This window comes from Amphiprion ocellaris, chromosome 4 (genome assembly GCF_022539595.1).
Source record: "Amphiprion ocellaris isolate individual 3 ecotype Okinawa chromosome 4, ASM2253959v1, whole genome shotgun sequence".
NCBI lineage: Eukaryota > Metazoa > Chordata > Actinopteri > Pomacentridae > Amphiprion > Amphiprion ocellaris.
In genome coordinates this window covers 10,573,126-10,715,506 of record NC_072769.1, presented here as the reverse complement: position 1 = coordinate 10,715,506, position 142,381 = coordinate 10,573,126, and the positions used below count along the sequence as shown (strand labels likewise).

The 142,381-nt window shown below is 37.6% G+C and overlaps 12 protein-coding genes across 15 annotated transcripts in view; 5 read left to right on the top strand and 7 right to left on the bottom strand.

The window, feature by feature from the left end:
- The window catches only part of polg2 (polymerase (DNA directed), gamma 2, accessory subunit), a 5,909-nt gene extending 3,382 nt beyond the window's left edge, over positions 1 to 2,527 (bottom strand). For both annotated transcript variants that reach the window (XM_035945147.2, XM_055009528.1), the window contains exons 1-2: positions 1,742 to 2,527; positions 25 to 130 (exon numbers count right to left, since the gene is read on the bottom strand). In XM_035945147.2, the coding sequence (XP_035801040.2) occupies positions 25 to 130; positions 1,742 to 2,210 (575 nt within the window). In that variant the 5' untranslated portion in view covers positions 2,211 to 2,527. The remainder of the gene's footprint in view (positions 1 to 24; positions 131 to 1,741) is intronic.
- Positions 2,528 to 3,540: 1,013 nt separating this feature from the next.
- Positions 3,541 to 12,414, bottom strand: LOC111564222 (probable ATP-dependent RNA helicase DDX5). Its single transcript, XM_023263678.3, has 13 exons — positions 12,244 to 12,414; positions 10,058 to 10,238; positions 9,723 to 9,819; positions 9,472 to 9,605; positions 8,846 to 8,911; positions 8,057 to 8,198; positions 7,753 to 7,913; positions 7,296 to 7,468; positions 7,062 to 7,172; positions 6,827 to 6,888; positions 6,659 to 6,718; positions 4,977 to 5,198; positions 3,541 to 4,345 (listed from the first exon to the last, which is right to left on the bottom strand). Exons 1-13 carry the CDS (start codon positions 12,282 to 12,284, stop codon positions 3,888 to 3,890), a joined length of 1,908 nt encoding a protein of 635 aa, XP_023119446.1. The 5' UTR covers positions 12,285 to 12,414; the 3' UTR covers positions 3,541 to 3,887.
- A 13,796-nt stretch (positions 12,415 to 26,210) lies between these two features.
- LOC111585103 (CD209 antigen-like protein E) lies at positions 26,211 to 29,919 on the bottom strand. The gene is made up of 6 exons (XM_023294480.3): positions 29,758 to 29,919; positions 28,977 to 29,066; positions 27,972 to 28,043; positions 27,492 to 27,634; positions 27,273 to 27,373; positions 26,211 to 27,094 (listed from the first exon to the last, which is right to left on the bottom strand). The coding sequence occupies exons 1-6, from the start codon at positions 29,873 to 29,875 to the stop codon at positions 26,947 to 26,949; spliced, it is 672 nt and encodes a 223-aa protein (XP_023150248.3). The 5' UTR covers positions 29,876 to 29,919; the 3' UTR covers positions 26,211 to 26,946.
- Positions 29,920 to 32,911: 2,992 nt separating this feature from the next.
- LOC111585102 (CD209 antigen-like protein E) lies at positions 32,912 to 41,371 on the top strand. The gene is made up of 6 exons (XM_023294479.3): positions 32,912 to 33,074; positions 35,318 to 35,404; positions 35,490 to 35,729; positions 36,082 to 36,236; positions 36,755 to 36,861; positions 40,133 to 41,371. Exons 1-6 carry the CDS (start codon positions 32,990 to 32,992, stop codon positions 40,290 to 40,292), a joined length of 834 nt encoding a protein of 277 aa, XP_023150247.2. The 5' UTR covers positions 32,912 to 32,989; the 3' UTR covers positions 40,293 to 41,371.
- A 13,462-nt stretch (positions 41,372 to 54,833) lies between these two features.
- LOC111585098 (beta-1,4-galactosyltransferase 1-like) lies at positions 54,834 to 59,351 on the bottom strand. The gene is made up of 2 exons (XM_023294474.3): positions 58,512 to 59,351; positions 54,834 to 57,030 (listed from the first exon to the last, which is right to left on the bottom strand). Exons 1-2 carry the CDS (start codon positions 58,887 to 58,889, stop codon positions 56,362 to 56,364), a joined length of 1,047 nt encoding a protein of 348 aa, XP_023150242.2. The 5' UTR covers positions 58,890 to 59,351; the 3' UTR covers positions 54,834 to 56,361.
- A 4,529-nt stretch (positions 59,352 to 63,880) lies between these two features.
- On the bottom strand, positions 63,881 to 67,977 carry LOC111585099 (beta-1,4-galactosyltransferase 1-like). The gene is made up of 2 exons (XM_023294475.3): positions 67,489 to 67,977; positions 63,881 to 66,105 (listed from the first exon to the last, which is right to left on the bottom strand). The coding sequence occupies exons 1-2, from the start codon at positions 67,882 to 67,884 to the stop codon at positions 65,437 to 65,439; spliced, it is 1,065 nt and encodes a 354-aa protein (XP_023150243.1). The 5' UTR covers positions 67,885 to 67,977; the 3' UTR covers positions 63,881 to 65,436.
- Positions 67,978 to 75,422: 7,445 nt separating this feature from the next.
- Positions 75,423 to 86,427, top strand: LOC111585100 (C-type lectin domain family 4 member F-like). Its single transcript, XM_035941049.2, has 11 exons — positions 75,423 to 75,580; positions 76,765 to 76,854; positions 77,267 to 77,320; positions 79,049 to 79,072; positions 81,063 to 81,131; positions 81,434 to 81,496; positions 82,482 to 82,544; positions 82,926 to 82,988; positions 83,639 to 83,775; positions 84,157 to 84,257; positions 84,444 to 86,427. Exons 1-11 carry the CDS (start codon positions 75,451 to 75,453, stop codon positions 84,583 to 84,585), a joined length of 936 nt encoding a protein of 311 aa, XP_035796942.2. The 5' UTR covers positions 75,423 to 75,450; the 3' UTR covers positions 84,586 to 86,427.
- A 2,133-nt stretch (positions 86,428 to 88,560) lies between these two features.
- Positions 88,561 to 101,558, top strand: LOC118469182 (CD209 antigen-like protein A). The gene is made up of 5 exons (XM_055009530.1): positions 88,561 to 89,174; positions 98,028 to 98,108; positions 100,220 to 100,362; positions 100,513 to 100,562; positions 100,713 to 101,558. Exons 2-5 carry the CDS (start codon positions 98,063 to 98,065, stop codon positions 100,858 to 100,860), a joined length of 387 nt encoding a protein of 128 aa, XP_054865505.1. The 5' UTR covers positions 88,561 to 89,174; positions 98,028 to 98,062; the 3' UTR covers positions 100,861 to 101,558.
- A 283-nt stretch (positions 101,559 to 101,841) lies between these two features.
- On the top strand, positions 101,842 to 107,427 carry LOC111585097 (CD209 antigen-like protein 2). The gene is made up of 5 exons (XM_055010052.1): positions 101,842 to 104,795; positions 105,343 to 105,432; positions 105,567 to 105,709; positions 105,840 to 105,940; positions 106,941 to 107,427. Exons 2-5 carry the CDS (start codon positions 105,405 to 105,407, stop codon positions 107,086 to 107,088), a joined length of 420 nt encoding a protein of 139 aa, XP_054866027.1. The 5' UTR covers positions 101,842 to 104,795; positions 105,343 to 105,404; the 3' UTR covers positions 107,089 to 107,427.
- A 3,394-nt stretch (positions 107,428 to 110,821) lies between these two features.
- LOC111585104 (centrosomal protein of 95 kDa) lies at positions 110,822 to 132,694 on the top strand. Of its 2 annotated transcripts, none has more exons than XM_055010313.1 (21): positions 110,822 to 111,027; positions 111,795 to 111,923; positions 112,986 to 113,093; positions 113,374 to 113,484; positions 114,085 to 114,193; positions 115,626 to 115,744; positions 116,169 to 116,380; positions 117,205 to 117,271; positions 117,547 to 117,614; positions 117,855 to 118,051; positions 118,185 to 118,311; positions 118,648 to 118,765; positions 119,020 to 119,231; positions 120,431 to 120,526; positions 121,491 to 121,641; positions 129,248 to 129,417; positions 129,524 to 129,598; positions 129,725 to 129,877; positions 130,614 to 130,760; positions 130,872 to 130,943; positions 131,697 to 132,694. In XM_055010313.1, exons 1-21 carry the CDS (start codon positions 111,003 to 111,005, stop codon positions 131,871 to 131,873), a joined length of 2,643 nt encoding a protein of 880 aa, XP_054866288.1. In that variant the 5' UTR covers positions 110,822 to 111,002; the 3' UTR covers positions 131,874 to 132,694. The 2 variants fall into 2 exon arrangements, with proteins under 2 accessions (XP_054866288.1, XP_023150249.2); XM_023294481.3 differs by having other exon boundaries at positions 114,082 to 114,193.
- LOC111585105 (uncharacterized) lies at positions 122,495 to 127,526 on the bottom strand. 2 transcript variants are annotated; one of them, XM_035941054.2, is made up of 6 exons: positions 127,166 to 127,238; positions 126,989 to 127,058; positions 126,286 to 126,888; positions 123,912 to 123,960; positions 123,241 to 123,286; positions 122,495 to 123,007 (listed from the first exon to the last, which is right to left on the bottom strand). In XM_035941054.2, exons 3-6 carry the CDS (start codon positions 126,544 to 126,546, stop codon positions 122,695 to 122,697), a joined length of 669 nt encoding a protein of 222 aa, XP_035796947.1. In that variant the 5' UTR covers positions 126,547 to 126,888; positions 126,989 to 127,058; positions 127,166 to 127,238; the 3' UTR covers positions 122,495 to 122,694. The 2 variants fall into 2 exon arrangements, with proteins under 2 accessions (XP_035796947.1, XP_035796948.1); XM_035941055.2 differs by lacking the exon at positions 126,286 to 126,888 and having other exon boundaries at positions 127,166 to 127,526.
- A 1,131-nt stretch (positions 132,695 to 133,825) lies between the features above and the next one.
- On the bottom strand, positions 133,826 to 138,039 carry si:ch211-40k21.5 (uncharacterized protein LOC100332117 homolog). The gene is made up of 6 exons (XM_023282105.3): positions 137,768 to 138,039; positions 135,621 to 135,692; positions 135,315 to 135,417; positions 134,909 to 134,984; positions 134,745 to 134,817; positions 133,826 to 134,563 (listed from the first exon to the last, which is right to left on the bottom strand). Exons 1-6 carry the CDS (start codon positions 137,947 to 137,949, stop codon positions 134,296 to 134,298), a joined length of 774 nt encoding a protein of 257 aa, XP_023137873.1. The 5' UTR covers positions 137,950 to 138,039; the 3' UTR covers positions 133,826 to 134,295.
- Positions 138,040 to 142,381: the final 4,342 nt, after the last annotated feature.

Below are 142,381 nucleotides of genomic sequence, written 5' to 3'. Positions count from 1 at the left end.
CATAGGCAACAGATGAAGCCTCACCAACTAGAGCCACCAGAAGGCTGCAAACACAGACCCGTCTCAGCCAGACCAAACGGTAACTTCCTATTCATCAGCTCCATCGAAGGGACGAACTGCTCCAAGGCACCTGAAAACAAACCACAACACACGAGAGCCATCAGGACGCTACTGCGACAAAATGTGTGATGAGAAACTTAATAGCTGATGCTTTTTGACCTAATGTAGTTTAATACGACTGTTGTCTTACTATCTGTCAAAATCACTTTAAATCACTGTGCCTTGAAATGTGTAAATACTGTATATTGGCTTTTAATTAATTAATTTTAATATTTGTGTAGCTTTTAATATTAGAAGTGTTTTTCTAGAGTACTGTACAGCAAGTTTTTCAGAGTATGTACTAACCTTTAATGTTAATATTACTAATCTGCCTGTTTTCGTCCTTTTGTTATTTTTGTTCTTGTATGTAAGCTGCTGAATATTTGAATTTCTCTCGGGATTAATGAAGTATCTATCTATCTATCTATCTATCTATCTATCTATCTATCTATCTATCTATCTATCTATCTATCTATCGATACTGATTTTGTACTCCGACCCTGAACATTTTTATTACATGTTGAGGATATGTTGTGTTTATCCCTTAACAAACTTTGACTAGTGCAATACTTGTTTGTAATCAGTTGTTTATATACTGACGACATCTGAATTAATATATTTCTCTCGTCAACTGATTGGGAGGACTTCATCGCATCGAGATCAGTCTTTCATGTTGAAATCTTAATTTTCCTTCATGATTTCAGTGGCGCAGCATCCTAAATTCACTTTGCTGACACACTAAACAAGCCTATCAGAAAATCTGGTTCTGTTCTGGGAGAGGAGCTGGAGTCTTTGGTGGAGGTGTCAGAGAGGAGGATGCTGAGGAAACTACTCAGTATTATGAACATCAACACCTCTCATCCCCTGCCGTCACACTGGAGTCACATCAGAGCAGCTTCAGGGGACTGAGACCACCGAGGTGCAGCACAGAACGCCACAGAAGGTCTTTTCTACGGTCAAACTGTGTAAACCCTCCATCTTCACTGCCTTACCCGCAGTGTGTGAGGGAGAAACTTGACAACCAGCACTGCTTCCAGTAGACCACACATAGAAACACTTTCATACTTAATATCAAGCCATTCAAACCTGTGTTATGAATACTTCATGCATTTAAAAACTCTCTGTGCAACCATTATTTTTCTACATATACAAAAATGTGTGCAATGTCAGTATTTTCCTACGCATAGAATAATTCCTGTGCAATATTGTTACTTTTCAATCTGTACAATATCTGAATTTCTACATCTGTACATCAGAACTACTCAAACACATATTTCTGTTTTTTCCACTGTTTCATTTTTATTTATATATTTTTGCGCTATCCTCATTGCTGCTACAACACTGCAAATTCCCCCTCTGTGAGATTAATAAAGAATTATCATAATTACTTTCTGAATCATACATATTTAACAAAAGTTTCAGCAGGATGTGCAAATTTCGATTATAATGTGCAATATTACTTGACTAAATTGTAATTTAGTTTTAGTTTAGCTTACTTACTTACATTTTTAGAAATGCATTGAGCACTACACTTATTATCATGCTATTCTAAATTTTCTAAGACATATCTGGCAGAAGAATTTCCTTCAGGATTAATCTTATTCAATAAATCATCGCTGCGATATGTTCTGTGGAGGACTACCTTGAAGTAAGTTTGTTCTCACAGATGGGGACCTCTGCAGGATCCTGTGCACCTCCTGGATGAGTTGCTCTTTGCTCAGCTCCTGCTGTTCAAGTATTTGTCTTAAAAGTTCAGATTCAACCATCCTCAGCTGCCCTCCTCCATCTGCTGCTCTGTCGCTGCTGCTCAGAGTGTTTACCCCAAACACCTGAGCTCTGGACGCGGTCACAGAGTGCCACCACTGGTCCAGCAGGTTCCTCCTCAGGTCCGTGCCCAGAGGCCCGTAGCTGCAGCACATCCCCCGCTGGAACAGCTCCACGTTACTCTGTCCGGGGGAAACGTAGTGTCTGTCCACGCAGAGCTGCAGCAGCGTCCTGACCTGGTCCAGACTCTGAGCAGATGATGAACTGCAGCATCTCCTGGTGCACGGTTTGGTTTTTATTGCGGATAAACGCCTTGGCAGGACGCGTCTGACACAGTTAATTAACATTATGTTGACAGATGTAACATCTTATAAACAAGGATAACAAAAATAAGTTAATTGTAAACAACTTTCATAGTCAACGAAAACAGTTTGCTGAGCTCTAATTGATAGCACATTTTAACTAACCTAGCTAAGCTGCAGCTACAGACACGTAACGCAAATGTTAGCGGCTGTCGGCGCATTTAAGAGTCGCTACAGTTTCTCACTGTTGTCACACAGTTATTGTTCAATGATAACATCCCTGGAAACTTTCAAATCCACGGGAGTTAAAACACGGACGTCCAAAAGTTACATGTGAGCTGTGATCCGGAAGTTAAACGCGTACATCCGGGTTACAAAGTATGTCACGTGGTACATTCCGTTTTTCTCCTTACAAATATTCAATGCTTCAACTTATTTTATATTCGGTTACATTCAAACAAGAGCCTTGTATGTACTAATATAATTCTACTGAACCAGAGCGAAAATCAATTAAATCAACTTGATACACTTGTCATTGATAAGTACAATATACTAATATTTCTCAAAATAGACATCTTTTTAATAATTTTAGTAGTACTAAAGAAAATGCACTAAAGCTTTATCTCCGTTGTCTGGTATAAAATACAAGTGAGAAGCTACTTTCATTCTTAAGATAAATACTGATAATCGTCTAAATAATTGCTCCAAACAGTCTAAAAAAATATGCATAAATAAGTAGTTTTTACTTGTAGAATGTTAAGTCTTGTCAAAAGTTGTAAACCAGCATCTCTGGAAATCCTGTGGCCACAAAGGGAAACTACAGCCTTTAACACAATATTTTAGCGTGTACATGGACTTCAGGTTGAGGCTCTGAAGACAGAAGTGCAAAGATATCTAGAAGTTGCAGCAGCCACGTTGTGCAGTAACATGAGCATTGTTTTCATTCCTGTGCTGCATAATTTATTACAAGTTAACTCAGCATTGTCACGCCTCACAAAATGTCGCCTCGTTCATTTTCTCTGCTTCACTTCTGCAACTTGAGACATATTGCAGTTGACAAAAGTTCAAAAACAGAGGTGCTGATAGATCTATGGCTTGCAGCCGCCATAGCGTGCAAGAACATCTGCATTGTTACAATTTCTGTGCTGCAGTTTTTTTGTTTTACAAGTTATCTTACCACTCATTTGCCACAGAAAATGTTTTCTCTCCCTCTTCTGCAATAATAAATGCTCCCTATATATGGCTTAAAAATAAGTAATTCCTGACACTGTACTAAGGTTCAGAAGAGCCAAGATCTACATCAAAACAAACAGAGCTCTCCAAACTCCCCCCCCCACCACACACACACACACACACAAAAAAAACACAGCACAAGTTTCCCCATTTTCTTATTTTTATTTAAAAGGGCCACACGCACCCTTTTTATATGATCTTCATAACATCACTTTAAACATACCACAAACTGAAAACACTGGATTACCTAGTAAAAATAAATTACTGAGGAATGTAACAAAAAACAGTCAAGGAAAAAGTGCAGCAGTCGTGGTTGCACTCTAGGAGATGCGTCTCCACTTAATGCACGGGGCTTACTCAACAATTCAAACCCTGTTGTAAGCAAAACAAAGTTAAACAGTACAAAGGATAATAATTTTAATAATAACCATACTGTAAGATTTCAAGACTGAACGAAAATCATGTTGGTTCCATATATTGTGTGTATATCTACTGTGGGAAGGGTGGTGGCATGGGGTAGGGCACCATCGGTGGTGGGGGTGGAGGCTGTTGGGCCTGTGGTGGCGGTGGCTGAGAGTTGAACGGGAACGGCGGGTGGTTCATGCCGTTCTGAGCGGCCCTCTGCATGGCCCCAAACTGAGGGGGGCCCTGGAAGCTTTGGTTACCAAAGGCACCCACCTGGTTTGCTGGAGCGCCGAAATTACCCTGTCCATTGCTGTTGCTATAGTTGTTGTTGCCATAGCTACCACTAGAGTTGCCACTGTTGCCTCCATAGCTGCCACCATTTTGGGCCTTACTGCCACCAAAGGCACTCTTTGGCCCACCTCCAAACCCTCTATCACTGTCCCTGTCCCTGTAGCTACTACCACCAAAATTACTCCTCCCACCCCCAGAATACCTATCCCGGCGGTCATCCTTGTAGCCACCTCTTCCCCCCCGTCCACGACCTGCATGGGACGAAGACAGGAGAGAGACAAAAAGAGAGAGAGAGGGGAGGTTTAGGTTGTTTCAACACTGTGGTAATGACAACAAGAAAGCCTCATACCTTAAATGTCATGTAAACCATGTAAAACTGTGATTTCCAACCTTAAGATTACTGAACATTTGAATCCGGGCAGTTAAAAGTTACATTTTTGGCAAAAAGACAATCATTATGTACAGTAACTTATATGTAAAGCTGGAGCACTGATTGAATGTCTTAATACCAAAATAATAAGCCTTTGTCTGCAGTCCAGCTTTTAAGTGCTCTTACTAGCCTTGCCATGACTCTCATAACATTATATTACATAAATAACATAGGTCATCAATACACAGATTGGAATAGCTATGAAAATGACACAACTGCACAGACAGAACACTGATTCTCGTGTCTGTATTATGAGCAAGTCCAATACAATTAAAGCCTATTAGTTTCACAAAACTATCATCTTTGCCCAAATCAATAGGCCCTGTTTACGCAACTTACTACCATCGCCACAACGAGTAGTTACGTTTCTAGTGAGGTGCACATCAGGCTATATTCAATGCAGAAGCACAAATCAAGCTTGGATCGTTATGTAAACAAGTATGACGCTTTACCTCCTCTGTCCTCTGCCATCTGGATCAGCTTGGGGTTAATGGCCTGGTTGGCCTCGCGGAGCACAGAGATCAAGTCACTGGCTTGTTTCATGTTGTTGGGGGTGAAGAAGGTGTAAGCCGTGCCCGTTTTTTGACTTCGGGCTGTGCGTCCAATGCGGTGGATATAATCCTCAGAGGAGTTAGGGTAGTCATAATTGATGACAAATTTGACATCCTCCACATCTGTGAAAGTGTTGCAGTGTGGCAAAACAAAACATGGAGGCCACACAGGATTTTGCACACCACAACAGCCAGATCAAAGGGAAAAGTTAGCAACTGTGAAGGCTGGGGGAAAGAAAAGTGGTCGTTAGGCTGTGGAGGAAATGCGTTAAAACAACATGAGATTGTGTACACATTTACTCCATGGGAATACTACTGTGGGAAGAGAGAAACGATGCACACTCCAATTGCTTACCATAATCAAAAAGATCCAAAAGACATCAATCTCCCTTTTGTTACCAAGGGAGTACATATGGATTTAGGTCTTACCAGAAAGGAGTATGCATTCACTAGTCCTTTCCCAATGCAGCGAAATCCCCCACAAATTGTCAAGTGACATCCAGGAGCTTCTACGCAGTTGGGCCACGATATGCACTGGGGCCTCCTCATGTGCCAATATAGGACCATTGAGTGGTACATTTTTGCAGGTCCAGGTTTTTCCCAGTACACTCTCAAAAGAAGCTTGATATTAAAGGCCATACTGCACGTCTTGCCAAGACAAAATAGACCAAGTACTAATTTGAACAGGGGCCCCCTTCAAAAAAAAGACAAAGGCCCAAGCATTGAACCCTGTGGGACCCCCAAGCGAGCACAGAACAATTCCCCCACCCCTTCATCAGTCTCATCAAGGCAAGATCTTCCAAGAAGCCAGTGTTCACTTGAGAAAATGTCTCTCGTTGGCAGGTCTCGACATGACTATAAAACGCAGGCGAGGGAGGAACTTTGGTTTGAGCTGTCTCACTCTCTTTCTCCTCTCACTAGATGTTCCCACTACCCCCTAAACACATGTGCCAGGTCTCATCAATTTTCAGAGACAAAAGATTTCAAACTGCTCTCTCCATTTCAAGAAATCCAGCACTTTGACGGGAAAAGAAAACAACGGAAAGCTTCGACAAGCTCACACCCATGCTATGTGATACAAGCTCCGAAAGATTACAATTGTTCCAAATCTCAAACAAGTGACTTGCAATACAGCGCTCTCTAACACAACAGCATGCAAGGCAAAAGTCACAGCATCAAGCATATCTTTTTTTTTTTTTTTTTTTTTTTTTAAACGTTTGAGTTGGAAACAGCTGGATGGCGTTTGTCAGGTGAAATCCATGGACAGAGAACAGATGTGTGTGTATTTCAACAACATATCAGAGACAAAGGCTTAGCCACACAGCCTTTTGAAGATCACTGGCACACAAGAGCTTTCACCTCTCTAGGCCCACTGGGTGGCAAGCCAGTAGAGCACTTCCAATATGTCATCCTTCTCCCTCTCGAGGCCTGGGACTGTCATGCCTAGCGCCTGCCACAAAGACTCCACCTTAAGGTGAGAAAAACTCAGAAAATGCATAGAAAAGTTAAAGAAAGCAAAACCACTTTCTTTAAAATAAGTGTAACACTGATAATAAAGTGATGTGACTCAATGGCATACTGACCTAAGCCCCGGGAGGCCACATCTGTTGCGATGAGAATTGGAGCTTTACCATATCTGAACTCTGAAATAAAAGGGACAGTTTTAACCAAAGCACAGCATATTTAGAAAATCCAAGTTTATATCCATCATTTTACTATAACTGCTAACAATGTAACATTTTAAATCTCACCATTAAGGACCCAGTCCCTCTCCTGCTGGCTCTTGTCTCCATGGATTCCCATTGCTGGCCACCTGTGAGAGACAGATGGAGAATTACACATTGCCAGCTTCAACAAACTTCTGCAAGCTTCTGTCTAACAAAAGAGCAAGAGATAGGAAGGACAACATTCTGTTAATTTCACATAGATGTAGTGTAACCTTCATAGCTGAAAAAATAGAATAAAAATAAGGATAGGGGTCCTTACCCATCCCTTCTCATCCTCCTGGTGAGTTCATCACAACGTCTTTTGGTCTCCACAAAAATAATGGTCTTGTTCTCCTTTTCACTCATTATCTCCTCCAGCAAACGGATCAGTCTGACAGGAGAACAGACAAGTTTTTGAACTGCATGACTATTCAAATACAGTTGTAAATACAGAGGACAGCAGGAACCTTTATGGCTACAAACTCTTTAAAACTGAAAAAAATCATGTGCTTACTTGTCTTCCTTTTCCATGTCATTGCAAACATCTACTATCTGCAGGATATTGTGGTTGGCACTGAGCTGCAGTGCACCGATGTTGATCTGGACATAGTCCTTCAGGAAGTCCTCAGCCAGCTGACGTACCTCCTTGGGCCAGGTGGCGCTCCACATCAGGGTCTGACGGTCTGGCTGGTAAAGACAAAAAAGAGAATGTTAACACTATTTTGAAGCTTCTAAGTTAATTTAAAGCTTTCATTTAATAAAAAAAATAATAATGACACACCCCTCAAATATCTAAAATTACTATTACTATCAAGCTAACTGAGTCATTATTTCATTAAGGTGCTGGGCAAAATAGTTCTCATCAACCAAACTGCGAGGTGGTATTCATGTTTGGGATGTGCTAATTTACTGAGACTGTCTCAATAATAATGACAATTGCCTGCAAAATGAAAGCAAATCATATAACTTACCCGAATTTGTTCCACTATCTTACGGATCTGAGGTTCAAATCCCATGTCCAGCATGCGGTCAGCTTCATCCAGCACCAGGTAAGTGCAACGACGCAAATTCGTCTTGCCACATTCCAGAAAATCAATGAGACGGCCTGGAGTAGCAATGCAAATCTCAACCCCTTTAACAAAAACAGGAAAATATAACATTACATATTCACACTTAAAAAGAAAGATCTCATCATAAAACTAGCACCTAAAGCAAGAAAAAAGGTTGAATGACTGGAAGAATATTTACATAGTGACAGTAATACAGTAAGCATACCCCTCTCAAGGTCCCTGATTTGAGGTCCTTTGGGTGCACCACCATAGATGCAGGTACTCTTGAGACGGGAGGCCCGGCCGTACTCAGCAGCCACTTGTTGCACCTGCTGGGCCAGCTCGCGGGTTGGTGCCAGCACCAAGCACTAAGGAAATATTTTATAAAAAAATGTACCCACATATATTTGTCTTTTGCTTGCTTCACAACAAATTATTAGACAGATATTTAGAACATCTTATATATAATAAGAAAGATTTCTTCCAGTTGACCAGGACATAAGTATAGCACACTTTAATCGTGCCATGGCATGTTTCTGTGATTAGACGCAATTTAACAGTCCACTAGAAGAAAGGGAATAAGCCTGCTGATACCATAACATCATGGTGCTTCTTCGCCATAATGCTCGAACCAGATTCTAAAAATATGGTTTCAGTTTGAGGCAAAAATCTTCTTGCAGTCAAGTGGAATATCACAAATGCGCAGAATTAAAACAAAAAAGTTTTTATCTTCACTGGTTTCTAATTAGTTCTGCACACTACATCCAAATCCAGCATACAATATATATTTAGTTGTATGCAGAATAACACATAAACCTGTAGGATATGAAGACAGGACATCATGTCAGCCTCTCTTTAATATTTTGTGATAAGTTTCAAAATATTTTCACTCTTTAAAAACAGTGTAAAAATATTCCAACAACAAAAGAGTAGATATCAGTGTTATTGTTGTCATCATTCTTTGCTACGACAACAGAGTCACACAATACAACAGCATAACTTAAACTGCACTTACAATCGGTCCATCTCCATGCTCCAAGAATGGCTGATGTTGGATGTGCACAACTGCAGGCAGAAGGTACTAAGAAATAAGGGAAAGTAAAGTTAATATGACTGATAAACAAATTTCCATTTGTTTTTCTGAACAGGAGCTGCCTGCCATTTACCTCCACAACATCAGCAGGGTGCATTTCTAACATTAGCTACGAGTGCTAACAATGCTTCTAGTTCCAACTTTTGTCAAAAATTGGACAATCTTGAGTCAATCACTCTGGGCAACAGTGTAATGAAAGTCGACTGCCAAGTCCACCTAGTGAGTGGTACAGTAAGGTTACTGCAACAACTAATCTAGTGTAACAGATTAAAAAAATAAGCAAATGCACAATATTAAATATTTTTTAAATTCACCTACACCTACCAAAGAGCAAAACAGACTGATGTGATTACTATAATGGTCACATCTACAGTAGGCAACTGCTTTCTTTCCTTATGTAGGGAGTTTCTGCTAAACTGACAGAGTATTGGTACAGTAACTAAGGTCTAAATGGGTTACAGACCACTTTCTAAAGGCTCAGTTTGCATTTGCAAAATTGGGTAGAACTCATTTTTAAAAAAATCTGAGCTAGAAAACACTTGACTTACTGCAAGAGTTTTCCCAGAACCAGTTTGAGCAATGCCAACCATGTCTTTGCCACTCAGGGCAACAGGCCACCCCTGAGACTGGATTGGAGTTGGTTCAGTCCAGTTCTGTTTGACAATAACATCCATGACGTAGCCTGAGGAAAGATGACACACTAGTTAAATTGCTGAAGTATGCTAAAATATTTAGCATGCTGGAGCAGACAGGCAGAGAACTACACTAAATTATTAGGGTGGCATAAATTTTGACTCACTTGGAAATGCAGCTTCATGGAATTTTACAATGGGTTTGGGGCAGTCTCTGCCTTTAACAGTCACTTCTTTGCTTCTTCGGTACTGTTCAACCTCTTGCTGGAATTTGAAATAGCAATAAAAAATGAAAACTGTGAACATGCATGCAGACAAGTATGCATGAAATAGCAGTAATAGCTATTCACTGTGTGAGTTACGAATGTTTGTTTTAATCATTAGATCTATATAGGTCCTTTCTCTTATCATTTAGATGAAATATGTATCAAGGTGAGGATAAAAGGAGATAAATCCTATTACAATTTTTTTAAAAAGAGAAAAATTTACAAATGGGTCATACAATTGGTCTGCGTGTTGCATCTGGGTGTTCCTGGTAGAAGTTCTTTTGAAACTTCGGAAGCTCATCAAGGTTCCAGTGCTTCTTTCGCAGCCTCTCACCAGGGTTGCCAAATTTTCCTGGAGGAGGTCCACCCCTGTTGCCTCCGCCACCACCTCCAAAACGAGGGGGCCCGCCACCATACCTTACATAGAAGGCAGACAGGCACAGACATAGAAATTGCACTAATTAAAAGGGAGGAATTTTCATATAAAAGGTCAATAAAATAATCAGTAGGTTCATATCAGTTGTTGAATGGCTTCAGGAAAACATCTAATTGTGATTTTTGTTTACACATATTGCAAGTGCAATTTGATTTGATTTTTAAAAATGTTTTTAAAAAGAGGACACCCGAAATTTGTCAAACTATTAAGACACTTAAAGGAGAACTCTGGGTCATATATGCCACCTGATGTATATCCTAAATTGCAGTCTTGGTGAATAGCTAATTGCATTGTTTCAAACTGTGATTTGAAATCGATTATTGTTTGCCCATCACTTGGCCATATTAACGAAAATAGGGTGATCACACCCTGGTCCTGGTGTGGTTTTGAAAATAAAAATATGTGATTCTTTGCATAGTTGTAAGTGAAGGGTTCACTATTTTTGTAACTTGACAAAGTATGAGTTTAGTTTTAATATATCTTCACCACTGTTTAAAGATTTTCACTTTTCTTTGGTTAAAGTGTCTCTTACTACATACACCCTATAAATTTATTTTTCCCCTACTATTCTACCTCCTAGTACCATACAAAATATAATATTAGCATCTCTATGGTGAAATTTAAACAAATCATGCATCAACTTATTGGCAAAAAGAAAACTTTCACCATTTTCATTTGCCATGAATACTATACAAGAAGTTTACTCTCATTTAACAACTCTTAAAATAGAATGAGTTGTGTTTTTTAACGTGTTTAATGAGTTTGTTTACATGCACACTCCTCCTGTGCACAGCAAACTGACCAATGAACAGGAAGATCTAGTTGCAAAAAGAAATGAAACAGTAGTTGTTTCAACAGCACCATTTAGCGCTGTATGTAGAGTGTAAATCCCGATCTGAATGTCATCCAAAGCAAAAAACTATTCTGGATGTCTTATTCAATGTTACATCATATGACAAAGATACTGGGCTGTTTTCTTCAGCTTTTACAAATTACCTTTAATGTTTTTAAAGGTGCACTCCCTCATCACACCAATCACTCTGGAATGATTTATTTTCTTCTGAATAGTTTTTCAACTTGTCTGGTGAAAATTCCTGTATTTTGGCCTATCTAAGACCAAAATATCACAACGTATTTGTATCTAATATCACGGGGCCATACAGCAACACACATAAAAATAACACAATAAACAAAAAATGAGGCTAGAAAATTGTAAACGGTTTCTGAGGACATTTGTCACAGAAGACAGATCTAGCTCATATCCCAGAGGAACAAGTGGGTGGTCTAAATATCTGCTTTGCAAACACTGAGCACATCTAGGCCTTTCCAAAACAAATCCCACTATTAAGTTTCCAACAAACTGCTAGTTCATTCAAACCCATCGCTGATGACACTTAGTCAACTTTCACTTTACAGTACTTGATTATTGGCGTGCAAACACAAAACCGGTGCGGTAACGCAGCAAAATTCAGCTGAACTGAGTTTGACGCGACTGAGCGGCTTGAGAGGCGATAAAACGGAAATGTTACGGAGCTCAGTGTTGGGAACCAAACCGGAGACACTACTGATGGAAAAGCAGTCGTTAAAAATAAAGTGGGCCTCTGCGACACAAACCTTCGTCTCGAAAATGAATCCGCAAGAAGAGACACCACTGCGTCACATTTCGAGATAACTAGCAGGCTGCTACGAAAACCGCTCAGACAGCGACACAGAGCCGCCGTTAGCTGCCATTTTACTTCCAGTCAGCAGATAAATGAAGAACATGACAAATACGTCAATGCAGGGCCGCTCACCAGCTCACAATTTATGGTCACATCTCAGCGCACTCATGTAACGTAATAACAACACGGCGTTTGAGGCTGCGAAACAACTGTGTTGACTATTGTTTTGAGAACAGAGCCGTGACAGCTCTGCAGCTAACAGCTAAATGCTAACGCTGCTGCTCCTGACTAACGTTCAGAAAGCCGGAGCCGACACTCGACTTACCCTCTATCTCTGCCACGGTCTCTGTCTGAAAACCCAGGCATTGCGTAGCAGAGTCCTGTGGAAAAGGGGACTTAGCGAAAATAACTTCAGCCGGCCAACAAAACAGTAGATTAACCAAGAGCTGAAATCCACACCGGGTAACTGAAAAGAAAATGCCGGCAGACAAAAGTCTGTCTGGAGAGACGGAAATGAGGTCAGATGAGGCGGATAACATTGTATCAATGCGCGCCCTCCACTGCCTTCATATGTGGCACTATTTTATGTCCACATTTAGTGCTGTTCATTTGTTCAGTTGTGTTGCGTTTTACACACAGGTAGTGATGGCTTATCGAGGCTTTGTTGAAGCTTCGACACTTCATTCAAAACATGGTTCATTACTCGAGGCCTCAATGACACACAGTGCTCGAGTACGACATCTAGTGGTCAATAATATGAAGTGCAATCAAGACGTGGTCGTTGGTTCATGGATTGTTTTGGATTTGATTCGCCATGCACACATTCCTGTTTGACTACACTAGATGATTGTATGGGTTGTAGTGGACACAAAAATAATATTACTAGTAATAATAATGACAATAACTATTGAAGAGCACGTTTCTTATTTCCCATGTTTGTCTGTATCCCTATATATTCTTTGCTTATATTCTGTGTTATGAAACATTTAAACGGTGCTGCTACATTCATGAGACGCTCTACAAATACACTGATGTCATTTTCACATGGGGCTGGTGCAAATAAAGATTTTATGGATTATTATGGATTTTGGCAAAGTATGTCTTGGGGTTTATTGGTAAAGAGGTCAGTAAAGAGGGTGTGCTTATGTAACTGGTTATGAGGTTTTATTGAGAAATAATTTATCAACAGTTTTGGGACCACTGTTCCCTCTAAGCTGCGCGCGATACTTTTTTTTTTTTGCGCATTTATCATCTTTTTTTTTTTTTTTTTTTTTTTTTTGCCATTTTCGAGTTTTTTTTAACTTGAGTCTCGACTCGATCGTTTTTCTCAGGAGGTTGGACTTCAGCCTTTGTGCTGGAGGGTTGAACCCTCAGTTCCAAGACTTTCAAAGCCTCCAGACCTCCCGAGTCCTCAGGACCTGAGCTTTCACACAGTCTGAGGGCTGAAATTTTCTAAGTCCCACAGTAGTTCTCTGTTAGATTGAACTTCCAGACAGTCCAAGGACTGATATCTTCTAAGTTCCTGAGTAGTTCTCTGTTAGTTTGAACCTTCACACAGTCTGAGGACTGAAATCTTAAAAGTTCTTGAGTAGTTCTCTGTTAGTTTGAACCTTCAGACAGTCTGTTAATGTTTCGATTAAATCTTTAAGGTTTTTCTTTTTAAATGTTTTACCACCTTTTAATGTTTAATTTTCTTTTTAAATCCTTCATTGTATTTTCAGTGTAATTCCTATTTGAACTTTTATTGTCTTTAAGATATAATTTTCTAATTAAACATTAAATTTTTTAATTAAATGTTTGGGTTTTTTTGGCCTTTTATTGGATAGGTGTAGTAAGAGACAGACAGGAAACGGGTGAGAAAAGCCGGGAGAAGACTTGCAGCAAAGGGCCGCTACCGGGACTCGAACCCGGGACGGTGCGTCAGGGACTAGCCCCTGTACATGGGTCACCCGCTTAACCCGTTGAGCTATATGGGTACCCATGTTTTGTCTTTTTAAGGGTTTAATAATCCGATTAAATGTTTTGCATTTTAAAAAATGTTTAACATTCTTCTTGTTCAATTGTATTTTTTAAATGTTTAATGATGGAAAATACTTTATCTGTAATTTCTAATATTTGTATTTTAAAAATTTTGTTTAATTTCATAATGACATGTATTGTATCGTGTTGAATGATCTCATTCAATATTTTGTCTGTTTAATATAATTTAATGTAATTTAATGTTTAACTCTATTAAACAGACAAAAATATTGAATGAGATCATTCAACACGATACAATACATGTCATTATGAAATTAAACAAAATTTTTAAAATACAAATATTAGAAATTACAGATAAAGTATTTTCCATCATTAAACATTTAAAAAATACAATTGAACAAGAAGAATGTTAAACATTTTTTAAAATGCAAAACATTTAATCGGATTATTAAACCCTTAAAAAGACAAAACATTTAATTAAAAAATTAAATGTTTAATTAGAAAATTACATCTTAAAGACAATAAAACTTCAAATAGGAATTAAACAGAAAATACAATGAAGCATTTAAAAAGAAAAGTAAACATTAAAAGGTGGTATATGTACATATAATTTAATTGTATTTAATGTTTAACTCTATTAAACAGACAAAATATTGAATTAGATAATTCAACAACATACATGTCATTATGAAATTAAACAAAATTTTTAAAATACAAATATTAGAAATTACAGATAAAGTATTTTCCATCATTAAACATTTAAAAAATACAATTGAACAAGAAGAATGTTAAACATTTTTTAAAATGCAAAACATTTAATCGGATTATTAAACCCTTAAAAAGACAAAACATTTAATTAAAAAATTAAATGTTTAATTAGAAAATTACATCTTAAAGACAATAAAACTTCAAATAGGAATTAAACAGAAAATACAATGAAGCATTTAAAAAGAAAAGTAAACATTAAAAGGTGGTATATGTACATATAATTTAATTGTATTTAATGTTTAACTCTATTAAACAGACAAAATATTGAATTAGATAATTCAACAACATACATGTCATTATGAAATTAAACAAAATTTTTAAAATACAAATATTAAAAATTACAGATAAAATATTTTCCATAATTAAACATTTAAAAAATAAAATTAAACAAGAATATTAAACATTTAAAAAAATGCAAAACATTTAATCGGATTATTAAACCCTTAAAAAGACAAAACATTTAATTAAAAAATTAAATGTTTAATTAGAAAATTACATCTTAAAGACAATAAAACTTCAAATAGGAATTAAACAGAAAATACAATGAAGCATTTAAAAAGAAAAGTAAACATTAAAAGGTGGTATATGTACATATAATTTAATTGTATTTAATGTTTAACTCTATTAAACAGACAAAATATTGAATTAGATAATTCAACAACATACATGTCATTATGAAATTAAACAAAATTTTTAAAATACAAATATTAAAAATTACAGATAAAATATTTTCCATAATTAAACATTTAAAAAATAAAATTAAACAAGAATATTAAACATTTAAAAAAATGCAAAACATTTAATTAGATTATTAGACCTTTAAAAAGACAAAACATTTAATTAAAAAATTAAATGTTTAATTAGAAAATTACATCTTAAATTTCTTAAATCTTTTTAACAATAAAACTTTTTAAAAGTTTTATTGTATTAATTTTTTTGTTTGATTTAATTGCTTTTTGTTATGTAGTTTATTTCTTTAATATTCTTTTTCTGTCAAGATTTTAACCCCAACCTTAAAAATGAAATAAACCCTTAAATCACAATTAAAATATTTCTGTTGTCACAATCATGAGTCAGTCAATTATTCAGTTTATCAATTCAACTTTATTTGTTTAGCACCTTTTACACAGATGACAAAACTAAACAAGCAAAGAGAAAAAACTATGATTAAAACTCAAAAACATTAAAAAAAAAAAAAAAAAAAAAAAAAAAAACATTTAACATGGTAATAAAATATGTTGTGTCCAGGGGATGGAGGGAGTTTATTGAAGTCTTCTTGGGCTCACATGGGAAATCATTTAAAATATAAACTTGATATTCAGTCTAAGGAAACTGCAGAGTGACAGAAGAACCAACAATATCTCCTGTTTTCTCCTTTAATGAGTCGACTCTTCTTGTGCTTTCAGACCAAAGAACTACAGACTCTTCACAACCTGCTCAAACTCTTGGTACAGGACCTCACCACACAGGTCAAGAAGGTTTCCATCTCATTTCTACTCTGAAGCTCACCTTCTCCTGCTCAAACTACTGACAAATGTTTCTGCTGCTCTAAAGTCTGGTCTCCAGAACTTCCTAAAAACTCTCAAAGTCTCTTCTGCTGCAGGTTGCTATGTAGAACTGTTCCAGAAAACCTCACTAAACCACATGGAGGGGCCTCAAGATAGTCGTCCAAATGAAACCGTACAAAAACCAAACTAGCACAACCCAAACGCTAAAGTCTCCTGCAGCCTACCAGAGAACCTCTGAGAACAGAGAATCAGGACAGGAACTCTCACCTTCTGGACAACCAACGTTGGTTCACAAACAAGAACACAGAATGTGTCTGACCAAAAACCTCTAAAGACTCACTACAGCCAAGATAAAGACACAACTCACCTGCACCAAATCCACTAATCACTGACACATTAACACCATGTGCTAACTGTGGCTAAAGAACCACATTTACCAAGACAACTATCCAGTACAAAGCCCTAAAACACACCAAGAAACACATTAAAGACGATTTTACTTCTGGAAGCTGCAAGCCAACGACTAAAGAACAAACTGAAGCAAGAGTCAAGGTTCACTGGTGAAGAGAAGCAGAGGAAATGTTTGTCTGCAGCTAAATAAAGCAGGAAGACACTGAGCTGCTCAGGTGTTCCTAATAACACCAAGCAGCCACCTGGACAGCCAATAGGAACACAGCTTACTGGGAGTCCAGAGGGCTGGGTTAGTGAAGGAAATTTAGTTTAAATTTGAAGCAGAAAGTTAACAAAGAAAGTTGAAAACCACCTTCTGATCCCTGAAATCTCTGAGTTTTCACACAAAGAACACCTGAACATGTCAAACTGGTTCCATAGTAGAACCATCATTGTAAAAACGTCATAGTATGGTGTGTTGCTCAAAAAACATTAGGACCCGGCTGTGAGGGGACAAACATGTAAGAAACATGAGAACAGAGAGAACCCAACCAGTAGGTCACAGTTTATCATCCCCCAGTCATCTCCTGAAGTCCATATGGTGAGAGACATCAGTATCTGGTTGTTAATTTACCAGAGGATGCTTATAATCATGCTGATGTGGTCTGTACTCTACAATATTTTAGTGACTCAATAAATGCCTAAGTTGTTTTTTTTTTTTTAATGCTTTTCAGTTTTTAATAAACATTTAAGAGCCTATATGTAATCAATAAATGGCCTTTGCCTATCTTAAGAAAAACTCACTCAGAACTCTGATATGTTAACAGTACTAAATAAATCAATAAATACATGCATACACACAAAAATAAGTTAATACATTAACTGTGTTAAGATAAGATTTAGATTTTTTAAAAAAAGTTGTTTATGTTTTTGCAGAATCCAGTATTACTCACTGGTTGGTCATTACATTTTATTAGTTTGATTTTTCTGTTTAAAATGATGCCACCTCTTTTAAGACAGAACCTGTGATAATAAAACAATACAAAATTTTTAGTTCCGTGTTAATAAAGCACTTAAAGCTTTAAGTATGGCTAAATGCTTTTTTCAAAATTAAATATATCACTCCTTAGGTGGGAGTGGCCCCAAGTTCAGTAAAGTTGGAAAGATATTCACAGATTCGGGCTTCCAGCATCAATAACTCGTTAGATATAGGTTGTCAAAACATAAACGGTGCCTCTTTCCCATTGTTGCAAGGCAGACAATGTGCTACAAGCCCAGTTTTATCAAAAGTAGCTGTCTTTCAAGCTACAGGAATAACATTGGTGTCTATGGAGTGAACAGGGTCCGTCTGCAATTTGCAAAACCGCTGCAACAGTAAAGAGAGACAAATATTCAATAACTTCACTCTTATACATTGTAGTGTCACTAAAATCACTGCAGCCTTCAACTGGCTCCTGTTGACAAAGTGTTTTAACAGAAATGTAAATGCTGTAATTAGATTCTTTTAATGAACCATGTAACTTGAATGGATGTGATGCTGGTGTGACCACAGTGCACACGTCTGATGTTGCTCACAGTGGTCCAAGGGACGCTCAGGGAGTTTGTGTGTTTGCTCACACTCAGGAAAAATTAGAGGGAACATTGGTGTTGAGGTGTTTTGCCCTCTGACACATTCAGGTTAGTAAACGGCATTTTGTGAATGAACCAGAACATCCTGTTGTTCATTGAAACATATAACAGAGAAAAAAAATCCTTCCAGATAAAGGTCAGATATGTGACGTTTCCTTATATAAGGAGAACCAACAATCAGAACACACTTAGACTTTACACACACCTCAAACTAATATTGGTTTAACAGTAGTGGTGTGTTCAGTGTGTAGTTTGTCCAGTGACTGTGATAGATTAATCTATTGGAGTTGTAAAGATATTTGATGCAGAGTTCTGTTTAGTGGAAACATCAATTTAATGCTGTTTTACACTATATGACTAGATACAATAGTTTGTGCATTTTATATAGAATTTGTATGGCTTGTAGCTTTTCATTTTCACTGCAAAGTGAGAGAGAGAGGTTTGTTTTACGCATTGTGTAATGCTTTTACATCTATATAGACATTTTTTCCACTTCTGTGCACAGTAAAACCTGGACTATCTACCCTGTTGTCTGTTAGTGTCTGGCTCTCTAGCACTACCTACTGGCACCATACCTATAGGGCCCCATTATTCAAACTGAGAATTAAAATGAGGACAGTTTGGTATAAGTCTGTATTTTCTGGTTCGTTGAAGTTTGTTTAAAACGAATGTGGACCAAATCAGAGCAACATTCCTGACCCAAACCTGTGCAGGCCTATTGACAGTCTGTTGGATCGTGTTTTTATACTCATCCTATAGATATGCACCGAGAGAAATCCAGCAGTCATGTACCAAGCTTTACTGACTGTGCAATTGCAGTCACTCGTGATGTTTAAAAAGTGTGGAAACAGTGTGGAGCTCATTGAATGACAAATGACACCAGTAACAATGCAGGAAAAACAAACCTCAGACTTGCTGTCTATGGATTTATTATTGCTCTTGTTCAAACTGTAATCACTGGCTCATTTCCTCTGTTACGCAAGATAACGTCGTCCAGGACTGATAAATCAATCACCAGACTGATTTCAAAGAACCACATTAACTGTGCCAGAATAATCAGACTTATTGTAGCCTGATAACAGCATGTTAACCTGAATTAGTTGCACCACTTTGAATAACATGGCCCAGAGTTCAGGACTGCAGAGGTTCAACTCATTTAACAACTGAACAGTTCATTTCAATGAACTGCAACAGCAGGTTGTTCTTGCCTGATTTTAACAGGAGGCCTATTGGTTGAAATGTGAGGTACAAGAACAAAAGATATAGAATAAGTAAATATGTTCTGCACCATGATTTCTTCATCCTTAGCTTGTCAAGAGATGTGTCTGTTAAGTGTGAATTTAGACTTCTCTGGTTTAATGCAAGTTTTCTAAATATTCTAGAGGTGAAAAGAGTATTTATTAAGTTTGACGACAGTTCAATGTGCTGAAACTAATTTCCTACAAGATTCAAACTTAATGCACTCAGTTTCATTTTTGTCTTCACCTGAGCCTGTTCATATAAAAAAGGAGTAAATCCAAGACTTAACTGTTTTTGTTTGGTTTTTTTTGGTGTGGGTGGTAGCACTCTCTGCTGCTTTGTGGTAAAAAATAAAATTGATTGTAGAATATCCATGCACCTTAGGTAGTTTGATGTTTTCCTACTACCTGTCAAGTCACTTTAAATCACTCAAATTCACTTTAATCACCATGCCTTGAAATGTGTAAATATTGTATAATGAATTTTAATTACATTTAGTATTCTATAGATTTTAAAATTAGGAGTGTTTTTTTATTATAGCATTGTACAGCAAGATTTTTAGAGTATATACTAACTTTAATGTTAATGTTACTAACCTGCCTGCCCTGCCTTTTTTGTTATTCATGTTGTATGTAAGCTGCTGAACACTTGAATTTCCTTCGGGATTAATAAAGTATCTATCGATTTATCCATGTATCTAAAATCATCTTTTGCAGTTCAGACTACAGGTCAACTTTACTTTTGTCTTAGTTCTAAACAATTAAGTCATAACATAACTCTTAAACCAAACATATACTAACAAGTCAAATGATGCCTAAAGTCCTTTTTTGAAATCTCCACAAGTGTTGATTATTCAGTGTATGCACCTATTTTTGTTAACTTCTTGTATCCAACTAGACAAATTACTAAATTCATTTTGAAAATGTTCATTTTCAGTATTTAGTACTTCATTCTTGTATAAATCCAGATATTTTGTTGGATAATCATGCAGAAAGCGCCAAAGCCTTTTTTAATCCTTTAACTGGTGAAAAATTTTCACTGAAATATTCTGCATTATTCTACACACTTGAAAGGAAGAAAATAAGTCAGCGATTTTTGATCTGCTTGTAGGTTCATTGTACAACACGCAGGGATTACAAACAAACTGAGCTGATCTCTACAACTAAAAGTTGTCACAGAGTGCAGGAACTTGAACTAGACTTGCTATAGTCCCTCCAGTGTGTCCAGCTTAATGTTTAGGAGGCACATGTCATATTTACATCAAAATCACATATAATCTGTGTTTATTCTATCTTTTCGTCTTCAACATTATTCCCAATACTGTCTTGGACAGTTAACACATGAATCTTCAACCTTATATTTTTCAGCCTTCAGATCATTTACTATTAGCTTATGTGATTATTTATGTCCACTTTCACATTAAACATATGTAATCACAAGCCCTAATGTTATACTTTAATACATAATAAGTCTCTGACAGTTTTTCTGCCACTTCTTGCTTTAATTTCCATGTTTTCCTGCCATGCTGTGTGGAGGGTTATAGTGTGGAATGACTTTGAATATCATTATAACAAATCAAGATAATTCCGTGACAATTGGTGCAGCGGTGTTTGAGAGGACAAACATGAATTACCTTAAACGGACTACTACAAGTATGTACCAATGCAGAAAATTATTCATGTGATGTTTTGAATAAAGAAAGCCACAGTTACTGCTTGTCAGTGTCCAGCTGTGCAAGCAGTGAAATGATCAGGTAGTTAATGCAAGACAACTTTATTACTATAGCACATTTTATACACAGGTAAATTTCATGTGCTTTGCAGTAAAACATGGAGAATATTAAACAGGCAGTAACAATTATCCTACATAACAATTATATGTAAATCTTTATTAGAAAGATAATAATGCTTGTGTATCTTCATTTTGTAACTTTTCTCTCACTGTGCAGCCTTTGTTTGGTATTGTTACGGCCAGCGCCTCCTACCCCGGGTGTGTGTTAACTAAATATTGTGGCTTATGCAAATAGGGCTGTGTGATCCCCACTCCCTGGTTGGACCACGACGACGGAGGCGTGGCTGCGGCCGGGAGTCCAGTGATTGGTGCGGCGCTTACCAGGCTGTCCAACCGAAAACTGCCAACTCCTTTAAAAGAGTTGGCAGTTCCACTGAACGGGGCAGCTGACTCCTAACGTGCCCTGTGTGGTCGAGGCAAGATTGTCTGTGTGTGCTAGGAATTGGGCCAGGCCTAGAATTAAAAACTGATACAGCCTCATTTCATTCCAGGTAGTTCTTTCTGTTTAGGTTTCACCAGGATTAGGGGTGCTGACTCCTGTGTAAGTTTTGTTTTGCCAGTTCCTCTTTAGTGAGCCTTTTTGTTCCGTTTTTCTTTTGTCCACCACGATGGTAGCGTTAAGTTCTCCTTATGAGAACTCTTGTTGTGTTTTGAAGTTTTCTTTGATTTGAGCAGCACCCCCCAGCCCTTTTCCTCAGTTCTGCCTCAGTTTGTATAGTATTTTGCACATTTTCTGTTCAACCTTTTCTGTAATAAATAATTAGATTTTTTTTTTACCATCCACAACTGTTTATGTTGCTTCCCTCCCCCCCCCCCCCCCCCCCCCCCCCCCGAGCCGGGGTTGTAACAGGTATCTGCAGAGACAGAAAAAACACAGACATTTCAATCATTTAAAATTACAAAACCTAAATGTTAATTTTCTTGTAAACATTTATACACTCTTTTTTTAAATGACAACAATTTGAGTGATTCTAATCCCCTTATAAATAAAATCTGTTGATTTTCAAAAGGAGTTGATCTACTAATAATTACTACTACTGTTAAATTTTGGTTGTACTATAAGACAAAAACAGCATGACTAAAATAAACACACATGTACAAGCAAATCTACAGAAAACCATGCAGATGACAGACAATCTGTAGTAACATATAACAACTTTATGTACTATTTAGAATTAGTTTTGGATATTCAAAAAAGCCACAAAATTGCAGCATTGCACAAGAAGTGATATATTTTTATCTACATTAGAATAAGTTACTTTTTCACTGGTGTTGCTAATGTAATACAACGCAGTAAAAGAAATCCTTTTGTCCAAATGTCTTTGAATAGTAATTCCAATACACACTGTTCTGTGGTGAGTGGTGTCCCATCCATTCACTCTCAGTTCCTTTTTTTCTGTGTTTCTAAAGGTAGACACATAGGAATCAGTCAGAGTAAAAGCAACATTTTATCAGTCAGTATTCTGCAGTATAACAGTATTTTTTATTTTTATTTTTTACAGCTGTAGAGTTTTAAACTGACTTGCTAAGGTCTTAAAATCATATCATTCATAACAAGCAAAAGCAAAACACTGAAGTTCAGAGCTCACGTGAGTCAATAATTCTTACAAATAGGTGAATAACTGAATCATGAAAACACATTTTTCAGCAGTTTTTTGTTATTAGTGAATTTTTCTTCGATTTTTTAAAAAACAATTTGGACAAATGGAAAAAAGAAGAAAACTATCACAGGTTGGTGTGTTTCAATTTCTCTCATCCACCAAAGACCTTTTACTTTTTGAACCCATCTTTCGTGCCTGGAACTGGATTTTTTATGTATTTTCTGTTTGTAATTCTTCTTAATTATCCCCAATTGCTTTGTCTTCATTGGTATTTATGTGGTTAAGGTGTGGTACAGAAGGAACTTGTTTGCTTGGCTCATTGTCTCATTTTTCACTTTATGAGAAACACAGAAGTCCACCCAATGGTGAAAAGTCTCTGATTCACAGGTGGAACTACACGTCAGCAGTTTGACCTCCTTATGTAGGGCACAGAGAGGAACAATAGGTGCATCTCACCCTACTTCCCACTTTCTGTTTTGAAATCATAGGTGTCTATTTAGGATTAAAAATTAAAATAATAACTTGTTGCTTGTATAGTTTTGTTGTCTATTTTGTAATGTTGTTGTCTATTTTGCAAAATAAAGTAAACTAAGAAAACAGAGGATCCTCTCAGATTGTAAAGACACAGCAAGGGTTAGTGCATTTTCAAACACAATCAACATACGATTCTTATTCAGAGATAGAAGTGATGAATCAGAAATGATTATATTCTGCTTACCACAAAGTGTCTTCCAGTAATTTCTTTCGTTGCTGAGTTTAGTGTTATTGGCTGTTAACTGCGCAGCAATTCTGTTTAAATCAACGCATAACTGGTGTCTCTCTCTTTCCCAGATGGTTTTGTGTTTATTCACTGATGTGTCAAAGAGAGCAACAAAACAGAAAGTAATTATTTCCTGTCGCTCTCATATTACCAACATGAAATTTTCTTCATGTTATTTTTTTATTTCTATCATCATTTGGAAAACGCTTACTTTTGACTACCAGACAGATGATCCCAGCCAGGAAAAGCAGACACAACAGACCCAGAAACGCTGTATCGCCTCTGACATGCCTCCTTCTTCTAGAGTTTTCATTCACCAAAGACACTTCACAAAGGAAAGAAAGTTTCAGAAATACATTTAACACAAATCAAATGCATCAAATACTAGATGAATTTCTGTAATCTGAATTCATAAATTGTAATACACAAATATATTTAAACACCTGCGTAGAGACAACAGTATTCAGGCTACCACACAGACCAAAACCAAACCAACCTGTTTAAAAGAAAAAAAAATATGATAAAATCTAAATCTGAGCCATCCATACTTTTGTATTTGTCGTTCATGCCTGTTGAGTCCATACCTGTGCGCTGAGCTCCTGCAGGTCCAGGTGTATTTGGTGACCTGCCTTCTGTCCAGGGGTTGTCATACACTCTCAGGCTTTCTGCACTCACATAGATGTCCACTATACTGTCCTTGTCGTCCTGATCCCAGTGAACCTTCCTGACGCTGCCAGGCTCAGTGTGCAGTTCCTCCAACATTGCTTTCTTATAGCAGTCATACATGAAAACACTCGGAGATGTGAAAGGTATTCATTTAATCTGGATATAATGGTTCTGTCTGTTCGCAGAAAGAGGCAGGACACAGTATCTAAAAAGGGGAAGAACTAAAAAAAAAAAAAAAAAAGGAAGTCATGGGTAATCACTGCTTGGTCGTCTGCTTTTGCTCTAAATCAATTAAATACTCATCAAACTCTAACAACTGATTTAATAAATAGGGACAAGTTTACAATTTAGAGTTCAGTTATTGTTGAATGAATAAAAGTAGAGACGAGAAAACGGTGAATTTTCAGCGAGTTGGCCTTCTGTGATTGAAGATGAGACGGAAACGAAGGACAAAACTCAGGCATAAAGACTTTTTCCATGTTGAATATATATGTAAAAATATTAGTCATGTGAAGAAGCAAGTGCACTGTAGATCATTTTAAGCTCATTCAGCTCAGAAGCATATGTTCTCTTGCTACCTTAGAAATGTGAGGTAGCTGCACTTTGGCCGATAAATTAGTTCAAAATCATCTTGAGGGCTGTGAAAGTGTGAAACTAGTTGAGTTAAATCAAACGTATTTGGAAAAAAACACAAAGTTCAAGACACTTCCTTTTAGATTTTGTAAGTTGAAATAATTTCTTCTTTATTTAACATTTAGAACCCTTGGCTGTTGGAGCCATTTTTGACCAAAGTCAGTATAAATATAATCTGTGAAGCTGCTCCTGGTTATAGATTGTTAGTCTACAGGTGTAAGGACTGAAATAAGTATGAACGTTTGTCATGGTTAGAACTGTTTTGATTATTTTGAAAAGAACTTAATTCAACATTTATTGAAGTTTCCAGCATGTTTGTTTTCTTAAAGCCCAGAAACAAGAGTCTCTGGAGAGTTTTAACTGTGTAACATTGCATCCTGGGAAATCTGGTTATATGCTGGTTTTGTTTCTTATAAACTTAATTTAATGAGTTGAGTGAACTCTCAGCTGTTCATTCATTCAATTCATCATTGTAAGTTAAAGTGTCTCAAGTTATAAGAGCCCATGTTTTTAAGTTCTAACATGGCCTGAAAATGCAAAAAATAGACACTTAAATTAAATAGAAATTAACAAAAAAATTCATATATTCACATTAAGTAAATGACAAAAGATGAGTTGATTTGAAGAAATTATTTTACAATGTTTTACAGTGTACAGTTTTTATAAATTGCTAACTTTTAAAGCATGTTTGAACAATCAAACATTTGAACTTCTTTGAAAGAGTGCCCAAAGATAAAGGTGATATATTTAAGCAATAACATAATTAATTTAACAAAAATAAAAATACATTTAAAATCCCTATGTGGAAAAAGTAAGCGTACGCTTGACACGGGAAGCTGAATTGTCCCTCTTACAGATACCACGTTTTGGAGGTATTTTATATCACGTTCTACCGCACTATAACATCTACTTACTGAAATTTGTTACCACAATTTAATGCAAAATTCCTGTAGTTGCAAAGTCTTTAAGGGGTTATTTGCATATACTTCTCATCTCAAATAATCATACAATGTGTTAGTGGGATTTAAATTGGGGCTGTTTGAGTGGATCATTCCAAACGCCTTTTTAAAAAAGTTATTTATTATGAATGACAAGAAAATGTCATTTTTTTATTTTCAGTTATGCGCACCATTTGTTTGAGTATATCAGAGAGAGTCACATTTGCTTGTATTTATACTGAACAGAACTGTATGTTTCCCACCCAGAAAAATTTGTCTGAAAGTTTCTCCCAAAATGTCATGTGGGGTGAATTGATTTGGGGTTGTTACTAAAAAAAAAAACAGTAATTCATTTTTCTCAATATTTAAAAAAAAAAAAAAAAAAAACATAAGGCATCACTTATTTTACTCCCAGTAGAAAGTAATCCATCACATTGTCTGTTACATTACTTTTGCGCTACTCTGCAACATCACTTGAGACGCACTGTCATGTAATTTTCAGTTAACAGTATAAAAAACACAACATTAAACCTTACATTTGCACATTTACTACCACAAATGCACAAATCCCCAACCTAACATACAAGATCTTTATTTTTTACTCACTGTAATAAAGCATTTACTCAAAGTCAACAGTACAGCTGGTGAAAACCATCCCAAACAGCAAAATATGATGGTTTTGCCATCAAAATTTTCCATTAAGGCTCAGTTGCATGTCTAAGAAGATCAAGGTGGCACTGCTAGTAACTAATGTGATTACATAACTGAATGTAGGGAACAGTAATACTTTACATTGCTGCATTAATCTGTTAGGTTTATGTAATTTTTGTAATTGTGCAGTTTATTATAATCCAAAATCCAACATCTTCACATTTATAGTACAGAGACATGGGACTGTCACACTTGAACTTGTTTTATGGCTCTTATCCAGGTTGTTTTCTCCTGACTAGATCCTTACTTGTGCTGTATCTATTCTCAGGTGTATGTCGCTTTGGATAAAAGCGTCTGCTAAATGAAACTGTAGAGCTGTAGACTGTCAGACAACCTTTCAGATTATATGATTTTGTGAATTCAGATTAAACCTTAAAGTGCTGTTCAGCTTTACAGGATATCATATAAGCTGACTTACAGAGACACTTTCTTTTCACACATCCAAAAGTTTAAGTCTTCACATGGTATGTCATTCCAGCTGTTTTTGTTATCGTGGAACTTTATTTCTACACAGTCTTCTGTTTTGCCCTCAAAATTGTTGGGTTCCCCGGTGCCCCAGTAGCTGAAACAGAAAGCAAAACAGGAAATAAATGAAAGAGTACAACTCAAGAAGCATTTAACAGAGAGCAAGAATGTGAAAGTTTAATGTATTTACTAAACTGCCATTGAAATCTGTAGTGAGCTTTAAGGTAAAGAGTTTCAGGATTGATTTAAGTTAAATAAAATAATTGTGTGTGAACCTTGTCGTCAGTGGAGTCCCATCCACCCACTGCCACTCTCCTTTTCTCCCTCCCTCAGTCAGTCCAATCCACAAGGGTTTGTGAAATTTCCTTGTAAAGTCCTTACAGAGAAAATCACTCATCATTACAAATTTAATTGATCTTAATATTAATACACATGAACACACACACACACACACACACACACACACACACACACACACACACACACACACACACCTGTTCTTCTATGGAGTCGATAATCACCAGGTCGGCCCCTCTTTGCAGACAGTCCTTTCTACTGTCCTTCCAGGTTTTCGTGGTAGAAGAAATATAATAGAAACTGGGGCGGATGTATACCCATCCTTGTTGAAAATGGTGATCTGTTGTGGAAGCAAAAAGACCATTAATGTCTCTGAAATTAACAAGTAAATTTACATGTCCAGTTTCCATCGTGATCCCTTTAATTCAAAGACAGCTTCTCCCAACAATAATGAGATATAATCTATGTGTTGCTGCTTAATTATGTGTGTTTAACTGCAGGGGTTGACACAGCTAAAGCAAAAAGCGGTGGAGGAATTGGTTTGCTGTACACATTTTTTACAACTGTGGATAGTCATAATTTATTCTAAGTTATTTTGTCATGTGATGATTCTATATGACACACAATTATGCCAGTGACTTGGACTTTAATGTGATGAGTTTCATCCTCACACTTACCAGCCAGTTTTCTCAGCTCGTCTGTCTCCGACACGTTGTTGCAGATAATCTCAATATCTGATGTCTTCTTGTCTGAAAGAGCAGAAAAACTCTCATGTTACATTATTTTACAGTCAATGTGACTTCAAGTGCCTCTTAAGTCATTGATTTTATCAGTTAAAAACTCATATTTGTGTATCCAAAATTACATATTTCTGCTTGCTGCTGCTGAGTGACTGATAGTAGGTGTGTTATCAAAACTGATCACCTGACTTCTCCCACCTGAGGCTGTGGTGACCAATGAGAGAAGGGCTCGATCTGTTGTTTTAATATCTTACTGCCTGATAACGACTTACATGTAACTCTACACTGTAGTTACCTCTAGAATATGCAGATCTTAAAGTCCCTGCCTCTCTTTCCACCCATCCCTCTTGACTCGTTGCAGCCCAAGCACACCAGCTCACCTATGACTCTGTTCAAACACTGTAGGATGATACAATGGCAAGCTGTAATGTTGGTGTCATTCAACAATACTTTTTAAAACCAGAAACTGATTTTGAAGAAGGATAATTATGCAGAAAGTCCTCATCGACTCTGTGATGTGCACTGAGGTATAAGAAAGTGCACTGGTAGAAAGTTATGACTTAGTCACTGTCGTTTCATTTTATTCAAAGACACAGTTTTGAAGTGTGATCTGAACTGGAAAGTCCCATCCTTTTCTGTTGTAATCTTCCAGAGATCTTTAACTGTTTCATGGCAGCTTGTGACTCTAAACCTCACCAAACTTTTGTCTCTGTCTGATTGTCAGCCAACCTTAAGGGTATAAACACTTATGAACAGGTTTTAGGAACTGTAGCTGTGAATGAACCTGAATTTTAATGAGGCATCAGTACTTAATCAAATGATCTAAACAAATGATCTGTGGTGTTAACCAGGGATACTTTCTGGTATTAAAAAATACAAATTAAACTTTGAATGAGGTCAGCGGAAACAGTTTAAACAGTGACACAATATAAAGTAACTCACACAGCGCAAGACGGAAGGAGATGTTGAGAATGACTTGCATAATACACAAAAGTCCAAAGCTCACAGCCACCAGCCTGATCAGTTTCGTTCCTGAATACAGAAATCACACAGACATGAATACAGTATTAGCAGCCTCATCTAAAGAGGAAGGTTCTCTGAGTTTTCTGGGTAACTTTGCTTAGTAAAACCCAACTCACAAAGCCAAAAGATACATTCTGAGCTTTATTTAGTAGTTTTCCAGGTAATTCAGATCCATTAAAGGACAGTAGATTTAAAAATGTAAAAAAATAAGCATGAATAAAGTAAATGAGACAAAAAACAAATTAAAGCAATAATACATATAAACAAAACAGATACTTTTCAGAAGTTTCTTGAAATTACAAATAAATTAATTAGTATTCTCTTGCAGTTGGTATTTTTGGGGAACTGTGCTAATACCAGCTACTTTCCATTTGCATTTCACAACCACACAAATCCTGAATAAAATCCTCTTTAAACTATTACAAAGTGGATTGAAAAAAAATCATGTTAATGCCATAATTTTAAAAATAAAAGGATCAATAAGGTACATAATGACAGTATGAAAATGGTCCACACAATTGCAAACTCATTGAATAATATTGCAAAAAAAAGCAGATAGGTAAGAGGTTTTTTTTTTATGTTTTCACATAATACTGATAAATATATTCTTCTCTAATTTCAAAATGTACCTTTCACAAAGAGTTTCCCAACATATTCACATTTGAAAGTGGAAATATTTGCTGAAGGATTTCTGTCTTACCCGCTGCAGCAGGAGTCTCTTCACCAACTTTATTCAAGCGACTCCTGGCTGGTACATCGGGTAGATTTACATATTCTGTTATGATCTCTGACGGCTCTCTGTGTGCAGCTCTCACCATATTTTAACCACTGACTGGAAAGTGACAGAGAATATGTTTTCTATGAATGAAACTGATACGTAATCCACTTCTTCTTTAATACGTTTGTCTTTGCTGATGAAGCAGCATGAGTTTGTTCTTCCTTTTTTGCCATCTTTGGTCACCAAATGTTTAGAAAATATGACCTTTGACAATGTTTAGCTGCATCTTAACAGAGGTCCACACTTTAATCAGTTTTAGAACAGAGGCTCACTCAAATCCATTTTGTTACTTATTGATATGCAAACTTAGGTCTTTATACAACCAATTTAATTCACACATTTGTGTCAAATGTGGCCTATTAATTATTCTCTTGTACTGATTTTTAATTTATATATAAATTGATACAGCAGAACTGAACTCCCACCTTTCCAGAACTGATTTTAATATTGCACAACTTAAAAAACTTATTGCGTGGCACTCTAAGACCTCACGAGCCTCCGTTTTATAAACAAATGCAGTGAATTTTAGTAAAACATTTTCCCTACCACAGTGCAAAAATGAGTCTCTCCATTATTTACAGTAACCCATGTGAAATTAAGATCACTGAAGTGAATTACAGTCATTTAATTTCAAAAGCTGAATTACAACAGCTTTACATTATCTATTAAATGGAAACACAGCAGAGATGGCTTAAAGAAAAAGATATTCTTCTCTAAAATTTTAAAGCTGAATGTGTTTGACAGTGAAAAATATAGCAAAATTGCCTATGCTGAAAATGAAATTGAGATATATTCTGTTTGTTTAGTCATACAGCCATGTGACAATATTGAGGGTACAATGTGTTCAGTCTCAGATGACCAAACTTCCAACATTGCATATACATTTATTTTGTAACTTTTGCAAAGCATAGGCCTGGCCATTTTCCTCATACAAAGCAGAAGTAGGTAAAGCAGAAATAAGCAAACTAAGTGTCTAATAATATACTTGTTTGTCTCAGATTATGACAAACAGTTGATCAGATTGATTTTTGCCACCTCTGTTTTCACTTGATGTGACATTATTGCAATGATGAAGAAAGAAGGATGAACTCACTAAAGCCCTTAACAGACGTTCTAGCTTCATATATATATATTCATCAAGTCTCATTGGAGCAGCTTTTATAGCATCACTTCCTAGAGTGTCATGCCACCCACTATATAGTATATAGCATGTAACTACATTAATTCCTTGCAATCTTGTACATACCTTCTTCAAAAAGTTCTTGGCCTCACCTGGAAACACGGCTGCACAACTTCTATTATAACTGTATACTATAAAGTCTTACATCACTGCTCCCAAAAATGCTTATGTTTGAGTCAGTAAAAAAAGGAGAGGAAAGCTTCGATTTGGAGGGCAGCCAGTTGTTGTTTTCAAGTGTTGCTTCGTGCACCTTACTTCACCACCTGATTTCTATCTTTGTAAAAATCCTACTTGTGTGGTTGCCATTTTCAGACTGATGAAAAGGTCATGCATGCTCTTGAGGAGTATCCCATGATGTGGTGTTCTTCTATGAAGGGGTAGCGAAGCTTGAACATCAGTGGATCAATTAAACTGAAGTTAAAGGAGACTACTGAAAAATAATCCAAGAACAATCTTTCTCCTGTGATGCTTACTGGTGAGGCCAAGAGCTTTTTGAATTGTCCTCATACTTGTTATTGCAACATGATGCAGTTTAGACTAATTTTGAAATATTACTAGGTACTGCGTAATAAAGCCCCTTTTAGACATGCACACCTTTCTGTTAATCTGACAGCATCTGAACGTATCAGTTTCATGTCTAAATGAGCACCATGGTCACTTTATTATAGAAGTTCCATAAAAAGTCTAGTAACACTGAAGTATCACTCTTAACATTGCTTGAGTCTGAACTGCATGCACTCACATTACCGGCTAGGCGTGCACAAGCTTACGATGCATGCCAAAGGATGTTGTTTCTTGCATTGTACTTTCTGTCCAGTCTCACACATATGGACAATATTGCACTTGTACTGTGCCGCAATCTGTCCTTGTTTTTGAAATACCTGTATGAAGCTGGGAGGAACACTAACGGTGAACTTACCTATGTCTTAACAACACATTGCCGTCACTTGGAGACTGATGAAACCAGTAATGTTACGTATCCTGTGTCTGAAAAGGTTAAGGTTGCTGTCAAACTTTTACGGAGGTAACCAGGCTGTTTAGTATATCCACTAGAAGAACATTTGCTACCAATACAACAGCTGCTACAGTACTCCTACAGATGTCTAACAAAAATCATGTTTACACCATTTCCCACCTATTTATAAATAACTAAAATAATGTACTAATATAGTTAAATGTGTATAGACTGTTCTACCGAGTGAGCTGAAGTTCTTATAGGTTATTTAATCATAAAACATTGTTTGTTCAGGCTGTTAACAAGTTATTTATTGGAGGGTTTTTTTGAGTGGCTTTCTAAAGTTAGTATGGATATCTATCTATCTATCTATCTATCTATCTATCTATCTATCTATCTATCTATCTATCTATCTATCTATCTATCTATCTATCTATCTATCTATCTATCTATCTATCTATCTATCTATCTATCTATCTATACATCTATCTATCTATCCATCTATCCATCTATCCATCTATCTAATGTACACTTCCGTTCAAAAGTTCCGACAATTTCATGTTTTCCATGAAAACTTACACTTCGCTTTAATTCATGTGCTAACATAGTTGCACAAGGGTTTTCTAATCATCACTTATGGGCCTCATTTCCAGCTGGAATATTCACTTACCACATAAACAATGTCAAGGCTGTATTTGTGATTAATTGAATGTTATTTTCATTGACAAGACTGCCTTTCTTTCAATAATAAGGACATTTCTGAGTGACCCAAACTTTTGAACGGTAGTGTAAATATTGATTCAGCACCACAAAGAGAATGTTTTATGTCTGATTCTTTCAGTTTTTCAAATTTCTGTGTAAGTTACATGTGTTTTCAACCACATGGTAGCAGTGTCATAACTCTGTAGTTCCTCATGATGAGTTAAGACACACACAAACCAGCCGAGGGAACAACCATTGCGCTGATCAGAGCTGATCAGACAAAACTGAACTTCTGAATTTTATCTAATGCAGTCGGCATGATGCAGGGAACGGAGACCAGGGATTATATGAATGAGCCACCAAGACGCAGGAAGAAGCGCAGTGGAGACAAGAAACAAACTGGTAATAACACATATCATCTTTTATTTTTATATGTATATATATATATATATATATATATATATATATATATATATATATATATATATATATATATATATATATATATATATATATATATATATATATATTATTACATGTCACAGGCTGATGTAGTGATGTAGTGATTGTATTTTACCATTTATAGTTTCTTAGAAGTTATTGTGCAACAATATCAGTGGTTTGTGTGATTTTGCATTTTTTTCACAAACACACCATTACAATTAACTATTATTTGCATATATCTCCAAACACTCCCAAAATAGTGCAGCTGATAAATTATTGCATGGTCATATGGGATATATGGTAAACATAATAGTGTAAAACTGTGCTATGGAGGCCGTGTACAACAATACAACTCTAAAGCGGTAACCAAAATAATAACAGAGAGACAAATATCCCGCTGTGAAATAATTTTAAAAATGGACAATGAGAATTTCAACCCATTCTGATTCATTTTGATGGCGTGAATTCAACAAAGAGCTGCAAAGTTAGTTAGACTGATTCTTTGGTATCCAAGGAGTTTTGAGGTTTGTGCATTTTTTAAAAAATAAAATAAAAATTTGATGGCAGAAATCTCAGTGTAAACCTGATTTCTTAATGATGTTGTGTTAAAACTATTGGTTCACGTTTCCTTCCTCATCTGGCTTTGTTGTGGATGTTACGTTTCTTGATCTCAGACCGACATCATAAGTCATAGACAGTGGCGTGCACAGACATTCTGGGGGGCAGGTGCTCAGTGGGGGAAAAGGGCACTTAGTGCAGAACCACTGGCTGCATTAATGTAACAGTGAGATCTGAAAAAATAAAGAAATCAGGAACACATTTTCTGTAAGGGCATTTATTTTAACATCTTAATAACACACAAAGGGTCAATAAAGCATTGTACCGTAAAAACTGGTAAATTAAAAGAGATCAACATTAGGCTACAACAAGGCAGAAAGCTACTTTTTGTGTTTGTCATTTAGCAAATAAGTCACAGCAAGTGTTGCCTCTATCTAATGTAGGCTAATAATACACCTACACAAACTAAATATTCAGTTATAGTACACTGATCATATGCTGTACCAGTTTACCAAATAACACTGGTTGTGAGGTCACATGTCGATTAATTGATTATTATTATAGGTAGTCCAGCTTGTTAAGCAGCAGGCAGTTGTCTAATTTAGGTACTGTTGTTTAGCGCTGCATGAGACAGGCTACTTCACAACAGAGACAAATAAATGCACCGTGTGGCAAGTGAGGCTGATGAACAATACGCTGGATTCATTTACGTGTTACCTGGTTGGTGGCTACAGTCTATATGGGCTGTGCAGCTCCTCGTGTTCACGTTACGAGATGGGGCGGGGCGAGTCGCGGCACGGCACGGCACGGCACGGGTCGTGTGTGTGTGCCTGGCTCTGTGTGTGTATTAAATGTTTAAATTTAAAAAAAAAATAAAAATTGAGACGCGGAGGGCACCTGCTTGATACTGAGGGCAAAGGGCAAGTGCTCTACCACCACCTGGTGTCTATCTGTGCACGCCACTGGTCATAAAAAACCATAAAAATAAGACTATAAATATAGAACCTCGGGTATTATAGCATTTAATTATCCTGAAAGCAATCATTTTGCATGTTTGGAGTTTCGAACTACAAAGCATGCAATTTGAATGCATCATTTTACAATTTGGCGAACAGTATTTGCACAAGTTTTGCTATTTTCTGGCATTTTAATGACTAATTTAAATCAGAAACTAACCTTTCACAGGACAAAGTTCATCAAATCTGATAATTTCATGTTTTTCTCTGCCATTCCTTATGAAAAAAAAAACTAGCTGAATATTCTGGACTTTTGGACTGTAAAACAAGCTATTTGATTGTACTATTTTGTACTTCAGGGAATTGAAGTGGCAGTTTTCACTATTTTCTGACATACTATTGACAAAATGTCAATTCTAAACTAAGTATTTTCAGGTTAAACCTCCTGAAATGTTATGATTAGATGCTTTTCTTTGTCACCTCTGATTGAAAACTGAGCATTTTATAGATTTGTACTGTAAAACAAGTTATTTAAATGCATCATCTTGTAACTTGGTGAACAATGTTGGATTCTTTTCATTATTTTTTCCACATTTTAATGGCATATTTTTAATCCAAACAGCCCATTACAGACTCAAAGGGCTGTGACTGTGGTTACTGACCTCTGTTGTTCTGTTGGTTTTGTAGAGAAAAGACTCTGCCATATGATTGTCCTCGGCTTTGCTTTGCTGTGCATCGTACAAGCCACCCTCAATATTTCTTTACGCCTGACTCGTGAGTATTGTTTCTTCTCAATAAGTATGTATTTCAAAAGAAAGAATACCTGACTTACTTAGAATTTCTCTGCCTTTACCACCAGTGTACTCCAGCAAAGAATCAATCCACCCGGATTGTAATGCAACTCGTTTCAGTGGCAACGACCAGACGGAGGAAGCGCAAGGAAATGGTGTTCAGCAGAAGTCTGATCAGTGCAACAAATTACAAGAACGCTTCAACAGCTTGACCAGAGAAAGAGACGAGCTGAAAGACAGAAACAATCAACTCACCAACAGAATAAGGGCAGTGGAGGATGAGAGGGACAGGCTGAAACAGCTGTGTGGTGAGACAAAAAATAGGTTTAAACTTCTTTGATGTTGTGCCATTTGCTGCTATGTCTTTGCCAGTTTCTTTTGGATACAGAAATATTGGGTGTTGCTGATGTTGCACCCGCTCAAAAAGTGAAAGATTACCAACTGTCACTCTTGAAAGTTTTTTAATATTATGTCATCACCCAGTTTAGAACAGAAACCGTGAATGTAATAATCATTCAGCAGCACATTAGGCCTTTAAGTGTCTTTTCTCTCAGAGATACAACACAAGATTTATCTTTGTTGTATAGTCAAGTTCACTGTTAGATTTGGAGCTGTACTTTCCATCTAAATATCTAAATGTGTGATTGTTTTGCCTCTCAGGCACTTTGTCCTCTCAGCGATGTCCTCCACGGTGGAGGGAGATCCAATCCAGGTGCTACTTTCTCTCCACTGAGTCGAAAACATGGGAGGAGAGCAGAAAACACTGTCAGAGTGAAGAAGCCGACCTGGTGGTGATTAGCAGCCAACAGGAGCAGGTTCAGCACAGTTATTAATGAATTTGTGTGATTGTTGAGTCAACTGTTGGCATCATAGTTAACTGTTACGGGTTGGGGGGAGGATTGTGAACCCAAGGTGAGTGCACACGGAGCAGGCGGGAGGCAGGTCACGGTCACACAGGCTTTATTCACAAAAAATAACTTTAATGCCACTCAGGCCAAAAACTCACTATCCCTTCTCCAGAGGGCGGCAGGGGTTCCTGTCCTTCCACTAAGGATGGCAGTGAGGAAAAACACAGGCTGCTCCTTGTCTCAGCTCGAGGCAGTCAGTCAGTGTGGCAGTATGATCCCACATCCCCTGTCGTGTGAAGCCGGTCTATATAGCAGCAGGTGGAATCAGCTGCAGGTGTGAGGCTCTCACAGCTGCATCTAATCCAGTAATCAGCAGCTGCAGAGAGCCTCACAGACCGGCCACGCACCAGCAGGGGAACGTATGGCCAGAAGGGGGCGGTGCTGGGCTAGGCAGGTGACATTAACTGTGATTTTAATCCCAACAGGAAGCCATCTATCGCCTGGATAAGGACCAGTATCTCTTGTTCTGGATTGGTCTAAAGGGCACCAATGGGGTCTTCAGATGGGTGGATGGATCTGAGCTGAGAGAAACGTAAGACCTTTAGAATAACCCTGTATCACAGAAGCAAATATTATTCATGCAGATCCAGCTGTGGCAGTGATGTTCAGATTTTTCTGTAAAGTTACAGGAAAACCCTGGCAGCAGCGGTTATCTGTATTTTTTCTGTATTTCAACAGTGCCACTATGGTTTACCTCCCTATGATTTATCTAAACTCTTAATTACTGTATCATTTATCTCAGTATCCCACAGTACAAAATGAGGTTTACTATTTAATAGTGTGACTGGCCTTCCCTGCCATATACATGTATTTTTGTAGTTTTGCAGCTGTAATCATCATTAGTTACATGTTGTTGCCTATAAAGTACATTTTCATCTTTGGAAATATAGAAACAGTACTGTGAATTTCAGACATAAACCATAAATAACAGTGTGTATTTACTATTTATGATCTGGAACTGAAATCTACCAACTCTGCTTAACATTTGAAAATGCATATACCACTAAAACACCTAAAACAATAAAGGATAAGGCAAGCTGCATATTTTGTCAATTGGGAAAAGTTACTCAATGAATGAGAAATTGTATTCTACTAAATATATTTTATAAACCAAATAAAAATAAATTAACTTAATGTAAAAATCATCAGTCTGAACAGGACTTTGTGAACTACAATTATGTTTTGTTTACATTTTCTTCATATTTTGCACACTACTGGTAGAATCTGCATTAATTTATTAGTGCTTCTCAGCTGCTGATTTTATGTTTGAATCAGCACTAATCATCTGTTATGCAGGGATCACTACCATATCAGGCTCGACATTTTACAAAAGTGTTACCCCTGTGATATTTTACCACTATTTTCAGCTTTTTGACTGAGCAATGCATGCATGCAGTAAATTTTCAGATTAGGGTGCCCCTGTAGCTCAACACGTTGAGTGGGCAACCTGCAAACTGGGGCTACGGTCCTGGTAGTCATGGGTTCAAGCCCAACCTACAGCCCTTTGCTGCATGTCCTTCCCCCCCTCTTCTCCCCATATTTCCTATCTCTGTCTCCACTGTCCTCTATAACAAAATCTAAAAAGGCCCAAAAAATAACTTTAAATAAAAAAATTCAAATTAAAGTCATATTCAAATAGTTATTTTATTTCAAATAAAGGAGAAAAACACTGAGATTGTGTAATAGCCTGAATTCAAATTCTGTATAACTGTACTTTTTTTTTTTTTACAGCACTAGTAGAATTAATGCAATAACTAGTGTGTTGCTGCTTCAAGTTTCAACAGCAAATTATTTATAGGTATTAATTATTTCTACTTGTCTGTATTGTTTTCATTCAGTGCTAGACTTCTCTTTCAAAAACTCACATTTCCAGCAGATGTTTCATATTTAAAGAAGTCTTGTGCTCCTTTAGCTGCTCGGACATATTTAATTTGAAACGACTGTCCTGTTTCCAAGTGCTTGTTTAAAGAGAATCATTTGGATTTGTTAAGTTTTATCTACAATTTGTCTTCACTTTACTATATGAAGTGTCTTGAGATGACTCCTATTGTACACTGTATAGATAAAACTCTATTAAAATGAATTCTGCAGGAATTTGTGCTGTGGAAACATGCTCTAAATAACCAGCTTTACTGGTTACAAAGGCCTCTTGGGCTTTTAAGGTCAGTTAAACAGTGTGCCACGTACACATGCCCACACATGAACTGTGGAATCAGGCCCCAGCATGTTAGCAGCAGCTTCTGTTAGCAGCAAAGTTCTGTAATTTGTAAGTCCTTAGATCAGACTTGTTTTTCCAGCATAGAGATGTTCGATCAAACTGAGATTTGTGGAATTTGGAGGCCAAGTCAACACCTTGAACTCTTACATATTCACCTCACCATTCCTGAATAGCATGTGCTGTTTGGCAGGAAACATTATCCTGCTGAAATTGCAAACAGGGAACATTATCACCATTAAGAGGTGGATATGATCTGCAGCAATGTTTAAGTAGCTGGCATTTGTCAAAGTAACATCCACGTAAAAGTCAGGATCCAAGGTCTCCCAGCAGGACTCTGTCCAGAGCATCACGCTCCCTCTGCCGCTTTGCTTTCTTCCCGTAGCACATCCTGGTCTCCTCCCCTGGAAAACAACTCCTGATGTTAAAGGTCCAGTTCAGCAACCCTCTTGTGCATTGTAGGCACTTTTGGTGGTGAACAGGGGTCAGCAGAGCTGTATAACCAGTCGATGGCTACACGAACCCAAACACAACCAACGTTTTAGTCATAGCCAGCATTAGAGTCCTACAGTTGCTCGTCTGTACGGATCAGACAACACAGGCCAGTCTTTGCTCCCCTCATGCATCAATGCACCTCAGTTCACTGTTGTTCTCTTGCTGTTTCACCGTTTTGCAGGTAATAACCGCTGCACACCAGGAACACTGCACAAAACAGTTGTTTTGGACATGCTCTGACCCAGTTGTCTAGCCATTGCAACTTGATTCTCATCAGAGTCCCTTAGATCTTAATTGTAGCCAAAAGATGGTCAGACACTTTCAGAGCCCTTTATGGTTTGGAAATCAACGAAAGAGCTTGTGCCTCTTCAGAGGGTCGCTAACAGATAAACAGACTTTATGACTTTATTACGTTCTGTTCCTTTTTTCTCACCGTACTTGTGACAACCACAAGCATCCCATTGAGTATCCTTCGGAATGAAAGCAATGTCAATTAGAACAGGAAATAAGATGAAACATGTAAAAAAAATATGCAGAAATTACCAAATAAAAGCATCATAATTTGCATTCACTCTTGTCTAAGTCTATCAAATCAAACTGAGTTATCTACATTAATACTAACCCATGTTTCCTGCTTCTAAGACATCAATGTCAAGAACTGAGTTTTTTTTTTTAAATAACTGTCATGTTTTCTGTTCGTGTGTGGGTCTGTAATTTCCCATGACAATAACTTTATGTGGCCCATTACACTTGTTTGAATGTGGTGATCTTTTCAATCTGGGTGAAGTGTATGAAAGAATAATAGTTATAGTAATAGTCTTTGTTACATGGCGGATTCAGTAGAAGTTTAGGAACTGCTGTCATGATAATTGGAAAAGTGTTGCATTTGTAAAAGGAACATCATCCAAAAAATTCAATGACGCATGTATTTCCCCATTTAACAGGAAACTGAAGACTGTGTAAAAGAGGCAAATTTTACCTGCTCACCAAGCAGGAAACGAACCCACGAATATGGCTTTTAAAGTCACGACCACTCCATTGATCCAACATGACATTTTAACTCTTGGATTTCCCTTATTGTTCACTTTTTCAGATTTTGGAAGGAAGGGCAGCCAGATCATGGTGGTCCTAACAACGTAGAGGACTGTGTAGAGATGTATCACCACAACCCTGTGCTCAACAACTGGAACGATGCCCCCTGTGGACACAAGCGGCGCTGGTTGTGTGAGAAAAATGCACACCCTATTTCATAGTGTCAGCTTAAGAATATGCAGTTACATGTATGTGTAAAATACTTAATGTACTTTTGCATCCTGTAGAGCTCACATCAAAAAAAAGAAGAATACAAACTGATTATTGAGCAAGGAAGCAATAAATCTTGCATGTGTGAACAAACTTTTATCCGTGTTTGTTTACAGTAGGTTTGGATAATATGAACTAGGGCACCTAAAATAAACATATGTGTTATTTTTTTTGAAGATGATGGTCATAAATTCATTTTACTACCAGTGATTGGTCCATAAATCGCCCAGATTTGTTCACGGGAGTTAACATTCAATAACAAAGGCCTATAAAGTGTTGAAGTTATTCTGAATTAGCTGAAAGAAAAGTTTTCTGTCCAGGATGTTGCATCGACTGAATGAACCCTAAAACAGAGATATTTATAACTACTCAATGTTGCCCCAGCATCAATAGTATTCTCTATTCTATCTCTGCTGAAACAACTAAATAGACAGATAATAGATAAGGTCACTCCTTTCCTCTTCAGATTTAGAAAAGCCCATCGATGTTTTTCACTTTCTGTTTTGACTTTGCAGTTAACTCTGGCACCAGCAGGTTAAACATCATATGCAGCTGATACAAAATGCTGCTGCCAGGCTTTTAACAGCCTCTGACTGAAACGATCACATTACATTAATATCTGCTGTTATCTATTTTTAGAATTGATTTAGTAAATTTATTGCTTGATTTAAAGCCTATAATGATCCGGCTACTGCCTATATTGCAGATATAAAGGGTGAAGAGGTTTGCTCTGCATAATAGTGGTTGGAGATGGTGTGTTTTCTAAACCAGAAACATGTGAAATGAGTGTAAATATTGCCAAAGTGTGTGATAAAACTTAATCCTAAAACTTGTTTATTATTGTGCTTGTGGTGAGGATTTGGAAAGTGGATGTGAAGGTACTGACACTCACAGGCCTCGCTGGTCTGAATATTTTTTGCATGTGTGTCAAGAGGAGGAAAGAGGGTGGGATTCTTTGTTATATCATGTAATTTGTGCACTTTGTAATTAAGCCCATTCTCTTTGGTCAATAAAGGTAATTTAGAACATATTTTCCATCATTTGGCCGCGTGTCATATAGGATAAACCAGGCTCAATCTGAGCCTCTGAGCAACTTTTAGTTCATTGTTCATTGTTGCCTACATCTAATCAAACAATGGGTGACAGCAGTTGATAGAATACATCTCTTGGATGCTCCTGAACACATCAGTGATGTAACCTGGGGTCCCCGGGTGTTTCGGGTCTGTCAACATCAGACAGCCTCACCCAGGAGACCCAGCCATGGTTGATCAGACCCGGCTTGTGTTCAGGTGGCATTTGCTACCCCCCATGGATCTCCTCTCCTAATCCAGAGCCATCTCGAGGCTTTCTCTGCTTCCTCTGTGATGTTCCTGATGGCTCTTCTCCTCTCCACTCCGGTGATGCCCAGTGCACTCAAGGTTTTGTAGAGTGATTGAGCCGCAAATCCTCTGCAGCCAATGTTGATGGGCATATACTTAGCCTTCCAGCCATGCTTGCGGCCATCGATGCCCAGCTCTTCAAATTTGGCTGAGGAAGTCCAGGACCACAGGAGAGGGACAACCCGTAGCCAACTCTGTACAGGTACACGCATGCCTGCCCCCCCCCTCGGTAACAATTTAAGCTTTTTCTCCAGGTCGACAGACAGCTGCCAGTCCTGTGCAGTTGCCAGGAGTCCTGTTGGGTTCCTGGCTCCTGCGGTTCTATGCAGGTTCTCCAGCCTTCACAAAGGCATGAGGCCTGAGTGGTGGAACGGGACCATCTGCTGCTGCTACTGATTCCCACGCTGATGTGGGACAAACTGCTGCAGCCAGAGTACTGACGGGAGTTAGCAAGAGAGATCATATTTCTCCTATACTGGTTTCTCTTCATTGGCTTCCTGTTAAATCTAGAATAGAATTCAAAATCCTTCTTCTGACATATAAAGCTCTTAACAACCAATCTCCATCATATCTTAAAGACCTGATAGTACCATATTATCCTAGCAGAACTCTTCGCTCTCAGACTGCAGGCTTACTTGTTGTTCCTAGAATCTCTAAAAGTAGAATGGGAGGCAGAGCCTTCAGTTATCAGGCACCTCTCCTGTGGAACCAGCTCCCAGTTTGGGTTCTGGAGGTGGACACCCTCTCTATTTTTAAGACCAGGTTTAAAACCTTTCTTTTTGACAAAGCTTATAGTTAGGGCTGACTGGTGGACCCTGACGGGGTGAGCTGGTGTTTTCATTTGCACAACTGACTTCCCCTCTTGACGTCCCTTTAGTTTGCCCCTAGTTATGCTGCAATAGGCCTAGACTGCTGGGGAACCTCTCTGGATGCACTGAGCCCTTCTCTAACTACCTATGTATTTACTATATATACCATTATTGCATTACATTCACTCTGTTTCTTTCTGTGTCCTTTCTCCGAGTGTCCCTGGTCCCAGAGCTGGATGCTTCAGATGTGTGGCTGTGTTTTATGGTCCTTGTGTCCCACCCCCCACCTCTCTATCTCTACCTCTACCCTTCCATCTCTTCCCCTCTACCTCCATCCCTCTATCTCTACCTTTCTACCTCTTCTGTCCCTCTCAACCCGCCCGGCCAGCAGGCAGATGGGTTCCCCCACATTAGAGCCGGGTTCTGCTCGAGGTTTTTTCCCCTGTTAAAAGGGTGTTTTCCTTGCCACTGTCGCCTTTTGGCTTGCTCTGGGGGTCAGGCATATGGGTTCTGTAAAGCGTCTCGAGACAATTTGACTGTAATTGGCGCTATATAAATAAAACTGAATTGAATTGAATTGAATTGATGTCTTCCGCGATGGGTTTCAGAACCTGATTGTGGCGGGAGGTGTACCAACCCTGCCCAAAAGCTACTGGACAGCAGCTAAGGATGCGCTCCAAAACTTACATCTAAAAATAATAGTACCACAAGAGACACAATTTGTCAGGATCGTCCAACCACAACTGTCTGACATTTCACTTTTTTTCACTGTGGCTTTTCTGCAAAGCTAAACGAGCAATTGTAAGAAGACAAAATCCACTTAATAGCATGTCATGATCAGAGGATTGTAGGGATTGTATGCACAGCAATGATTGGTTAATTGATTTTAACAGCTATTCTCAAACGACCACATAGATAATAGGGGTTGTACAGTGTGCTGGTCTTCTCTTCTTTCTGCATTATGTATTAGATGCTCATCACAAGGAAGTCAGTTGATTTGAATAACCACTAGTTTTCAGTATCGTCCTGTGTGAAGTCCCATTCTTCCAATCATGATCATTATCAGTTATGTTTTCCATATTTGTGACGTTGACTGCTGGAATGTGGTCACTGAGTTTCAAGATGCAAATTAAGTCTCATATCATGAGGTTTCATCCAAGAACACAAGCATTTAATGGACATGCAGTCTGAAACTTTAAACTATGCGCATTATATTTCATAACATTAGATACAGTTACCACATTAAAAAAAATATACAGCAATGCACAGCAGTAACATGTAGCTCACTACAGTGATCATACAATTTCTGTATTTCATTCCTCATGTATAGTTTTGAAAACCATGTCAAGTCAAATATCAAAATGCAACAAACACAAATAATGAGGAAGTTCTGATGAAGAGGAAAAGAAAAAAAATTTATAAACCACTTCATGACAGGTTTCAGTTGTGACATGAAAACAGTGTGCCACGTCCACATGCCCACACATGAACTGTGGAATCAGGCCCCAGCATGTTAGCAGCAGCTTCTCTAAGTTCTGTAATTTGTAAGTCTATAGATCAGACTTGTTTTTCCAGCATAGAGATGTTCGATCAAACTGAGATTTGTGGAATTTGGAGGCCAAGTCAACACCTTGAACTCTTACATATTCACCTTACCATTCCTGAACAGCGTGTGCTGTTTGGCAGGAAACATTATCCTGCTGAAATTGCAAACAGGGAACATTATCACCATTAAGAGGTGGATATGATCTGCAGCAATGTTTAAGTAGCTGGCATTTGTCAAAGTAACATCCACGTAAAAGTCAGGATCCAAGGTCTCCCAGCAGGACTCTGTCCAGAGCATCACGCTCCCTCTGCCGCTTTGCTTTCTTCCCGTAGCACATCCTGGTCTCCTCCCCTGGAAAACAACTCCTGATGTTAAAGGTCCAGTTCAGCAACCCTCTTGTACATTGTAGGCACTTTTGGTGGTGAACAGGGGTCAGCAGAGCTGTATAACCAGTCGATGGCTACACGAACCCAAACACAACCAACGTTTTAGTCATAGCCAGCATTAGAGTCCTACAGTTGCTCGTCTGTACGGATCAGACAACAGAGGCCAGTCTTTGCTCCCCTCATGCATCAGTGCACCTCAGTTCACTGTTGTTCTCTTGCTGTTTCACCGTTTTGCAGGTAATAACCGCTGCACACCAGGAACACTGCACAAAACAGTTGTTTTGGACATGCTCTGACCCAGTTGTCTAGCCATTGCAACTTGATTCTCATCAGAGTCCCTTAGATCTTAATTGTAGCCAAAAGATGGTCAGACACTTTCAGAGCCCTTTATGGTTTGGAAATCAACGAAAGAGCTTGTGCCTCTTCAGAGGGTCGCTAACAGATAAACAGACTTTATGACTTTATTACGTTCTGTTCCTTTTTTCTCACCGTACTTGTGACAACCACAAGCATCCCATTGAGTATCCTTCAGAATGAAAGCAATATCAATTAGAACAGGAAATAAGATGAAACATGTAAAAAAATATGCAGAAATTACCAAATAAAAGCATCATAATTTGCATTCACTCTTGTCTAAGTCTATCAAATCAAACTGAGTTATCTACATTAATACTAACCCATGTTTCCTGCTTCTAAGACATCAACATCAAGAACTGAGTTTTTTTTAAAGTAACTGTCATGTTTTCTGTTTGTGTGTGGGTCTCTAATTTCCCATGACAATAACTTTATGTGGCCCATTACACTTGTTTGAATGTGGTGATCTTTTCAATCTGGGTGAAGTGTATGAAAGAATAATAGTTATAGTAATAGTCTTTGTTACATGGCGGATTCAGTAGAAGTTTAGGAACTGCTGTCATGATAATTGGAAAAGTGTTGCATTTGTAAAAGGAACATCATCCAAAAAATTCAATGACGCATGTATTTCCCCATTTAACAGGAAACTGAAGACTGTGTAAAAGAGGCAAATTTTACCTGCTCACCAAGCAGGAAACGAACCCACAAATATGGCAAACCTGACCTACAAGTTCTAATAATGTTGTTGAGAAAATGTTTTAGTCTCAAAGAATGTTTAAAAGATATTTCTCAGTTCAAATTATTTCCCCATAAGGTTAAAAGTTAATTAGGACAATGTTTTAACTGCAACATTCAGAGGATGTTACAAGAATGTTCTAAGGATTGTCAAATTATATGACAACAGAAGAAGAATCTTTATAAACTAGCATTTAAAACATGTTTTCAAGATGTCATGGAAGCCTCAGATGACTAGGTTTTTATAAAAATCTTTCTGTTTTGTGTTAGTGTATAATAACAATGGTAGAATATTTTACCTGCAATATTGTGATGTTGTTTTGGGGATGTTGTTGAGGTAACGCATAATAGAACATTGTTCCACAAAACAGTCTCACAATCTTACATGATGATAAAGGAAGGAAGTTCTAAATGCAATATTTTATAGAACTTTACCCCACTGGAATGATGCAAAACATCCCACTGAAAGCGTAACTGGAATGTTGCAAAAGTAGCCGAGTGTATGACCTGGATTACTGTTTCATTGAAAGACAGCACAAAACACACTAACCTCAAGAAAAAAAAACGCAATATTGTGTCTCAGTGCTTTGCATCATCACCTCTTGCAGTATTTATACTTCCCCATTTCTTGATGACAGAGCCACAGCTTGGTGCACACTGAAAAAGCCAAGCAGTGAACATCTCCGAGTAAGATCAGGTGAAATCAGAAAACAGCATGTCTGAGGATATCTATAGCAAACCAGACCTCAGCGAGAAAGCTAGATTTCAGACGGGTGAGAAGGAGGACGGAAATGCAGACATCTCTGATAACACCAATGATGTAACAATTTATGACAACTACTTGACAGAAGAAAGTACAACGCCAAAATTAGAGGAAAACCTTACAGAGGATCAACAACAAAGTAAGTGTCTGTCTGTCTGTCTGTGTCTGTCCTGATACGTTCAACATACAGTCGTGAACAAAATCTTACATACACTTAAAGGCAATGTAAATCATGGCAGTCTTGAGCTTCCAATGACTCCTATAACTCATAGTTTTCTGTAATAGAATCACTGAAAGACATGCATGTTTGTTACAAGAAACAATCATGTACTTTGTCTTCTTTCATAGACTGGTTGTAGATCTTCTGGGTCAAAAATATACATAAAGCAATGCTAGTATTTGGTTGAATGTCACTTGACCACTTCTGCTAGGTGCTTTTGGCTTCCATTCACAAGCATTGCTGTATGTATATTTTTTACACGGCAGATTTTTGTTAGATATCCACAAGTGTATGTACAATGTTGCACACAACTGCACACTGAAAAACTGCTTTTAAGATTATTTTTTTCAGCATAGGAGAAAATATATTAATGAAGTTCAGCAGTGTGGCTGGTGTCATTCTCACCTTCTGTACTGGGAACTACCGGAAAGGAGGTTTTGAGTAACTTGGCAGGTGTTTGTAGGTCTATCAGAAGAATTAATTGGTGCAGTAGCATGAGAGCCATGCAACAAGCAGTCATGAAATTTTACAGGTCAGTAGTTGGAATCTACACAAATGTTGAAATACAAGAAGGGTGTGGTCCCACCTATGGGTACAGGCTGAAACGTGATCCCACAGCAAAGGATCTCTAGTTTGGTGATGATTTTCCTTGTTTGCTTTGTGTCGCAACCTGTGTGTTGAAATATTCATGTTTTTGTCCAGTTACAATAGCAATAAAATTACTACTGCTATACGAACACAAGTTGTGTCCAAATTATTTTATTTTACTCTACTAGGAACTGTAATGACGATGATGAATTCTGCTTTGGCATGTCTATGTGGCCATGCATGGTCCATGGTAATTTTACTTAAAAGGACTGCTGAACTTTGAATGATGCAGAACTTTATATCACAGTTAGTTATCAAATGTAAATCTTCAGTAAAAGTAGTGCAATATCATTGTTTTTATTTTTTGCACAGTCACTGTAAGTTCAGGAAAGAGCAAATTTCTTCAAGTTGCTGCAGTGTTTCTGGGACTGCTGTGTTTTTTACTCCTGGCTGCTGTCATCATCCTGTTGGTCCTACGTAAGAAAATGCTTTTCAGATATATTAATTCTAGTCAGAATTTGCAGTGTATTATTAGCAAATATGCCAAAAAATTACTTTTGCTTTTTCCCCATATTGGTCTCTTACTGCTACAGTGATTCAAGATAAAAGCAGCTGGAACGCTGAGAGAAGGGAACTGATGAGTGAAAGACAGGAACTCCTGACGAGTGTTGCTGAAATACAACGCCTCAATGCCAACCTGAGCAAAACAACAAGCCTTTTGAAGGATGCTAATGGTAACCTCACCAAAGAGAGAGAAAAACTACAAGAACTGTTTGGTAAGTGAAAATATAAATCTATTCATTATTATTAATCCTCATTAGGGCCGTGGGAGGCTGGAGTCTATCCCAGCTGACTTAGGGTGAAGACAGGGGACACCCTGGGCAGGTCACCAGTCTATCACAGGGCTACACATAGAGACAAACAATCACACTCACATTCACACCTACGGACAATTTAGAATCACCAGTTAACCTCAGCATGTTTTTGGACTGTGGGAGGAAGCTGGAGAAACCAGTGATAAGCCACGCATGCACAGAGAGAACCTACAAAATCCACACAGAAAGATCCCAGGCCAGGATGCGAACTGGGGACCTAGCTGTGAGGCGACAGTGTTTACCATCAAACCCCTGCGCAGCCCTGAAAATGTAAATAATTATTGAAATTTTAGAAATTGTTTGACTTTTTGGAAAACACGCCCATTCACTTTCTAACCGGGAATTTGATTGAGAAATCAAGAGCACTGTACGTATGAAACTAGTGCATCTCAAAAAATGTGATCCTTGTGAAAAAGTTTAATATTTCCTATCAGCTATTTAAGAAAGTGAAAGTGTAATATACAGATTAAACATGATGAACTGGTACTTCTCAGTGAAAGTGAAGGATGGACATATGAAAAGATAGCAGATGAATTTAGTCTTTCGAAAAAGCCATATTTAATCTGTGGAGGCAAAAAAATATATAATTAATGAGATTTCCTATGAGTCCAGTCTTTAGGGACACCTTGTATTCGAAACTCATTACACTTTTTTTGGTTTTAATTTTGATGATAATAGCTTATAGCCCATCAGAAGTCTAGTATCTCACAATTTTAGAATATTTCATTTCAAGTTTCAGTGAATTACTATTCAAACTGTAGAACTACTACATATCTCTCAGTCTGCCGACTTGAAAATTGTCCAGAAAACAATCATGGACACATCCACAAGGACGGTAGACCACAGAAGATCAGCGCTACATGCAGAGTGCTGGATGGAAGCATATTGATGGTCAATTGACTCAAAAGGAAAACTAGCACAAGCACAAGCATTTTTCTTGTGAAGAAAAATTGATTCATGAACTTGGGAGAAATTCACAGGCAGTGAAATGAGGCTGGTGTCGGCGCATCAAGAGCCACCAAGCACAGACGTCTTCAGGTATAAGCCTACAACTGTCACATTCCTAATATTAAGCTAGAGAACATCAGAAGCCTCCTACCTGAGGAGAAAAAGAGCTGGACTGCGGACTCAGTGGTCCATAGACCTATTTTTAGATTGATGTAAAGTTTGTATTTCTTTTGGAAATTGAGAGTGCCGAGGAGGAATAGAGGGTCAGAGACAACCTGTGAGGATTGAGGATGTCATGTCATCTGCTGGTGTTGTTGCACTGTGTTTTAAGCACAAAATCAATGCAGCTTCTACCAGAAGACTTTAGAGCACTTCATGCTTCCATCTGCTGACAATCATGTTAATGTTCTTTTCCAGCATGACTGGAAAAGTCTGCCGAAAGAGCCAAAACTAAGACCAAATGGTTTGCTGACTGTAACATTACTGTGCGTACTTGGACGACTCACCTGACCTGAATCCAACAGAACCCCATATGGAGTACTGTCAAGAGAAAGATGAGAAACACTTGACCCAAACATACAGACAAGCTGAAGACTGCTATCAAAACAACCTGGCTTCAATACTGGATTGATCTTAAGAAATATTCCAATATTTTAAGATACTGGATTTCTGTTTTTCACGAGTTAAAAGCCATAATAGTTCAAATTAAATCTAAAAAACAAACAAAAAGAAAGTTAAAAATATTTAATTTTACATGTAATAACTACACAATAAATTAAGTTTTCATTTTCTTAAATAAGTGGTGGAAAATATTAACCTCTTTCTGCATCGGTACAGGGCACAAGGTGAATCAGTTAGCCAGTTAGCTTAGCACAAAGACTGAATAGGGGAAGTTGGTTGCCTCTGTCCAAAATCAAAACTAAAAAAAAGCCTTACCAGTAAAACTAACTATTTAATAAATTATGTCACATTTTTGTCATTCATATAAACAGTGTCAAGATGTTTGTAAAAGGCTTTGGCTGGCAGCAGTTGTCAAGAAACCAGCAGAGATTCTGTTCCCCAGCCAACAAATAAACAGTTAAATTTTTACTCTTGTTGATTTAGCTGATTAGTGTACTTTAGCTTAAATTCAGGAGAGTCCTAAATTAAGAATACCTAATAATTTACCATGCAGCCTCCCATCAGAACAACACGCAGCAAAACATCAGCTGGATTTGCTAAAATACACTGGAACAAACTGAGACCACGTTGTTTAAACTAGTCACTCAGAAAACAATAAAAACTCGTTCAGTCATCCATGTCCTAACCGTCATTCAGAGCACTTTAACCACTGACAATATTTTTTTTAAAAGGAAGTAAAGAGATTCGATCTGGTCAAAACAAACAAAGGTTTATTCGTCCTACACAGTGAGCCATAAGCACCTGTTGGAGGTATTGAAGTAGATGACATTTGCTCTTTGCAATACATCTCTAACCTAAATTTCAACAACTTTTTGTGCAGCTGTACCATACAGGTCAAGGTGGTTGCCCTAAAATGTTTGCTGATAGTCCCCAGTTTCCTGTTGATGAGAGTTACACGTATAAATAGAAAAGTGACTGCCTTGCTTTAAAGGTGTTAACTCCTAATTTCAGAAGCATTCTGCAGAATTTCATGCCAGCAGACACTTCAAGAACAAACAAACACATCGCTGGAGCTGAACATCATGTATGAGTTATCTGACATCTATGCTAATATCGAAAGACCTTCAGAAAATTACCACAATGATTCAGAAATTGTTTATGAAAATGCGTGGATTCGCAATCTGGAACCAAAAAGGGCACAAACTAGATGGACACAAACAGGTAATGAACACAGGAGTAGACACAAGACTCTGCATTGGCTTTTATTCTCATTTTAAACATCAGATAACTGTCTGTAGTGTTTTGTGCTGCACCAATACAAAGGCTGATTTTATTTCATTTGACAAATAAAATTGATTTTGTCAGTTGCCAGAGATGTGAAGAAGAATTCCTACAGACCTGCTGCAGTATGTCTGGGTTTTCTGTGTCTTCTCCTTGTCGCTGGACTCATTACTCGGACCTACCTATGTGAGTATTACTTTTTGCATGCTGATAAATCACCACGGAGATAATGGTGGTTGATGGTGTGTCTCTACTTGTTTGTTTATGTGTCAAACACAGTTACCAAGAGTCACTCTGAGTGGGGAACGGAGATGGCTCTATTACAGACCAGTAACAACAACCAGAGTAAAGAAATAGACCAATTACAGACCAGCAACACCGACCTCATCAGGGAGAAAAACCAGTTAGAAACCAGATGTAACAAACTGACAAGAGAAAGAGACCAGTTACAGACCAGTTACAGCAATCTGGTGGAAGAAAAAGACCAGCTACAGACCAGCTACAGACCAGCTACAACAATCTGGTGGAAGAGAAAGACCAGTTACAGACCAGTTACAACAATCTGGTGGAAGAGAAAGACCAGCTACAGACCGGATACAACAATCTGGTGGAAGAGAAAGACCAGTTACAGACCAGATACAACAATCTGGTGGAAGAGAAGGACCAGTTACAGACCAGGTACAACAGTCTGGTGAAAGAGAAAGACCAGTTATAGACCAGGTGCAACAATCTGGTGAAAGAGAAAGACCAGTTACAGACCAGTTACAACAATCTGGTGGAAGAGAAAGACCAGTTATAGACCAGGTACAACAATCTGGTGAAAGAGAAAGACCGGTGATAGACCAGTTACATCAATCTGGTGGAAGAGAAAGACCAGCTACAGACCAGTTGCAACAATCTGGTGGAAGAGAAAGACCAGTTATAGACCAGGTACAACAATCTGGCGGAAGAGAAAGACCAGTTACAGACCAGTTTCAACAATCTGGTGGAATAGAAAAACCAGTTACAGACCACATACAACAATCTGGTGGAAGAGAAAGACCAGTTATAGACCAGTTACAACAATCTGGAAGAAGAGAAAGACCAGTTACAGACCAGTTACAACAATCTGGTGGAAGAGAAAGACCAGCAACAGACCAGATACAACAATCTGGTGAAAGACAAGGACCAGTTACAGACCAGTTACAACAATCTGGTGGAAGAGAAAGACCAGTTATAGACCAGGTACAACAATCTGGTGGAAGAGAAAGACCAGTTATAGACCAGTTACAACAATCTGGTGGAAGAGAAGGACCAGTTACAGACCAGTTACAACAATCTGGTGAAAGAGAAAGACCAGTTATAGACCAGTTACAACAATCTGGTGGAAGAGAAAGACCAGTTATAGACCAGGTACAACAATCTGGTGGAAGAGAAAGACCAGTTATAGACCAGTTACAACAATCTGGTGGAAGAGAAAGACCAGCTACAGACCAGTTACAACAATCTGGTGGAAGAGGAAGACCAGTTATAGACCAGGTACAACAATCTGGTGGAAGAGAAAGACCAGTTACAGACCAGTTACAACAATCTGGTGGAAGAGTAGGACCAGTTATCGATCAGATACAACAATCTGGTGGAAGAGAAAGACCAGTTACAGACCAGTTACAACAATCTGGTGGAAGAGAAAGACCAGTTATAGACCAGGTACAACAATCTGGTGGAAGAGAAAGACCAGTTACAGACCAGTTACAACAATCTGGTGGAAGAGTAGGACCAGTTATCGATCAGATACAACAATCTGGTGGAAGAGAAAGACCAGTTACAGACCAGTTACAACAATCTGGTGGAAGAGAAAGACCAGTTACAGACCAGTTACAACAATCTGGTGGAAGAGTAGGACCAGTTATAGATCAGATATAACAATCTGGTGGAAGAGAAAGACCAGTTACAGACCAGGTACAACAATCTGGTGAAAGAGAAAGACCAGTTATAGACCAGGTACAACAATCTGGTGGAAGAGAAAGACCAGTTATAGACCAGGTACAACAATCTGGTGGAAGAGAAAGACCAGTTACAGACCAGGTACAACAATCTGGTGGAAGAGAAAGACCAGTTATAGACCAGGTACAACAATCTGGTGGAAGAGAAAGACCAGTTATAGACCAGTTTCAACAATCTGGTGGAATAGAAAGACCAGTTACAGACCACATACAACAATCTGGTGGAAGAGAAAGACCAGTTATAGACCAGTTACAACAATCTGGTGGAAGAGAAAGACCAGTTACAGAGCAGGCACAACATTCTGGTTAAAGAGAAAGACTAGTTGCAGAAAAAGTTAGAATCCACGACCGAAGTCTGAGATGAGACTAGGAGCATCTTGTTTCATGTTCAACCACAGTGACAAACTAAAGATGGTTCCAGCACCAAACGGGAAGAAAATTAAAAGTCGCACGCGTGTGTGTGTGTGTGTGTGTGTGTGTGTGTGTGTGTGTGTGTGTGTGTGTGTGTGTGTGTGTGTGTGTGTGTGTGTGTGTGTGTGTGTGTGTGTGTGTGCGTCCTACACAGGATTTAAACTCTTCAGGCTGGTTGCTCTGAATTTTGGACTCCTATGCATCCTACAGGCTGTTCTCAACATTTCCCTGCATCTGACTCTCAGTAAGTCATCGTCCCACGTCTCTATTTCCAGTTTAGCATCTCATATCTGAAACTCAGCTCAAATGCAGGTGGTTCCTCCCACAGCGTCAGTAATTAGACTTACTGCAACAAACTTTCTTTCCTGCAGCACTTTCAAGAATTGAATCTGTCTAAATATTACCATTGTGGAATGTGGTGTACAGTACTGTTGCTCAGTGACTCATATTTAAAATAACTGGCACATTTAATGATAAATTTAAATGCACCATGCTTAAGAATTTCACAGTACAACACCTATTTATTCTTTGCCGAAGAGAAAATCTAAAGTGGACAATTGCATAAGTGTTAAAAATACTAGTAGTTTGTCTTCATAATACACATTATCTAAAGTAAGTTGTGTTGACAATAATGGTAACCTCTCAGAGATGTAATAAACCACTTCTTGTCAAATTTTGAGAGGTCACAATCAGAAGCTGCCAAGTCACAACCGGCCTGGCCTCGAAGAAGTTCTCGCAAACCGTTCGACGCCTCAGGGAAGGGAGTCGAGTTGGAGAATTGCTGACCCATACTGGGGACATTGTCAGGCGGTGGAAAGAGCACTTGGAGGAACTCCTGAATCCTGTAAACACGTCATTCCTGGAGGAGGCAGAGTATGAAGACTCGGAGGTATCTTTGTCCATATCCGTGGCAGAGGTTGCCGAGATAGTTAAGAAGCTCCTCAGTAAGACCCCGGGGCAGACCCAGAACCCGCTGGAGGGATTATATGTCTTGTCTGGCCTGGGAATGCCTCAGGATCCCCCAGGATGAGCTGGAAAGCGTTGCTGGTGGGAGGGACGTCTGGAACGACCTGCTTTGCCTGCTGCCACCACGACTCGGCCCCAGATAAGCAGAAGAAAATGGATGGACAGTTTAAGCACTAATTATGTCCTTTAACATAATATGTTATAGAATGAATAGATTCTTGTCATTGTCATCCATGCTTTTTGATAAAGAAGTTCTGGTTTTACGGCAGTGCACTTTAGATGATGACTGGCTTACTGATGACCAAACAACTTTGTGTGTCTTGATGTAAGTAATTTAAAAACTGTAGACACCGTCAAAAAGTTATGGTGATTGGAAATGAAGATCTGAAAAAGTTAGACATAATTGAGGCACTTTGGCATTTAAATAAATTTCAGTCTGTAGCAATTCATACTAACTAAACCAGAGTAGATTTAAAGCAGAGATCAATGTCTGATTATTTTAGTAAAAGAAAAAAAAAAGAATTGCAGGATTTTTGCTGTGAGCAAACTGTGAGCAAATCTGACACTGTCTTTCCTACTTTCCCTTTTGTGACAAAAGTGACAGGTCAAATTACCTGATACGATCCAAGACAGTTACAATAGAAACTTTTTTTATTATGATTAGTTTATTTCACAGGGACCATGTACAGAAGAACATTAAACACAAGGTAGAGATGCTCTGTACCAGATTATAGCATACTTGCTAGTTTCCATCTGCAGTCCTTGCGGCAGGCAAGAGAGAAACAAGTAAAGATAGAAAAGCAATGCATCACATTTACACGATTGAAAAAAAAAAACGTCATTTCAAGGACTGTCAATGCTGACAGGTTTGGTTTCTCCGGATCCATTTTTTATTCTCTTTAGAAAAGTTTTTAAAATCAGTTATTGTCTTTAGTTCAGTGGGAAGCTTATTCCATTCTGTTATTGCTTTGTAGGAGAAGATCGATTGTCCAAAGGCAGTTTTACGTAGAGGGACAAACCTACAAAGTCTCTAGAATGCAAAGCACCCCAGTAAAGAAGAAACTGTAACTGACTCCTGGGAAAATTTACACTGTTGTAAAAATGGGAATGAATAAAGAAGACAGCTACAGTATATCTGCTGATCAGATGGTAAATAATGTTTGTTAATATTGTAGCTTGCATCTTGAATCTATTGAACAATTGTACTTAATGTAGATTGTGTCTCATTCCCAATGTGCTCATACTTTTAGTTTTGATGTTCATGGCCAAGCTTGGTGCTAAACCACAGAAGAAATACATTTCAGTACAATTCTTTTCAAATGTTTCATTAAAAAAAAATGTTGCTGACCACAAGACATCATCATATATTTGGGTACTGTACAGAATGCTACGTTTGCTGCAAAGGTTGTGAATAAATATCAACCCCTTCCATCCAAAAAAAACATATACATAAACCATTGCATTACTGCCACAATAATAATCATCCCATTGTCATTCTTAAACTGTGACAACCAAAAGTAGTGAAAACAACAGTATAAACAATTTTCAACAACAAATGTAATAACAGGTTTCTCACTGACATAGTACCTTTCCTCTGTGTCCCATATGACAACAATAAAAATATAAAAGATGTTGTTGCATTTCTGTCAGACATCCAGTAGGAATCAATAGAACTAAATTATGCCAGGTACAAACACTGGGGTGATCGAGCTCTTTCAGTCGCTGGGCCCAGACTTTGGAACAAACTGCCCCCTGACATGTGCACCATCACCAACTTTGGCTTTTTCAAACCCCGGCTCAAAACATATCTTTTCAGACTGGCTTTCAATACTCAGTAATGTTTATCTTATTTTATCTTATTTGATTTTATTTGATTTTGTTATGTGTTCTATTGTTGCTTTCTTTTAATTTGCTTTTATTTCTAATTTTACTGTTTGATTTTAACTGGAAAGCACTTTGGTCACTTTGAGTGTTGTAAAGTGCTCTATAAATAAATTTTGATTGATTGATTGATTGATTGATTAAAATTAATAATTGTATTTTATCTCTAAATACCTCAACATACCTTCAAATTATATTCAAGTACCGTACTTGAATAAATATATGTTGTATCTCACTCAAATTTATTAAATGCCAAATGTAGTTTTAAATGTTTTTTAGCTTGCTGGAGCCTGAATATCCACAGTGATAAAAGTGTACAATGCATCCTTCACAATCTCCTTGACTGTGTATTTCAGGGAATTAATCCCGTCTTCATCCATGGTCGTCTCGGCGTGTCCCACTTTTTCAGCATTCTCTGGATTGACCTCATTGTGCAAGTCTCTGTTATGTTTGATCATCTTGTACCTTCCAATTTCAGCGTTAGGCCGAGAAATGGACATCCCACGGAAGAGGGTTCGCTTACACATATCATCATCCTCACCACCCCAGCCCCAGTAAGTGTTCGAGAAGCCATTAGTTTTCAAGAATTGATTCTTGAAAAATGAAGAGACTCCACCGAAGAGGGTTTCAGAGGGTAAAACATAGTTAAATTTGTCGATAGCCACACTCAAGTGTCTGGGATTGTCAAAACATTTGTAGATGTTGCGGTCATCTAGGGGAATCAGGTCTACGTCAGAAAAGACAAAGCAGTCATAATCATATTGCTTCAGGGCTTCAACATATCCTGTATTCATCAGTTTAGCCCGGTTGAACAGTCCATCTCCATCCTGGTTGATGACATACACACCATAGTCCAGCTGCTGCCGCATCAAGATAGGATGGACATAATACAGCCATTGTTTCAGGTGCTCATGCCGATTTCGGAATGGGATGATGATTGCCACCTAATCAAAAGAAAATGAAGGAAGTTCGGTTCAATAAATAATGATAACAACAACAACAACAATAATAATACATTTTATTTGTATAGCGCTTTTCAAAACACTCAAAGATGCTTTACATAAAAATCAAACATTAAAAATAAAAAAAGTCATAAAATACATCATAAAATGCCTTTTTGTCCTTTTTTAAGTAAAAGAAATGCATGATAGTGTGAAAATTATTTTCACCCTCTGCACCCCAAACTGAGTATTTTTTTTGGCCCTGTTAAATGAAATTCTTGCTCATTGTAGATTGATATTTACCTGTAATATAAAGTGTGGCTAGACGAAGAGAGAGAGAGAACTCCAAAATGTCTTCTGGGCAGAATAGCAAAGTTATAAACCTGAAGTTGAACTTCTTGAATGATCTAACTTACAAAAAATTTAAATACCCAGAATCAGCATCTACAACTTTTTTCAAGTGTCATAAGGTGTTAACAATGCTGGGAAAAAATAGTATATTATACTATAGATTTTTGAAACTTAGTTTCCATATATGTCTCCTGCAGCTCAGTCCAGTTCAGCTGAGAAGTCCCTGATTTTTTGTCATGTGACTGTTGGTTACAGCTGAGTTATTCATGGCATCGTGGCTGCAGTGGGAGGTGCAGTTTTTTTTTTCTCTTTTACCGAATCTCGTTCATACAAATCAATAAGTAGAAGTATTTGTTCTCAGTTAGGAATAATGTCAGATCTGCAGCTCAGATTTGCTCAACATATGATGAAGAGTTGTAATTGCTTTAAATTAATCAAACACTACATACAACATTTAGGCAGCCCAGTTATTTATGTGCTGTATGAATTTCTCTCATATTTCATATTGTCTGCCCTTGTACAGTCAGGCTCTAAAGTTAAGGGTTAGGTAAGGTCCAGTGACATAACTGCCACATCACATGTATCCAAAGCCACGGCAGCAACACAGTAACTTAACGCACTTGTGTGTGGGAGAAAAATGGTGAATTAAACAAAACCTATAAACTGTCAGGGTCTATATTGTAACTGATCTAATTAAATAGAATCAATTCAGATTCAGTTTATTGTAGAATGTTGTGAATGTTGATGTTGTCAGTACAGAATTTTAAATTACAAGGAAAAATAAAACCTTTGCTTTACTTTCAAATGGACAAAACAAATGTGTAAATAAACATTTAAGTTGTAAAACTTTTTGGTTTTAACATAATTCCATATATATTATTTTATAGTTTTGATGTCTTCAGTATTAATCTACAACGCAGAAAATAATGACATAAAAACCACTGAAAGAGAAGGTGTGTCCAAACTTTTGACTGGTAGTGTAAAGTAAATACTTTTAGTTGAGATATCCATTTTTAAAATAAACTCCAGGGATTATAAATAAGAGTAAACACTTCCAAATCAAGCAGTTTTTAATGATTTTTTTCACTTCTTTTAAAAAATAAATTCATTTGCTTCTCCACTCCTTCACCTACCTTCTGTATTGCGACACAGTCTGGCGGCTTGTACCTTCCTCCCTCCTGGAGAGGACGACTGATCTCCTTTCTCACCTCTTCCAAAGTCAGACTTAAGTTAAACTCCACTCGGAGAGGTCCCACAAGATTTGGAGGGGGGTCAGTACAGGGTCCCAAAGTCTTGTTCATAGAGGCCGGCATATGTGTCGTTCCTTGGCTGACTTTTCGGTCTTCAGTCTCTTTTACCCTCCCGGAAAATGTGTAGTTTCCCTTTGCCACAAGATATGGTATTGCTATAGAAGTCAAAAAGCTGTCTTTGCTGTTGATGAAAACCTCAGCAAGAAACACCAGACTGAGCAGAATTAAAGCTACCAAGAAGCAGAAGCGTTTTCTCGTCATTTTCGCTGTGTGGCCCAACCTGATCTGACTGAACAAAACAAGATCATCTAAGAAAATAAAAAAAACGATCTGCTGTCTCTTTTACCGGGAACGCCTTTGACTTGCAAAGACGAATGCAGGTGTTACATTTCAGCTGGTGATCAGGTTAAATGGCGATAGTTTCCGTCTCCAGATGTTTCGTCCGCAGATTCGTCACGATCAGACCTGGATTTACGTGAAATAAAGATACCAGATAAAGAAGACCTCGCCGAAAAACGTCGGCATCACTACTTAATAAAGTCTGTATCCATGTAAATATCATCTACAGACAGTAAAGAGAAACGTGCGGGCCCAAATAAAAATATTTTTCAAGTACAGTGAGAGGATTGGAAACCAGTAATCCAGTGATAAAATTACGAGACCACCGGTTTACTCATTGTACTACCGATCAGCTCTGCAAACATTCCGCTTCATCCGTATAGAGCACTATCATCCTGTCAGGTGTTTAACACCTGGTGATTGTTCAGGAAACACGCCCATGTCAACTGGGGATAGTCACAACTTAACACAGGCTTCCTGGTTAAGAACGAGTCAGACAACTATTTATTGTCTCACCAAGAAAAAACACAACATGAAAGCACGTCCACTGCTGTGTTGTGTGTTAGTTTGTGTGTTCAGTGGAACAGATCCAGAGCAGAACTTCAGGTTTAACTCGGGTTTGTTCTCAGAAACACTCAGACCCTCAGCAGCCTCCCATCAGAACAACACGCAGCAAAGCATCAGCTGGATTTGCTAAAATACATCGGAACAAACTGAGACCACGTTGTTTAAACTAGTCACTCAGAAAACAATAAAAACTCGTTCAGTCATCCACGTCCTAACCATCATTCAGAGCACTTTAACCACTGACAATATTTTTTTCAAAAGGAAGTAAAGGGATTCGATCTGGTCAAAACAAACAAAGGTTTATTCGTCCTACACAGTGGGCCATAAGCACCTATTGGAGGTATTGAAGTAGATCACATTTTTGTCATTCATATAAACAGTGTCAAGATGTTTGTAAAAGGCTTTGGCTGGCAGCAGTTGTCAAGAAACCAGCAGAGATTCTGTTCCCCAGCTAACAAATAAACAGTTAAATTTTTATTCTTGTTGATTTAGCTGATTAGTGTACTTTAGCTTAAATTCAGGAGAGTCCTAAATTAAGAATACCTAACAATTTACCATGCAGAATAGAGAGTGATACTGATCTTATCATTTAACTAAACTTGCAGCTGAAATCATTTTGTGTCAGCAGAGACAACACTTTGTCACTCTGACACTACATTACCCACAGACCTCTTATATTTAATACTTTATTGCTATTTTTATTAAAGACCATTTTCATCAAAGTGTAAATGACTTGATTATTAATGCCATAGCAATGTGACATTCAGTTACATTGTAATTTCTAATAAATAAATAAATTCAGGTTGCCTGAGAATTAGACAAAGATACAAGTTTGGTGAAGTTTAAAATCACAAATTGTCATGTCAACAGTTAAAGCTCTATGAAAGATAGCTCATCTAATCCTTAAAATGAAAGGAAATCAAAATGAAACTGAACCCCAAATTTATCCTTATGCATGTGCATGTAAAGAAAAATTAGATCAGTTTAGACTTGGTTAAAAGAAAGTTAGACAAAAAAGTTTCAGAAAAATGTTTCTGGTCATTTAAACAGTCCTAACAGGAAGAGTTATTGAGACCAGGTCAAACCTTGGTGTCATATATCACATGGCACATTCACTCACAATATATCATGGTCATCCACAGCTGTAACAAATATTTAGTTGTTTTGTGGGAGATATTGTTTGTACTCCATTAAAGTAAGCAGAAGCTGTCGTTGCATCAAAAGAATCCTGATGGAAACTGTAAATGTAAATTTCTTTGTAAATTCGTGAGCCATTCATGGTCTTCTTCCCCCAAAACAGATGATCATTTTCAAAAAGGATGGGTGCATTTCAACCACAGCTTCTATTATATTTCTTCTGTGAAGAAAAACTGGAATGAGAGTAGAAACGACTGTCTGCAAAGAGGTGCAGACCTGGTGATTATCGACAGTGAAGAAAAACAGGTGTGTGTGCATGTGAATTGGTTTTAATATTAAGGGAAATAGGATGAATACAGTATCAGTTGCATTTCTATTGATTACTGATTTTCTTTGTAAGAGCTTCACAGAAAGACTTCCAGATCGCATATGGATTGGACTGAAATACAATGAGAGCACAGAGTGGAAGTGGGTGGATGAGACTCTACTAACCCAACGGTTTACACATTATTCTTTTATTCTGTGTGTGTGTGAGTGTGCGTGTGTGTGTGTGTGTGTGTGTGTGTGTGTGTGTGTGTGTGTGTGTGTGTGTAGGTGTGTGTATGTCTGTGTGTGTGTGTGTGTGTGTGTGTGTGTGTGTGTGTGTGTGTGTGTGTGTGTGTGTGTGTGTGTGTGTGTGTGTGTGTGTGTGTGTGTGCGTCCTACACAGGATTTAAACTCTTCAGGCTGGTTGCTCTGAGTTTTGGACTCCTGTGCATCCTACAGGCTGTTCTCAACATTTCCCTGCATCTGACTCTCAGTAAGTCATCGTCCCACGTCTCTATTTCCAGTTTAGCATCTCATATCTGAAACTCAGCTCAAATGCAGGTGGTTCCTCCCACAGCGTCAGTAATTAGACTTACTGCAACAAACTTTCTTTCCTGCAGCACTTTCAAGAATTGAATCTGTCTAAATATTACCATTGTGGACTGTGGTGTACAGTACTGTTGCTCAGTGACTCATATTTAAAATAACTGGCACATTTAATGATAAATTTAAATGCACCATGCTTAAGAATTTCACAGTACAACACCTATTTATTCTTTGCCGAAGAGAAAATCTAAAGTGGACAATTGCATAAGTGTTAAAAATACTAGTAGTTTGTCTTCACAATACACATTATCTAAAGTAAGTTGTGTTGACAATAATGGTAACCTCTCAGAGATGTAATAAACCACTTCTTGTCAAATTTTGAGAGGTCACAATCAGAAGCTGCCACGTCACAACCGGAAGTCCCGTCCACCACGCCCAAACATATGTTTTTATCGGAAGTCCCGCCTTCCCGTACCCTTATCTGCCTAGCAACCCAAATCTGCGTAGCAACCCCTAACCCTAACTAACCGGAAGTCCCTCCCTCTTTAACTGACCAAAGTTTATCTAAACGGAATCAGACGTGTCCCCCTACCCCTCCCTTTCATCCCCTATTTTATAGGATTATTAGCCACAGGTGTGGCCTTCTTGGAGTCTCTGGGTGGTGTCCTGGAAGGGGTAACACCTGGGGACTCCATAGTTCTCCTGGGGGACTTCAACGCTTATGTGGGCAACGATGGAGAAACCTGGAGGGGGTGATTGGGAGGAATAGCCTGCCTGATCTGAACCCATGTTGTGTTTTGTTACTGGACTTCTGTGCTAGTCATAGATTGTCCATAACAAACACCATGTTCGAGCATAAGGCTACTCATAATTGTACTTGGTACCAGAGCACCCTCGATCAAAGGTCGATGATCAACTTCATAGTCGTATTGTCAGACCTGCGGTGGTATGTTTTGGACACTCAGGTGAAGAGAGGAGAAGAGCTGTCAACTGATCACCACCTGGTGATGAGTTGGATTTGATGGCAGGGAAGACTGCCGGACAGACCTTGTAAACCTAAGCGTGTAGTGAGGGAACGTCTGGCGGAGGACCCTGTCCATGGGGTTTTCAACTCCCACCTCCGTAAGAGTTTCTTCTGCATCCCGGGACAGGTTGAGGACATGGGGTCTGAGTGGGCCATGTTCAAAGCCTCCATTGCAGAGGCGGTTGTTCAGAGCTGTGGCCAAGGCCACTGGTGCTTGTCACGGCGGCAACCCAAAGACTCACTGGTGGACACCAGCAGTGAGGGAAGCTGTCAGACTGAAAAAGGAGGCTTTTTGGGCCTGGCTGGTTCGGGGGTCACCTGAAGCAGCTGACAGGTACTGGTCTGCCAAAATGGCTGCGGTTGTGGAAGCTAAAACTCAGCTGCGGAAGGAATTCGGGGAGGCTATGGAGAAGGACTTTCGGTTTGCCTCGAAGAAGTTCTCGCAAACCGTTTGACGCCTCAGGGAAGGGAGTCAGGGCTTTGCTCAGTCCGTGTACAGTCGAGGTGGAGAATTGCTGACCCATACTGGGTACATTGTCAGGCGGTGGAAAGAGCACTTGGAGGAACTCCTGAATCCTGTAAACACGTCATTCCTGGAGGAGGCAGAGTATAAAGACTCGGAGGTATCTTTGTCCATATCCGTGGCAGAGGTTGCCAAGATAGTTAAGAAGCTCCTCAGTAAGACCCCGGGGCAGACCCAGAACCCACTGGAGGGATTATATGTCTTGTCTGGCCTGGGAATGCCTCAGGATCCCCCAGGATGAGCTGGAAAGCGTTGCTGGTGGGAGGGACGTCTGGAACGACCTGCTTTGCCTGCTGCCACCACGACTCGGCCCCAGATAAGCAGAAGAAAATGGATGGGCAGTTTAAGCACTAATTATGTCCTTTAACATAATATGTTATAGAATGAATAGATTCTTGTCATTGTCATGCATGCTTTTTGATAAAGAAGTTCTGGCTTTACTGCAGTGCACTTTAGATGATGACTGGCTTATTGACGACCAAACAACTTTGTGTGTCTTGATGTAAGTAATTTAAAAACTGTAGACACCGTCAAAAAGTTATGGTGATTGGAAATGAAGATCTGAAAAAGTTAGACATAATTGAGGCACTTTGGCATTTAAATAAATTTCAGTCTGTAGCAATTCGTACTAACTAAACCAGAGTAGATTTAAAGCAGAGATCAACGTCTGATTATTTTAGTAAAAGAAAAAAAAAAGAATTGCAGGATTTTTGCTGTGAGCAAACTATGAGCAAATCTGACACTGTCTTTCCTACTTTCCCTTTTGTGACAAAAGTGACAGGTCAAATTACCTGATATGATCCAAGACAGTTACAATAGAAACTTTTTTTATTATGATTAGTTTATTTCACAGGGACCATGTACAGAAGAACATTAAACACAAGGTAGAGATGCTCTGTACCAGATTATAGCATACTCGCTAGTTTCCATCTGCAGTCCTTGCGGCAGGCAAGAGAGAAACAAGTAAAGATAGAAAAGCAATGCATCACATTTTTTTAAAAAAGGATCTCACGTTCTCACATTTACACGATTTAAAAAAAAAAAACGTCATTTCAAGGACTGTCAATGCTGACAGGTTTGGTTTCTCCGGATCCATTTTTTATTCTCTTTAGAAAAGTTTTTAAAATCCGTTATTGTCTTTAGTTCAGTGGGAAGCTTATTCCATTCTGTTATTGCTTTGTAGGAGAAGATCGATTGTCCAAAGGCAGTTTTACGTAGAGGGACAAACCTACAAAGTCTCTAGAATGCAAAGCACCCCAGTAAAGAAGAAACTGTAACTGACTCCTGGGAAAATTTACACTGTTGTAAAAATGGGAATGAATAAAGAAGACAGCTACAGTATATCTGCTGATCAGATGGTAAATAATGTTTGTTAATATTGTAGCTTGCATCTTGAATCTATTGAACAATTGTACTTAATGTAGATTGTGTCTCATTCCCAATGTGCTCATACTTTATTTAGTTTTGATGTTCATGGCCAAGCTAGGTGCTAAACCACAGAAGAAATACATTTCAGTACAATTCTTTTCAAATGTTTAATTTTTAAAAAAATTGTTGCTGACCACAAGACATCATCATATATTTGGGTACTGTACAGAATGCTACGTTTGCTGCAAAGGTTGTGAATAAATATCAACCCTTTCCATCCAAAAAAACCATATACATAAACCATTGCATTACTGCCACAATAATAACCATCCCATTGTCATTCTTAAACTGTGACAACCAAAAATAGTGAAAACAACAGTATAAACAATTTTCAACAACAAATGTAATAACAGGTTTCTCACTGACATTGTACCTTTCCTCTGTGTCCCATATGACAACAATAAAAATATAAAAGATGTTGTTGCATTTCTGTCAGACATCCAGTAGGAATCAATAGAACTAAATTATGCCAGGTACAAACACTGGGGTGATCGAGCTCTTTCAGTCGCTAGGCCCAGACTTTGGAACAAACTGCCCCCTGACATGTGCACCATCACCAACTTTGGCTTTTTCAAACCCCGGCTCAAAACATATCTTTTCAGACTGGCTTTCAATACTCAGTAATGTTTATCTTATTTTATCTTATTTGATTTTATTTGATTTTGTTATGTGTTCTATTGTTGCTTTCTTTTAATTTGCTTTTATTTCTAATTTTACTGTTTGATTTTAACTGGAAAGCACTTTGGTCACTTTGAGTGTTGTAAAGTGCTCTAAAAATAAATTTTGATTTATTGATTGATTGATTAAAATTAATAATTGTATTTTATCTCTAAATACCTCAACATACCTTCAAATTATATTCAAGTACCATACTTGAATAAATATATGTTGTATCTCACTCAAATTTATTAAATGCCAAATGTAGTTTTAAATGTTTTTTAGCTTGCTGGAGCCTGAATATCCACAGTGATAAAAGTGTACAATGCATCCTTCACAATCTCCTTGACTGTGTATTTCAGGGAATTAATCCCGTCTTCATCCATGGTCCACTGGGTGTGTTTCAGTTTTTCGGGATTCTCTGGATTGACCTCATTGTGCAAGTCTCTGTTATGTTTGATCATCTTGTACCTTCCAGTTTGAGAGTCAGGCCGAGAAATGGACATCCCACGGAAGATGGTTCGCTTATACATATCGTCATCCTCACCACCCCAGCCCCAGTAAGTGTTCGAGAAGCCATTAATTTTCAAGAATTGATTCTTGAAAAATGAAGAGACTCCACCGAAGATGGTGTCATAGGGTAAAATAAAGTTAAATTTGTCGACAGCCACACTCAAGTGTCTGGGATTGTCAAAACATTTGTAGATGTTGCGGTCATCTAGGGGAAACAGGTCTACGTCAGAAAAGACAAAGCAGTCATAATCATATTGCTTCAGGGCTTCAACATATCCTGCATTCATCAGTTTAGCCCGGTTGAAAAGTCCATCTCCATCCTGGTTGATGACATACACACCATAGTCCAGCTGCTGCCGCATCAAGATAGGATGGACATAATACAGCCATTGTTTCAGGTGCTCATGCCGATTTCGGAATGGGATGATGATTGCCACCTAATCAAAAGAAAATGAAGGAAGTTCGGTTCAATAAATAATGATAACAACAACAACAACAATAATAATACATTTTATTTGTATAGCGCTTTTCAAAACACTCAAAGATGCTTTACATAAAAATCAAACATTAAAAATAAAAAAAGTCATAAAATACATCATAAAATGCCTTTTTGTCCTTTTTTAAGTAAAAGAAATGCATGATAGTGTGAAAATTATTTTCACCCTCTGCACCCCAAACTGAATATTTTTTTTGGCCCTGTTAAATGAAATTCTTGCTCATTGTAGATTGATATTTACCTGTAATATAAAGTGTGGCTAGACGAAGAGAGAGAGAAAATTTCAAAATGTCTTCTGGGCAGAATGGCAAAGTTATAAACCTGAAGTTGAACTTCTTGAATGATCTAACTTACAAAAAATTTAAATACCCAGAATCAGCATCTACAACTTTTTTCAAGTGTCATAAGGTGTTAACAATGCTGGGAAAAAATAGTATATTATACTATAGATTTTTGAAACTTAGTTTCCATATATGTCTCCTGAAGCTCAGTCCAGTTCAGCTGAGAAGTCCCTGATTTTTTGTCATGTGACTGTTGGTTACAGCTGAGTTATTCATGGCATCGTGGCTGCAGTGGGAGGTGCAGTTTTTTTTCTCTTTTACCGAATCTCGTTCATACAAATCAATAAGTAGAAGTATTTGTTCTCAGTTAGGAATAATGTCAGATCTGCAGCTCAGATTTGCTCAACATATGATGAAGAGTTGTAATTGCTTTAAATTAATCAAACACTACATACAACATTTAGGCAGCCCAGTTATTTATGTGCTGTATGAATTTCTCTCATATTTCATATTGTCTGCCCTTGTACAGTCAGGCTCTAAAGTTAAGGGTTAGGTAAGGTCCAGTGACATAACTGCCACATCACATGTATCCAAAGCCACGACAGCAACACAGTAACTTAACGCACTTGTGTGTGGGAGAAAAATGGTGAATTAAACAAAACCTATAAACTGTCAGGGTCTATATTGTAACTGATCAAATTAAATAGAATCAATTCAGATTCAGTTTATTGTAGAATGTTGTGAATGTTGATGTTGTCAGTACAGAATTTTAAATTACAAGGAAAAATAAAACCTTTGCTTTCAAATGGACAAAACAAATGTGTAAATAAACATTTAAGTTGTAAAACTTTTTGGTTTTAACATAATTCCATATATATTATTTTATAGTTTTGATGTCTTCAGTATTAATCTACAATGCAGAAAATAATGAAATAAAAACCACTGAAAGAGAAGGTGTGTCCAAACTTTTGACTGGTAGTGTAAAGTAAATACTTTTAGTTGAGAAAAAATAAATTCATTTGCTTCTCCACTCCTTCACCTACCTTCTGTATTGCGACACAGTCTGGCGGCTTGTACCTTCCTCCCTCCTGGAGAGGACGACTGATCTCCTTTCTCACCTCTTCCAAAGTCAGACTTAAGTTAAACTCCACTCGGAGAGGTCCCACAAGATTTGGAGGGGGGTCAGTACAGGGTCCCAAAGTCTTGTTCATAGAGGCCGGCATATGTGTCGTTCCTTGGCTGACTTTTCGGTCTTCAGTCTCTTTTACCCTCCATGAAAATGTGTAGTTTCCATTTGCCACAAGATGTGGTATTGCTGTAGAAGTCAAAAAGCTGTCTTTGCTGTTGATGAAAACCTCAGCAAGAAACACCAGACTGAGCAGAATTAAAGCTACCAAGAAGCAGAAGAGTTTTCTAATCAATTTTGCTGTCCTAAACATTGCGTCTGTGTGGCCCAACCTGATCTGACTGAACAAAACAAGATCGTCAAAGAAAATAAAAAAACGATCTGCTATCTCTTTTACCGGATACGCCTTTGACTTGCAAGGAGGAATGCAGGTGTTCCAGTTTATCTGGTAATCAGATTAACTGGAGATAGTTTCCGTCTCCAGATGTTTCCTCCGCAGATTCGTCACGATCAGACCTGGATTTACGTGAAATAAAGATACCAGATAAAGAAGACCTCGCCGAAAAACGTCGGCATCACTACTTAATAAAGTCTGTATCCATGTAAATATCATCTACAGACAGTAAAGAGAAACGTGCGGGCCCAAATAAAAATATTTTTCAAGTACAGTGAGAGGATTGGAAACCAGTAATCCAGTGATAAAATTACGAGACCACCGGTTTACTCATTGTGCTACCGATCAGCTCTGCAAACATTCCGCTTCATCCGTATAGAGCACTATCATCCTGTCAGGTGTTTAACACCTGGTGATTGTTCAGGAAACACGTCCATGTCAACTGGGGATAGTCACAACTTAACACAGGCTTCCTGGTTAAGAACGAGTCAGACAACTATTTATTGTCTCACCAAGAAAAAACACAACATAGAAGCACATCTGCTGCTGTGTTGTGTGTTAGTTTGTGTGTTCAGTGGAACAGATCCAGAGCAGAACTTCAGGTTTAACTCGGGTTTGTTCTCAGAAACACTCAGACCCTCAGCAGCCTCCCATCAGAACAACACGCAGCAAAGCATCAGCTGGATTTGCTAAAATACATCGGAACAAACTGAGACCACGTTGTTTAAACTAGTCACTCAGAAAACAATAAAAACTCGTTCAGTCATCCACGTCCTAACCATCATTCAGAGCACTTTAACCACTGACAATATTTTTTTCAAAAGGAAGTAAAGGGATTCGATCTGGTCAAAACAAACAAAGGTTTATTCGTCCTACACAGTGGGCCATAAGCACCTATTGGAGGTATTGAAGTAGATCACATTTTTGTCATTCATATAAACAGTGTCAAGATGTTTGTAAAAGGCTTTGGCTGGCAGCAGTTGTCAAGAAACCAGCAGAGATTCTGTTCCCCAGCTAACAAATAAACAGTTAAATTTTTACTCTTGTTGATTTAGCTGATTAGTGTACTTTAGCTTAAATTCAGGAGAGTCCTAAATTAAGAATACCTAACAATTTACCATGCAGAATAGAGAGTGATACTGATCTTATCATTTAACTAAACTTGCAACTGAAATCATTTTGTGTCAGCAGAGACAACACTTTGTCACTCTGACACTACATTACCCACAGACCTCTTATATTTAATACTTTATTGCTATTTTTATTAAAGACCATTTTCATCAAAGTGTAAATGACTTGATTATTAATGCCATAGCAATGTGACATTCAGTTACATTGTAATTTCTAATAAATAAATAAATTCAGGTTGCCTGAGAATTAGACAAAGATACAAGTTTGGTGAAGTTTAAAATCACAAATTGTCATGTCAACAGTTAAAGCTCTATGAAAGATAGCTCATCTAATCCTTAAAATGAAAGGAAATCAAAATGAAACTGAACCCCAAATTTATCCTTATGCATGTGCATGTAAAGAAAAATTAGATCAGTTTAGACTTGGTTAACAGAAAGTTAGACAAAACAGTTTCAGAAAAATGTTTCTGGTCATTTAAACAGTCCTAACAGGAAGAGTTATTGAGACCAGGTCAAACCTTGGTGTCATATATCACATGGCACATTCACTCACAATATATCATGGTCATCCACAGCTGTAACAAATATTTAGTTGTTTTGTGGGAGATATTGTTTGTACTCCATTAAAGTAAGCAGAAGCTGTCGTTGCATCAAAAGAATCCTGATGGAAACTGTAAATGTAAATTTCTTTGTAAATTCGTGAGCCATTCATGGTCTTCTTCCCCCAAAACAGATGATCATTTTCAAAAAGGATGGGTGCATTTCAACCACAGCTTCTATTATATTTCTTCTGTGAAGAAAAACTGGAATGAGAGTAGAAACGACTGTCTGCAAAGAGGTGCAGACCTGGTGATTATCGACAGTGAAGAAAAACAGGTGTGTGTGCATGTGAATTGGTTTTAATATTAAGGGAAATAGGATGAATACAGTATCAGTTGCATTTCTACTGATTACTGATTTTCTTTGTAAGAGCTTCACAGAAAGACTTCCAGATCGCATATGGATTGGACTGAAATACAATGAGAGCACAGAGTGGAAGTGGGTGGATGAGACTCTACTAACCCAACGGTTTACACATTATTCTTTTATTCAACTCAAAATAATTCTTTTTTCATTTTTAAACTTAAACCACATTCTAGTATGTTGCCTGATTGTATCCTTTGTTAAAAAACAGTTCTTTTTTGTTTGTGTGTTTCAGCTACTGGCTACACGGGGAGCCTAATGGTGTTGAAAAAGACGAACACTGCGTAGAAATCAAGCGCAATAATGATGACAAAGGATGGAATGATGCACCGTGCACAGTGACAAAGACCTGGATCTGTGAAAAGAAAGTGGCTCTATAAATCAACAAATAAAACCCTGTAAAGCTGATATGCGCTTCAAATTCAGTATGAGTGTACAAAATCACTTCTCATGAACAATAATTTCTGGACGCTGTTTCACAATCCTACAGCTCAGTACTGTGTATGTGATCATGTTGGATTTAGGATACAGAAGCATGATGTAATAACCAAATTACTGGACATGCATCAAGGCTAATTAGACAGAATAATTTCTGTCTGGCTTATTTATATGTACATCACAGAAAAGTGAAAGCTTGCACAGCATAAATTTGGATGCTATAATATTTTTATGGGGATACTGAGATACATACTGTGAAGCATAAGAGTGATATTTCTTGTCAGAGACCTCGTCCATATGCATCCCCCTATATTTCTATTTTGCAAAAAGCAAAATTTCTTATTTCTTATTAAGTATCCCTCTGACTTGTACCATGCTCTACAATTTTAAAACTTTTATTTTTCCCAATGACAAAAAAAATCTGTCTCTTATAGGGTGAACAATAAAAATGTTATGGTTGGTGGAATATCGGAATAGAAAAAAACATGGACAGAATTTGACCAAATTTCATATAACTCATAGAACTGGTTTGTATTGTATTATCAAAGCGGTGTCGTACCATTAAAGATTATATGTACACATCAATGAGCCTGCAAAATTACAGGACTCTAATTACATTACTTTTCTACATTAAGTTATGGGACTGCAAACATTGCTCCACAGATGGGTCTGAAGCAAAAACAAAACAAAAATTGTCATTGTCTTCCCCTCTTTACAAATTTTTAACTCAAAATCTAATGTTGCTTATGGCCACAGTATGTATTTTCTGTTCTCGGAAATAACCTTGGTTTAAGTCACTGGTTTGATGTCTGGTGTCTGCTTCCTGGGTTCAATGAGTAGCTGTGACATCATTTCTTGTGTGAAAACGTATTGCAGTTCAATCAGGAGTGATTCAAAGGAACAATGGTTGAATAAAAACAAGTTTAAGGTGAAATTAATCCAGTAGAGATATTGTGGAAGGATTTGAAACAACCACTTCACGCGAGGAAACCCAACACCCCAGAATTGAAGCATTTCTACATGAAGGGATAGGTTTAAATCCCTATCAAAGATTCACACACTTTATCCACTCACAGATGTGTGACATTGGATCATTACCCTCCATAAATAGTTTTGTCTCATTTGTTTAACTGGGTTGTCTTTGTCCATTGATGACTTGATGTCATATCTATGCAGAAATACAGAAACGTTTAGAGGGCTGTCAAACTTTCAAGCTCCACTATCAATGCATACAGGTATGACATTTGCTCTTTGCAATACATCTCTAACCTAAATATCAACAACTTTTTGTGCAGCTGTACCATACAGGTCAAGGTGGTTGCCCTAAAATGTTTGCTGATAGTCCCCAGTTTCCTGTTGATGAGAGTTACACGTATAAATAGAAAAGTGACTGCCTTGCTTTAAAGGTGTTAACTCCTAATTTCAGAAGCATTCTGCAGAATTTCATGCCAGCAGACACTTCAAGAACAAACAAACACATCGCTGGAGCTGAACATCATGTATGAGTTATCTGACATCTATGCTAATGTCGAAAGACCTTCAGAAAATTACCACAACGATTCAGAAATTGTTTATGAAAATGCGTGGATTCGCAAGAGAAGAAGAGAAAGACCAGCTACAGACCAGATACAACAATCTGGTGGAAGAAAAAGACCAGCTACAGAGCAGATACAACAATCTGGTGGAAGAGAAAGACCAGTTACAGACCAGTTACAACAATCTGGTGGAAGAGAAAGACCAGTTACAGACCAGATACAACAATCTGGTGGAAGAGAAAGACCAGCTACAGATCAGGTACAACAATCTGGTGGAAGAGAAAGACCAGTTATAGACCAGGTACAACAATCTAGTGAAAGAGAAAGACCAGTTATAGACCAGTTACAACAATCTGGTGGAAGAGAAAGACCAGTTATAGACCAGTTACAACAATCTGGTGGAAGAGAAAGACCAGTTACAGACCAGTTACAACAATCTGGTGGAAGAGAAAGACCAGTTATAGACCAGTTACAACAATCTGGTGGAAGAGAAAGACCAGTTATAGACCAGTTACAACAATCTAGTGGAAGAGAAAGACCAGTTACAGACCAGTTACAACAATCTAGTGGAAGAGAAAGACCAGTTACAGACCAGTTACAACAATCTGGTGGAAGAGAAAGACCAGTTATAGACCAGTTACAACAATCTGGTGGAAGAGAAAGACCAGTTATAGACCAGTTACAACAATCTGGTGGAAGAGAAAGACCAGTTATAGACCAGTTACAACAATCTGGTGGAAGAGAAAGACCAGTTATAGACCAGTTACAACAATCTAGTGGAAGAGAAAGACCAGTTACAGACCAGTTACAACAATCTAGTGGAAGAGAAAGACCAGTTACAGACCAGTTACAACAATCTGGTGGAAGAGAAAGACCGGCTACAGATCAGGTACAACAATCTGTGCCAAGAGAATTACCAGACCAGTTTCCGATACAGGTGTTAGAGAAAGACCAGTTACAGACCAGTTACAACATTCTGGTTGAAGAGAAAGACTAGTTGCAGAAAAAGTTAGAATCCATGACCGAAGTCTGAGATGAGACTAGGAGCATCTTGTTTCATGTTCAACCACAGTGACAAACTAAAGATGGTTCCAGCACCAAACGGGAAGAAATTTAAAAGTCGACCAAGAGTCAGCAGACCAAGGAGGAAGATCATGAGGACAGTTATCAGACATCTGCCAGAAGAGAGACAGGTCTAACCATTTCCTTGCCATATACAACCCAATGAAGTGGAGCAGATGTGATTGAAAGCTTCAGAAAAAACAATTAAATTGGACAAACAACAGCTGCTTTAATTTACTCTGCATGTTTATACAAAGCAGTCATTTGGAATCAAATTTACCCTTTATACAGTTTACTATGAAAATGTTCTTGTTTGAAGAAGAAATAATATAAAAAGCTATGTATGATAACTACTATATAAATACATAATAATTGGATGGCTGAGTTTGATGGGGATCCACGGTTTAGTCCACATCGATTTCTATTGTGCAGATTGTTCGAAATGTTTTGAAGAACTGAACTCAATATTGTGAAATACGTATTTGTCATTATTATCATTCGTGAAGATTTTTTAATTTGCAGTCGCTGTGCAACGGTGCACCAGTCTTGCTGTGTGAACTTTAAGAAATATTTATGCATCTTTGTAGCGCCCCCTGGTGTGCATCTACGATTTTTATGACATGGGAAAGAATTTGATTATTAACCAAGACTGCAAATGCAACTCTGAAAACCACTGTCAACATGTGGAAGCCTGACTATTCTTCTTCTAAAGTTATTTTTTGCCCTTTATTTTGTATAGGACAGTGTAGAAAAACCAGAAATGTGGGTAAAAGAGTGGGAGAATGACATGCAGTAAATAGCTATGGACTAGATTTGAACCCATGACTGCTTCGTCAGCAACTATAGCCCCTGCTTATGGCTCACCTGCTCAGCCAGCTGAGCTATTTGGAACAACCTTGCTATTATTCTTCTAATCCACAGAATTATCTTTGTTAGTTCACCGAGTACACCTTGTCTTCATCAAAAGCGCTCAAGTAAAATTAAAATTTGCAGCAGAAATCAGCTCCTACCCGGTTCTCTGCATCTTGCAATATACAGTAGTGAACAAAAAGGACGCTCATGCAGCTGCAACATACAGGTCAAATGACTAAAGGCGGTTGTCCTAAAATGATTCAGGCCTCAGTTTCCTGTTGAGTAGAAAATCACAAGCGACTACCTTTTTCAAACAGAGTAACTCTGCACAGATCGGAATGACATCAGAAGCAAACTCTGCAGATTTTAGAGGCACCTCAAGAACAAACTGAAGATCATCATTCAATTTTTGGAGGTCATTTTTTAATTCAGAAGATTTGTCACTTTAATAACGTGTAACACACCTGCTGCAACAAGCCGCCTAATAAAAGAGATCCATCATAGACCAGTGACAATTATGTCATTAGAGAGAAGTGATTCAAACTGACAAGAGAGAAAGATCAAATACAGACCAATTAATTTGGCTAAAGGGAAAGACTGACTTAAAAATGTGGCTTAAAGTAAATAGAGTCCAATAACAAGAGTTTCACTTCACTTTCATACACTGTCCCCACAAGATATCTGAGCACGCTATAAAATCAGCACACAGTTGATGAATCAGTTCACTTAAATTAATTTATCTACTCATACAAATAAAAAGTAAAGACTAAATGTCACCCTATTGACCTATTAACCTGAATGGATTAAAATTTTCTTAATCTAAACCTTAACAGAAGCTGCTCCTGAACTCTAGAACAATTTACAAACTTTTGATTTGATTCCAGTAGAGCTTCACACTCTGACTTCATCTTTCATTGTGTTTTAACTTTTATCTTACACATTTTTTATTGTGTTTTTATTCAATTGCATATTTTATTAATTTTATTTTATCAGGTCTTGTATCTTGATCTTGATTTTGATTGTACAACTTTTAATTGTGCCTTACAAATAAATTTGACTTGACTAATTTGAGAGCTGAGTTCTGATGCTACTTTGGATTGGAGTCGATACCAAAATGAATTCTTTTTCGACAGAATTGTGTCTTCATAATGTAGTCATGAGGAAATAATTTTGTTTTTAATACCAATTTTTAAATTTTTGCTAAAGGGTACCATTCAAAACTGTTAAAACATGCACTTACAGAGTTAAGAAAGGTCTTAGAAACACTTTCTAAAAGAAGAAAATTACTTGTTCTTGTGTCACATTCACTTGATACTGTGAAGAAAAGGAAAATATTTTTTTTCTTTCTATGTGATCAAATGAGACACGTTACTTTGGCTTACTGAAAAAGAGGAAGAACAAGTGTTTCACGTATCAAAAACTATAAAAGGAGAATGACATCTGAGATCAGCCCCATTTGAAGACATCACTGGACCAACAACTGAGTCACTGTCCACTAACTAAATATGGAGATGGTTTTCCACGAAGAACAACCTGAAATCTCTGTGTATCAGAACTTCAGAGCTGCTTCATCCAGGGGAGATGCATCAAAGAGCTGCTCTGGTGAAAACAGTAAAGTCACTGCTGCAACATCTGGTGAGACGAAAATTCTCCAGTTAAACCCAAAATTTTGAGGTTGAGTTTTAAAAATAAAACTGACACGGACAATCCTATGTTGTATATTAAACTGCAAACTTTGAAGTAATGCAAAATGTTATTCTCAATTTTTGAAACCCTCCAAAATCAGCTTTATGTTGAAATATGTTATTTGCATTCGCTATTTATTCAGTTTTGCATCTTGTTTTATGGTTTCTTAGCTACACTGTAAAAAAAAAACATCTGTATTTTAAACTGTCATTTTTGGGAAAAATGTATTGGTATATTGTAAAATCATAGAAAAAAATTATTAATTTAAAAACTGATGGAATAAACAACCTTAAAAAAGAGAAAAAGAATCAAAAAACAGGTCAAAACTGTAAATAATGTCCACATAAAAAATCTGTACTTTTACAAAGAAAAAGTTATATAAATATTTCACAAATATTTGCAATTATTTTCAATGCTTTTGAATGTTACCGTATTCCACAGTTTTAAAATTTTTTTTTGGCACCCTTGCTGCCAGATTTTAACAGCTTTTTAAAAACTACATTTTTTAAAAACGTTTTTCTTTTTTTTTTTTACAGAGTATGATGTTTATTTCAAATCACGTTTTAACTTCAGTGAAGTTGTCTCATTTTAATAGTTTTCATGTACATTATGATTTCTAACAGAACTTTGTCTCTGTCCTCAAACCAGTTTTCCTAAGTCTTTGAAAACTCTTGCTCCAGTGTCACGGATGTGTCCATATATGAATAACCATCACTCTGGACCACAATTAAGATTTTAATTAAAGAGGAAGTTTTTTTCTTTGAAGAAGAAGAATACAAAGAGGAGGAAGAAAACAAAAAGGAACATCTCAACTTCCTCAAAATGTTCCGCACTGATCTATTAGATAATAGGTGATTTTTAGAATAAGGGTTGAGTTACAGTAAACCTCCAGTCAGTATCAAGTCTGATCAGATTTTTCATGGACTTGGATAAATAATGTTGTGGGAACATCACTCAGTTTATGTAGTCACACTGTAGAGACTACAAAATTACACTAGGTGTGTGTGTGTGTGTGTGTGTGTGTGTGTGTGTGTGTGTGTGTGTGTGTGTGTGTGTGTGTGTGTGTGTGTGTGTGTGTGTGTGTGTGTGTGTGTGTGTGTGTGTGTGTGTGTGTGTGTGTGCGTCCTACACAGGATTTAAACTCTTCAGGCTGGTTGCTCTGAGTTTTGGACTCCTGTGCATCCTACAGGCTGTTCTCAACATTTCCCTGCATCTGACTCTCAGTAAGTCATCGTCCCACGTCTCTATTTCCAGTTTAGCATCTCATATCTGAAACTCAGCTCAAATGCAGGTGGTTCCTCCCACAGCGTCAGTAATTAGACTTACTGCAACAAACTTTCTTTCCTGCAGCAATTTCAAGAATTGAATCTGTCTAAATATTACCATTGTGGACTGTGGTGTACAGTACTGTTGCTCAGTGACTCATATTTAAAATAACTGGCACATTTAATGATAAATTTAAATGCACCATGCTTAAGAATTTCACAGTACAACACCTATTTATTCTTTGCCGAAGAGAAAATCTAAAGTGGGCAATTGCATAAGTGTTAGAAATACTAGTAGTTTGTCTTCACAATATACATCTAAAGTAAGTTGTGTTGAAAATAATGGTAACCTATCAACTGAAAATTACAGCTTCACAGCGTAATTCATTGAGAGAAGAGAGAGACCAGTTAAAGGCCAACTCTGGTAAGTATGATGAAAAACTACTCCACTAATCAGGGTACAAATCTGAAGAGGTGTCTGTCCTGTACTAGATAAATAGTATGACACAATATGATGATGTTTTAGGTGAAGTTTCTCTGAAATGGACCAGTGAGTTAGTTCAGGCAGAAAAATCAAGCAAAACTATGAAGCTAAGATGACAAAAACAAGACTCAACAAATGTTAATGCTGCTCTGTGTCTCAGGCAGATATTTGTAAGTACACAAATATTTGCCGACGCAAAACAGAGCAAAAATTTTAAGACAATAATATTTCAGGTTTGTGTGTCTTTCAATTTGTTCCAGAAGCTTCTTGTAACTCAGTGGTGAGAAAATTAATAAATGCATAAAAATGATCTCCAGCTACAGTTTTTTAGCCAGTAAACCTCCAAAACATATGAAGACTACAGTATGCAGAAAACAAACAAAAAAAAACCTAACTCCTGTACACCAATTTCAGTTGTTCTCGATCCATTAAATCAGCTTCATCAATTGTTATTATTCCCAGGAGAAGTCTAGTAACTGTAAGTGTAAAATAATTTAACTTAAATTAAATTTATGCCTTGAATTTCCCTCTTGATTAATAAAGTATCTATCTATCTATCTATCTATCTATCTATCTATCTATCTATCTATCTATCTATCTATCTATCTATCTATCTATCTATCTATCTATCTATCTATCTATCTATCTATCTAAACAAACAAACAAACAAAATTAATATTAAATTTCTCACCTTAACTTAACATGAGATTTGTTGTCGGGGATTTTAAAGTTTAATGAATGATATTTACATGTGCAAAAACAGTAAAACTAGGTATTATAGATATATAGAATATATAACAATAATAATAATAATATTTAACTGTATTCTTATAGATGTTATACACTGATATGAACACATTCATTCAACATTTTTGTAATTATACAACATATCTGCTGTATAACAAACAAATCTATGTAAAATTACAGAACCCATACTTCCTTTTTTGTTAACTGTCGCTAATTGTGTGTAACTTTAGGAATATACTCACAGTATTAAATTTGAATCTAACATGTAACAATCTTTAAATGTCAAAAAGACCCATTTCCTTTAAAAAACTGATATTTCATAGTTATTCACAGTTACAGGTTCAAATGCTATTTTACATTACACACTTTATTTAAATTCACATTAGTTTTGTATTTTTATGGATATTTCATTAATATGGACTAATATTTATAAATTTCACCAATATGGAAAAAAAAAACTGCATAAAACAAAAAGATTCTTTAAAATGACAGATTTCTGTCTGACTGCATACCAGTAACAGAAAACTGAACCATAGCAGGGAGATTAAACCCCAAAAGTAGGCCTCCTTTGGCATGGGAGCACCGTATGTCATACAAAAAAATTTATCCAAAGAAAACAAGTGAGATCACATTTTGGCCACCATTTTGTCATTACAGCTATATACAAAGCAAAGGTGTAGGGCGTCTCAAATATGGTCAGCTGCTTTTTAAAATTGCTGTCAAAATGTGGTCTCACTCGTGTCTTAGGATAAATTTATTTCTATGGCCCCAAGGTACTTCCATGGCAAAGGGGCCCTTTGCATCATGTCTTGAAGTCAAAAGTCACTTAACCTCTCTACTACTATGAAAATTCAAGATAAATGCCTCTTTAATTGCATACATAATCTGATTCTTTTGTAAATCATGTTAATCACCCAACAGACGCGCTGAACGGAACCATGTACGGTGAGTATAATGATCTTTTTTACAACATATAGAGAGAGATCAAGCTTTAGGATGAGATTCGAACACAGTTTTATCAGCATGACCAGACATCACTGTTACAGTTTTGGTCTGAGCCCTGTTTAGTTTTCTCTGTTTCACCACGGCCTCACGACAAACCGCACCCATCCACGACATGTCCTCACTTCCTCCTGCTGCTTCCAGTCACATGACTCACACTCATCTGTTCCCAGCTCCCAGCCAGCACCTGTGTCTCTACACCAACCATCCTGCCTTTGTCTCTTGTCATTACTTACATGTGTTTGTGCTTCGTCTGATTCCTCTTTTGCACTTCTTGCTTGCTTATCTGCTGACCAGCCTGTAAGACTCTATTTTTGCATCTTAAAATAAAGTTCTGAAGCTGTTTTTACCTTCCTCCTGGAACAACTGACTCTCATGGACCGAGTAGAGAAACGCTTGTACAGGCAACTATATTCCTGGAGGGATTTAGGACTAGTAGATATTTTTCTTCATAAAGACCATGTGGGATTTTGATATTGAACAAAAGCCAAAACTGGAAAATAGAAGGCTTAAGTCAGTGCTAAATAGTCAGACAAAAGTCTCAACATATGATACAACTTAACGAATACGGGTTCACTGAATTCATGTATACACTAAACAATCCAGTGTAGACTGCAACCCAATGAGAACCTTTACTATACAGCAAAGCCTGAAGCACAAGCTCTGTCTCCCTCTGCACTCATGTGGGAGTTAAAACCAAGGTTATGATGACCTAAGCCAGGGAAAAGGTTCTGAGATGAGGAGGAATAGTTGCAGAAGGAGAAGAGAAAAAAACAAGGTGTGAGATTTTTTTTAAGAAAGAGAAAGGTGGTTAAACACTTGCTACAAACCACACATTCAAGCATAATGATGATAGAAATATGCTGATTGTTTTCTATATGAAAGAATGGCTTGCGGTTTTGGAGGAAAAGTAGGAGAATTTAGAAGAAATTTGCTTAAGTATATGAGATGATGAAACACATAGTTAGTGAGAATGTTGAAATTTTGCTCATTTGTTATTACAGCCTCTTTATTGACTAAACATTGTTTGCATCAGACTCTGAAGACTGCTTGAAGATTCTTCCTTTGAGAACCTTTTTCTGAAGACTCCAATAGATGATCAAGAAGGGATTTTAGACTACATGGTTGACAAAACAGCCTTCAGCAGACAGACTGAGTCCCAACAAAGAGCCAGATTTTGTGGACATATTGGCCACCATTTAAAAGAGGCACCAAGAACTGGCTTTGATGAAGTTACTTTCTTCCAGTGACATACTGACAACGTTGTTTTCCAACTTCTCTTTTGCCTCAACCACTCTACCTCCCAGTCTGCTGACCTCCTGCCTGATCCCATCCCCCTTCGACTCTTGGAAGCCACCTATTTGTCAATTTCTCTGAAGAAATGGTGTCTCTCTAAGAAGTGAGACTTCTCTGCTGTTCACCACCTGTTCCTGAGTTGTCCAGATATAAACTGCTTGCTTCAGCTGCAGCTGTTAGTCTTTGTTGTGAATATCTCTGTTTTTCAGCTCCTGTGGCCTCCAGATCTCCCCTTTCACTAGCCGCCTACCCAATTTTTAAGTATTCCTTTGTCAGCGTTTGACAGATTGTTTCCCTGCTGAAGTCTGCCTGCTTTGCACTTCAGTCACCTCTTTTTTCCATCCCTCTGCCTGTCCTCCTCATATCTACGCCCTCCACAAAACTGCTGCCATCACTGCTGTTGTCAGGCTTGACATCCAAAGGTGTTTTCCACCAGCCTCATGCTCCTTAAGAATGGACAGTCTTCACCTCCAGAGTTCTCATTTCTCTGCCATTCTTCTCTCTAGTCCTGAAGGATCTTTGCAATGTCCAGCTCACCCTTCAAAGAACATCTGTCTGGAGTGATTCTGCTGTAAGGTGAAAGCAGCAAGGTTTCACTGATAACTTAATGCAATAAATTATGGAAATTATGTTTCAGATGCTGAGGCCAGGTACAAAAGTCTTGCAGAAGAAAGAGATATGCTGAAAAGGAATCTGACTATCAGCAGTGAGTATGAAAATAAAACTACATTATTAATCAGTGTAGATCCAAATTGATAAAAGTCTACTATTTGGGCAATGTAAGCAACATTCAGTAAAACAGAAGAAAACTTGTAATGATGTTATAAATTTGAGTTATAGTTGTATTTTTGGTTGCTGTTAGAATGAAATAAAACTGTTGTCACAACGTTCTGTGAACCTCTATACAGATAAATTAATGCAATACAGAAATTCCATTTTAAAGTGTATTGTCTTTCTGGTTGTTTTAATCTCATTATATTTAATGGTTACCATTAATCACAATGACAGATTTACAGCATGATTCACTGATTCAACAGACAGAATACTTGACGAGGCAGCTGAATATTTTAGGTGAGTATGAAGACGAAACTATCAATAATCAATGACCTAAGAGGGTTTATGTAGAACTTTGGACAAATATCGGTGTCTTGGCATTCAGTCACCCTGTGGTCAGTCCACAAGGTGGAAAAAAATACTTTACATACACATACACTTTATTTTTTCTCTACTCCATTGCAGTGGGAAATACTGCAATTAAAAAACACATATTTTTAGGGATTGCCATCATTAAACATAAACAGGTTCTATGCCAAACCTTGTGATTCAAAGTAAACGCCTGATTCTAAGGTGAAAGTACTTTTAAGTCTCATTTATCACTGGTTAGCAATTTTGACAAATGATTTTGGCTCTCTGGTAAATTTCACCCCCATGTAAAATCATTTGTCAATTCTGTAATAATGAAACTACACTACAGGTCAAAAGTTTGGACATACCTTCTCATTCAATGCTTTTTATTTACTTGTATTATTTTCTATATTGTAAATTTATACTGAAGATTAACATTTTTTTGTTCACAACATAATTCCATATGTGTTCTTTTATAGTTTTGATGTCTTCAGTATTAATCTACAGCGTAGAAAAAAAAACATTTAATACATGTACATTAATAATCAGTGCAAATCCAAACTGATACAGTCTCCTATTGGGCAAATACGTGTGTTACATGTTACCTACAAAGGTAAACATTGCCAAGTTAGCAACACAGAGTAAAACAGATGAAGACTTGTGATGTGGTAAAAACAATAAAATAAGAAACTAAGAATCTGATTTTGTAAATGTGAGTTCATAGTTTTGTGTTTTTGATTCTTAAAGTGAAATTAAACTGTTGTCACGATGGTCTGTCAGTGAGCCTCATGACAAATCTCTCAGATGAACTCAGCTTGACTCTTTAGGGAAGATGTTTTAATTTAACATATGACTGCAACACAAACACTCTAAAATGAATTGTCTTTTTAATTGTTGACCATAATAATAAACTCTTCACTCAAAATGACAGGTTCACAGCATGTTTCACTGACTCACGAGAGAGACAACTTGGAGAGGCGGCTGTTTGTCTTAAGTGAGTATAAAGACGAAACTACCAAAGTCAGTGATTCAAGGGGGTATGTGTGGAGTATTGCACACATATCAGTGTTGTGGTATTCATTCAGTCAGTCAGTGTGGTGAGACTAAATACTTTACATACACATTACTGGAGTATTTCCAGTTTGCTTTACTTTTTCCTTTACTTTGTCAGATTGCAGTAGGAAATACTGCAATTTGCAATTTCTCAGGTGAGCTCAGCTTGGCTCTTTAGGGAAAATGCTTTTAATTGATATATTAATGCACGACATAATGAAATAATGCAATGAATACAGAAATTCTATTTTAAAATGAATTGTCTTTTGGTTGTTGACATTAATAGTGTAGACATTAATAAGCTCTTCACTCACAATTTCAGATTCAAAACATGATTTGCTGACTCAAGAGAGAGAAAAGTTGAAGAGGGAACTAAGTATTTTAGGTGAGTATGAAAACGACCAACAATCATCCCAAACCGTATACAACATACAGTAATAGAGATTTTTTTGGATGAACTCTTTACTAATTCCCACCACAGATAAACACAGACATCATCCGTCATATAACATTGTAATGATAAAATAAACTACTGATGACAGACTTTTTACTCAAGTCTAAGGTAATATGTAATCAAACGCATTGACTTAACTGTGTTGGAGTTTTCACATTCGTTATCTGATGCACAAAGACATTTCTCACTGTAAAAATAGAGAATTATCAATAGTCTGATACCATCTGGAAAGTTTATTAACATATTTTAGCCCATTTATGTACTCAATGAACCCAAAAAGAACAATATGTACATACAAATAAACAGATTGCTGGTGATACATTGGAAAAGCCTTAGAAGGTCATTTCACTCAGATTGTACAAATCAGATCCAACCATTAAATTATTTTGGCTCTTTTGTAAATTCTGCTCAAAAAAAAAAAACCCAAAACACCATTTTGTTTCCAAAGCTATTTTATGTTGTGTTGTTGCAGTGTTTTAAATTGTGTATTTTATTTTTTGTTCCATTTTGTCTTAACTTCAAGCAATGAAATTCTTGCTGTTCAAGCAATATTCAGGTTCTTTCATGTGTTTTTCTCCAAGCACAACATTTTGGATGGGTCCATTTCAGTGACAGTGTCTATTATGTTTCTTCTACCATGAAAAACTGGCAAGAAAGTAGAGATGACTGCATTCAAAAAGGTGCAGATCTGGTAATTATCAACAGCAGAGAAGAACAGGTGAGCGGGTGTTTTTATATGAATTATATTATCTGAATCTGTGTGCAGGACACACTGTACACACACTACAGGCCAAAGGTTTAGAAGCAAGATCAAATTTGTACAAAAAATATCATAGATTCATTGATATACTTTTCAATAAAATATACATGATTATTATATAGAGTCACTCTTCAGAAAACATTTTTACTATCATTATCAGATATTTTTGGTTTTTCTTGCTCAGACTTCATTAACATCCCTGAAAGAGGTTCTACGAGGATGGTTCCTACAGTCAGAACAAAAACACACTAATTCCTGTAGTGGAAAACGGCTTATTGACAAAGTTTCAGTTTCTGTATGTTGTTTACAGTTGGTTTCTTTGGTCTCTTTGGAAACTAGAATTTCGTGGTACAATTGCAGAAGAACTTGTGGATTGGGCTGACTGATGCAACAAGAGAAGGGGTGTGGAAATGGGTGGATGGGACTCCACCAAACATGAGGTTCATACATTATTTCAAATAAGAACTAAACAATTTTCCTGTTGAAAATTTACCAGCTTTTTGGATCAGAATGTACCAATGATTAAAACAATCTGTAACACTGTATTTTAAAAAAGACAAAGGGTTTCTTGAACTGATGTTGGGTTTAGATTGACCACATTTTGTTCTTTCTTATTTCTGTTTCAGCTACTGGAGTACTCATGAGCCTAATGGTGCTACAAATGAAAACTGTGTGGAGGTGAATAATTTTTATCAGGAAAAAAGCTGGAATGATGTAGCATGTTCCAGTCAACACTACTGGATATGCGAAAAGAAAGTTTCTCCATAATTCTGTATGCAAACCGACCATACATGATGGAAAAAGGGGCACTTGCATGCACTTTTTTTTTTTTATGCAACAGGTTGAAAGAAACAATGGTAGATCTCCAGATAAACAACCTGAATATGTTAATGTGCATATGAAGATAATTTTCAAATTTGCTGGCTTGGTGTAGCATTAAAAGTTATTGAAAAGCTTCACATAATAAACTAATGTGCATCAAGAGTCACTGCTTTGCTTCCAAAATTAAGATTTTAATAATGATGCATGCCTTTCCTAATCTCTAAATAAATGGATTCTGTTTCCTCATTAGTTGTAAATGTCTCCTTTAAAGTAACCCTTTCGTGAAAATTATTTTGTTGTTGTTTTTACCTTAGCTAGTCAAATAATGTTTTTTTTTTAAGTACTAGAAGAGACATCAGTGTGGCTGCATTCGATTGAGGACAGTAGGAGGCTGAAACATCATAGAGGAGTGAACGGAAAGCAGCTGTTTTGTCAGGCTTTTGTGAACTAAATGTTTTTGTTAACCTCAAGATTTCAATGCCAGAGTCCTGCTGGACTTTTGACCATTTCTGAGGTTTAACTGTTGGACTTTGTGAAAAAATGTTTAGAGAAGTTTACTCAAAATCTCTCTAAAATATTTTAAATATGGTCATCAACTTTAACTACAAATAGGTTAAAAAAAAACAACAACAAAAACAAACAAACAAAAAGAAACATGTAAATTAGATAATTTAGTCTTCAGTTTTTTTTCACTTCATAGCCTCTAAGGTCCATAAGTTTTGATAACCAGCTCAGCCACAAACATGATCTGTCAGGTCCAATCAGAAGTGCACTTTCATGTTAGTGTGTGACTGTGAAATCAATTTAGAGCACAATATTTCTTTAGTATGATCATTTTAAACCTCATTCAAGTTATGTATTGTTATGTGTTATGTATTCTCTTGTGAGAAACAGAATGTCCTATATGTTTGCAATATGTTAAAAAGTCTGAAAATAAAAGCAGCTCTTGAGCCATATTTTGTCATGAGCTCACTCCAGCCCCTGCCTGGCTCCTTCTTTCTCCCTCCCTCTCCCTCTTCTGCCCGTCCTGTCCTGCCTGCAACCTACTGATTGCAGAGATTGGAGACAGCTGTGGTGATCAGCTCACCTGTTCTCAATCACAATTCCTTCAATTAAAAACTCAGTTCATTCATTCACTCTCTGCCATACCATAGCCTCTGCTTCCACTGTATTCCTGCCAGGCCCTCCAGACTGCTTTCCCTGAGTGGCTGCTTCCTGGCGGTCCTGCATCAGCCGAACACTCGATGACCCAATCCTGCCTTGCCTGCCGCTAGCTCCGCTTCAGCTTTTCACCTTTCACCAGCTCCAGCTCCTCTCACCAGACCCTGGATTCCCCGAGCCTGCCTGCCCTTTTAGTTTAGTTCCCCCTGTCCCATGAGTATCCCCGTTTGGTTGGTCTAGATTTAGTTTATTCTTTTCAGATTGGTTTCTGTTCTGTTTGGGAGTGAGTGCTGTTCCTTGGTTTTTGTTGTTTTGCCTATTTTCATGAATTAAGGTTGGTCAGTCTCAGTTTAGTCTTCCTCCCAGTTATCCAGCCTGAGTTTCTTTTTCCCTACTTGGTTACATGAGTGTGCCTTCTTATTAGCTGAGGTTATATTTAGTTCCTGAGAGTGTTTTGTTAGGTTAACCCTGCTGGTTTCCCCAATTGTTCTATCTTTGGGGTTTGTTTGAATAAATTCTGATTCACCTGAACAAATCTGTCTGACTGATCTGTGTCCTGGGTTCCCAGACCCCGCTGTGGCATATTAAGTGTCAGATGGTCATTATTTTCATTTCAATTTTGCTTTGTTTCTGGCAATAAGACTAATTACAAAAACACTGTTGACATGTTTGATGAAGGCTTGATTGCACTAGGCATTTATTTATATGTAAAAGTCCAGCACTCGTTAAAGTGCTCTTTAAAGCTTTAAAGTGCTGATTCTATTCAGGCACATCTACGATCCTACAGTTTTTCTACAGTTTCTCCTCATTTATCATAGCCCAACATCATAACAGCTGATAAATCTCCCTTTTAAGTGCTAGCCCAAAGCCTAAAAATTAAACTGAACAAATCTCAGAGTGTATGTGCTGACTGTACAGAATGTGATGTGGTACTAGCCTAATATAAAATTGTCACTATAAACAAACTCTGGCAGTGGCTGCTTGTATAGTTAAAGATATTCTGAAATGTGGTGAATAACCTCAGTCTTTCCCTTTTGCAGTGTACTCTAGGCCACAATACATCACCGGTGAAGGGCTCAGTACAACATTTAATTAAAATTATGTTTTCAGTCAGTGTTTCACTCACAAACAAAAATCACATTTCAGGTCTACTCAACACTGGTTGCCTTTGTGTTTAGGGGGATTCGTGGAAGGAGCATGTGCATGTTCCAGGGTATGAGCTTCAATAGCTGAAGTAAAGGTTATATATTTTTATGTGAGTTAATCAACTTTCAAATCAGCTAATTCAGCAGTGACATATACAGAGATGTCACAAATGAGTTTCAGAGAGCAAACAGGAAACTGTGCTGGTTACAGTACATATCTCTTCAACAGTGTGTGGTTAGAGGAAGACAGGAGGAAGAAACTTCATGAAGACAATAAAGGGTGGAACCAAACCGGTTTTTCGTCTTTTGGCCACTGCAGGCATATATGTAAACATATCAGAGAAAATGTATGACTGTGACTACTATGAAGACATCAGACAGAGGCGTTCAGGTGAGTTCAAAAAGTCATAAGAATGCTGTATTTAAATTTTTTGTATTAGTTTTCCTTTCTTCAGTTGAAAAGTCTGTTTTTTTTAACGTTAGATTTATTTAGAACTAGTTTAGCTCTTTGACAAACACATGTATAAAATTTAAAATGATGCAATTGATAAAATTTCAGGTGTTTTTGTAGCAGGGATTCACTCGTTAAACGTGATCTTGCAACACTTGTTTAAGAATGTTGGTACTGCGATCACAAATAATTGTTAAATGTCAATTAAACATTTTCAACTATTTTCTTTATGTTCTGTTTGATAAGTTAAAGCATATTTTTGCTAAATTAGACTTTCACGAGCTGGAGAAACTGTGTAACACTGCAAAATCTGCAGACTTAACGGAGCGTATTATTCTTTTGTACAGAGTTAAAAAATGTTGGTGGTCTTATTTTACTATAAATGGATTGTCTTGTCCTTTAAGGAAGATTGTTTGACTTAATTTGAGTAAAACGTCCTTTGCTTTGTCTTTGTAAGCAATTTTGTCTTTATGATATATAATTACAAGGAACATGTCTATTTACAGGTTTCTTTGACATTAACTACACTGCAAAATAAAATACTGTTGGAAAACAACAATAATCCAACAGCAAGGGTGTCATTGTAAAAGAACAAATATATACAGTTTTTTGATGTGGACTATATTTACACTTTTTTCCCTTCTTTAACAGTTAATATGTAAATTAATTTGGTTTATCATGCATTTTTACTAGTTATCTGTAATTTACTGAAGCAGAGAAAGTCTGTAAATTCTTTTCACTTTAAAGAGCTTATGTTTCTTGATGAGTGTTTTAATGGCAGTCAGGCGTCTATCCATCCATCCATTATCTATACACCGCTTAATCCTCACAAGGGTCGTGGGGGTGCTGGAGCCTATCCCAGCTGACTCGGGTGAAGGCAGGGGACACCCTAGACAGGTCGCCAGTCTGTCGCAGGGCTACATACAAAGACAAACAAGCACTCACACATTCACACCTACGGGCAATTTAGAATAATCAATTAACCTCAGCATATTTTTGGACTGTGGGAGGAAGCCGGAGTACCTGGAGAAAACCCACGCATGCACAGGGAGAACATGCAAACTCCATGCAGAAAGATCCCGGGAAAGCCGGGACGCGAACCAGGGATCTTCTCGCTGCAAGGCGAAAGTGCTAACCACTACGCCACTGTGCAGCCCCCAGTCAGGCCTCTATTCACTTCAAATTCATTCATTGCATGCTGGCATCATATTTCTGTTTTTCTGGTTCCAAACATGCTTCTAAAGAAGTTTTCAACAGGGCATTTCGCGGTGTACATCAAGTCATCACTGTATTTTTTTTTTTTAATCCCATAAAACATTAACCTCATCATTTGAAGACCTTTATGTTGTATCAACCTGGAATTATAAGTCTTGGCATGAGACAGAATGCTCTAAAGTCAGCAACACTTTCAAAGTTTAAATACTAATAATTTAGTTTTTCTAGCACCATTCAAATTCAAGATCAGTATCATCAATCCAACTAAAATGTGAAATAAAATGATACATTTGCCATGTTAGTTTAAATCAGTCTTGGTAAAGATGTAAACGTAATATTTTAATTTACAAAGAAAGCTAATTTGGCAACAAAGACTCAATATGATTTCAGTTATTAAATCAGTGTAGAAAAAGTGAAAAGAATTTTTTGACAGTGTCTTGCTCCATATAACACAAGTTGTCTGTTCTGTGCAGAGAGGAAACTGTACCGACTGGTTGCTGTGAGTTTTGGATTCCTGTGCATCCTTCAAGCTGGCCTTAACGTTTCGTTGCGTCTTTATCTGAGTGAGTTTTTTTATTGAGAGGAATTAAATTGCTTAGCTCAACAATTTCAAGTTGTTTTAAGTTGTATTTAGAAAATCAACTATTCTAATCCTTCACTGTAACAAATTGCTGTAAAAATACAGCATATTTTGTACAGTAATATACCGTTCTTTGTAAATACAGCTGAATACTGTAAATTCACGTGTTTTTCAAGAACTAAATACTAACAGCAAGCTACCGTACAATCTTACAGCAGATTACAGTATTTTTCTGGTTTGGGTTGATTTGAGTGTAACTGTTGCTGCAGTCCGACCGTTACTCGTCTCGGCAAATCTTTCTGCATATCACCGCATTTAGCAAACAGTCAACAAAAAGAAGTGACGAAATAGGTTTAAAATAGTATGTATCAGTGATTTTACTCATTACTGAGGGAAGATGTGGAGAAAAGGAAGAACTGAGGACGATGATTTTCGGCCCTCAGACCTGCAGGGACCACCTGTAGCTGATCCATCCTGCTCCGGTTCACTGAACAAGGTAACTGTGATTATTAAAAAGTCAGCCTTACTTTTATTTCTGTCAGTCTATTTTATGTTTTATTCTTTGACAGTAACATAAACATAGCCAGTTAGTCACTGCTTGGTGTTAGCCACGAGTCGCTAGCATGAATGCTAACGTTTCCCACACTGTTAGCTAGCAGCTAGCATGAATGCTAACGTTTCCCACACTGTTAGCTAGCAGCTAGCATGAATGCTAACGTTTCCCCACACTGTTAGCTAGAAGCTAGCTAGCTAGAAGCTAGCATCCTCCCCTTTGGCTGCAGAGTGGACAAAACTTTGGCTCTTTCTTTTAAACCAGACCAGGAAAATGAATTTCTAAGCAACCAGATCCAGCTAGGTTAGGTTAGCTATCTCTGTCTTTCGTGTAATTTTCCATTAAATATCCAATGTGATGCTCCACTGATCTGTTATCACATCTCCACATGTACTTGTCTGCTTTTGAGCATTTAGGTAATTTCAAGTTTTAAAAAGGATTGTAGGATGTGTCATGTTGCTTTTCTCTCCACTTAGGAAAGATAAATTTGCTTGTTATGCAAACGGCTGCAAAAATTAGATTTAAATGTGTATTGAACTAAATAGCTGTTTTAAGTGGAAGCCTCTGTTTTGCTTAATAATTTGAGTTTCCTGTTTGTTTGTTTGGTTTTTTTTTTTGATTAATGTGACAGAGTTCCATATTAAGTTTAAGGGATCTTTGCCTACACACCTAATATATTCTTTCTTTGTCATTCCGTTGTAGGCTCTTTCTTGGTATCAACCCTGAGAGGGGAACAAAGGCCAGCCAGGAGAAGGTGATGTCCAAGAGGTCAGGAAGCTGCTTCAGAAAAAGACATCTACTTTAAATCCCCATGTAGCCTCCTTTATAAAAACACTGATGGACTCTGAGTGGGACTTCATGTAAACCCACAGCTCCTCTCCACACAGGTAGTGATGGTCCTCTGATACCCGAGGCTTCGACACATGCGCTGTAGCTCATGAAGCAAACGTATGGAGCCACTGTGCCGAGGCATGGTTTGGTCACGTGACTCGTGACGTTTGAATCACTTCAGTGACGTTTGAAGCACTCAACTGCTTCGAATCACCTGATTGGTTCGGTTTGTTATGTGAATCACTCAGCGGGATCGAGTGTTCCAGGATAGGAGATCCCTATTTAGTGTTGTTCATTTGAATTGTTTTTCGCAGAATAGATTGGTTTTTTTGCTGTTGTTTTTGCTTTGAGAGTTAGTAGTATGTCAGATTTCGTATTTCGTAGAGAATATATATATATATATATATATATATATATATATATATATATATATATATATATATATATATATATGTATATATATATATATATATATATATATATATATATATATATATATACATATGTATAAATATATATATATATATATATATATATATATATATATATATATATATATATATATATTCCCAACTCACCACCCCCATGCCACAACACCTGGCACAGAACCTTGTCAGGTGCTTAGCTGACAGACTACAAACCAAAAAAAAGAACAGTTCACTGACTGTTGCTACACTTGTGGCTCTGCAGTTCAAAACTTTTGGATTCACCAATCAGAGTGGCAGCCAGTGTGAAAGAACATTTAATAACAGAATGCACAACAATTAACATAAAGAATACCAAGCAGCAGTCATCTACGTCACAAGCACCACCACAGCCTCGTCCTCCACCACCAGCAGCACCTTCCACAGGTATTTTTTTTTCTCTTCTGAATAGGGAATGACTGACATTTCTGGTGATGATGATGATGATCTTCAATATTTTTCAGTTCAACTGTGGAGCCTATTAGACGAAGACGCAAGTAGAGCCTGGCAAATGCAAAGCGCCACAGCGAATGCAATGGTAGAAAGAACGGCAGACCCACTGGCTTACTGGGCAACCCACAAAACCGTTTACCCAAACTTGTACAATGGAGCCAGACATTTCCTGTGTACCTCAGCCTCATCTGTGCCGTGTGAACAGGTTTCTTTTTTTCTAAGGCTGGGGAGATAGTGAGTAAAAGAAGGAACTGCTTGAGTCCCAAACAATGTTCCCTGTAATTTTTCCTGAGTCTGAGCAACCACACAAACTCCCTGAGCGTCCCTTGGACCACTGTGAGCAACATCAGACGTGTGCACTGTGGTCACACCAGCATCACATCCATTCAAGTTACATGGTTCATTAAAAGAATCACATTACAGCATTTACATTTCTGTTAAAACACTTTGTCAACAGGAGCCAGTTGAAGGCTGCAGTGATTTTAGTGACACTACAATGTATAAGAGTGAAGTTATTGAATATTTGTCTCTCTTTACTGTTGCAGTGATTTTGCAAATTGCAGATGGACCCTGTTCACTCCATAGACACCAATGTTATTCCTGTAGCTTGAAAGACAGCTACTTTTGATAAAACTGGGCTTGTAGCACATTGTCTGCCTTGCAACAATGGGAAAGAGGCACCGTTTATGTTTTGACAACCTATATCTAATGAGTTATTGATGCTGGAAGCCCGAATCTGTGAATATCTTTTCAACTTTACTGAACTTGGGGCCACTACCACCTAAGGAGTGATATATTTAATTTTGAAAAAAGCATTTAGCCATACTTAAAGCTTTAAGTGCTTTATTAACACGGAACTAAAAAATTTGTATTGTTTTATTATCACAGGTTCTGTCTGAAAAGAGGTGGCATCATTTTAAACAGTGAAATCAAACTAACAAAATGTAATGACCAACCAGTGAGTAATACTGGATTCTGCAAAAACATAAACAACTTTTTTTAAAATCTAAATCTTATCTTAACACAGTTAATTTATTAACTTATTTATGTGTTTATGCATGTATTTATTGATTTATTTAGTACTGTTAACATATCAGAGTTCTGAGTGAGTTTTTCGTAAGATAGGCAAAGGCCATTTATTGATTACATATAGGCTCTTAAATGTTTATTAAAAACTGAAAAGCATTAAAAAAAAAAAACAACTTAGGCATTTATTGAGTCACTAAAATACTGTAGAGTACAGACCACATCAGCATGATTATAAGCATCCTCTGGTAAATGAACAACCAGATACTGATGTCTCTCACCATATGGACTTCAGGAGATGGCTGGGGGATGATAAACTGTGACCTACTGGTTGGATTCTCTCTGTTCTCATGTTTCTTACATGTTTGTCCCTGACAGCCGGGTCCTAATGTTTTTTGAGCAACACACCATACTATGACGTTTTTACAATGATGGTTCTACTATGGAACCAGTTTGACATGTTCAGGTGTTCTTTGTGTGAAAACTCAGAGAGTTCAGGTATCAGAAGGTGGTTTTCAACTTTCTTTGTTAACTTTCTGCTTCAACTTTAAACTAAATTTCCTTCACTAACCCCGCCCTCTGGACTTCCAGGAAGCTGTGTTCCTATTGGCTGTCCAGGTGGCTGCTTGGTGTTATCAGGAACACCTGAGCAGCTCACTGTCTTCCTGCTTTATTTAGCTGCAGACAAACATTTCCTCTGTTTCTCTTCACCACAGAACCGGGTTTGGCTCCATTGCTTTAGTTTGTTCTTTAGGTGTTGGCTTGCAGCTTCCAGCAGTAAAATCGTCTTTAATGTGTTTCTTGGTGTGTTTTAGGGCTTTGTACTGCATAGTTGTCTTGGTAAATGTGGTTCTTTAGCCACAGTTAGCACATGGTGCTAATGTGTGCAGTGATTAGTGGATTTGGTACAGCTGAGTTGTGTCTTTATCTTGGCTGTAGTGAGTCTTCAGAGGTTTTTGGTCAGACACATTCTGTATTCTTGTTTGAGAACCATCGTTGGTTGTCCAGAAGGTAAGAGTTCCTGTCCTGATTCTCTGTTCTCAGAGGTTCTCTGGTAGGCTGTAGGAGACTTTAGCGTTTGTGTTGTGCTAGTTTGGTTTTTGTACGGTTTCATTTGGACGACTATCTTGAGGCCCCTCCATGTGGTTTAGTGAGGTTTTCTGCAACAGTTCTACAAAGCAACCTGCAGCAGAAGAGACTTTGAGAGTTTTTAGGAAGTTCTGGAGACCAGACTTTAGAGCAGCAGAAACATTTGTCAGCAGTTTGAGCAGGAGAAGATGAGCTTCAGAGTAGAAATGAGACAGAAACCTTCTTGACCCCTGTGGTGAGGTCCTGTACCAAGAGTTTGAGCAGGTTGTGAAGAGTCTGTAGTTCTTTGGTCTGAAAGCACAAGAAGAGTCGACTCATTAAAGGAGAAAACAGGAGATATTGTTGGTTCTTCTGTCGCTCTGCAGTTTCCTTAGACTGAATATCAAGTTTATATTTTAAATGATTTCCCATGTGAGCCCAAGAAGACTTCAATAAACTCCCTCCATCCCCTGGACACAACATATTTTATTACCATGTTAAATGTTTTTTTTTTTTTTTTTTTTTTTTAATTAATGTTTTTGAGTTTTAATCATAGTTTTTTCTCTTTGCTTGTTTAGTTTTGTCATCTGTGTAAAAGGTGCTAAACAAATAAAGTTGAATTGATAAACTGAATAATTGACTAACTCATGATTGTGGCAACAGAAGTATTTTCATTGTGATTTAAGGGTTTATTTCATTTTTAAGGTTGGGGTTAAAATCTTGACAGAAAAAGAAGATTAAAGAAATAAACTACATAACAAAAAGCAATTAAATCAAACAAAAAAAATTAATACAATAAAACTTTTGAAAAGTTTTATTGTTAAAAAGATTTAAGAAGTTTAAGATGTAATTTTCTAATTAAACATTTAATTTTTTAATTAAATGTTTTGTCTTTTTAAAGGTTTAATAATCTAATTAAATGTTTTGCATTTTTTAAATGTTTAATATTCTTGTTTAATTTTTTAAATGTTTAATGATGGAAAATACTTTATCTGTAATTTCTAATATTTGTATTTTAAAAATTTTGTTTAATTTCATAATGACATGTATATTGTTGAATTATCTAATTCAATATTTTGTCTGTTTAATAGAGTTAAACATTAAATACAATTAAATTATATGTACATATACCACCTTTTAATGTTTAGTTTTCTTTTTAAATGCTTCATTGTATTTTCTGTTTAATTTCTATTTGAAGTTTTATTGTCTTTATGATGTAATTTTCTAATTAAACATTTAATTTTTTAATTAAATGTTTTGTCTTTTTAAGGGTTTAATAATCTGATTAAATGTTTTGCATTTTTTAAAATGTTTAACATTCTTCTTGTGTCATTGTATTTTTTAAATGTTTAATGATGGAAAATACTTTATCTGTAATTTCTAATATTTGTATTTTAAAAACTTTGTTTAATTTCATAATGACATGTATTGTATCGTGTTGAATTATCTCATTCCATATTTTGTCTGTTTAATAGAATGTAATGTAATTTAATGTTTAACTCTATTAAACAGACAAAATATGGAATGAGATAATTCAACACGATACAATACATGTCATTATGAAATTAAACAAAATTTTTAAAATACAAATATTAGAAATTACAGATAAAGTATTTTCCATCATTAAACATTTAAAAAATACAATGACACAAGAAGAATGTTAAACATTTTAAAAAATGCAAAACATTTAATCAGATTATTAAACCCTTAAAAGGATAACACATGGGTACCCATATAGCTCAACGGGTTAAACGGGTGATCCAGGTACAGGGGCTGGTTCCTGACGCAGCGTCCCGGGTTCGAGTCCCACTAGTGGCCCTTTGCTGCAAGTCTTCCCCCGACTCTTCTCCCCCGTTTCCTGTCTGTCTCTCACTACACCTATCCAAAAAAAGACAAGCATTTAATTAAAAAATTAAATGTTTAATTAGAAAATTATATCTTAAAGACAATAAAAGTTCAAATAGGAATTACACTGAAAATACAATGAAGGATTTAAAAAGAAAATTAAACATTAAAAGGTGGTAAAACATTTAAAAAGAAAAACCTTAAAGATTTAATCGAAACATTAACAGACTGAAGGTTCAAACTAACAGAGAACTACTCAAGAACTTTTAAGATTTCAGTCCTCAGACTGTGTGAAGGTTCAAACTAACAGAGAAGTACTCAGGAACTTAGAAGATATCAGTCCTTGGACTGTCTGGAAGTTCAATCTAACAGAGAACTACTGTGGGACTTAGAAAATTTCAGCCCTCAGACTGTGTGAAAGCTCAGGTCCTGAGGACTCGGGAGGTCTGGAGGCTTTGGAAAGTCTTGGAACTGAGGGTTCAACCCTCCAGCACAAAGGCTAAAGTCCAACCTCCTGAGAAAAACGGTCGAGTCGAGACTCAAGTTAAAAAAACTCAAAAATGGCAAAAAAAAAAAAAAAAATAGATGATAAATGCGCAAAAAAAAAAAAAAAAAGTATCGCGCGCAGCTTAGAGGGAACAGTGGTCCCAAAACTGTTGATAAATTATTTCTCAATAAAACCTCATAACCAGTTACATAAGCACACCCTCTTTACTGACCTCTTTACCAATAAACCCCAAGACATACTTTGCCAAAATCCATAATAATCCATAAAATCTTTATTTGCGCCAGCCCCATGTGAAAATGACATCAGTCTGTATTTGTAGAGCATCTCATGAATGTAGCAGCACCGTTTAAATGTTTCATAACACAGAATATAAGCAAAGAGTATATAGGGATACAGACAAACATGGGAAATAAGAAACGTGCTCTTCAATAGTTATTGTCATTATTATTACTAGTAATATTATTTTTGTGTCCACTACAACCCATACAATCATCTAGTGTAGTCAAACAGGAATGTGTGCATGGCGAATCAAATCCAAAACAATCCATGAACCAACGACCACGTCTTGATTGCACTTCATATTATTGACCACTAGATGTCCTACTCGAGCACTGTGTGTCATTGAGGCCTCGAGTAATGAACCATGTTTTGAATGAAGTGTCGAAGCTTCAACAAAGCCTCGATCAGCCATCACTACACACAGGACCTCACTTTCACAAAGCAAAAGCCCAGTCTGCAACCAGATGTTCATGTTGTCATTTTAAGGTAACAAGTCTCAGTATTGTGTTGGGTTCAGTATAAAATACTTCAGTTCCAGGTTTGTTCCATGACTAGGTGTTTATTGAACATGATCGAGTTACGAAAGACTGATTCTAAAGGCAGGGTTCCTGAAATATGATATGCAATTTTTAAACAGATTGTTGACAACCTGTTAAATATCATTAATTGTTTTTATAGATTTTATTTCACAAGACTTGAATTACTTGACATTTGTTAGCTGCTGAATGTGTTCAATCAAACTCAGTGTACCTGAACTAGAACATGCACAATGGGAACCTGTTCAGCATGAGGAAATGATTGTATGTTACTAAAATTGAATGGGTTAGATAGGTCAGTTTTTGAACTATGTTTGATACAGAGTTGGCTTTAATAAAAGCTTAATGTTGAAAAGTCATCTCTTGTCTGAGCCATTTCTATGCTATACTATTTCCTGGGGCTTTCATTTTGAAAGCCCCAGGAAATAGCTCTCTAAACAGCATAATACCGTAATATTTTTTACAGTAATAAACTGTTGTTGTAGAATACGGTACGATTACTGTAAAATAACAGTGCGCTGCTGGCAACTTTAGCTGCCAGCTCTTTACTGTAAATTTACAGGGAAATTTCTTAGAGTGTTCATATGCATAATCTTTAATTTGATTCTTTTGCTGACATCAATACAGTCAAAAATAGTGTAGTTTTACATTTAAACACTGAAAAGTATTAATTACTGTTTGTTAAAATACATATATATTTGTTGTGGATTTTATTCAGAGTTTATGCCTGTCTTTCTTTGCAGTTAAAGTGTAAATTTAAGAACAGTCACTGGCTGTAAATGAAATGGTGGTTATTTTAAAATTTCATAATGACAAAAAAAATGCAAGGATTCTATTATGCATACAGTCACTGCTGATGATTATACAACATGAATGCATTTTTAAAATATAATGTTAATCACTGTATTAAAAAATAGGTAGGGTTGTCATGAGTAGCAGTCTTCTGCTTTGAGTTGTATTTAGACTGTGTCTGAGCTGAATCAGTTTCAGTCTCCACTCCCCTTAACTTAACCTCAGCCACACCTAAGTGCCAACTCTTATCGAGCCATAACCATAAACTCATTCTAACCAGAAACATATAACCACATCTTAACCTTTAGAAAACCCAAGATTTTCTCTGCTCTGATACATGCTGGTGTCCACAGGTTAGAAAGCGTTAGCGTGTCTCTTCCCCTCTGTGCTACACTGTCATCTTCCCTCAATATGGCCGTGTCAGATACCGACCTTTTGAACTACCCTAAAAATAACCACATGCCTCTTTTGGTTATCTCAGAGAGTTCTGAAGACACCGACCATATTTTTAAAAATATGGCTGAAGAAAGAGACAAGTTGAGGAGGAAGTTGACCATGTTTGGTGAGTGTACAAATGAAACTGAATACTCTTGCAACTTTATGTGTTTTTTTAATGATCAATTGATTGATCTTTTCTTTTTTTTTTTTTTTGATTTACTCATGGGTGCATGGATCAGTGCACAAACTGGCCTTATTAAATCTGCAGCTCTCCCCTCTCTGTCCTGAACACCAACTTAATGATGTCCTCTCATGTTACAGTAATCTACTGTAGACCCGCTGGTCATTAATTTCAGTCATGATTGTGGTCATGGTGCAATCATATCAGCCACAACATTACAGCCAGCTGCCTAATGTGTATTGTGTTGCCAAAACAGCTCTGAACCATCAGGACACAGTCTTTGGTTCTTTGTCCTCTTGGTGTCCGGACATTGGCAGTGGATCCTTTTAGCAAGTCCAGGGGACATCCAGAATCCTAACATGTTCTCTGGTCACTCCTTTTGTTCTGGACCACCTAATCAAGGCCCTGACTAAGCATTTCTTCACACTGCATCAGCTCAGCTCATCCATCCATCCATCCATTATCTATACACCGCTTAATCCTCACTAGGGTCACGGGGCGGGGGAGCTGGAGCCTATCCCAGCTGACTCGGGCGAAGGCAGGGGACACCCTAGACAGGTCGCCAGTCTGTCGCAGGGCTACATATATAGACAAACAATCACTCTCACATTCACACCTACGGGCAATTTAGAATAATCAATTAACCTCAGCATATTTTTGGACTGTGGGAGGAAGCCGGAGTACCCGGAGAAAACCCACGCATGCACAGGGAGAACATGCAAACTCCATGCAGAAAGATCCCGGGAAAGCCGGGACGCGAACCAGGGACCTTCTTGCTGCAAGGGGAAAGTGCTAACCACTACGCCACTGTGCAGCCCCCAGCTCAGCTCAGTCATCACCAAACATAATGCTCATGTGCATCCAATAAACAGCCAAGCTTCAACTGGATGGTGTGGTCATTCCAAGTGAAACCAATCACAGCCATCATGAGCAGAGCTAAGCAAAGGCTTTGGTGATCCCTCAAAATAGTAACGGGTGGAATTGTTTGAGATGACAGCAGATTATGCAAATCCAACTTGAGGTTGATACAATTGCAAAGTTCTCTCCATCTCTGAGACACTTTTCCTAGATTGTGTTTATTGCATTTATTGTAAAACTCTCTTTTGGCATCACTTTCTGATTCACATGTCCTTTTATTTAGGTTGCAGTGCAGTGTAGGAAGTTACTGTCAGTAAAGGAACAACATTTTTTTCCTGGATTTGTCCACCACTGAATCACACTTTCCATCATCTGACAGAATGTGCATACACAGTTGCATTTGTAAAACAGCTGAAAGGAACACCCTCTCTTGTAATTATAACAGGCGATGTTTCCACTGTCAGTTATATTAATTAAACAATGATGAATGCACAACTAATTTGTTATGCATAAAACCAATAGACATGTAAAAAGTAAAGTTCAAAGGCCATTTTCTGTCTTTTATTTAAATCTGTGCATATATTCACAGACAAATGTCTATATTAAACATTTAACATACATATTTTATGTCTGAATTATTCTCTTGTTGGCTTATACACATCACAGGCTCTTAAAAAGGAGCTTGATGTGTCAGTGAAAGAGGAAGAGACAATGTGAAAAGGAAATGTATAGGTATCAAGAATAAGACAAGGGGGAAATGTTTGTTATCATCCATACACACATGTGACAACTTTGTTAGGCCTAATTATAGATTTCCAAGATAACTAAATAACCACATCCCGTACACTTCTCCTGTTCAAAAATTACACAAATCTAACCCAGTCCAGTTTTATTGCAGTGACGACCACATGCACAACACAGCAGCTAGTTGTTGTTTTTTTTTACCTTAAATATCACAGTTTAGCATTTATTAGCAGTATATTAAGCTTCAATAAATGGTTTATGATGTACTTTTATGTAGTTATAAGCAGTTACATGTACAGATAAGTGGAGGTTAGTGTGTAAACAAATGAATACTACCAATGTACACAGTTGTCCTGGTATAAAATGACAGTAGAAGGTATAATTGTTGGCAAATACTGTATGTTAATAAACACAATAGCTAAGTACAAACACATGACATTATCTCTTAACAGGTGACCTTTCCCAACAAGGATGGATGTACTTCAACAATAGTTTTTATTACATTTCTCCTTGGAAAAACTCATGGGATGACAGCCGAAGTGACTGTCTGCGGCGTGGTGCAGATCTGGTGGTTATCAACAGCAAAGAGGAACAGGTGTGTCTTTGTACATATGTATGCATGTGATGGATAGAGATAAACACTCAAAAAATAAAAAAATGCAATGGCAATGTTTCTGGTGTTTCTGTGGACAAGGAATTCACAAGACATTTCTGAAAGGACATCTGGATCGGCCTCACTGTCCAGGAGATGGAGAGGAAATGGAAATGGGTGGATGGGACTCCACTGATTAAGAGGTTAATACGTTATATTTTAATCACCCCTTCATAAATCAGTGCGATAAGTTACATTTTGAAAGAACGGGAATGCTTCATTTCTTCTCATGGTGTAAATGTGTTCAGACGGTAAAATTGAATATGAAATGTCTTTTCTCTGTTTTGTTTCAGCTACTGGGGCACCGATGAGCCCAACAGTCATAAAGGCAGCGATGAAGACTGCGGAGACATAAAGTTCTTTGCAGAGGAAAATGACTGGAATGATAAACCGTGCCACTTTAAAAATGTCTGGATGTGTGAAAAAACTGTGGCTTTGTGAGCATCTGAACCCACCACGTATGAATCATACATCTATCGCTTTTAGGTAAAGATAACAGGAAAACATTGTCTATGGCCAAGCTGCAGTTAAAGTCACTCATTAGCATACCGGCACACTTTGTTCTCTGCTGTGATTGCTCATAATCCAAAGAATAGTCCTCTAATTAAAGCCAAAAAGTGGTGTTTATGAGTAAAAAGAGTCATTTAAATACTGCTAAATTCTTCTTTTATGATAAATATGGCTCTGTTTTAATGTTTAATGGATTTTGTCAAAAGTGTTAACAAGACCAAGTGTGTTTAAAAATGTTTTTATTGTTTGTGCTCATCTATGCTCATGGACATTTGCAGATATTGGCAAGTTCATGATTTAACAACAAAAAGTTCTTATGATAATACAGCATTTTTGATAATATTATAGCTGCACGTATTTGAGACCATGACTGCAGACTGCATGTGACGAATCTGACACTCAAAAACAAGTGAATGTCTCTAACTAATGTTTAGACACAGACTTTATTTGAATCATCATGTAATGGAAACATCGCACCCAACACTGAATAATAATTTTAAAATTTAACTTTCCACTTGATGCTTCATGTTTCCTTAAACGCAGCATAAATATCATGACACGATGTTGCTTGACTGGTTGTCTTCAGCGTCACTGGTTGGTATAAATAAACTTTATGATTTTAATGAAAAGGTCTGGATCTGATTTTGTGTTTAAACAAACACAATCATCTGAAACGCAACAGTGGCCATATGGTTATGTCTAATGCTGTATGATGAGTTAATTTGATTACATTAAACATAATTTTACTAGATAGCACCAAATTATGACATATTCTATGAAAACTTAGAGCACTGAACTGAAAATATTATATAGGGAAGACAACAGTTACCTTTGACAACAGTGGAAAGGTACAATTCTTTTTTTTTTCACAGAAATGAACCTCCAAATGAAGTACTGAGAGAGATACAAAAACAGAGATGACGAAGGACAAACTACAGGAGAGAGAAGACATCAAGTTAATGACATCTAAAATTGTGAACAAAAGTTTACATACACTTGTGAAGACCATGTATATCGTGGTAGTTTTGAGTTTTTAATTATTCCTGATTTTTAATTTTCTATGAATGAATCATTGAAATATGTGTCTTTGTCACAAAAACAACCATGCATTTTGGTTCACTGATTCATTCAAAGCATTGACTAAAACAAGTCAGGAAAATCACTTTGAGCCATTTCAAAGCAGCTATAGATCCTAAAATCATTTGTTTTAACAGTTGTTTGTAAGTACAAAGTGCATGGTACAATTGTGTTCCTGAAGCATCACCTGCTGCTGACAGCTGGTCAGGATTTCAAGAGTCAATCAAGAATCACTAAAAAGCAGGTCTGCAATGAATTAGAAGCTGCTGGACCACTGGTGTCAGTGTCCACTGTGTTTTACATCAACATTGGCTGAGAGGCTGCTGTGCAGGAAGGAAGCATTTCCTTTAGAAGCAGAACCTTAAGGCCCGACTGAAGTTTTCTGCTGATTACATGAACAAAAAAGTCACTCTGGAGAAAGGTTTTTTGGTCAGATGAAGCAAAAATTGAGCTATTTGGCCACAATGAACGGAAATATGTTTGGAGGAGAAGGGGAGGCCTTTAACCCAAAGAACACTAAAACTACCAAACCATCAAGCACGGCAGTGGTATTATTATGCTCTGGGGCTGTTTTGGTGCTAGTGGAACTGGTGTTTTATATAAGTGAATGTAATAGAGAAGAAGTGAATGAAAGAGAAAAGAAGGAGGATTGTCTCCACATTCTTCAGGAAAACCTAAAATCATCCGCCAAAAGGTTGGGTCTTGGCCAACAAATTTAGTGGAACTGCACCAATTCTGTAAAGACAAGTGGTCAAAGATACAACCAGAAGCTTGTGAATAGCTACCAAAAGCAGCTAAATGAGGTGAAAATGACCATGGGACATTTAACCAAATATTAACATTGCTGTGTGTATATTTTTGGCCCAGCAGATTTTAGTCATATTTCCAGAAGGCCTATGATAAATTTGGATGAAAGAACCAAAATCCATGACTGCTTTTTTGTAGAAACATGTTTCAATGATTCCATCATAGAAAATTAGGGAAATAAAAGAGAGGAGAGCTGCTCAGTGCAATACGAGAGGTTCTCAGCAGCCCTGGCCTACAGCAGCATATCTAAGGGATGTTCAGGGTCACCTAATATAGCACAATGAAGTCTTTAAAATGCAATGGAGCTTGGTCATTAAGAGACTTGTATCTAAGAAGAAGGATTTTAAAATCTAGTCTGGGTTTTTACAGGGAGCCAATGAGTCGACACTCAAAAACTACAAACATGATCTCTCTTGCTGGTCCGGATCAGAACTCTAGCTGCAACAGTTTAGACCAGTGGTCCTTAACCTTGTTGGAGGTACTGAACCCCACCAGTTTCATATGCGCATTCACCGAACCCTTCTTTATTGAAAAATAAAATATGATTTTTTTCAAGTTCAAGACCTAGTTATATGTTTTACTGGTGCACAAAATGAACCGTGCATTAACATCACTTGTGTTCTTGTATTCCCCATCTCCATGCAGCTTAAGGAAGTGTTCCTTTAGTTTTGCCGGTGCTAGACTAGAATTGCTTAACTTGGCATTGCAAATCATGCAGATAGGACGCTGACTCCCATCACGTTCCGTTATACATGTGAATCCATGTTGTACATATTCGTCCGACCACTTTCTTTTTTTGCTCAACATAGTTAGTATGGATTAAAATATTGAAGAAATCACACGGCGTACCATCACGACAGTCACAAGTCGACTACTGAGCACACCAAATTCCCTGCAGCACAGATTGGCCAAGCAATGTAGCGTGATCACCTGCAGCCAGTGATGGCCATGCGGGGCGTGTCATCACCAATCATATGAGTCGGCTGTGTGTCTTGACCTCCATCGAACCCCTGAGACTGACTCACCGAACCCCTAGGGTTTGATGGAACCCAGGTTAAGAACCACTGGTTTAGACCAACTGGAGGTTTTTCAGAGATTTATTGAATTATCATGATAAAAAGAAAATACAGTCATCAAGCCTTGAGGTAACTAATCCATGGACTAGTTTTTCAGCATCTTTTGGAAACAGGATGTTTGATGATTCTTTGCAGATAGGCAAAACATATTTATGTGAGAGTTATGCTGATGAAAAAATAATCCAAGGGTTCTTCAAAGAAATTTTGTCTCTGTTGAGAAGTAGAAAATATCAATTCTTATCTGTCCTTAAGAATGCTGCCAGTTTCATTAAATGATTCATTTCGTCTGACTTACAGTTAAGAGGTGCAACATGGCAGTAATACAATATATAACATTACAGTAGCCAGGATGTATGTGTTTCACAAGCGTTATGAAATGAATAATCCAAACTCACATTCTGCCATTTGTTTTTTTATTTTTATTTTTTACTGATTTCCAATAAAACTGTAGACAAAATTTACAAGAGAATAAATGAGTCAGGAAAGGGTGTGGGTTAGCGAAAGTTGGTGAATTATGAGGAAGAGAAGTGTGTTGCTTTGGTAAGCAGATTATTGTCAGAAACAGAAACAAGGAGGAGTTTACAGAGAAGTTCAGCTCTTCATCACTGCATATCTTTGTCACACTCAAGTTGGTAAAACAGGTTTAAAATTAAAAAGGAATCAGAGCTGATGATGGGCGTTAGAAACCTACCTTATGCTTCTGGCAGGAGTAAGTAACCTAATGTTGTATTTCCACAATGTCTGTTGCTGTTATGTAGCTTGTTTAATTCAGAGTTTACGATGAACAATGTGTCTGCTTGATTTTTTTTCACACAGAAGAAAAACTCTACACACTGGTTGGTGTGAGTTTTGGACTCCTGTGTATTCTACAGGCTGCTCTTAACGTTTCCCTGCATCTGACTCTTTGTGAGTCTTCTTGCATTTTTTGTCTCCATTTGCCTTCAGAAAATGAACTGAAATTCACTTTCGGAATAATATAAGAGCTACCATTCCAGTTTGAATAATTACAATTATTCAGAATGAATCAATTTTATCTATACAGCACCAAATCTTAACATTTATCATCTCAGAACACTTCACATAGTAATGCCAAGACCTTATAAAACTGGAATAACTCTTAAAAGAATTAGAAAAACCTAAGTATTCCTGTCCTTGGTAATCCCAGGTGTGTACATTCATGACAGGGTGTTATGTCAGTGCTCTGATGTATAGTATTGACTTATTTTAATTGTACTGGGAACATTTTATCTTTTCTAGGTGCTCTGGGACAACAGATAAATGTGTATTTACTTTTTAAATGTATGAATTAATTTTAATTAATGTGATTATTCTGCTTCATCTGCACTGTTGCTTTTAAATCGGTGAATAAATAAAACAAAGACAAGGGTAAGTCTCTTTAACCAGCCTCAATGTTGCCTTCAGTAACAGGAAATGTGTGAATTTGCTTCTTTAGACAGTTCTGATGCAAAAACACCAGATTTTGAGGCCACTGATCAAAACTTGACGGAGAGAGAGATGTTGAAGAGGAATCTGGATATATTTCGTAAGCAGGATACTAAAGTCTGATACTCTAATGTTATATTATTACTATTATAGGTAATATTAATTTTTATGAATTAATAGGGATACAGCAAGATCTTAGCTTTTTTAAAGTTTCAATATTGTTGTCCTTAACAGATCAATATTCCCAACAAGGCTGGGTGTATTTCAAACACAGTTTCTATTACGTTTCTCCTGTTAAAAAAAACTGGAGAGACAGCAGACAGGAGTGTCTGCAGAGAGGTGCAGACCTGGTGATTATCAACAGCAGAGACGAACAGGTGAGTGTTAGAGTGAAATCATGTTTGTGAGAGACACAGGAATGAAAAGGTGTAAAATTATGTCAGTCACAATCAGGTGGGAGGCTGGACAGACACTGATCATGTCTCTGTTTCTCTTACTCTAAACAAGGTGTTTACCACACAGTTCAAAAAGGCCATATGGATCGGACTGACAGACTCAGAGACAGAGGACATATGGAAATGGGTGGACGGAACTCTGCTGAGCACAAGGTTCACAAATTAACTTGCTGCTTAAAAACAATAATGACTAATGATGTGACAGTATTTCTATATTAATGTATTACTACTGAGTAAAATGATGGTCTTTCTATCAGTTCTCCAGCCATCAATGGGAGGACTTAGTGACCATCTTTGTTTTTTCAGGCAAATAGTGTAGAGATAAAAATTAATGTTCAATTTGATGATTCAAATAGTTTCAACAACTGAATTTTATAATGTTTACAACTCAGTACTGCTTCTGATTGTCTCCAGTTCAAGTTCAACGTGTTGCTTTCAATTCAGAGCTAGTCTTTTCATATTTATTATTTTACAATTTTTATTTAATTGTTTACTATTTATTCAAAGGTACTGATGCAAGACAAATTCTAGCATATTAAATATATTTTAGAAAACAGGGCAAAATACTTAACTTAATGGAACAAAATGAAAATGGCCTATCACAGGGTGCTAGTGTAATGTTAATAATAATAATAATGATATTTGTGGCTGCCTGAGTGAAGTAATTACTTTAAACAGTGCTTCCTAAACTGTTGTGTGAATATCTTTTGTTTAAATCACACCTTCAATTCTTACATTCGCCTTGGTCATGCTCATTTTTGGCTCCAAATAAGCATCAGATTTTACCATTTTTAACCGAATTTTGGAAAAACAGAACACAGCTGTTAGAATTTGACAATATTTTACAGTAATTTATTAAAGAAAAATACTGCAAAAACTTCACATCAGTGTTGCACATTAACAGGACGTGCGTTTCTTACTGCTGTTTGGAAGTTAGAAGATTTCCTTCCATCCAGTAGGTTTATATTTGTGACTGTCTAACGTTCCTACCACTGCTGATGTTAAGCTCGGGTCACTAGATATGCATTCTAATTTTTCTGATACCCACACCTGACTCAAGACTTTATCTACTGATAATCTGAAAGTTTTTTGGGTGAGGTTTCAGCTGCTTCTTTGTGTTTTGCCCTAAATACTGATTGTGGCTTGTTTTCAGCTACTGGTTTGGCAGTGAGCCCAACAACTTTGGAAGCAGAGATGAAGACTGTGTAGAACTCGGTGTCTATGGAACTGAAATGAACTGGAATGACGCACCGTGTAGGTTTAAAAACTTCTGGATCTGCGAAAAGATGCTGGTTCTGTAATTCTCCATCTGATGTCACCAGACAGGTGTTTGCCATCATACACAGACACAAACACTTATGCAAACATGCTGTGAGTTTATCTTCATAAACCTTTTCACTGGGAGACATTTTTATGTGTCACTGCAGTAAAATCAGTGGGATCACAAAGCTAAATTAATGATGGATGGATATAATGTAGCTGCTTTGGTTTCAGGATCCTGATGCTGCACATGTTTGTTCTGGTTTCTGAGTGACATAAAGTCTAGAACAGAATTCATGTTTAGTTTTCATAGCTGTGGTTACAGGTTTTGTTAATGGTTAGTAAATCATTTACTAATGTAGAAGTTTGCATTCTGGAGCTTCAATAGCTGCATCACTGTGTTTCGTTTAAATAAAATGTTTTGAACTATGCAATAACATAGTTGTCTGTTTCTGTTTTTCTTAAATCCTGAGAAACCATGAATGGCCACATGATGATGATGTTGTTATCATCATTAGCAAAAAATTATTCAGTCAGCAGTCACCTAAAATAATAAATTTAAGTAAATCTAGAATCCATCAAACATAAATAAAAAAAATTTAATATAAATGTAAATCAATCAATTTGCTTGTTATTATTTGTAATTGAACGAAAGAGAAAAACTGTAAAATAACAATTATTGAGGTATTGACTTTTTTCTGTTTCAATTTGTCTTTCAAATACTTTGAAATATCAGTAAAATTAAATTTTTTCCCAACTTAACACAGTAAAATCTGTGTAATTTTAAGGTCAAAGTTGTAAAAAAAAAGCAAACTAATATTCACAAAAAATATAGAACTTTAAAGCGTATGTTACTGACAGTTTGGCCTGTTTGTTTATTTATTTATTTATTTATTTATTTTTTACAGTCATTATGTAAAAAAATGTTTTTTTCCCCTCTGATTTAAATGATGTTCTCTGTAATTTCATAAAACAGAAAAATTATGTAAAATAACAGTAAACTGGTTGAGAATTGCAGTTAAAAAGTGTTAAAATGTTTTTTTTTTCAATTGTTGCAGACATAATCCATTTGGTATTGTAAAGACATTTTTCAATATCTGAATGTATACAACATGCAAGAAAATGTCTGTGTGTTGTCACGTTGATGTTTCTTATGAGTGCTGCATTAGGCTGAGGCGTCATTGCCTCCATATTAATTGTACGTGCTGTCAGTATTTCCTCTCAACCTCAGATAACAGTTTCTGTTGCTGCGTTGATGCTGCAATGATTAGTCGTCGGAGACACTGAGAAGCCGATATCTGCAACAGCTCTGTAAAGTTCAGCTTTTAGTTAGGTAGCATGAAGTCACAGGTATGACCTTTAAATTCTCGCCTCTGTTTATAGGAAACAGGTGTTTATTCATGAGATGATAAACTTCACACCATCTGCTGTTTTAATATGTGAGAACTGAAGACGTAAGAAGTGAGAAAGGACACATTTAGCTCGTCATCTTGAGTTGTTTTTAGGTGTGAAGGTTTCATCTTTTAAGAGCTCATTTTTTTCATGTATTGTACCGCAGCTAATGTATTGGAGCTCATTTTTGCATCTATTATACCACAGCTAATGTATTAGATCTAATGTGTTACAGCTAATGTGTTATAGCTAATGTACTACTAATGTACTACAAATGTGCAAGTGTTCCAGCCCAGGTGTTTCAGCTGGAAGAACAACAAACAACATCCCACTGGACTGAACTGTTCCAAAGTTATTCAGTTGTTTTCTACCAGAGAGCTGTGGACGAGGCCTTACAGAGTCCAAACGGACACCTGGACTTGTTCCTGCGCATCTTCCTTGGTCTGTCACTGCTGACTAATCAGAATCTCCTACGAGGTACCTTTAGTGGTACCAGGCACTGAAATGAAGAAGAAATTGAAGAAAACAAGGGTGGTCTAATGTTTTTTCCATGACTGTGGTTATGAATTTGTTGTCTCACTACTCAATTTCTCTGCATCCACACAGCACATATTCAACACTTTAAGTTGTTATTTATTAAATTATTATTGAGTTGTGAATAGACTGGGTTTTTGGCATGCGTTTTTTTTTTTTTTTTTTTTTTAATAAATTGCATATTTTACCTTCAATTGTCATGGTAAGGAGAATGATATTCTTCTTTTAGTTTTGGAACTTATTTTATTGGATTCCTTGACTCTAAAAATGTACACTTTGACACCAAGTTTGTCATTATAACTATATCAGAAGCAAATATATGGGCCTCTGAAGTATAATCCGCGCCGATGTGTGTGATCTTGCTTGTGTCTTAGGATAAATTTATTTCCATGACTCTAAGGTACTTCCATGCCAAAGGGGACCTTTGCATCATGACTTGAAATCAAAAGTCACTTAACCTCCCTACTATTATGTCTGTGCTTTTTCTGGGCAGTGTGTAGGCCGCCCTGCTTTGGTGAATTTGTATCTTCAGGCATTTTGGATGCAGCCCAGATTCTGGTGGAACCAAGCTAAGTGAGAGGATGTGGACTGCTGGAGCAGAGGTTAACCTACAGCAAGCTGAAGTGATCTGATAACTGACTGCTTTGTGCTCATGGATACATAATAATAATAACAATCATGATAATAATAATAATAATAATAATAATAATAACTGTATTTGCATGGCAAAGTTCATACAGTAAGCACAACTCAATGGGTTTGACATTAATTTTTTTTAAAAATTACAGAATAGTGAACAAAATACAATCAAATACGTAATAAATAGGTCTGATACCAGCAAATTCCATGAAACTACACAAATGCAAGCCTAAAAGATATTCTATTCATAGTTTTTCACTAGAAGTACAGTTAAATGAATTAAAATTAAGGGTATTTAATGTTTTCCACCATAATTCAGAGTTATGTTTTTTAAAAAATAATAATGTTCTGTGGATACAAAAAAAGTTTATTTATCAGATAACATATATGTTGATGGTAAATTATATTAGTCGAGCTCTAACAGTCATTAATTTAGAACTGTACAGGTTTCACCAATAGAACTGCCTCTTAAAGAAATGTTTTAGAAAGACTTTTTGGGAACTTTTTGAGACTCTTGAACTCACAATAATCCTTCTGGGCAGGGGCACCTGTAGTCATTGTGAAAACATAACTGCTGCTACTTTTTTCAATGTATGTCCAATACTTATGCCACATCTTCACTGTAAAATAAATATGTGTGGATGTGTATGTTTACAGGTGCGTGTGTGTGTGTGTGTGTGTGTGTGTGTGTGTGTGTGTGTGTGTGTGTCTGTGTGTGTGCATATATATATATATATATATATGTGTGTGTATATATTTATAAATACATATTTATATATATATATATATATATATATATATATATATATATATATATATATATATATATATATTTATATAGTTGTTTACATGTATATATTGGAATTGGTTTTTATTTAGGAAATTTTTTTGTTGTTGTTTTTGTATTTATCAGTCTGATGGCGAGCTTGTTGCATCGGAATTTCGGTCATAATGTGCAACAACTAGTGTATGTTGTGGCTGACAATAAAATGGCTATTCTATTCTATTCTATTCTATTCTATTCTATTCTATTCTATTCTATGCTATTCTATTCTATTCTATTCTATTCTATTCTATTCTATTCTATTCTATTCTATTCTACTAATCTTGGTGTCTGTGGGTGCTCACATAAACGTCACCAGCAGGGGGCGCTGTGCACCAATCGAAAGGCACTTCCGGAAACAAAGACCGACCAGCCGACCAATCAGGGAGGAGCTCAGTTTTAAATGAGAGCAGATAGTTCCTTCTCTCTGTTCCTGAAAAACCACAACAACACCAACACTGAGTCCAACTGCTGAGACCAGGACCGGCACTCTGGGACTTTACGTGACTATTTTACAGCTAGTCGGTAGTTTTTGGGCTCCAGCTGCCTGTTGTCGACAGCTGTTTCATGGGAACCCAGGAGGGAGAGAGAGGTAAGGCAGCCGACACTCCTGTCCGGGTAAAGCTAGCGACACGTAACGCTAACTTCCCGCTGCTAACGTTAGCTGCCAGGTTAATGTCGTTGTCCTGTTGTCACCGAGCCTTTCATCAGCTGTCCATATTTTAGAGATAACTAAATGGAAGGGGTCGCCTTTGCCGTTTAAATTTTCTTGAAAATGTCCCCGTTAGCAAACATTAGCAACGTTAGCTAGCCACTTTTGAGTTAACTCAACCGGTAAAGTTGCCGTAAACAACGTTAAAGACGACTCGAAGATGGCAGATAGATTCAGAAAATAGTTTTGTTAATGTTTTGTCATCCCAAAAACGTGGCCACCGGTATTATTTATTTGTATGTGTGCAATCTATACCGGTAGTTTCAGACGGTAGCTAGTGTAGTTAGCAGCTGGTGCGTATGAGTCAGGGAGACATAACTCCCCGCTCCAGAGCTGAAGTTTGCCGGGCAATCGTGATTACATTAAGGTTATCACCCATAGAGGAGACAATGGACCTGATTTGTGAATAAACAACCAGTGAATTTCATCATAATGACTTAAACAAAAGTCATTTGTCATACACCACACTGCTTATTACTGAAGATATACTCCACATGAACGGGTGTTTTTGTTTTAGCTTTTCCATATCGTCTGGTTTTGTTATTCTGTAGGTATATTTTACAGAAATTATATTCTGATGTTCTGCCGAAAGACTTTACTGTTAGAGATTGAGAGATTGAACACGGTTTCCATTTTTTTCCCTGCAGATTGGGTCGATGTGGCAAATGATCTTCTCAGCAAGTGTCACCTGAAGTTAAGGCTGAGGATACTCACTGACTGTAATGCAGATGTTTTCATTGCTTTGTATGAGAACATTTTGGGGGAGAAAGTTCCAGGTAAGAGCAACATATAGATCTACAAAATAGGGACAGTTAAAGTTTAATTAATAATGTAAAAATTTAAATATTAGTCACTTTACTATTTATATCATTAATAAACAATCACAGTACGGCCAAATGCAATGTCCAGATTGCAGGAGCTGCATTTTTCTATAACGGTACGATGTGTCACAACATAATAATTATTGTGGTGCTACAGAGATGTCCCAGCCTATTATATTATCAATTATATTATCAGAACATAAGGGGACATGTTTGTTTTGCTTAGACGGCAGTAAAAATTGCATCGTCATTTTGGAGTTTTTTTTTGTTTTTGTTTTTTTTAGTGGAGAAAAAATGCTGTTATTTCCCATTCTCATATGTTAACTCATTTTTCAATTATAATATCTGTCAAAGATAATTAAAATCTGGCATCTTTTTTTTTTTGCATATAATTCATTTGCCACCAGGTGTCAACACCACTGGTTAATCAATCAATTAGTAGATCAGCAGAATAATAGTAAGCAATGCAATTTTAGGTAATTTTTGTAAAGATTATAGTGCTAAATATTCTCTGATGTTTCCAGCTTTGCAGTTGTGACTTTGTGTTAAGCTATAGTATCTTCAGTACACTGAGTTTTTAAAGTGTAGACTAGAGGAAAAAGTTTAAACTAATGAAGTTTATTTTCATTTTTCATCACCTGATATTTTGAGGCAAAGCAATTACTTGATTAACATAGCAAATAATGTAAACTAGGCAATAAAAGTAACCATAATTTGTAGTCTTAACAAGGGCATTTAAATTCTAAACACATGGCTACTAACTAAGGTTTTAATCTCCTGAGTGTGTTTAGTATGTCAGGAATGTTTCCCAAGACCAAACATGCCATTATGAGCTCCTTCCTTCATTGTTAAGTACAAGAAAGAGTTAAAGCGAAGGCCCAAAGTGTTCAAGGATGTGACTGTGAATGTTCATTACTGTAAGCTTGGCAGTGTTGCACATGTATGTGTTTTTCACTCTGGTCTCATGCATACAGGCTTTGCTTATTCCCATTCATGTGTTTTTATTTGTGTGTTTAGATTATATTACAGCACCATGCAGTCAAGAGGATGATGTCCATAATGTTCAGTCTGTGATTGATTCACTGTCTTTGGATTACCTTCAGATCAGCCTCTCGCACATTACAGGTATAAGAAAAAAACATTTGTAGCATCACATCAGTTGAAATATCCATGTATTAAAGTTTAAATGTGCATTTTACACTTGCTCTAAGCTTGTGCTTATTCACTCCTACGCACTTGGATTACCTTGAAATAAGTAAAAATGTCACCATCAGATGACATCATTTTGCACTTCATAGGCAAATAATATTTATTTCCTGATGAATCTCCAGAAAAACAAAGGCTATATATCTCCTTTTTTCAACATTAAAAATGTATAATGCTCAGAATGCCCATGTGTTTGCAGGAGAAAATGTTGTCAGAGGGGACGGAGAGTCTATCAAGAACCTCCTGGAAATCTTCGACGGCCTCCTGGAATATCTCAACGAGGAGATAAATGAGGAATCACAGAATGGTGGTAGGCGAATGATTTGTCACTTTGTCCCATCAAGAGATAATAAATATGCACTTTTGTAATTTAACAAAGACATTATGACGATATGACAGTTGACAAAGGTTGAATGTCATAACTGAATTATATGAACTGTTACTAAAATAATTTACTTTAGTACCTCATACACAGCTTGTATCATGCTGTGTATAGTGATGTGAATTAAGTTTTTTTTCTTTTTTATGGCTAAGTTGCTTATTAGCAGTGATGATATTGCTACAGTGTGACATTTTACTTCTGCATTTCTTCATGTGGTTAGTGAAGTTGGTTCATCATCAATTTTACTTTTGTGCAAACCCCCCCCCCCCCCCCAACTGTTGTAAATCAGACTTTTTAATTGTGAGCCTTTGCGGTTTACCTTTTAGTATTTTTTATGTGATATTTCACAGCAGTGTATCTTTGAAATTTTGTGAGGCAATTTGTTGACTGTATGTGTTTGTTCCTCTTTTAAATTCCATGGAGGCCATTGCATGTTGTAATCACAACTTTTGCTCTCTCATTTGAGTTTTTTTCTTTAGTTTTCTCTCTCACCCTTTGCATCATTTGTGCAATTCTTGTTTTCAGAAGAACTGAATGACAGTCTCAATGAAGTGGAAAACAAGGAGCCCACAACTTGTGACACCACAGAGCAGGAGGAGGCCAAGCTGGAGGAGGCATCCTTATCATCCAGTATAGAGTAAGAGCTTGTCCGAGATATACTTTACACACTCTACGTACTAAGTACCTCAAGACGGCTTTATGAAACTTGGCCTATATTGTGTTCATATTTCATTTGTAAGTCAATCAGCCTGGTTTATTATTTCAATTTATGATATTAAAAGTGGCATGGGTTATATGTGTGGCAACTAAAGGAGCTGGTGTGTATTAGAGTTCTAAAAACTTGGTAAGATATGACCAAATGTCTATATTTTTGAATATGTTGTACACCTGTATTTGATTCATGCCAACTACAGACTCAGAAAATGAATTACTTTTTGTGACATTTTTTAAAAAGGATATTTATGTGTAGGGCTGCACAGCTGCTCGGTGGTTAGCACTGTCGCCTCACAACTAACCAGGGATCTTCCTGGTTTGCATCTCGGCCTGGGCCTGGGATCTTTCTGTGTGGAGTTTGCATGTTCTTCCTGTGCATTAGTGGGTTTTCTCTGGGTACTCCGGCTTCCTCCCACAGTCCAAAAATATGCTGAAGTTAATTGGTGATTCTAAGTTGTCTGTAGATGTGAATGTGAGTATGATTGTTTGTCTCTATGTGTAGTCCTGTGATAGACTGTTACCTGTCCAGGCTGTCCACTGCCTTCACCCTAAGTCAGCTGGGATAGACTCCACCCCCTGCAACCCTAATGAGGATTAAGCGATGGATGGATGGATGGATGGATGGATGGATGGATGGATACTGATGTGCAGATTTTGTATTTACACTTTGTTAGACAAAGTGAGAACATCAGTCATGGAGGACCCAGTGTATTAACCTAACTAATACCTAATGTGCTAACTTAACTATTACCGACTACTGTATTTGTATTGAGCTCTACTGTGTATAAAAACACTTTTTACAGGGAGGTGTGTTACCCATAACTCTGACATGATATCCATCAGCTTTAGTGGAGATCCGACTGTACGTCCTGTTGACCTTTTTGAGTGCAGGTAGCAGCTCTGCTGGTGTATTTATTAACACTCTTCTGAACTGATAACATGAGTTATTGAAATATGTAAATGGCTCTTGTTATTGTGGTGGTAATGTAAACAACAGATTAACCACTGATACGGCCCTTGTTTGAGTCATGCTTTGTACCTGAGAATTAATTCTTGTTCAGGCAGCATAGCTGCTGATATGAACACTGCCTTGACCCAATCCTAGCTGTGGCTTGGATCCCGAAGAGTCACAAAAATTTACCATCAAAAACACATTATTTCTATGTTTTTGGTGCCACAGTTTAATTCAGTAGAACTTTGTCCCTTTTAAAGTCAAATGTATGCAGCAGCTTGTCACTCAGATCAACACAGAAAGAGAGAGATACAGTTAATGCGGTATATCAAAGTAAATGTCCAGTAATTTGACGTAGTACACTGTGAACCTGTGGTCGATCATATTGTTTTCTGTTATTCAGATCTGCTGTCCCGTCCAGTAAACAGTCTCTCCATTCTTGGAATACCGAGGGGTTGGGATCAGCTAGTGAGCTCATTGGGCTGGGAGTCTCTGCACGAACATTTGTAGACAAACAAGAAGGTAAGACATGCAAATAAAGCTCATCTTGACTTCTGTTAGTGACAGTGAGTGTTTTAATAGTTGCTTTTAGGTATACAGTATTAACCACAAGTTTTTCTTTGGGTTTTGTGGTTTAATTAAGAAGTATCAGGAATTCACTGCATGTTTTTGCTTGAAACTATTTTGTAGACTTGAGAGGACATTAGTTGGTTTATTCATTGAATATAGTTGTTCTAGTTGTCTGGGCATTCTAGTTATCTAACCCACTGTGTGACTTTACTGCAAACCACAAATTAAGCATCAACAGTAATTGTAGCAGACAAGACACAACAGTGATATCTGTGGTCTGTCACATCATGTTGCCTTCAACCATCCTTTGCATTTTGATTAATTTGTTATTACAATATCTCTTGAAATACCACTGATTAATTCATTCATATGCTAGAACCGGCAGATCCAGTCACCCCCTCTGGTCCTGTGGACCACAAAGAAGCTCCACCGACTGAACCGATGCATTCAGCCATCGCTTTGCAGCCACCAAACCAGAGCGACACCCCCCACTGTCCTGACATCAGCCCACACTCACCCAGCCAACTTCCCACAGCTGGCCTCAACACGGTTCACACTGAGGAGGAAGCAACTGCTGTCACTATAGAGGTATCCTTATCATACAGTATCATAAAGTGTAGATGTGTTACAGTCAGTTTTAGTCACCTAAAACAAGTTTTAAAAGCAATCTAATGTGTTTATATACTACATTTCTTCTCTCTGTTTTACACATAGATACACATTTACACTGTAGTTTTTGTGAATTTTGTGGCAGTACAGGAAGGATAAGCATATGCTGACAAGGCCTCATTGACTCCTTCCAAACAAGCAGTTACTTCTGTAATATAATCCTGCTTTCACTCTTCAGATGTACTTCTGTTTCACAAAACTTTGCCAATATTCACTTACTTAACCACTATTTTAAGTGACAGCCGTCATTTGGATGTGTTTAATTTTAGAGTAATACCTTATTCAAGATGATAAGTAATGACTTTAAATCTGTTTGCCACATTTTCCAAGTGTGTGCCACCAAGGCTTTTGCTTCCTAAGAAAATCTCTGGAATCAGGAAGTAGCCTCTTTACACCATCACGCTGTGAGATCACATATGCTAACAGGTCCTGACATGCGCATGACCTGGTGTTATGTGGCTTACACAACTTAACCTATGGCCTCCCTCTACAACTGAGAGCACACAAGTTTTTCTTCATCAGTCTTTTGAGTTATTTATTTATACTTTGACCCATCACCAAGGCAGTTATGTTCTAAAAAGTCTTGTATCTTGTGATTGATTTTTAAAAAGCTGATTTTCTTGAGCTGTGCACAATGCTCAAGACTAAATATTCTGTGTATTTGATGTTAATATCCTCTGCTTGACTTCACAATAGACTCTTCTTTCTGTGTTCCTGCTCTCTTTTCATTATCTTTTTCACAGACCTCTAAGGTAGCTGAGACTGTTGTCACCAATGGAGTGCAGTCTCCTGCCCTTTGCCAGTCACCTGGTGAGTCAAAACACATTTACCTTCAGTGTCAGTAAGAAGAAAATGTCAAGTGTTTCAAGTAGTAAATTGCTTTAACTGTGGATGGCATGTCATCGAATTAAGAAAGCCTCTTAGACCTTGATGAAAATGGTAGTCGTGACTGAATGTGCAGTGGTTCTCGGGGCAACTAGCCGCTTGAACAGTTTATCTGCTATGCTGCTGTGACTGCAGTGAAAATCTCCCAGCTGAGTGAAGTGTCATTTAGTTGTTGATGTCATGTCTTGTTTAATGTCCAGCTGCAAGTGAGAAGTCTTTGTCCAGCCAACAAAGAGCCAGGACAGAAGTGGAGGGGGAGACACTAGAAGTAAGAGAACAGCAAACCTTTACTTGTACCAATTTTACTGTCTGTTCCAAAGGCATAAAAACATGTTTGGATTCTTGGTGTTTAAGCATTTGGTCAGTCCTTGTAAGCAGCCCATCTGGAGATCAGGTTTAGATCTGTATGCTGGTTTCTCTGTTAAATAGCATAAATGACAGGCACTGCGACATACAGTTAACTTATATGAAGTTCAATTAACACAAGTTTTTTTCCCCCTAATCTCAGCCAACGAATGGAGGTTCTAGGAGGGTTTTATTCCGCACACAGCCAGATGTGCTCTTCCTCACCCTGCAAGAGGAGATGACACCCACCGCCCTTTCTCCGCCAGACACTGAAGAGGAAGACCAAGAAGATGAAGATCTGCGTTTGACACGAAGATTACAAGACAGAAGGACAGGTCACAGAGAGAGGACGGGACACAGGTAAGACTTTAGACTCAAGCTGTCGTTAAAGAAGTACAATAATTTCACAGAAATTACTATTTCATGTGGAAACAATGCAGTAGTGATTATTTATTGATTGTCCAACCATCTCTGCTGTGTGCTGTCTTTGTAGAAACAAGACGGCACAAGAGGATTTTGAAGAGCCTTTGTCTTATCGCAGACAGAGGAACAAGAAAGCAGAAGAGGAGTTGCATCACATATCTGAGAATCTCTCCCATCGACTAGAGGAACTTGATCAGGTATTTGCTTTGCTTTCTTCTTTTTAGTGGATCACAGAGGTTAATGAGGCCATAACATATAAGTAGTTTATATAAGAGCAATGGTTATTGGTTTAATCTTTATTGAATGTGTTACTGTTTTGTTGGTTGTGGGTGAGACTACTTGCTCTCTATCACTCATTTCAATACAGTTTGCCTCATTCCAGCAGGACCATCCACACAGTGTCAACACTGTTTTTCATGGAGCCATGGTTACATAATCTTTAGTCTTTGTTAATTGTGTGCTTACACCATCTCTGTATTTGTGTAATGGCCCTTTTAACATGTACAACCGTGTGTTCTGTGTAATTCCTGTAGATGCTTAAACGAGTTCTGGGTGAAAGTGGAGAGTCCAGTGAGGTCAGGGAAGAGGACAAGCAGTCCCACCACAGCGACAGCATCATGGAGTGTCGCCGGACTCCCAGACAACAAACGGGTATGTGTACATTTGACTAAAAATGTAGTGAACATATTTTAGAAAGAGAACAAACTGCACTCTTGTGTTTACGTGTTGCATTGACAAAAAGCTGCAAAAGCATGCCACAAGTTTGAATGCGTCTGGCAGCCTAAATAGTCTGCCAGTTGCACAGCTGCATAAAAATTAAGTTGCATAGATTTGTAGTTGATTGGCTAAACATTAAACCAATCCCATGCAGATTAAGAAATGTTTTGAATTGCAACATTTCATAGTTTCAGCAACATCTGATCCTGAATCCACCCACCGGACACGCTCCTTGTCTCCCTCGCCTCCACGAGTCCATCCCTCTCTGCAGGGACAGTTGCAGGACGCCATGGCAGAGGCCTTGAGTCTGGATGACGGGAAACAAACCAACCTCACAGTTACTGATCATCCAAGGCGAGGAGAGCTCCACCACAGAGCCTCTCACAGAAAACACAGCAAGGTATTAACCCGGTCACTGAGGTGTCCTTCAAATGTTCTTTACTGTGTATTATATATTCATGCATTGAAGCTACAAGTGTTCTGTTAGTCTTACTATATACACTGCAGTATTCAGGAATGGATTTCTTCACAACTGGCTGTAAAATGCAGGCTGTTCAGTAGATTTAATGCTGGGGTAAGCAGAATTGTGGATAAGAGGAAAAGAAATACAGCCCCTCTCCTGTAGCCTTTCCTGTCCCCTCCCACTGAACAAACATAACCGTAGGCACCAGCTTCAAACATACAAAAATAGTTTAAAAAAAAAAAAAAAAAAAGAGAGAAATCATTTACTTGTGCCTTCACATGGAGTTCTCTCCTCTAAGTGAAACTCCTCCATCTATCCTATTTCACTGCTACATCCTACTCTCACTGCAGACTTTGTTGTGCATGTGCTCTGACTAAAAAGACCTGTCATAGATTAGCTTTTCTAAAGCCTGACAACGGAGCCAAGAGCAACTTCAAAAATGGAGTTTCCTGGGATTACAAACTGTGTTCCCAGCTTTAAATGCTACATTGCAGCCTGACTGGGATGATGCTAACAGTAGTTTAGGGACAATCAAGACCAAATTGAGGGATTATAATATCAACCTCTTGTGACAATCAAGTTTTGTTTTGTTTTTTACCTTGTTATTATGCTTATGTGGTGTTTTTGGTTTCTTATGTTTTTTCCATGTATAAATGCTAGAAGACATAGTTACCTTTAAGCCATTTTAAGGCAGGACAGATTATTTTCATGATAAAAACTCTTCTAAATATGTAACTTCCATACAAAGAATACAACTAGATAGAGACATTAACAAATGCAAGAACTTTTCCCTGTTAGGACAGCTTTGGTTTAAATCTGATGTAATTTATTTCAAACTTGTAAAAAATCCTGAAAATTGTGTTAATTTTAGATTAAAGATAAATTTATGCTCTTCAGTATCTCCATGTGGGATATCACCATTGTTGGTTTCAATTGGATTTAACAGTAGTTGCAGTTTTAAAAATGCATCAAGAAGTCATGTACTTGCCAGATCGCTACAGTAATTTATCTTCTTATATCAGTCAATTAATTAAAACCAAAGTTAAAAAATAATATTTGAGTTAAAGTAAGCTGCTGCTGGCTCTATTAATCATGTTCTACTATTGGAAAACTGAATGGTTCTCTTTCTGTTTTAGCATCTGGTGAACAGGGCCTTTGAGGAGGAGTTGAAAAGATATGAAGACAAAGAACGAACAGAACTGGACAAAGCACGTCTCAAAGCACAGGAAGCTGTAAGTCATTTGTATGATGTCTAGTATAGTTTGAGTGCAGAAGAACTCCTCCCTACCATGAAAGAGGCAGTATGACCCACTAACAGTCGCATCCACTGGAAAAAAATAGCCTGTACATAGTTCAGGTGTATGGTTTATCGGCTTTCTTAATTTCCAACAGTACATTTTTAAAGACAAATAGATTGAGTAATACCACAGAATTAAGCTTAATTAAATGGACAGACAGGTGGGCAGAGGCTAAACACTTGCAGCCATTTCTCATGTAAATTTAATTGGTGAATAGCCTGAAAAATCTGTGGAACTTGCAAATCATGTTTTCCAGCTGTACACGGGTTTTAGAGTAATCATGAAATCTGGAAAGTTTTGGTTTTTTTTTTTTTTTTTTAAAAAAAAAAAGGTCATTCATGTCCACTGTCCCTTTGTTTACTTCCTTTAGTGTGTATATTACTGACTTGTAAACTTAATGAGAAAGAACAGTTTGGAGAACTTTGGTGTAAGATAATTTACAGGAAGAAAATGCCTATTTATCAGTTTTTGTAGCAATGATGTGAATCTTGTAAAAAAGTAGTTTCTAACAAGAAACTGAAATGTATATTGACATCTGTCTGTGCATTTGTACATTATGTTGCACTAAAAGTCCTAAAAAGCACATTTGTTCAGATAGAATGAAAAGTTTTAATGTGTTTATACAAAAAATGCAGTTAGTTGTAACACAATAAAGACATTGGTATGTGTTCAAAAATGTGCTTTCAAATAATAGGTCTAGGAAAACATTCCCTCAATATACAACTTTTTGTATAAAAATATAGACTGCACCTTCATTTGCTGAAGGAGAACTTTGAAGTCTAACTCAAAAGCTTACTTCATATGAATATTACTGCTTAAAATAAAGCTTTCTGTTTTCTTGCAAGTGTTGAGAAATTTGTTCCAGTTTACTAAACTGTGACTGTGTTTATGTGTGTAGGAGCGGGAGTACAGAGAGGCCATACTGGGGGATATTTCTCAAGCGCCCAGAGTGTCTCCAGCTAAAACAAAGACTCAGCACAGGCCACAACGTCACAGACAAACCACATCAGCACACAGACGGCTAGAGGCCCCCAGGAAAGCTCCATCAAGTAAGTCAAACTTCTGTATTTACCCTGTTGACCTGTCAGAGTTCTTTGCAGTAAACGTCTCTCATTTATTCGTACTTGAACTGCAGCATTGCAGGATTATAACTTGAAGTGAAATTTATATAATATCCCCAATACTTCAAGTGTGATTAGTGTTACTCCTCTGAATCCTGAGCAGTTTCTAGGTATTTTTTTTCTTGCTCCAGTCATATTTTGCACCTCTATAGAAAACAGCACAACCATGACTACAAGTAGAGAGAACTTAAAAATGTCCTTCGAACACTATACTACAATCATATTGCCCTGAACATTCATTTTACAAAACTTGACAAAACCTAAAATGAAAATGTACATTTTTTCATGTGCCCACAGATGTTACCAACGCAAGAAAAATTCGGGTTCAACATAGACTTTTTACTACCTCCATAACCATTTTGTTTTGTTTTCCATACCCATGTTGGCTCCGTTTAAAAACAGCCTGCAGTTCAACCCAGGCCACCTAAATGTCCGGAGTTAAGGAGTTGTTTTGTTTTTTTACAGAATCTGTTTGCAGTAAATGATTAATTTGTGGCAAAAGTTTTAATTAGACATGTAGAATATAATGATTTTGATGAAATATCACAATTTTAAGCTTAGATTTGGTTACGTTTTCAGGCTGCACAGTATGTAACATATGGTTTTCACATTTCCAAGCCCTGATAAATGGTGTAATTTGGGTGATACATTTTTTTTTAAAAAGATAATATACCTTTCAAACCTGCCGGCAGGCTTTGGGCTTTAGAGGTTTCACAATGTTTCCACATCCACAATGGCACCTACATTTTAAAACAGCATTTCTTACTTCTAGTGAGCAAAATGAACGTTTCTGCAACTGTTATTTATTACAAAATTATCATTAAACATTATTATTATTAATTTAAAGGATTGTTTGTTATCATCAAGCATCTCGGCAAAATGATGATCCATCGTAAGGCACATCTGAAACTGGGTTTAAGTCCAGGTTCAGATTCATTAAGTCAGTCAAATCCAAGAAGAAAACAGTCGAGTCTTTTGTCTCTACTGGGTCGTGGGACTTGAGGATGCAGAAATGTTTTTATTAAGCTGTGAAGTCTGAGCCTTGGCATTTACAGACACTTTGTCCTTTGGAGGTTTCCTCTTGTGCGGTGTTGATGCCTTATGAATGTTAATATTCTTAGCTTCAGGCTGACTGGCCCACTTTCGCTGATAATCACAGAAGTAACATTTCTGGTAGGCTATGAGGTAAGAGCCGCGAGTATGTTTGGTGCAGCGGCACGTTCTGTTGCACTTGGGGCAGTTCTTCATCAGCTGCAGGATGGCCTCCTCATCTACAATGTGCTGTGGAGTTTGTCTGAAATGCATCAAAAAAGACCGCTGAGAGATTGTGATGCAGCTGCAGGCTGAAACGTACATATGTTGTAGTATGTATGTAGAATTAATTTTCACAGGTGAAGCATTGGCAAAAGGTGTTAAACTGTACTGTAGCCAAACAGGGAACAAAAAAAGCTTTGAATTAATATACCGTGTAATTTCAACCTAAATTGTTTAATTGGCATATTGTGGCACAATTACTAGTTTACTTACTTCTCCGTGGTTGAAGCGCACATCTCTGACAGATTTAACTGAGTGCCTGAAAATATAATATGAAGATATGGTTAGTCAGAGGCTTGTCTTTTTAAATCAAAAGTTGGAACACATTCAGACAAAGATGCGCTGACTCTATCATAACTGTTACTACATCAGCAGTTAACACTAGGCTGAGGAACATCAGAAAATTATTGGTAAAACAATAGTTCTGCAGTAGGCTCAAAGAGGAGTATACAGAAAGAAAACTGTCCTGGTTTTTATTCCACCAAAACCGAAGACCTTGATCATTCCTTTTTGCTACAGATAGTAAGTTCACAACTTAAGAGTGGGAGATCTGGACTGTTTGGTTGCTATACTGTGAGATGGGTGTGTAACGGATGTAAAACTTCTGTTTGATTTACCACTGTAGATTTTCATAAAGACATTTACTTGAAAGGTGCACACTCAAAACCACAGACAGCCTTTGAAGCAGTGACTCATCTCTTGTCGATAAATGCTCTCTTACAATAAAAGTGCACACACTAGTAGAAAATATTTGTGCACATTATTATGCAATACACTGCACAAAGTCACAAACTGTGACTATGTACTGTATTTATAGTCTTAATAATTAATCATACTTGTACAGATAATCTACCATAAATAGTTGAGCTCATTCACTGACTCACCTGTAAACTGGTCTTGTGGTGTGTTGATTTCTGCCCAGTTGTCTTGCACCTGTAAAACACCACAAAACACAGACACACTGAACATCTGGCATAAATGGAAATATAAGGGTAGGTTAACGCTGACAAGCTAAAGATTTTCTAAAGCACAGCTTCCTATTTTGTGGATAATTTGTTGAAATGCAGAAAAGGGTTAAAAGTTAGAGATACTTTAAAGCACAGTTTCTGATTTCTGAAACCTTTATGCTAATATTGAAAGCTGGAAAAAACAGAAATTTCACAGCTTTTTTTTTTTTGTTTTTTTGCATCCTGCCCATATTAGACCAAGTCCAGAACTAAAAGCACTATATTTAGACACATCAAAACTGGACTAGATTGTCTCTAAAAGGTTAAAGAGTCTTTCAAGCACAGTTTCTGATTTGTAAAACTTTTATTCTGTTTGTGAAAATGCAGAAAAGGGAGATATCATCGATGATCAGAACAGGTCTAGGGTTGGAAACCACTATTTATAAACGGGTGAAATCTATGTCACATTTTCCCAGAGAGGCTAAAGCTTATTTAAAGCAGTTGTGAAAATGCAAAAAAGGGAGATTTCACTGCTTTTTTTTTCTTTTTTCAAACCTGTAGGTCAGGTCTACACCTAAAACTAACTATATTTAGACAGGTGGAACCGGGACTAGGTTATCTCAAAGAGCCTTAAGACTAAAGCAGAGTGTCTGATTTATGAAACCTTTATTGAATTTGTGAAAAAGCAAAAAAAAAAAAAAAAAGACATTTCACTGCTTTTTAGAAATGCCTGTAAGCCCATTAGACCAGGTCCAGACCTAAAACCATAATATTTATCCTGGTCGAATCAGAACTAGATTGTCTCAGAAAGGCTAAAGAGTCTTTAAAGCAGAGTTGTTGATTTGTAAAACCTTTATTCTGTTTGTCAAAGTTCAACACAAGGAGGATTTCAATGCTGTTTTTGGACCATTTTAGATCAGATCTGGATCTAAAACCACGACATTTAGACTGATCAAATTTGAACAACATTTTCCCAGAATGGCTTAAGAATATTTAACAGCAAAGTTTGTCATTTGTGAACGATAGGCCTTTAATGTACTCCATCAGACGAACAAAGGAGGTGATACACAGTCATTTAAAGGGATAGTTCGGGATTTTTGACATGAAACTCTATGGCATCCCTATCATTAGTAACGTACACTCTCATTGTCTTACCCCCGACAGTGTCCCGTGAGCCGAGTTCTGGTCGCGGCGAAAGTAGTCCGGCAGGTTTCCAGGGTCACTTAAATAAAACGTATTTCTTCTAAAAACAGCATGTGTTCAAAAGAGTGATTTATTTGCATCACAAAACCCATTTCCACGAAAAAGTCACACCACGTAATCACTTGGCACTACTTCCTGTCCCGTCGTATCAATGCGCGCTGCCGTAAGCCCACCCCGCGGCTACCTGTTTCACTTTGTTTATTACTCAGGGCGATCAGAACGATAGGCTACCATGTCTGACTACGAGAGCGAAGAGGAAAACATTGATAGAAGCACACAGCCAATGGGATATCTTTATGAACCCGAGTACACCGATGAGGAAATGCGCCAGATTGCATTACAACGGGCAGAGAGAGAGAGGGTGGACAGAGAGGTGGAGGTGGAAGCTGGAGCCACAGCTGGAGTCGCGAGATCCCGGGTGACAGACAACTGGTGGTGCACTTGCTTCAAGTGTGAAATTATGCCTACAGAGGCGGAGTGCTACTGCTGTCATGAATGGGAACTCATAATGCCACAGATGCAAGACCTTTCCATTCATGAGGATGTTGACGTGCCAGCCCAGGTCTGCATCATAAACCACCATGACCTCCCTGCACTCCTCAATGCTGGTGTTTTATAAACCTTTTTCCACGTCCCGAAAATAAACTGGAAGAAGCGTCCCAGACCAGCTGGACCCGATGGTCAGTTGTCTGCAGAGTAAGTGTTGACTCCTCTCTTAGATGTTGTACAGGTTGTTAGTTTTATTTTATAATTTTATAGGCCTACTGTACTAGTGCTCAATTACCTTATTATTATTATTATTATTATTATTATTATTATTATTATTATTATTATTATTATTATATTGTATTCCCAAGTTATTTCTGTTCTTATAACTTCAAGCAGTTTTGCAAGACAGCCTCCTGAACTGGTCTCTATCCCACGTTGCTATAAATATAGCCTTCTGTCCCAAGCTGTTACCTAATGCATAGGGGAGGCCAAAGTGTTTCACCCTATATACTTGATATTGTCATATGTAGTATGTACTGACTTATGTTTTTTGCCATTTCAGACAGTAGGCTTGCAGGAATGGTATCGAACATCTTTGGTACAATTGAATTGTATTTACCTGGGGTGCAGGGACAGCAGACCTCTTCAAATCCCGTTTCTTACGATGTCCTGGGCACGAAACATAATCCTCCTCGCTGAAATGCGCACTGCAAACACGAAGCTTTTTCATTTTTGCCAGTTTGGTGTCCAATTTGAAGCCCAGAGCAACTAGCCAAAGTTCCCTCAGAGCTACGTCCGTCACTGGAAAGCGATGAAATCCGTGACAAGATCCAGGCACATCTTTATTGCTGCAGCCTGGGTAGTCACAAGTCCGCCCCATTTATCATATAATATGTAAAAATTTTTGGTTTCTAACTTGTAACTAAGCTGATAAACGTGTCGGTCTACCGCTCTCAAACTTAGCCTGCTCGTTAGCATATCAACACATGTACGCAGCAGTCAGCTGGAGGACAGCGCGCATTGATACGACGGGACAGGAAGTAGTGCCAAGTGATTACGTGGTGTGACTTTTTCGTGGAAATGGGTTTTGTGATGCAAATAAATCACTCTTTTGAACACATGCTGTTTTTAGAAGAAATACGTTTTATTTAAGTGACCCTGGAAACCTGCCGGACTACTTTCGCCGCGACCAGAACCGAACCAGAACTCGGCTCACGGGACACTGTCGGGGGTAAGACAGTGAGAGTGTACGTTACTAATGATAGGGATGCCATAGAGATTCATGTCAAAAATCCCGAACTATCCCTTTAAATCTAAGGTACCTCTGGTGTTTCCCATCTGCCAAGGTTTTCCACTTCAGTCGGGACTTTGGGGCATTTTCCACACGGGCACCTGCTCACATGGTTACATACAGAAACAAAAACACACATCGCTTGTTATCGAAATACTGAATCCAACATTACGTCTTACGATCAGCAGGTAAAGATCGTAATATTCACCAAACAAAGTCGTCCAGCTGCGGATGTTCGGACTCTCCGTCCGGCTCAGATTCGGGCTCGAACATGTACGGCTGGATCCGAAAAGTTTCCATCTGCGGTCAGTTTCTCGATAAATTCTGCAGTTTTTAGTTTGTTGAAGCCTCCTCACCGGTGTCCTGCACTAAAGTGATCTTCCGCCACAAAAAAGACAACCGTCCGCGGGAGCGCGCACAGCTGCGGGTGCGTGTGCAGCTGCTTTTATCCGGATCAAACAGTCCTGACATGCAAATACACAACTTTAGATTGTTGTGTTGTATTGATCTAGGGTTGACACAACAACAATGCACACTGCCGTCCCGACTTTATTATGGTCCCCCGTGCAACCAGTGCAACAGGCAGAAGGTTCCTACCCCCTTAATACTACAGTAATGCACTTGGTAATGATAAAGGCATGGCTCACCTAATAACTTGATATTTGGTAGTAATATAGGTTTCCTGTAACCTAATAATCACAATTCTAGCCACAAAAGTGGGATAATTTTGTTTCTGATGTTTATGTGTTTGCTATGTCTAATATCCTTATTTATATTTAGAAATTAGACAGGAATTAATAGTCCCTTTGAGATCAAAAATCTCCTTTGGAAGGGAGATCTGGCCAAGAGGGCAGCAGCTTAGTCTCGCTATAGAAACAGTAAACAACAGATATAATTAACAACATTAAGACTTGCTCACACAGACAAGATAGACTGTAGTGATTTCACCAGAACTTTAAACTCATTCAGTGTAACGAGGGCTTGAAGTTGAAGTTGAGATTGTAGTTTATTCCAAGCATTATGTGCAGAAAACCTAAATGCTTTCTTGCCCAGTTCATATTGTACTTTGGGGATGACAAATTGCAGAGTACCCATAGATCCGAGATTGTGACTTACATGTTTCCTTGTTAAAAGACAAGACAAGTAGGAAGGAACAATGCCCAGAATGGTTCTGTAAATAAACACATACCAATGACTGAGACGTCGGGCACTTAAAGATGTCCAGGGAACTTTAGAATAAAGTTAAAATATATACCCTTGGTTATATATAAAATGAACCAAACCCAATCACATTTGCTAAGACCCCTCTGACTCTGCATTATTTTAACTCAGCTGTGCCTTGATTACAACCAATACAGTTGCATTTATTACTTTAAATATCCATAGATAGATAGATAGATAGATACTTCATTAATCCTCCTTCCAGGTATCCACTAGCTCACCTGTGTTACATAGAAGATAGATAAAGGAACAGTGTACAAAAGAGCATGCAATTGGTGTGCAAAATGTACAGGTCGAAAAAATAGCAACAAGGTGTCTAAACTGCTGATATTTATAGAATTATAAATGCAAAACTTGTTAGTATTCACATTAAGGTGCAAATTGGTGGTATTTACAATAAAATGGAGTATTATAAGAGTACAAAAGGTGCACTTTGAAAATTAGCACTAATAATAAATAGTATTTAGGCGCATGGGTCCTGGTGGGTTCAGATTATTGGTTTATGGCACTGTTTAGTTGAATCACTGGAATGTCACAGTCAAGAGTCAAAAGATTGTTTCCTGACTCCATTTGAGTATCTTAAAAAGTGGTATATAATTTTTGTTGTTATTACATTATGGTTATATTTCAAGGATTATAACTTGCCCAATCTTTTTATCAGAATAATAATAATAATGCATTTTAAAATGGTTTTGTGCATTATATGTAACACATCTATTGTATTAACCAGCAGAGTGTTCTTGCGTTTGTACTGTCTTAGAACATGATACATCCACAATAAAACCCCCTTTGCTGTTAAGGTCCTACAAGAATTCCTATGGGAAATCAATAGAATATCTCAGTGGTTTGATTTTTCAGTGCAACATTTTACTGTATTTTTCTTGTTTACTGCATATAATTGGTTATATGGAGCTACTGTTGAAACAAAGTATTAAATAATCAGTTGCGCTTAAAGAGGAGGTACATGTGCTATATGTGGGATTGTGGGTCAGTACAAACATCTACAAAGTTGTAATTTTGTCGCAAACAATATTAAATGTTCTGGTTTGTTACCGTCTTTTCTCTTCAGTGAAAATAAAAGAGAACGAGCTCCTGCCTGTACTCCGGGAGGAGCTGCCTCACCTTCACATCTCCCCTCACGCCCTGGATCGGATGTGGGAGCAGCAGATGCAGCAGGTGGACAGACTCCACGCCACGTCATTCTCTCACAGCCAGCGCCGCAGCAAACTCTCCAGCCAGGTAAGAAAATAGCCATCTTCTCTGTCTCCTTTTAAATCTGTCCTGTGCTGGATCATTTAGCTAACAGACAGATGATTACATATATAAACTGCTGCTTGTCTTCCAGGTGGAGGAAGCCCAGAGGAAACATGACCTGCTGGTGGAGATCATCCGTAAAGAACAAGACCACAACAGGCGCCTGGTGAGCATCAACACATAAACACAGAAGTTTCGTTCGCATGCAAAAACAGTTACAGTGCGGTATGCATGCAGTATTTCTCTTACAAAGCTGGATAGTTGAGAGCTAAAAATATTGTTGATTCTCCAGAGGGACTTCAAAGATCGAATCCAGCAGCAGAAGTCGACACAGAACAGACTGAGGGAACAGAGGCAGCAGATAGCTCGCGCCAAGAAGTACCACAACGACTACCACGTTCAGCACCGTGCTCGGCTCATGAGGGCTCGCACCAAGGAGGAGAGGGTGAGTGCTGGAGGCCGTTAACACCTTCAGCTACTTACAATAGCTGTGTTCCTGTCATATATATTTATATATATTTTGAAGGAACACATTAGAAAAAGTTCATGCAAAGGACACAGTTCCGAGCTTAGTTGAGAAAAGTGCTCCTTTTATGTCCTCTGTTTTGAAAAAGCTCTGACAGACCAAATCTTTAGTTTGAGCTTCTTCTGTTATTGTCATCTCCAGACAGCATGAACCAATAACTGACATAAGAGAATCATTACAGCTACAAAGTTTTTTTTCCAAGACTTCAAACTATTTTTCTCAATTCTTATGAACACAAGTCCCATTTCCTTTTTTTCTTTATTTTTGTTACAATTCTAAACATGGCTAATATTTATTTATCTTTTCATCATCTTAAAAAGTAATTAATGAACGGGTTTGCATATGTAATGTAAAATACTGAAAAATCCTACATTTCCCCTCAGTTTTTATCATGACATTATCAAGCAGATTAAGATTTAATTGAAGTAAGACTGAGAAACACAGCCAGTAATGTCATTTTAGAGGCTAAAGCCAGCAAGCATTTGATTTTTTGATGGCTTTCACTCAAACTCGATTACTTTAGATGGCCGTGTCTTAAAAACTGTGTGTTCCAGACGAATTGAGAGCTGTAGGAGAATATTTAAAGAATACATAACGGACAATGTGAGCACATCTGTTGGGTGATGTGCTGACCCAGGTATGGTTGTGTGTGCAGATGTTTCGGCAGCTGTTTGAGGAGGGTTTGGAGGTGCAGAAGGTGCGCTTAAGAGAGCAGAGAGCCTACGCCAGAGAGCAGCGACTGGAACATCAGAGACGACACCAAGATCAGATCAAGTCCATGGAGAACTACTACAAAGACCAAGTAAGGCACAAACACGATCTTCTGTTTAACCAGGAAGTAACACACTTTTGTATGGTTTTGAATCAACTTCACAGCTTTCACGTGAGGCGTGACATGAATTCTCTCTTTCAGTTTTCACTACTTGCTGAAAAACTTGCACAAGAGCGGCAGGAGATCCAGGTTCGGAAAAAAGCTCAAGAAAAGGTAAAGTCTTTGCTCATTATTGTGATGAATTAGGGCTTTCACTTTACATTCGAAACTCAAATACTTGTCAGAAATCGGAAAATACTCAAAATTCAAACTGACCCATTCAAATTTGCTCCTGATCCAGCAGAGGGTGTGATTAAAATTCTGCTTCAGGTATTGCAAGATCTACTCATCAGTAAATAACACTAGTAGTAACTTGACAGATTTACAAAAAAAATCTGAGGACTCGCCTGTTATTTTGCCATCCAAGTGGCAGTTCAGGCACCAGCAATGACTGATGCAGCACCAGTTGACATTTTTCACCGCATTCATCCTCAGGGCACTCTGACAGAAGCTTACATAAAGGCAATGACAGACATGTTAACAATACTTACTTCCTTATGGGCTTAATATGATTTTTAAAGTGTCAGTTTGAATTCTTTCAAACTTCTCGGTTCAAAAAAAGTGACCGCCGAGCGATTAATTCACAGCTCTTAATGTGCATGGATTATATCAAAAACGATATATCTAATGATGGATTTCGATTGCAAACTACTCTCTTAAAATTAATATGCACTGTGCTGCGGTACAGCAGATAAAAAGATCAGTCAGAGCTGAGAGACGAGCATGGAAGCTTTTTTGTCATGTGCAAATTTTCAAACCACCCATCTTATCCAACTGTATAGTCTGAATTCCTTTTTTTCACCCCAGGGATTTTTTGAAAATAATTCACCGTTTAATCTATGTTAAAACACTCACCATTCCATGCAGGCTCTCCTAAAGATGAAGCGAGAGCTGCATTCCAGGATGGAGCGTGAGATCGGTGAACTGCAGAGGATCATCATCCAGAACGACGAGGACGACTACTTCCAGGATCTGGAGGTCCAGAGGCTGCGGAATCGGGTCCAGATGGCGTCCTTCCAGTACAACACTAGCTATCTGCACTGACCAGCGAAGGTACCAACACCTGGTTTAAGCTCCAGTCAATCAAGGGAAAAGACTTTTCTGCTATTTACAACCAAGGGGTACGAGAATCTGATGCATGAACAGTACTGTCGCCTCAGGCATCTTCCTTCAGAGATTTGCACAGGAAGAGGAAAATCACATTGTAAGAACTTATACAAGATTATTGATTATTAATGAACTGAACACACTCCAACAAAATGTAGCTAATAGCTAATTTAGCTAACTCTTCCTCTCACCTCAGCTGCTACACCTGAACTTAAAGACACCTTGGACCAAGTCCCCTTCTTCCATGGGTTTGAGTACTTGATAACTAAGAATGTTTTAACTTCCTCACTGTGCGGTTATTGTGTGCTGTCAATGTAGCAAAAAAAAACAAAACAAAAAAAATAGTAAAATGTTCTTCCTTTTGCCAAATAAGGACTACAGATGCAAATTTCATAAGTATGAATGTCACCCACTGACAAGACTTCCTTTTTTTTCCCCTTTAATGTGCAAGGTCTTCCTTTAACATTTTAACCCTTACAGTGGATTATTTATTTTTTAACTTTAATGATGTTTGATTTTTAAATTAACCTAGTGTGGTTGTGGATCAGTGGGTGGGCGATGATGATCTGTGTTTTCTAACTTTTCCTTTTCCTCAGCTCTATGTGATTGTTTTTAACTCTCAGCCAGAACTTAAGACATGATGGATTTGAACTAATACACGTAGGGTTCCGATGCTAGAGCACCGTCTACTGACATCATACCTGATGAGCACAGAGTGTCCTGTCATCACCCATTAAATGTGTGGGCCCACTCTTCTCCTCTGGCTCAAATGTGTCACACTTATTTCTATCGGAAGCACAAAGAAATTGCTGCTAAACAAAACAAAAATGGAGAATGGAATTTTACATCCAAGAGGATCAAATTATTTTCTTATCTGAAAACTGTAATATAAATCAATTTATCAATGCTAATTGGATGCTAGTTTTGAATGCCAGTGTGCAGCTTTGCCTCAAAAAGTAAACTGAGGTGTTCCAAATAGCTAAGGGACAATGCAGACATGAAAATGATTTTTTTCTTCATCTTTGTAATGATCTTTGCTCATATGGTGACTGTGGTTTAACAGCTTAAACGTTGGGCCCCAGTTACTCCTGGTAGTATAATGTCATTTGTATTTAGCTATTATTAACCCTCCTGTTGTCTTCATTTACGAGCACCAAAAAAATATTGTTTCCTCTTCTGAAAAAAATCCCAAAATTCAGCAAAAAAATTACCCAAATTTCTGAAAATTTGCAAAACCTTCAGGAAGAAAATGCCAATAATTCCTTAAAAGTTTTATTTAAAAAAAAAAAAAAAAAAATCACTCAAATTTCGTAGGAAAATTCTTGTAAATATTTTCAAAAAATGAGTAAAAATCTTCTAAAGAAATCCTAAAAATATCTAAAGTGATTAAATATATATCTGGAAAACTTCTAATATTTTCTTTAAGAACATTCAACCAAAAAAATCAACCAAAATCCAGCGAATATCGCTGGATTTTGGTTGATTTTTTTTCTGAATGTTCATAAAAAACTTTTTTTTTACATTTCTTTTTTTTCCACCAAAAAATGTTAAAAAATTTCCCGAAAATGTGGAAATTTTCACTATAAAAATATGTTTTTTTTCCACATTTTCAAACTTTAAAACAGGTCAACTTGACCTGCAGGACGACACGAGGGTTAAAGTAATAACATCCAGTCCACAGGGCTTTGTATTTGTACCTGGCATAGATAAGTACCGTCACCTCCAATCTGCCTGCACGGTTATCAGATCTCTTACTGCACATTAGTCATCCAGAGCTTGCTTACCAAGAAGGAAAGGAAAGCAATGCCACTGGAGGGCAGATGAACATCAGTCACCTTCAAATCACTTTTTTTTTTTGCAAAGGAAAACTTGCTAGCTACTGCCAGAGCTTGTAGCTTTTGCCAGGCTTGTTTATTTAAACAGTAAAAGGAGGCATTATGTAACTTTTCATCTTGTTGAGTTGGTTCATTTCTTATAGTCAGAAGGTCTCGAGGGTGGCCTAGTAGAGATGTGGTTTGGCCACATTCAGATCACCGTCCATTTTTCACACACTTGCATTAATATGCCCTTATTCATATCCAGATACAGATCAAATGTGTAAATGGGGGGTCATGAGTTTAACCAGTGACTAGTATTTAGACAGTAGTCCTTGTCTGACCAACTGTACACTGTGATACTAGAAATTCACCCAAATGCATCAGGAAATGAGTGAAACATACAGAGAAGGTGCTGATGGCTTCGACAGTCCACAGAAAGCAGCACAAGTCCAGCTGCTTCACCTACTGTACAGGTTCAGCTGAAACACATTCCAGTTTCAGAGCACCCCAAATCTGCTTGGAGTCATTTCACACACGTGAACTCAGCTGCTGTTGCTGCCCGGTGACATTGACGTGTTCTGTCCACGTTCTGTGTCTCTCCCATTGATCTGGGAATGACCATCCTCTTTCTTATCATCATCATCCGGCAGGTTAGTCCATTTGCTGCGGCTCTGACAGAAGCAGCACGCCTGGTAAACGACAAGCTTCAATCCTTTCACATGTTTTCTCACTGTACATTGTCCGTTGCACTGCCGGCATGACATGAAGAGCTGGAGGATGCACTCTTCATCCACGATGAACTCTGACGAGCTGAAGGAGTCAGAAAAGCAGCAGCAGTTAATCACATGAAAGTTTTTTTTTTTGAAGAAGAAGAAGAAGATGTTAGGACAATAAGAAAGAGAAGCGATCAGTCCAACTCTGAAAGCTGGAGATGAGAAGGAGGATTCATGCAAAAGCCTCAAACTGGATCCCAGTATTTAAACCAACATACCTTCCCAAGTCCACCAGGAAGCGTCCATCTCCCACACTTAATGAGGTGCTGAATTCTTCATCCTCTTCTGCAACTGTGTGTGCATCCATTTTAGAAACAAAACGTCTGCTGTTAACAATCTCTTCGGATATTGTTTTTTCAGGACTAATGTGAAGGTGACTCACCTGCGTTTTCTTTATTTTCTGACCACTCATCTTCACTTTTTGGTCTCTGACAAGCAGCATCTTTTTTCTGCAGCTCCTTAAGATAAGACAAGAAACAGAATCCAGTCAGCAGAGAGCTCAGTGGAAGACAACTCTCTCATATTTACTGTGTACCACATTTTACACACTACACAATAACAAAATACAATAAAAACAAAACAGAATATCGATAATTATACATTCAACTCACAGAAAAATACAAGTTCAGAGAGTGCAATGTCCACAGCTGAATAAATGAAAATTGATTTGTTTTTTTGGACTTCAGAAGCGACTGAAGCCTTTCATCGATTGTCAAATTTATCAGTATTTAGAAGTGGGTTGATTTATGGACTAAGCCTTTGTGTTCTACATGAGGGATCACAGTTACCTTTCCATTTGTAGACGACTGGACCGAAGGATCGGCACAAGTTTCCTGCTCAGAGTCATTTGATGAACTCATCATAAACGGATATTCATAGTGCACACTTTCACTGAACAACCAGACACCACAAAGACACATAAAGATACACATTTATTTGACAGTTGTGCTCCTTTTAAATTTGTTTTACCAGCATTCATCATTTAATTACTTTAAGTCCAATAAGAGACACAATCAATGCTCGTCACTAAATACACAGTAATGTTAGCACCAAATGAGGACGAGGAAACTGGCTTCACACACAGACCTACTCACCAGGTTTCAGTTGAAGAGCTCCTTTTGAGGCTCGATCGTTGAAGTCGACTCTCTGACTTAGTCTGGAGATAACTGCAATCATAACACAAGGCATTCATTATGTGGACACGTTAAGTGTGAGAAAACACATGGAGGGAGACTTCAAGTAACACATCTGGTCTCTCAGTTAATGTTAGTTGTGCTTATAACCCTTTGTGTTGATTCAGATTTGCGAGTTTAATAAGATCCCTGCCTAGTGAACACATAGAGGCGAGATTTTCTCCTCTGTCCTCTTTTGTTTTCTGATAGAAACTCTTAATAATTAAGATTTCAGAAACCTCACTACATTCAGTGCAAATCACACGCGTTTCAGGATGATTTCTGGGAATCATGTACATGTGTGGTGTATTATCTAGGCTAACTGAAAACAACAATATGACAGATTAAACCATGAATTAAATCTACTCAAGAATGGATTATCGGTATCAGTCTATACATTGTCCGATATGAAAGCATAATTTAAAAGAACTAAGACTAAAATCAGACAGGAAGGAGTGCACAAATTACAGCAATTTTAAACTCTCTGCATTGCCTACTTGTCTGTTTAAGAATTAATCTTAAGATTATTAAATTGGTTTATAAAGTTGTTAATGGTCCTGGTCCTACCTTTGTATGGGACTTTCTTTTATCATATGAACTTTCTAGAACCCTCAGATCTCCTTGTAGTGCTTTTAAACGAACCAAAAGTCAGAAAAAAAAAACCCACAGTGAGGCAGCATTTTGTATCTACGGCCTCCATCTCTAGCGGCAGAGAGTGCTGATATTTCAGAGAACAGAATCTGCCAAGCAGGTGTTCACATCTGAGGAATTTGATTTGGTGTTTCAGAGTATAACAGCAAACAGTAACATGCAGCTGAGGAAAGTCAGTAGACGGTAAGTGTTCCAAGACAAATAAGGAGCAAGTCAACAAGTCACAGTAACAGCAAAAGTAATCAAAGAATTATAGGTCATATAAATTAATAGAATTCTCGTGTGTAAGAATGTGCAAATGAATTGAATGTGCAAGTTAGGAAAAGCAAACTCAAGATCTATCGTTATAGTCTGGCTTTTGAGTGATTTTATTTGTGTAGTTTTATCACTATTTTTTTTTTAAACAGATTTTATATATTCATACATTTTGGACTATCATACATATCTTTTATTACACTTTAAAAAACTTAATTTTTTTGCTTTAATGAATTTTTACTTACATTTGAGTCCATTTCATGCATGTTTTATCAACCTCTCTTTTTAACGAATTACCTATTTTGCCATTATGCATTTTGACCTCATGTTTGTTGGGGGCATTGTGTGTATTACTTGTAAGGTTTAACTACTTTTAAAAATTGATTTAACTGATCTGCTGTGCCACATTTGATTTGTATGTCCAATGCTACAGAAAAAAGTCTCATTGATTAATAACGTTATAGCGGATTTTCAAAATAAAAGTGCTTCATTCTTGCGTGTATTGGGGGGGACAAATGCACTTTTTTAAAAAACACATTGATGGGGACATTTCCTCCTTTTAATCCTCCTGTTTATCTCCGCACATGGTCCCTCTAAAAAGGCTCCTTCAGTCCCAGACTCATGGACGAGCATTGCCATGGCAACCACACTAACATCTGGGCTGATGTTCCAGCATTATGCTACACGGAAGTAAGTGGATGTCTGTGTCTTGCAGCTGAAGCAAAACAACATATATAAGAGTATAATTAAACGAACGACAGCAAAAAAAACAAACAAAAAAACCCCACAACCGTTAAGCCAGTGTTCACATTTTCGAAAGGGCTGTTGGTTTAAAGCTAAGCTAACATGTAGGGTACCTAGCTTAGCGTTATGAAATAATCCAAACAATTAAACGGAGGTGTACAATTTATGTTAACGTGTGTCAAACTAGTCTGTAAAACACTTTTCAGGCGTTTTTATGGACAAATATCAGGATTAAGAGCGAGAAACGGCGCAGCGAGTTGGTTAGCTAAGTTGTCGGCTAGCAAACACTTGCTAATGCTGCGAAGCTAACAGGCAGACAGGAGGAGACCGTTACACGGAGACAGCACACCAGCTCCAGACACAGACAACCAGCGGACACCACAAAACTACAAAAATACAATAAAACTACTGTCGCCCACCTATCTAGCAGAAACACGGCTACCTCCGCGTCCGTCTTCATGCCCTTCAGCTCCCGGAGATCTCTCCACCGCTGGAAAGCTTCGCCGATGTTGATGCGGGTCTTGGCTCGGCTCTGATCGTAGCCCGTCTTCTTCAACTTGTGCTCCGCAGATCTGATCCTCCTCGGCCTCCCCTTGGCCATCTCTCCCTCTTAATAATGAGGTGATTTGGTGGAATTAATGACCCACTCACTCCCCTTCATCCCGGTGTTGTACACAATCACTAGCGCCCCCTGTTGTTGACTGGCGGGAGCGGTGTTGTGTGGATCGGTCCGGGCCACTTTGTTGTTTACAGATCCACAGCTGTTTTCTTCAGTTCAAACGGAGCTGACAGCTGGCTGAAGTTCAAAATGCATTATATTCTGAAGTGATTTGTTCATTTATTAGCCACAGCCTGATTGAGATAATATTTAATTATAAAAAGCATGATAAAAAATGTTTTTTTGTTTTATGGAGTGATGATAACGGAGGCACTCTGTAAAACTTTGATTATAACATGCTTAAAAAATTTCAAAAGCTGGCTGTAGCCAATGTTCATATTCTTGTTCTGGAAGTTAATGTAAATTTTGCAATTTTTAGAATAAACGATACCTTTATTTGCATTTTCAAACATACACTGAACTATTAGAAGTCCAGTAAATTCATCATTGAAGTAAATAGGCAGCAGATGCACCTTTAAAGAGCTTGAATCCCCAAACAGAAGACACAAGCGAGGACAGAACAGTAAAGGTCCGTGTACAATGGTCCGTGTACAGATCTGGTAATTGGATTTTCCGTTCTGAAACGGGTATTGAAAAACAAAAAACGAGTGGTTATTTGATTTTCGTTTTAAAATACAAAAATTAAAATTGAAATACAAGGCGTTTTTCCTTTTCATGATCAAAAAGGGATATAATTTTTTTTTTTAAATGCTTTGATTTTCGTTTTATATTTAGAATAACAAGAAAGTAAAATCAGTAAGAGACAGAAACGAAAAAAGGTCAGTTTTTTCATTTTCTGAAACCGGAAGTGGTCATCAGCAAGTGTGGAGCCAAACAGAGTACGGTGCATAGACTGTATATAATTTTTTTCGTGAGTTTTCATGGTCAAAATGAGAGATCAGGTGGCCGATCTTAAAATAAATCAATATTGATTTTTTTTATAGAGCGTTAAAGTTTTGCGAAGCCGGGGGCGGGACTACTTGATTGACAGTCCGGCCTGGAATGATTTACAGGTCCGATGGAGGAGGCAGCAGAGACTCTGCTCTCCTCGTTTGGATTAATTCTGATATAATAACTGTTGGTTTATTTGTCGGTGGAGCAGCACAACATTTTCCACAGACAGTTTTCCTGCCCGTTGGCTTGTTTTAACCAGTTTTCTACCTTCGGCTGATTCTACCAGCAGACACTGAAAGGACTCTGATAGTTCGGTAAGTAAATGTTTATTTTCGTATCGGTGCCGCTTTTAATGCACTTTATTTGCAGCTTTAGTGTCAGATGTAATGTGTGCCATGCACTCCAGATGTTGGTGGAGTTTGTTTCAGTGTGTGTTGACCAGAGAAGAAAGTTAGCATAGTAAATATTAGCTTTAATGTTAGCGATGCTAACCGAGCTGCTCAGTCGTAGCCTGATTGAAGCTAACGTAGCATCAAGCTAATGTGTTGAGTTTCATGTAAACAGCTGAAGTGTGTTGTATTCCTGTAATGTGGTTCATTAAATTCATAAAACTGTGGCTGGTTGACATTAATGTAACGTTCAGGAAACTTAAATGTGATTAAAACAGTAACGTTAATGTTCTAGTTGTCAGTAATCAGCTTTAATTTGACACTAAAACAGACTGATAGTTTTAAATGACATCAGTTTCATTAATTTGTTGAAAATTGTCTCATTTGTTGTTGTGATGTTGCTGCTGATTCATTAAAAGCAGATGATCCGTGTTGAAGATACGTTTAGTTCTCGTATCAGAAGTACAAGAAGGAAAATGGAAGTTTAGTTCTGCTACATCAAAGATTTCAGGATTAAAATAACTAAATGAGTCTTTATGCCTCAAACTTTATTTTTACAATAAAGAAATAATGAAATAATCACAGATAATAAAATATAAATAGCAGAGAAAACCTGAGAGAATAATTTCCTGAAAAGTCTGTGAAGAAAAAGCAGCTTTTTATCCTGAAAGATCAGAATCAGCTCCAACATCTGCATCTGACAGTATCAAGTCAACCAGAAAGAAAAGAAAAAAGAAAATGACTTCTTTCTGATCACGTCTGTTCCGCTGCTCACAGTCTGCTGCTGCTCACATTCTTCACATTTATAGTCCACTTTTAAAAGTTCAGCAGACAGCTGCTCTGCTTTGGAGTGTGACAATGTTGTTGGTGATGTGGAGAGTGAAGTTTCCGTTTCACCCACAGCGTGCTTTAGGGCAGCCAGGTCAAACTTGATGTTTGAAATACTGATCAACAGCTCAGATTTAATTGTCTGTAGTTCCATTTTGATGGGTGTTAAACTTTCACTCAAAGCCACCAGGAGCTGGGTCTTTAAAATAACCGCCGTCTCGTTACAGAGTGAAAGTAGCAGTTCCTCCTTAAGGTCACCGATTGCAGCATATGAGGGCCTCATCAAAAGAAGATGTAGTTGATGAAGGCGTTCTGGAGCAGGACCAGAAAGACCACGACCAAGCAGCCTTGAGATCTTAGGCAGCGTCTCCCTCAGGTGGGTGTCAACGATGTTCACGGTCAGGTCTGTGGTAATCCCGTCAAAAAACAAAACAGAAAAAATCTAGATTATAAATCAACATGTAACCAAAGCACTCTGTGTGTAACGCCATAGTATAGGATGTAGTTCAGAAAATGTCAAAGTATAGTATACTTTTCAAGAATAACGTAGTATGGCCTGTAGTTCATAGTATAGCATGTCACTCTAAAAACGTCATAGTATAGCATGTGGCTCAAAAAATGTCATTGTATAGCATGTCGTCCAAAAAACATCACAGTATAGCATGTCGTCCAGAAAACGTCACAGTATAGCATGTCGTCCAGAAAACGTCAGAGTATAGCATGTGGCTCAAAAAACGTCATAGTATAGCCTTTGGTCCAACAAACATCATAGTTTAGCATGTCGCTCTAAAAACGTCATAGTATAGCATGTTGCCCAAAAAACATTATAGTATAGCATGTCGCTCTAAAAATGCCATAGTATAGCATGTCGCCCAAAAAAACATCATAGTATAGCATGTCGCTCTTGAAACGTTATAGTATAGCATGTCGCTGTAAAAAGTCATAGTATAGCATGTAGCTCAAAAAACGGCATAGTATAGCATGTCGCTCTTAAAACGTCATAGTATAGCATGTCATTCTAAAAACATCATAGTATAGCACGTCGCTCTAAAAACGGCATGGTATAGCATGTCGCTCAAAAGACGTCATAGCATAGCATGTCGTCCAAAGAGCATCATAGTGTAGCATGTCGCTCTTAAAACATCATAGTATAGCATGTCGCTCTAAAAACGTCATAGTATAGCATGTCGTCCAAAAAAAGTCGTCGTGTAGCATGTCGCTCTTGAAACGTCATAGTACAGCATGTCGCTCTAAAAACGTCAAAGTATAGCATGTTGCTCTAAAAACCTCATAGTATAGCATTTCCCTCTAAAAACGTCACAGCATAGCATGTCGCTCTAAAAACGTCATAGCATAGCATGTCACTTTAAAAACGTCATAGTATAGCATGTCGCTCTTAAAAACGTCATTGTATAGCCTTTGGACCAAAAAACGTCATAGTATAGAAGGTCGCTCTAAAAACGTCATAGTATAGCATGTCGCTCTAAACACGTCATAGTATAGCATGTCGCCCAAAAAACGTCATAGTATAGCATGTCGTCCAAAAAACGTCATCGTATAGCATGTCGCTCTTGAAACGTCATAGTATAGTATGTCGCTCTAAAAACGTCATCGTATAGCATGTCGCTCTAAAAACCTCACAGCATAGCATGTCGCTCTAAAAACGTCAGAGTATATCATGTCGTCCAAAAAACGTCTTCGTATAGCATGTCGCTCTTGAAACGTCATAGTATAGCATGTCGCTCTAAAAGCGTCATAGTATAGCATGTTTCTCTAAAAATGTGTAGCATGTCGCTCTAAAAATGTCATGGTATAGCATGTGGCTCAAAAAACGTCATAGTTTAGCATGTCCTCCAAAAAACGTCATCGTGAAGCGTGTTGCTCTTGAAACGTCATACTATACCATGTCGCTCTAAAAACGTCATAGTATAGCATGTCGCCCAAAAAATGTCATAGTATAGCATGTCGCCCAAGAAACGTCATAGTATAACATGTCGCTCTATGAATGTCATAGTATAGCATGTCGCTCTAAAAACGTCATAGTTTAGCGTGTGGCTCTAAAAACCTCATCGTATAGCATGTTGCTCAAAAACTGTCATAGTATAGCATGTCGCTCGAAAAACGTCATAGTTTAGCATGTGGCTCTAAAAACCTCATCGTATAGCATGTCGCTCTAAAAATGTCATAGTATCGCATGTCGCTCAAAGAACGTCATAGTTTAGCATGTCGTTCAAAAAACATCATAGTATAGCATGTCGCCCAAA

Coding starts and splice junctions, on each gene's coding strand:
- LOC111564222 (XM_023263678.3), bottom strand. CDS start 12,284: ATGCCTGGGTTTTCAGACAGAGACCGTGGCAGAGATAGAGG. Junction 8,912..9,471: donor GTTCTGGGAAAACTCTTGCA/GTAAGTCAAGTG, acceptor CTTATTTCTTAG/TACCTTCTGCCTGCAGTTGT. Junction 8,199..8,845: donor AGCATGGAGATGGACCGATT/GTAAGTGCAGTT, acceptor ATATTTCCTTAG/TGCTTGGTGCTGGCACCAAC.
- LOC111585103 (XM_023294480.3), bottom strand. CDS start 29,875: ATGGTGAGAGCTGCACACAGAGAGCCGTCAGAGATCATAACAGAATAT. Junction 29,067..29,757: donor AGAGACTCCTGCTGCAGCGG/GTAAGACAGAAA, acceptor TTCTGTATTCAG/GAACGAAACTGATCAGGCTG. Junction 27,374..27,491: donor TCGACTCCATAGAAGAACAG/GTGTGTGTGTGT, acceptor TTTCTCTGTAAG/GACTTTACAAGGAAATTTCA.
- LOC111585102 (XM_023294479.3), top strand. CDS start 32,990: ATGATGCAGGGAACGGAGACCAGGGATTATATGAATGAGCCACCAAGA. Junction 35,730..36,081: donor CAGGCTGAAACAGCTGTGTG/GTGAGACAAAAA, acceptor TTTGCCTCTCAG/GCACTTTGTCCTCTCAGCGA. Junction 36,862..40,132: donor GGATCTGAGCTGAGAGAAAC/GTAAGACCTTTA, acceptor TCACTTTTTCAG/ATTTTGGAAGGAAGGGCAGC.
- LOC111585098 (XM_023294474.3), bottom strand. CDS start 58,889: ATGACGAGAAAACGCTTCTGCTTCTTGGTAGCTTTAATTCTGCTCAGT. Junction 57,031..58,511: donor ACTGTGTCGCAATACAGAAG/GTAGGTGAAGGA, acceptor TCTTTTGATTAG/GTGGCAATCATCATCCCATT.
- LOC111585099 (XM_023294475.3), bottom strand. CDS start 67,884: ATGTTTAGGACAGCAAAATTGATTAGAAAACTCTTCTGCTTCTTGGTA. Junction 66,106..67,488: donor ACTGTGTCGCAATACAGAAG/GTAGGTGAAGGA, acceptor TCTTTTGATTAG/GTGGCAATCATCATCCCATT.
- LOC111585100 (XM_035941049.2), top strand. CDS start 75,451: ATGGAGATGGTTTTCCACGAAGAACAACCTGAAATCTCTGTGTATCAG. Junction 79,073..81,062: donor GCTGAACGGAACCATGTACG/GTGAGTATAATG, acceptor ATTATGTTTCAG/ATGCTGAGGCCAGGTACAAA. Junction 82,989..83,638: donor GAGGGAACTAAGTATTTTAG/GTGAGTATGAAA, acceptor TTTTTCTCCAAG/CACAACATTTTGGATGGGTC.
- LOC118469182 (XM_055009530.1), top strand. CDS start 98,063: ATGGCTGAAGAAAGAGACAAGTTGAGGAGGAAGTTGACCATGTTTG. Junction 98,109..100,219: donor GAGGAAGTTGACCATGTTTG/GTGAGTGTACAA, acceptor ATCTCTTAACAG/GTGACCTTTCCCAACAAGGA. Junction 100,563..100,712: donor GGGACTCCACTGATTAAGAG/GTTAATACGTTA, acceptor GTTTTGTTTCAG/CTACTGGGGCACCGATGAGC.
- LOC111585097 (XM_055010052.1), top strand. CDS start 105,405: ATGTTGAAGAGGAATCTGGATATATTTC. Junction 105,433..105,566: donor GAGGAATCTGGATATATTTC/GTAAGCAGGATA, acceptor TGTCCTTAACAG/ATCAATATTCCCAACAAGGC. Junction 105,941..106,940: donor GGAACTCTGCTGAGCACAAG/GTTCACAAATTA, acceptor GCTTGTTTTCAG/CTACTGGTTTGGCAGTGAGC.
- LOC111585104 (XM_023294481.3), top strand. CDS start 111,003: ATGGGAACCCAGGAGGGAGAGAGAG. Junction 116,381..117,204: donor CAACTGCTGTCACTATAGAG/GTATCCTTATCA, acceptor TCTTTTTCACAG/ACCTCTAAGGTAGCTGAGAC. Junction 129,418..129,523: donor GCAGCAAACTCTCCAGCCAG/GTAAGAAAATAG, acceptor CTTGTCTTCCAG/GTGGAGGAAGCCCAGAGGAA.
- LOC111585105 (XM_035941054.2), bottom strand. CDS start 126,546: ATGGGGCGGACTTGTGACTACCCAGGCTGCAGCAATAAAGATGTGCCT. Junction 123,961..126,285: donor CTGCTGTCCCTGCACCCCAG/GTAAATACAATT, acceptor GGTGTTTTACAG/GTGCAAGACAACTGGGCAGA. Junction 123,287..123,911: donor ACCACAAGACCAGTTTACAG/GTGAGTCAGTGA, acceptor TTATATTTTCAG/GCACTCAGTTAAATCTGTCA.
- si:ch211-40k21.5 (XM_023282105.3), bottom strand. CDS start 137,949: ATGGCCAAGGGGAGGCCGAGGAGGATCAGATCTGCGGAGCACAAGTTG. Junction 134,818..134,908: donor AGAAAATAAAGAAAACGCAG/GTGAGTCACCTT, acceptor ATGCACACACAG/TTGCAGAAGAGGATGAAGAA. Junction 134,564..134,744: donor TTCCTGGTGGACTTGGGAAG/GTATGTTGGTTT, acceptor TGACTCCTTCAG/CTCGTCAGAGTTCATCGTGG.